At 39.2% G+C, this 144179-nt stretch overlaps 4 protein-coding genes, 1 long non-coding RNA gene and 1 pseudogene across 7 annotated transcripts in view; 3 read left to right on the forward strand and 3 right to left on the reverse strand.

Annotated features, from left to right (window-relative positions):
* Nucleotides 1-34641: 34641 nt before the first annotated feature.
* On the forward strand, nucleotides 34642-82311 carry SPARCL1 (SPARC like 1). Its single transcript, XM_082726800.1, has 11 exons — nucleotides 34642-35074; nucleotides 61625-61689; nucleotides 64744-64917; nucleotides 65306-66304; nucleotides 67817-67889; nucleotides 68659-68777; nucleotides 69292-69412; nucleotides 71365-71501; nucleotides 73421-73569; nucleotides 74185-74333; nucleotides 81864-82311. The coding sequence occupies exons 2-11, from the start codon at nucleotides 61636-61638 to the stop codon at nucleotides 81890-81892; spliced, it is 2004 nt and encodes a 667-aa protein (XP_082582926.1). The 5' UTR covers nucleotides 34642-35074; nucleotides 61625-61635; the 3' UTR covers nucleotides 81893-82311.
* A 3405-nt stretch (nucleotides 82312-85716) lies between these two features.
* SCPPPQ1 (secretory calcium-binding phosphoprotein proline-glutamine rich 1) lies at nucleotides 85717-95210 on the forward strand. The gene is made up of 8 exons (XM_082728097.1): nucleotides 85717-85860; nucleotides 86870-86902; nucleotides 86995-87078; nucleotides 88824-88874; nucleotides 89898-89924; nucleotides 92927-92956; nucleotides 93966-94018; nucleotides 95027-95210. Exons 1-8 carry the CDS (start codon nucleotides 85804-85806, stop codon nucleotides 95028-95030), a joined length of 339 nt encoding a protein of 112 aa, XP_082584223.1. The 5' UTR covers nucleotides 85717-85803; the 3' UTR covers nucleotides 95031-95210.
* A 2153-nt stretch (nucleotides 95211-97363) lies between these two features.
* NUDT9 (nudix hydrolase 9) lies at nucleotides 97364-120762 on the reverse strand. Of its 2 annotated transcripts, none has more exons than XM_082728096.1 (8): nucleotides 120540-120762; nucleotides 114996-115235; nucleotides 112407-112502; nucleotides 109676-109762; nucleotides 104639-104750; nucleotides 100625-100771; nucleotides 98700-98784; nucleotides 97364-97877 (listed from the first exon to the last, which is right to left on the reverse strand). In XM_082728096.1, exons 2-8 carry the CDS (start codon nucleotides 115190-115192, stop codon nucleotides 97693-97695), a joined length of 909 nt encoding a protein of 302 aa, XP_082584222.1. In that variant the 5' UTR covers nucleotides 115193-115235; nucleotides 120540-120762; the 3' UTR covers nucleotides 97364-97692. The 2 variants fall into 2 exon arrangements, with proteins under 2 accessions (XP_082584222.1, XP_082584221.1); XM_082728095.1 differs by lacking the exon at nucleotides 120540-120762 and adding an exon at nucleotides 119925-120377.
* A 1416-nt stretch (nucleotides 120763-122178) lies between these two features.
* Nucleotides 122179-122909, reverse strand: LOC309863130 (small ribosomal subunit protein eS19 pseudogene; annotated as a pseudogene). The gene is made up of 2 exons: nucleotides 122829-122909; nucleotides 122179-122547 (listed from the first exon to the last, which is right to left on the reverse strand). The product of its transcript is annotated as a small ribosomal subunit protein eS19 pseudogene (transcript).
* A 6504-nt stretch (nucleotides 122910-129413) lies between these two features.
* HSD17B11 (hydroxysteroid 17-beta dehydrogenase 11) overlaps nucleotides 129414-144179 on the forward strand; it is a 37898-nt gene continuing 23132 nt past the window's right edge. Inside the window, exons 1-4 of the mRNA XM_082726624.1 lie at nucleotides 129414-130292; nucleotides 136689-136796; nucleotides 139347-139478; nucleotides 140414-140520. Coding sequence (XP_082582750.1) covers nucleotides 130083-130292; nucleotides 136689-136796; nucleotides 139347-139478; nucleotides 140414-140520 — 557 coding nt within the window. The 5' untranslated portion in view covers nucleotides 129414-130082. The remainder of the gene's footprint in view (nucleotides 130293-136688; nucleotides 136797-139346; nucleotides 139479-140413; nucleotides 140521-144179) is intronic.
* Nucleotides 131310-132651, reverse strand: LOC309862602. The gene is made up of 2 exons (XR_014310604.1): nucleotides 132445-132651; nucleotides 131310-131478 (listed from the first exon to the last, which is right to left on the reverse strand). It is a non-coding gene; the product is annotated as an uncharacterized lncRNA (long non-coding RNA).

A 144179-nucleotide genomic window follows, 5' to 3' on the forward strand; every position in this document is an offset into this window, starting at 1 on the left:
ACAGAGATAGAATTTAGTTTGTAAAAGTGCTTCCAACATCAGACATGCAAAATGGTTCTTATCTATAGCTTGTCAAAATGGAAATTCTCTTCTGTCAAAATTACATACTCAATGACTCAGCATACATAGTTATTAAAACATCATAATTTATTTTTTCCTTTTTCTTTTTTTTGTGTGAAAATGTTATACTTGATAAAGCTCAATTTCAATCTGGCAAAAAGTTGTTTTTTTTAAAAACATTAAGAAATTGCAAACTCCTGATTTGGTTTTATATAAAGAATACCCTCTTTTATAATTTAAATTTATTTAATAAATTTTTTATAGGTAATGGACTATAAAACAAAAGCAGTAAAGATGAGAGTAAAATAAGTTGAAATTAATGTTGAAAAGGGAACCATAAGATCTTTTTTAAAACATCCCAAAAGCAATAATTGATAAAGGAAAATTCATAAATTTCAAACAGTAATTATATGTAGATACTCAGATTGTTTGAAAATATAAATAATAAAAAGATGTGAATCATTGGAAAATGTTTTCGATTTTATTTTTTGCTGATTTGACATCTACAAAGATACAGCAACAAATCAGTATAATGAGAACATAGACACCAAATTAGTTAATATATCAGTTCAGAGTTAACATATCGATTCAGAGTACTGACAATCAATCACTGCAGAGGAAAAAATTTAATGTACTGAAATCTTTCAGTTCATAAATGAAAGAAAATTGAGAGACATTTCCCAAAATTTGACAATGTTGCAGGCAGAATTGTGTTTCCTCAAAATTCATTTATTGAGTCCCTAATCCCCAGTGCCTCAGAATATGACAATATTTGGAGATAGGGCCTTTGTAGAGGTTATTTAGCTAAAATGGAGTCATTAATGTGAGCCCTAATTCAGTATGACTGGTGCCCTGCTAAGAAGGCAACAGGACACGACAAAGAGGGACAACCACATGAGCACAGAGAGAGAAGGAGGCCATGTGTGAGCCAAGATAGGTCTCAGAAGAAACCAAACCTACTAACACCTTAATTTTAGACTTCTAGACTCCAGAGTTGTGTGAAAACAATTGTGTATTTTGTTATGGTGGCCCTAGCAAATTAATACAGACAATAGTCTAACATTTTTCATTAACAGTTTATGAAGTCAGAAAAAAACTTTTCTCAACTATCATCAATAAAAAATAAACTTCAATTAAGAATACCAAAGGAAAGGCCAAAGAGTTGTTGTATTCTCTCTAAATGTTAGTGTATGAATCTGATAAATACAACGGAAGTATTAAAGAAGCCATGTAAGGCAGTTAATTAATAAAAATATTTTTGTGGATTTATGTTCATGAGATTTGTCAGCTTTTTAAAACTTGTAATATAACTTGAAGTTTAGAATTGTGATGCCTCCAGCTTTGCTTTTCTTTTTCAAGATTGCTTTGGCTATTTGGGGTGTTTTATAGTTCCATACAAATTTTAGGATTGTTCATTTTAGCTCTGTGAAAAATTGTGGTATTTCAATGGGGATTGCATTAAACATGTAGATTGCTTTGAGTAGTACAGACATTTTAACAATATTTGTTCTTCCAATCCATGAGCATAGAATGTTTTTCCATTTCTTTGTGTCATCTTCAATTTCTTTTACCAGTGTTTTATAGTTTTCAAAGTACAGGTATTTCACCTCTTTGGTTAAGTTTATTCCTAGGTAGGATGCCTGGGTGGCTCAGTCTGTTAAGTGGCCACCTTTGGCTCAGGTCATGATCCTAAGGTCCTAGGATCAAGTCAGACCTTGGACTCCTTGCTCATCAGGAACCCTTCTTCTCCCTCTGTCTCCCACTCCCTCTGGTTGTGCTTTCTCTCTCTCTCTGACAAATAAATAAAATCTTTTTTAAAAAGTTTATTCCTAGGTATCTTATGGGTTTTGGTGCAATTGTAAATGGTATTGATTCCTTGATTTCTCTTTCTTCTGCTTCATTATTGGTGTATAGAAATGTAACCGATTTTGGTATGTTGATTTTGTATCAAGGGATTTTGCTGAATTTGTGTGTCAGTTCTAGAAATTTTTAATTGGAGTCTTTTGAGTTTTCTATATAGAGTATCATGTCTCACTATCATGTCTCTATATAGAGTATCATGTTTCACTATCTGCAAATAGTGAAAGTTTGACTTCTTCCTTGCTGATTTGGATGCCTTTTATTTCTTTTTGTTGTCTGATTGCTGAGGTTAGACTTCCAGTATTGTGTTAAATAACTGGTGAGAGTGGACATCCCTGCCTTGTTTCTGACAATCGAGGAAAAGCTCTGGTTTTCCCCATTGAGGATGATATTGTCTGTGGGTCTTTCATATATAGCTTTTATGATGTTAGGGTGTGTTCCCCCCTCCCTACTTTGTTGAGGGTTTTTATTATAAACAGATGTTGTACTTTGTCAAATTTTTCTGCGTCTATTGAAATATCATATGGTTTTTATCCTTGATGTGATGTATTACACTGAATAAATCTCACTTGATTGTGATGAGTGATTCTTCTAATGTGCTGTTGGATTTGTTTGCTAGTATTTTGTTGAGAATTTTTGCATCCATGTTCATCAGGGATATTGGCCTGAGGTTCTCTTTTTTAGTGGAATCTTTGACTGGTTTTGGAATCAGGGTAATACTGGCTTCATAGATTGAGTTTGAAAGTTGTCCTTCTGTTTCTATTTTTGAAATAGTTTGAAGAGAATAGGTATTAGCTCTTCTTTAAATGTTTGGTAGGATTCCCCTGTGAAGCCATCTGACCATGGACTTTTGTTTGCTAGGAGATTTTTTTTTTTTTTTTTTTAGATTTTATTATTTATTTGAGAGAGAGCGCGCATGGGCAGGGGGTATGGGAGCAAAGGGAGAGGGAAAGGGAGAAGCAGGCCAAACAAGGATCCCGATGCGGGTCTTGGATCCCAGGACCCCAGGATTATGACCCAGGCCACCCAGGCAAAAGGCAATGCTTAACCAACTGAGCCAACCAAGTACACCTGTTGGGATATTTTTTTTATTACTAATTCATTTTCTTTACTGGTTATCAATCTGTTCAAGTTTTCTATTCCTATTCCAGTTTTGGTAGTTGATATGTTTCTAGGTATTTATCTGTTTCTTCCAAATTGTCCAATTTGTTGACATATAAATTTTTCATAATATTGTCTTAAAATTGTATTTCTGTGCTGTTGGTTATTTCTCCTTTCTTGCTTGTGATTTTATTTGGGTCCTATCTCTTTTCTTTTTGATAAGTCTTGCTAGTGGTTTATCAATTCTATTAATTATGGAAAGAGCCTAAAATATCCATCGACTGATGAATGGATAAAGAAGATGTGAGGTGGGGCGCCTGGGTGGCTCAGTGGGTTAAAGCCTCATGATCCCAGGGTCCTGGGATCGAGCCCTGCATCGGGCTCTCTGCTCAGCAGGGAGCCTGCTTCCTCCTATCTCTCTGCCTGCCTCTCTGCCTACTTGTGATCTCAGTCTGTCAAATAAATAAAATCTAAAAAAAAAAGAAGAAGAAGAAGATGTGAGGTCTCTCTCTCTCTCTCTCTCTCTCTCACACACACACACACACACACACACACAATGGAATAATACTCAGCCATAAAAAATAATGAAATCCTGCCATTTGCAATGATGTGGATGGAGGTGGAGAGTATTATGCTAAGTGAAATAAGTCAGTCAGAGAAAAAACAAATACCACATGATTTCACTCATATGTGAAATTTAAGAAACAAAACAGATGAACATAGCAGCAGGCTGGGGCGGGGGGAGCAAACCAAGAAACAGACTCTTGACTATAGAGAACAAACTGATGCTTACCAGAGGGGAGGTGGGTAGAGGATGAGTTAAATAGGTGATGGGGATTAAGAAGGGCACTTGTGATGAGCGTTGGGTGTTATATGTAAGTGACGAATCACTAAATTCTACATCTGAAACTAATATTACCCTGTATGTTAACTAATTGGAATTTGAATAAAAATTTTAAAACTAAATAAAATAAAATAAAATTTGTAATTTGTTGTGCTTTATTTTCTCACTCTACAGTAATATTTCTTATCTAATTTGTATTATGTTTCTTAAAAAGAACTCCAGAATTGTGCAAGCTTCAGGGTCCACAAAACCTGGATCCATCCCTGCACTTCAATTATCTCACTTCTCAGTGACAAGTGAACTCATTCTTGTCACTCCCCCAGTTCAGCTGTATTCCCAAATCTGTGAAGTAAAAAGTTTCAGCAACTTCTCTTAACTCCCTGGCTTTTCTGATTTAATACATCTTACATGAAACCCAGGCATTTGTACTTCTGTGGATTTCTGCAAGTTGTTCTGATGTGTGGCCCAGGCTTTGAAAACCACTATCCTGCAATGCTTTATAAAGGTGGGCCATCACTTATTACGGGTTGTGAAGTCAATTTAGTGGACCGCAATCAACACTGTTTTAACAGAATGGAATTTAAATCAACATGCATCACAGGGTATTAGTGGTATTTGTCAAATTTCTGTTTTGTTTCAAAACAAAACAAAATTTACATGATCTACATTGCTTTAGGGATTCTAATTCTAATGTCAGAGATACTAGAAACTGTTTATGACAAAAAAGAATGACCTGGATTTAACTCATTGTAAACAGCCTCTCTGGCTTATGCCCTTAAGGATAACTTTGTTACTGACTTTCGGGGAAAACTCCAGAATAGAGAAATTATAAGCTCACAGAACTGTTTTTAAAAAAGATAGGGATTGTAGTGTGTGTGTGTGTGTGTGTGTGTGTGTGTGTGCATGTTTTCAAATTCTGGAAATACTAAAATATCTATAGAAAAAGGAAAAGCAACTCGAGATACATTTTTTTTTTAATTATTGTTTTACTATGGAGTGTGGTGAGGAAAGAAAATAGGACTTTGGAAAAGTTTCATTCCATGCTAGCAAAAGTTTCTGTCTCCGTACCTAAGGAATAATAACCACAGGCAAAAGAACATGGTATGAAAGCAAACTATATGATATTTGTAGGGCACGAAGACAGTTCTTCCTACTAAAAATAAAAAGCTTCAGTTATGCTGTCTGGCAAAACCGACTAAGAGTTTGTAATGTTCTGGTACTTGGATATCTTTATTTCCTGGAGCCCTAAAAATAAAAGGACATATTCTATGTGGCATTTAGATTTAGTCATTAACTAACCCTGGACTTAGGTTTTCACTAAGAACCTGCTGCACTTAATTTGGTCAGCAATGACTCATCTTTTCTTCTAGCATTCATGAGCTGATAATCATGAACTTGGAGAACCTTGAAAATTCAAGGCAGCATGTTTTTCAAAGCACTTTAACAAGAAAGTTTAAAATGATGGGTCAATAAGAACTACAGTTTCCTATGGGAAAAAGTATTTTATGTGTTCTAGTTTGACTACTGTTGAGTGATGTTCAGACATTGTTCTATTAAATGTGTTGGTATTTACTGAAGATGATACTACAAATGAATTAAAACCAACAGCTCAGGAGTCAGACCTCTCAGTGAGAAAACAGCACTGTACTTACCTGCATGCCCTGTGCCTTAGTCTCCCCATTTGTAAGTGGAGATACTAATGAATATAACTCATGGGGATATTGTGAACATTCAATGAAATAATACATACAATGTGCTTAATATATTTCTGACATGTAGAAAGCATTCAATAAATTAATTTTAAACACAGACACACACAGAAAGATCAAATAAGAGACTTTTGGGGTGCCTGGGTGGCTCAGTGGGTTAAGCCTCTGCCTTAGGTTCAGGTCATGATTCCAAGGTCCTGGGATCGAGCCCCACATCAGGCTCTCTTCTCAGCAGGGAGCCTGCTTCCGCCTGTCTGCCTGCCTCTCTGCCTACTTGTGATCTCTGTCTGTCAAATAAATAAATAAAATCTTTAAAAAAAAAAAAAAGAGAGAGAGAGAGAGACTTTTATGTTAATTCAACATTGATCTTATTATTTTGTCCAGTTTCAGTTCTAATATATTAGAAACAATGTCAGGGAAAATAGAGCTATTTTTAAAGAGGATCAAAAACTGATTTTTAAAATGGACTCTAACAGAATGATTCTCAAATTAAGGCAATGAGGATTCTTACATTTCATTTAACAGTACTATTGTTTTTAAACAAATTCTCTGTTGGGTTTTTTTAGTTAACTTCGTCATCAATAAAAAAAATTTTATTACTTTGTTACAGTTTTGTAACCTGAGATTATTTGAGCTACCCTTAGATAACCAAACTAGGATCATTGTTGTATATAAGAAATATTCACCAATGGAGGTAGGAGAGGTTGGAGGAGGGGGTTATCTAGAGGCAGAATTACTTAGAAAACTTTTTCAAAGAGCAAATGCCTATGCTCCCCTCTACTGCTCCTCTAGAGTAAGAACCACTGATACAAAAGAAGGTAGAGAAACAACTTAATAGTTAAAATGTTGGAAGTATAATGGCAACGGTCACAAGTTCGCCAACTTTAAGAATTAACTTTTTCTTTTATTTACAAACCGAATGATGCAAACCACATTCCACATACAATGGGAAATCCAGAGCCTTTTCCAGTGTGCCTGCGATTTACTCTGAAAAAGATTTTTGTTCTCCAAGACATCTGCCACTGCAAAGTCCTGCTTCCACCAATTCTGAGTTCCCACTCACTGTGCCTTTTGCATTCTCAGCCCACTGCGTAAGTGGTCCTCTCTGTGCTTACTTTCTCTTCATTCACTCCAAATACCACTAATAAATTTCACCTCCATTTCTGGCTCTCCTTCTCCTTTACTCTTTTTCATCTTTTGCCCTAGAATTTGTCATCATCTGGATAATTATACGTTGATTTGATGAGGACAGAGACTCAGTCTGTTGTGTTTGTTGGGATACCCCTAGCGCTATACCACATGCAGTAGGAATTCAGTAAATATTCATGTGATGAATGAGTGATCGAATGGAGACTTTATGATTATTATTTATTTCATCAATGCAGCAGACTTTTACTGTGAGCTTTGGATAATGGCATTTACTTAGATCGGAGCTCAGAACAGGAAAACTATTTAAAATGGACCCCTGAACATCTCTGTTTTCCAAGCTCCTGGACCATCTGTCACAGGGACTTCTCACAAGTCTTTCTCCTTAGGCCATGTTTGTGACCCTATTGGGCCTTCTTTCCCTTTATCTTTCGACATTATTGTATCTCTCCTCATGTCTCAGGTCCCGGGCTTTTCCTGCTTCCAGTGTTGATTCAACCAGGAATGTATGCACATAATCAGAAGTCCAGTTGTTGCGTTTCCAATACTAGAATTTGATTAATCATCATCTTTGGCCTATGAACAGTCTCAACCGTGGTCCAGGCCTGGCCTTTATTTTATTTTATTTTTTTACTTAGTTACATATTTGTTTATTAAATAATAAGTATCTGTATATATGCCACCCAGCATGCAAATGAGAACAGTCAAAATTTCTAACATTTATCTATGTTTTCCTCCCTATTTTATACCCTGCCTCTCTCCAGTAGAAGAAACCACTATCCTGCAACTTTTACTATTATTCCTTTCACTTTTTAGAATGATAGAATAAATGATAGAATAAATATTTCTTTAAAATATATTGGGCAGTTTTAGTTGTTTGTAACTTTTTTAAAGGGGTGTGGGGCATTACAGGATATCTGATCTTTGGGGGCTTGCTTTTTACTTAAGTTCTAGTTCTAGGATACATTTGCATTCTCTTTTCTTTAAGATTATACATATGTAAGTAGAATTAAAATATAAGGTATATGAATCTCCAATTTTAAAAGATAATGCCAAAGTTTTTTCCAAAGTAGTTGAATCAATTTTACTCCTAACAGCAAAGTATAAGCTAGCCTGTTTATCCACGTCTTCTCCAATATTTGATGATAATAGGCTTCTTTAGTTAACTAACTGCGTTAGTTAGTCTTCTTACTAGCTTATAAGTGTTTTTTATGTATTTTTTAATTTTTTAAAAATGTATTTTTGTGTATTTTTTATTTTTTTATACTTTATGTATTTTTTAATATTTTTAAAAATGTTTTTTATGTTTTCTTGCTATCAGTTCTTTGCCAAGGTGTTGCAAATATTTGTCTTCATTTATTTTTTTTTTACTTTTTTAAAGATATCTTTTAATGTGCAATCTTTTTAGTTTAATATGTCAAATTTATTATCAGAGAAATCAGCTATCATAAATGTGAAAGCAATAGCCTTGAAAGACAGTGATAAAGGAAGTCACCACAATAGGTAGAGTTTCAGGGTATGTACCTAATCATCCATTTTGTGTGAAGAGACAAGGGACCTAAGCTTAAAGTATACGTTGAACTCTTAGATAGTAGCAAATGCTTGGCCAGCTGGTCAGGGACTGTGCTCTTTTCCTAGAACTGTCATACAAATTAGGCAGCTTAAATTTATTCTCTCAGAGATCAAGAAAACCAGAAGTCTGAAATCAATATGTTAGTAGGGTTAGTTCTTTTGGAGGCTCTAAGGAAGAATCATGGGAAGCCGTTCTCCTAGCATCCAGCGTTTACCAGCAATCCTTGGCATTCCTTGGCTTGTGGGCTTATCATTCCAATCTCTGCCTTCATCATTAACACTGCCTTCTTCTCCGTGTACCTGTCAGTGTCTTCCCCTCTTCTTGTAAGAGCCCCAGTCATTGGACATAGGGCCTACCCTAAATCCAGGATAATTTTATCTCAAGATTTTTAACTAATTACATTTAAAAAATACTAATTCCAGATAAGGTTACAATCTGAGGTTCTAGGGAGGCATGAATTTGGGGGGAACACTGCTAAACCACTATGGGGGTCTAAAAAGAGAAGGACTGGAATATCAGGAAAAAAACAGGTCTGGGAAATAGGCATGTTGTTGAACATTAGAGAATGAGCATAACAAATGAAGAGCTTTAAAACACTTAACACCCACCCAAGATCACCAACATGGAAAGGGCACCAAACAACCAAGTAGACAAAAGTGACTTGGCCAGTTGACATTATTCATCCTCTGCCAACAGCCACCTGCTGCTAGCACAATGGGAAATGGATGAAACAGCTTTGTCTTGGGGATAGAGACTGTACATGTGCCTAACATATAGTCCCATTCACCAATGCTAATTTAACTATTGCACCTGCCAAATGTTCAACCTGCAAGCAAAAGAAGTCAATGCTGAGTACCCCCACATAAGTATCACACTGCTCTGCATCTTATATTCCTCATTTGTGGGAATTGCTGAAAGTCATTTGGATTAGCTCTGATTCATTATTTTTAATGGCCACACAATATTCTGTGATATTCCAAAGCTTTTCCAGCCATGGCTTCTTTCATATTATAACACCCTATTATTTTTCTCTTATGGTAGGTACCCAAGGACAATAGATGATGAGGACACCTGAGAAGACCCTATCTGACCTACCCACCTCCAGCCCCATCAAAGAACATGCTCCTGATCTAGTTTCACAGTACACATCCAAACTTAACAATTCAGAGAAGAATTGAGTTTCTGCAGCTGTAAGTTTAATTCTGGGAACTAACTATATTTTTTAAATCCATTTTGGCCACAAGCTAATAAAGCTACTGTTCTTTCAAATGATGAAAGCAGAGAAACTCTTTGAAGAACTTTCCAGGAGACTTGGCAGTAAGATAATAGTGTTGGAAAAGTTCGCAGCAAAAACATTCCCTGAGTCCCTGTAAGTAGAGGAAGGTCAAAAGCAACTATCCAATGTAGATCCTTTTGAGGATCACCGTATATGTACAAACTTTTCTTAATGACAGTCTCAAATTGATTTAGGAAGGGGAAGCGGAGATGGTGAAAGAGAACATGTCTACCTTCCAGCTGCCAAAAAGCAACAGCTGCTTCAGGATGCCCTTACATGGCATTTGTTTCCTGTTGTCCCCGAGTGAAGTCTGCCGGGACAAACTAAGGCAAGTGGTATTTGCCATTTCCTGGAAGACAACCACAAGGCCAAATCTATAATTACCCAGAGGCCCTGTCTAAGCACCACAGCCGTAATCAGGCATTGGTCACAGGGAGAAGAGACTGCCTGGGACACTGGGTAGGTATGTTGGGCATGTAGAGTGAAGGGTCCAAACCACATCTGGTCAGATCCTACCAGGAAAGCTTTGCCTCTACAGATACTGCAAGAAACAGCTCGGCATGAGGCAGCTGACAACCACCTCATACTGTTTTGTTGTCCAAAATATCTGCATGAGGGCAAAATTTCATAGGAGCAAATACAGATTGTTTTTGAATATTTAGAGATGCAGTTTATATTGGCAACAAATCCTGTGCTAGGCCAAGCTGAATAGTTTTGCAGCTGTTCTTGTCTTGCCTAACTGGGTCTCAGATTGAAAAATCACTGACCTACGAGCTAACTGCTAGTTTTAAATTGACTTCTAGGAAAAGTCCACCAACAATTTCATTTCCTTGCAATGCAACAAGCAGTATGTCAGCTATGGTTAACATCAGCATCTGTAATTTCATAACGAACCAATTCTCGTCCCATGTCTAAAATATGTGACTACTTGTAATCACTTCCCTTGGAAGCTATAACCCTTTGTTACCTAAATAATAATCAAATTGCCTTCTAAAGCATATCTACTTTTCTTGATCAAAAAACTAAATTATTTTTAAAAAACAACTAAATTATTATATATGATTTGATTTTTATTGTCTCAAAACATTTCTATAACCTTTTAGAAGTGATTTTCAGACTGTATCCCAGGAACTCTGTCTTCATACGAAGTCTTCCCAGGGGGATAAACAGATGAGAACAGAACGTTCTGATTAAGTGGTTTGGCATTCTCACCCCTCCTTGCATTACCTCCCATAAAATAAAATAATAAAATAAAATAGAATATGATTTTAAAATAGACTATAATAGTTGGTAAGTTAAAATAATCATTTCAAATGTTTTTTATTTTGAAATAGTTATAGATTCACAAGAAGTTGCAAAAATAGTATAGGGAGGTCCTGTGAACCCTTCACCCAGCTTCTCCTAAAGTAACATCTCACTTAACTACAGCACATTATCAAAACGAGGAATACTATTAACTAGACTATAGAACTGCACTCAGATTTCATTGGTTTTCACATACACTCCCTTGGTATGGTTCTATGAAGTGTTATCAGTATATAGATTTCATTACCACTGAACTCCCTCATGATACCCCCTTTATAATCTTACCTCCTTCCACCTCCATCCCTAACCCCATTAATCTGTTCTCCACTGACCTGATCCCTATCATTTTCCTATTTCAAGAACGTGATATTCTTGGGATCATACTGTAGGTAATATTTCAGGTTGGCTTTTTTCATTTAGCATGATGGCTTGAGATTTATCCAGGTTGATGTGTGTGTAAATAATTCCTTTGTATTTCAAAATAGTACTCCATTATACAGATTTACCTTAATTTTTATAATCATTTACCTTTGTAAGAACATTTGAGTTGTTTCCAGTTAGGTCTTTTACAATTGAAATTTTTTTTTTACAAATTGCTAAGAGCATTTGTATACAGATTTTTGTTCAATAAATTTTCCTTTTTCTAAGATAAATGTCCAAGGGTGCAATTGCTAGGTTATATGATAAGTATATATTTAACTCTATAATAAACTGTAAAACATTTTCTAGACCAATTGTCCACTTCATATTTCAGCCAGCAATATATGAAAGATCTAGTTTCCCTGTATTCTTGTCAGCATTTAGTACTATCAGTATTTTCCCTCTGGCTACTTGGTGTATAGTAGGGTAATCATTTATTTTTAAGCTCAATATTACCTTTCTTTTCTTTGTCCAATTTAAAACTGAGAACTGTTTAATTATTAAGAATCGTGTTCCCCCCTGGGCGCCTGGGTGGCTCAGTGGGTTAAGCCGCTGCCTTTGGCTCAGGTCATGATCTCAGGGTCCTGGGATCGAGCCCCGCATCGGGCTCTCTGCTCGGCCGGGAGCCTGCTTCTTTCTCTCTCTCTCTGCCTGCCTCTCTGCCTGCTTCTGATCTCTCTCTGTCAAATAAATAAATAAAATCTTAAAAAAAAATAAAATAAAATAAAACCTAAGCATAGAAAATATTTTGAAAAAAAAAAAAAAAAGAATCGTGTTCCCCAAGCATAAAATTAGCATACAAATACCTGTGATCTCAAAGGCCCAAACCTCAGAGCGTACGTTTACAGAAGGAAAACACAGAATATGGATGTTCCTATAGGCATTTTTATAAGGCTATACTAGCTTGATGAAAGGCTGCCTTCACTTTAGATATTCCCGGATGAATCACAATCAAAATGTATAGGATGAAATCATCCTTTGGCCATGGCTGTGCTGAAGAGAAAGGTCAACTTTTAATAACCTTTCTATGGCAGGGTCACTTATCTTATGGTGGATTTTATACTGCTTCTTTCCATTTCCATTACCATGCTCATTCCCAAAAGTACTAATTTTCAATCTTTTATAATACTGACTTCCTTATAAGTCAATGGTATAGTTAACTGCTGTCTGGTGAGAGATGGGACCTACACTTGTGGTGAGCATAGCGTAGTATATGGAGTTATCAAATCACTGTTTTGTACACCTGAAATTAATGTAGCACTGCGTGTCAGCTAAACTTCAATAAATACGTGTGTGTGTGTGTGTGTGTGTGTGTGTGTGTGTGTGTAAAATGCTGACTTTCTAAGGGTGCTTAAACTCACTCTCATAGAGCAGTAAACTACTTCCACATTGTAGCATAATTCTAAATTTGCAAACAGTCAATCGCAACCTTAGCATGTAATTTTTTTAAGATTTTTTTTTAAATATAAAAGCAGTACATACTCACAGTAAATAATTCAGATTTGCAAATCTTGAGCATGTCATTCCCTGATGTGATTGTATCGACCTCTTGCTGGCATTTTAACGTACTTATCTTTTATCCTAAATTTTAGGGTCAATTTTACTTTGGTGTCTGCATCACTGTAATCCATAGACTGAATATGTTAAAACCCTGAATCTAGGCTATATAGATAATAACATTGGTATTTGTTGGAATTCTAGCCATATTAAATCGTATCTACCCACAAACATGAAGAGCAAGGGTAATTGATACCGTTGCAGACATAACTGTGAGTTACTACTAGTCGCTAGAGCTGGACCTTTAGCAGGGCACTAAGTATGAGAAAAGGGCTTGCAAAATGCTTTGAAGTTCAAAACTTAATGTAGTCTCTTAGATTTAAAATGATCTACCTCAAAGGATGGTATTTCCTTTCTGAAATGTCTTCATTACACTCAAACTGTTTGACATTGTCTTCCTTTATGATTGTGGTTGAGTGGAGTGCCACTTTTTTTAGTTATTTTAGCTGTATTAGTTATAAGCTATGAGACCCTAAAGTCTAGCAGCCAGTACAATATGGAAGTTTATCACTGTCTCACATATAAAAGTCCAAAGATAGACAATCCAAGGTTGGTAGGACATCTCCACATCTTTCCATCTCAGGGCACCTGGGTGGCTCAGTTGGTTAAGCATCTGCCTTCAGCTCAGGTCATGATCCCTGGGTCCTGGGATACAGTCCCACATCAGGCTCCCTGCTCAATGGGGAGCCTGCTTCTCCCTCTTCCTCTCCTTGCCATTCTGTCTACTTGTGTGTGCTCTCTCTGTCAAATAAATAAATAAGATCTTTTTTAAAAAGTTAAAAAGAAAGAAAAAGAAAAAACCTTCCATCTCTTTGTCTAAAACGGCTGCTCCAACACCCCCATCATATATACATCCCAGGTAGTGAGAAGAAAGAAAGGAAAAGAAATGTGTATTGCCCATTTCTTTTAAGGGTATAACCTGGAAGTGCTACATATCACTTCTATTGTCATTCTGTTGTCAAGAACTTAGTCATAAGGGCACAGCCAGCTGCAATTGAATCTTGGAAAAAGAGTCTCCAACTAAAAATCAGAGTGCCCCACTATGACCCAGGAATTTTAATATTAGAGAAGAAAGACGAAATAGATATTCAGAGAGCTCGCTGCCTCTCCCAGAGTGACCAGTTATCCCTCAGTTACAGTCAGCTCCTCATCCTTGCCATTATTTTCAGCACGCTGAAGTCCACGAACAAATGAAATGAATTGGAAAACAGGGACATTTGCATTCAAAAATGCCTTTCAAATTACAACCCAAGGAACTCTGTGACCACCTCGAGTCACAAATCTGAAGTGTCTCCCCTTACTCTAATATCTTGTATCATTCACCAATTTATATGGATAAATGATTGCACTTCCGTGGTAAACAAAGGAATACAGATAGGAAGGTGAGAGAAAATGTTTTCAAAAACATCTCAAAGAGTTTCTTTGAAGTAAAATTTTGTAGGGTTTTTTCTAACCTCCTCCCATTGCCTAGTAATATAGTAGTAGCAGCAGCCGCAGCAGCACAGTGGGTGCAGTAATAGTAACAATGGTAGTAGTAATTGTAGCGGGAAGTAAGAGGCAGAGAAGGTGATTTTTATGGCACACTTGCTATGTGTCAGGTCTTTCCTAAGTTATCTCTCTAAACTATTTTGTTGGATTCTCATAACAATCCTTTGCAGTATTTGTCTCTTGAAAATGAAGCTGAAGGAAAGTGATATGAAGTATCTTGCCCCAAGTTGTATAGCAAGTGAGTAGCAAAGCCAGAATTTTAATACAGGCAATGTGACTGCCTGTATGGTACAACATGCCTGGATAGCCTTAAATGGGGTACTGTGCTAGACACTTTACATCAGCTCATTTTTAAAAAGATTTTATTTATTTATTTGACAGAGAGGGAGATCACAAGTAGATACAGAGGCAGGCAGAAAGAGAGGAAGAAGCTGGCTCCCTGCTGAGCAGAGAACCTGATGTGGGGCTCGATCCCAGGACCCTGGGATCATGACCTGAGCCGAAGGCAGAGGCTTCAACCCACTGAGCCATCCAGGTGCCCCTATATCAGCTCATTTTATCCTCACAATAATCTCACAGTACTATTTACAGATGGGAAAACTAAGGATTGAAAAAATTAGATAGCTTTCCTTTAGTCACGGCCATGAAGTAATGGAGCAAGATTTAAATCCAGGCAGTCTGATTCCTATCCTCCAAACTAATGCAGAGCTCATGTTCAAAGCTGTACTCTCTAGCAAAATCCACGTACTGGGGAAGAAAGCATAAACTAATATAACCTTATTGTTTTCTAATAAACTTTCCATTTTTGCCTTCTAATTCAGCTGGAGCACACTGGAATATCAAGTTAGAACAGCTTCCCAGGAGTGAACAGGTGGGTTTGTAAAACTAGATTTGTTTTGTCTGATGAGTCATCTTTGTCTTGTGTCTGGTAAAAATGAAGTTGTTTTGTCTCACTGTGGCCCTGAGAGGTATTTAAGGTTATATACAGAGACATCTTGGGTTTGTCATCTTTGTCTGACTATAAAAATAAAAACCAGATGGCCTGCTGCAGGTATAAGCATGATGGTTGAGTGTATGGAGGTGGAAGGTAGGAGAGGTCAAGTAAGTGACAGGAAGTTCCTTAGCCATACTATTGTAATGCCTTCCCTACACACACACATACACACACACACACACACACACACACACACACACACTTTCTCTCTCATTCTCTCTCTCTCACTTAAATCCACTAGAAACAGCTGCCTATCTGTACCTATACCAAGCGCTTTCCTATTCCTCAGATACGTATCACTAAGGCCAATCCTAGAAAAAAATGTAAAATACAATACATATCACGCCTTCTCCACCATCTTTGTTTGTCTTCCTTTCTGCCCTTGTTTTCTGGTGTCTACACACTGCCCTTTTTGAGAAGATGATCTGTGTCAAGCATAGGAGGTTCCAACACTTGGAGCTTACCTATTGGGTCCTTGTAAATCCCTCACAGAGACCCCTGCCCTAACTACAGCTCTCTGCCCCTGCTTATGTTTAAACAATATATTCATTTATTCAACAAATATGTATGGAATGGCTACTATGAGCCAGGTCCTCTTCTAGGCTCTTGAGATACTTTGGTGAGCAAAACAGACAAAAATCCCTGCCCTTGAGAAGCTTACATTCTAGCAAAGGAAGGCAGAAAACAAGCATGTCACATTATAAATGAGTACATTATTTAGCCTATTTGTTTGTTACTAATACTGTATAAAACCAGAGAAAGTTGAGTAGGGAAGAAGGATCAAGAGAGCTGAGGGGAGAAAGCAAAGATGTGGTTTGAAATATTCAATAGTGTGATCAGAAGAAGTCTCAGTAAGAAGAAATTGAGTTCTTAAGAAATTAAGAAGAGACTTGAGTTCGGGAGAGAATGAGCAAGTGGATAAATTAGGAAAAAACATTCTAGACATAAGAAGGAACAAGTACAAAGGCCCCGGCCAGAATGTGTCTGAAGGATTTGAGGAACTGCAAAGAAGCAGAGTTCTAGAGCAGAGTAAGTGAGTGAGGGGAGAGTAGCAGGAGATGAGGTTAACAAGGTCAAGGCGGCCATAGCCTCTAGACCTTATAGACCAATGCAAGGATTTTGTATATTAAATTGGGAACAAATGTTACATTTTCTCTTAAATTTAATTGATATAGAAAAAATATTCTCCTCTTTTAAGAAAACATATGGAAACTTAAGAAATAACATAGTAGGGTGGACCAATGGCCCATTCAACTCAGTCTTCTACATCTAAAGTGTTTCCAGCTTGCTGAGTGGAAGAGCCTTGTGCTATATCCCAATCATTAACCTCCCCTTAAATATCTACTAGACATTTATGTAGAAGTGCACATAATTCCAGCCTAAAACATATTCTTCTGGCTTGCATAAGCTCTTGTGAGAAGATGATCTGTGTCAAGCATAGGAGGTTTCAACACTTGGAGCTTACCTATTGGGTCCTCATTTATGTAGCAGTCCCTACCACCACACCAGCCCTCTGCCACCATGAACCCAAGACTTCTATGAAATTAAAAAACAAACACACTTTCTTCCAATAACAATTTGAGGATTTACGTTCTCTAAATTATTTACACTTTCAAGAAGCATCCCTGAATCAATACAGCCATGAAATCTGGAGACACAAATTAATCATAATAAATAGCACTAACTCTCTTCCTTAGGGTTTTTAATGCTTGAATGATTTATGGTATTGTATTATCTTCTCCCAGTAATGGAGGAAATAGGCACCTATTAATTCCGGGCTGCGTGTGAGGACATCACTAACGCAACAAGAAAGCAAAAGGAAAAGGGAAAGTGTTAACTCTATTATAGGACAGGGTTTCTCAACCTCAGCACTACTGACATTTTGGACAAGATAGTTCTTTGTTGGGAAGTCAGGGGTGCCTATTCTGGGCATTGTGGAATGTTTAGAAGCATCCGTGGCTGGTGCTAAGTAACACTAAGATGCCAGTAGCACCTTCTCAGTCACGACAATCAAAAATGTCTCCAGGTTTTGCTAAACGCAGAATTATCCCCAGTTGAGGCTGACTGCCATGGGGTAATCCAGTTATGCCATACGTAACTCGTAGCTCATGCTCATCCTCAAATACTCTCTAAAAATAATAAGGAGGCTGATATGTCTGTGCCTTTGGAATCTACAAGTGAAGTAGCGATTAAAAAGTCAACAGATGTCAAAAAGTAAATTTCAGGGCACCTGGGTGGCTCAGTGGGTTAAGCCACTGCCTTCGGCTCAGGTCATGATCTCAGGGTCCTGGGATCGAGCCCCACATCGGACTCTCTGCTCAGCAGGGAGCATGCTTCCTCCTCTCTCTCTGCCTGCCTCTCTGCCTGCTCGTGCTCTCCGTCTGTCAAATAAATAAATAAAATCTTAAAAAAAAAAAAAAAGTAAATTTCAGAATCCTGGTTACATAGGATGCAACCTTAATGCCTTTGTAGTGACTGTGTGAATATTTTGCATAGACAAGAGCTATTTTCTATAAATTGGTGTTTGTTGATGTGATCAAGAAATGTAGCCTATACAAAAAAATTTTTTCAACTGCTGAAAGAACTGGAAGGTTGAATCTTTTATTTCCTTGGTCAAAAGGTGAGCTTATCCCTTCCCCTCTTCTTTTAAGTGAAATAAAGACAGAGTTTGAAAATGCACCTACCCATTTGGCTCGATAGTTAAGTCTTGTCTGGCTATAGTGTAAAAATAGACATTCTTCTGTCTGAACATGAAAATAGTACTTCCCCAACAAAAGCTAAATGTCTTAGAGCTGCAAAAGATGTTTACTTTTATAAAAAAGCCTTTTCCTCTAGTGTGTATTTTGGGATCATGTAGGTGTTTTAGTAGAAGTAAGCAGGTGTATAAAGCTCAGAGACAAACCCATAAGAGCGTGCTTCCCACCGTAGGTGAGGGAGTCTTGTGCTAGTCACAACTTTTTGCATGTTAGGTTGGGAATATATGCTGGTGTAATATTTATCCTCCCCTCTTGGAAAGTTGTAGATACACTGAAATAATGATATTGACCATAACTATCTTCCAGGAACACTTTCTATCCATTCATTCATTCATTCAACAAGCAGTTATTAAAAACCTACCATGCCCTTTGTAGGTCACATTGTCTCTCAACTCTCCTGTTATAGGGCAGAATTGGGCACAGTCAAGACATTAAAAAATGAATATGGTTGTGTTCCAATAAAAATTTTTGTTTGCAAAAAGGGGGCCATAGTTTGTCAACCTCTGAAATAGGGGGAAAGGAATCAAGAGTTCATGGGGGTCACCACTTCTAAATAGGATGACCTAGGTGAACTTCCTTGAGAAGGTAATATTCAGTCAAAAACTAGGAGGTAAACAAGTCAGACTTGTAGTTTATGTGGAGGAAGAACATTCCAGGTAGAGGGAGCGGTAAGTTCTAAAGTCCTGGGGCAGCAGTGTGTCTGGTGTGTTTTGAAGCATCAGGAAGGAGCTCTGTCTGGTTAGGACATGATGAGTGAGTTACCCTACTTGTAACCACTCTCACTAAATGAAACATGTTTCACTATAGTGAGTAAGGGCTCAGAAATAGGCCTTTTTGGGGCACCTGGGTGGTTCAGTAGGTTAAGCGCCTGCCTTCGGCTCAGGTCATGATCCTAGAGTCCTGGGATCAAGTTCCACATCAGGCTCTCCATTCAGCAGAGAGTCTACTTCTACCTCTCCCTCTGCTCATGTTCTCTCTCTCTCTCTCTCAAATAAATAAATAAAATATTTAAAAACAAACAAATAGGCCATTGTGATATAGGAAAGATGAGCAACATTGATGTGTTTTGTGTTGTCCTCACTGAGGCCTTGGTTTAACTTAATAGTGAGAACAAAGGCAGCCAGATGAAGGGAAGAATGCCTAACCATAGAGGTTTCCTTTAGGAATCTTTTACCAACACATTCTTATCCTCAGCAGAGCTAGCAAAATGAAAGTTTATAATCAAAAAGCAACTATAGGGGCACTTGGGTGGCTCAGTGGGTTAAAGCCTCTGCCTTTGGCTCAAGTCATGATCTCAGGTGCTGGGATCAAGCCCCACATCGGGCTCTCTGCTCAGCGGGGAGCCTGCTTTCCCCCCCCCCCCCACCTCTCTCTGCCTGCCCCTCTGTCTGCTTGTGATCTCTCTCTCTCTTTGTCAAATAAATAAATAAATAAATAAATAAATAAATAAATAATTTTTAAAAAGCAACTATAAAATACTGCCTTTTTATTCACTTGGCCTGTTTATCCCTGAAGTGGTTTTTTTTTTTTTTTAAGATTTTATTTATTTATTTGACAGACAGAGATCACAGGTAGGCAGAGAGGCAGGCAGAGAGATAGGAAGGGAAGCAGGCTCCCTGCTGAGCAGAGAGACTGATGCGGGGCTGGATCCCAGGACCCTGGAATCATGACCTGAGCCGAAGGCAGAGGCTTTAACCCACTGAGCCACCCAGTGCCCCTCCCTGAAGTGTTTTTAAGAGGCAACTGACAGTAGTATTTACAGAACCAGAAGATAGAGCTATTATTTTTAATTTTTCAATAAACCTAACTTCTGAGAAGAACTCTCTAACCCTTGATCTGGATGTGCTGAGAAGGTAGAATAATGTGAGCCTCCAGTTGCCATGAGAGCAAAGCCAGTCTGTCCACGGGCTTGCCCAGAGTGGGCCAGCACACGTGGGTCTGAGTGTGAACCTGTGGACATGGGCGACCCTTGGTGGTGATCGATGTGTAAAATGGTTTTCATGTAGTGTTTGATGGAGCCAGCTTGTAGTGCAACTTGGAATAATAACTTGACATTTATACCCCATCCTTTCCCACAAAAATGTATTTATTATGAAAGGATAATAGACAAAAGATAGAGAGTAAAACAGAAGCCTCGGCAGAACCGCCAAAACCTGACAGTCCTCTCAAGACTTGCGCCGTACCTTCCTTATCCTTTACCTGTACTTGAGCCTTGCTGGAATTCTCAGTTCCCAGAATGCTCCGTGCTGTCCCCTTCTGGTCAAGAATGTCTGTGGCCCAACCCTGTCACTCGGGTAACATATTCATCCTTGTGTTCAAAGAGCACTTCTTCCCAATTAAGTCCAGTCCTCCAGTTGTGCACTTTCATGCTAGGACTCTTCCTTTCCTTCATAGCACTTCTCAGTTTGTAGTTCATACATTCATCTGAGTGACTGTATCAAATTGTGATTTTGGCATGTTATCCCAGGCCTATTACAATCCATCATAAACGACTCTAAATGGGGCAAATAAGGTAATCCAAGAACACAGTTTTCTAAGGATTCTGGTTTAATGCAAAGGTAAAATGACATAGTGGAACTGAGGGAGAGGAATTGCATGTCCTTCAGCCCCTTCCCATAAATTTTTCTTCTAATCAGCATTGTGGTATGATTGGAGTTGAGAGTTGAAGATTATATTTTCCGTGAAGACATGAAGAGCAAGCCCACATTCATTCTTTGACAATCAGCCGGAAGGAATATGACTATTCAATTGACTGTTGTTCAGAATTGAGCACGCATTCAGCTGGAGAAAGAATGATTCATCAGTTCATGGCTTTGCGAAAAATGACTATGGTTCATACTCCCCTCTTGTGGCCACTTTCAAGGATACCGGCTTGTACATAAGAGTGTAGAAGGCAAATGAGGAATTGGGAGGGAGACAAACCATAAGTGACTCTTAATCTCACAAAACAAACTGAGGGTTGCTGGGGGGAGGGGGTTTGGGAGAAAGGGGTGGGATTATGGACATTGGGGAGGGTATGTGCTTTGGTGAGTGCTGTGAAGTGTGTAAACCTGGTGATTCACAGACCTGTACCCCTGGGGATAAAAATATATGTTTATAAAAAAATTAAAAATTAAAAAAAAAAAAGAAGGCAAATGAGAAATCAAATTCCTTTATTCAAGTCAGGAACCTGAGAGTCACTCGTTCTTTAGCCCTTCTCATTGTCAGACCAATTTTTATAAAAATTGGTGGGACATTACACAGCATCTCCAAACAAGGGTCAGTAGACTTTCTGCTAAATCTTTAATGATAGAAGTTTAAAAACGTTTTAAAAGTTCAACATTTAAGCCAGTGGAGGGTTTGATGCAAATACCTGAGAGGCCTGATCATTTCTTGCGAATTACCTTTCCTTAATTACATATACCTTATCTCAGTTTGTTCCTCTTCAAGTAGCACATTAGTAAATTTGGAACTTTGGGGGAGTGTGGGAAGGAATGATCTGGCGGATGAAGCAATTGATAACATCACAAATGCTCACTATACAAATTTTTATTGAGTATTTGCCACTGTAGGGAATCATAGTTATATAAAAATTTTCCCTGTCTTAAAATATTACCCAGAAGTGTGAAGGGACCTGTATACGTATCTTCATTACATGAAAAATGATAAATGCCAAAGAGATAAATTAATGTGCTCTTTGGCTATGACATAGGACAAAGCCAGAGACAGGAAGTGAAGAGGGACAGTTGATGAACTGCTCCTTCTGAACCAACATATTCCAGTGCAGGACAAATATGGATGCAGCACTTACTCTGCATCAGGTGTTCTGAGCACCTTATCAAAGGTAACATAGTATTCACCTCTTACCCATTAGGCTGGCTACCTCTTACCATGCAAAAAGGAAAATAACAAATGTTAGCAAAGATGTGGGGAAATCAGAATCCTTGTGCACCAAATTGGAAATGTAAAATGGTACGACTGATGTAGAAAACAGTATGGAGGTCCCTCAAAAAATTTAAAATAAAATTACTATATGATCCAGCAACTCTACTTCTGGGTATATACCGAAATAATTGAAAGCAAGATCTCAAAGAGATATTTGTACACCCATGTTCATCACAACATTTTTTATAATGGCTAAAATATAGAAGCAACCTAAAAATCCACTGACAGATGAATGGCTAAGCAAAATGGGGTCTATACGTACAACAGAATATTATTTAGCCTCAAAAAGGAAGGAAATTCTGACACATGTTACAACACAGATGAAGATTAAAGACATTATGCTAAGTGAAATAAGCCAGTCACAAAAAAACAATTACTATATGAGCCATTCGTATGAGGTACTTAGAATAGTCAAAGCCATAGAGACAGAAAGCAGAATGGTGGTTTCCAGGACTAAAGGGAGGGAGGAATGAGAGTTATTGTTTAATGGGTACAGAGTTTCAGTTTTACATGAAGGTTTTCTAAAGACAGATGGTAGTGGTGGTTGCACACTATAAATGCATATAAATTCACTGAACTGTACATTTAAAATGGTTAAGTAGGTACATTTCATCTTATGTGTATTTCACCACAATAAAAAATTCTTTCTTTAATATGCTATTAAAGTTCAAAGAATAACTTCCTATTAGAGGTAGCAGCAAAAGCTTCTTAGAAAGGAAGCATCTAGGTTGGTCCTTGAAATACTGGTTGCCTTTAAGCATGGGAATTTCAGGCAGAGGGAGCCACCTAAACGAAATCACAGAGGCAGAAAATTGCAAAGCAAGGAAAAGAAAATATAAGTGCTCATGAAAGTTAGTACCTAACGTGGCAGATCGTTTTAAACACCTGGCTCACGAGTTTAGAATCAGCTTAGGAGGCAATGAGAAGGTATTAAAAGCTTTAAGCAGGAGAGGGATGTGATGTGAGTTACACTTTGAGAGGAAGTTTTTAAACTACTGTTCAAGTTGGATTGGATTTGAAAGGGAGGAAGTATCCGGAACCAAGGTCGAAAATTAGCGTTCTGTGACTCAATCTAGCCCATAGACCTATCTTATTTTACTTAAAGAGTGTTGAGCAGTATTTTTAAAAGTATTTTTATTAACATATAATGTATTATTTGCCCCAAGGGTACAGGTCTGTGAATCATTAGTCTTACACATTTCACATTACACATTACACATTTCACAGCACTCACCATAACCCGGCCACCCTACCCCTACCCTTACCCCTCCACCCCCACCCACAACCCTCAGTTTGTTTTGTGAGATTAAGAGTCTCTTATGGTTGTCTCCCTCTGGATCCCATCTTGTTTCATTTTTCCCTTCCCTACCCCCCACAACCCACTGCTCTGCCTCTGTTGAGCAGTATTTAATGATCACATAAAGTTTCAGATCTCTGGCTTCTCTTTAAAATGCCAAAACGATCTGGTGACACCAGCTGTCATTTCCTCATGACAGTAAGACTGCAAGAGTTGAACAGCAGCTACTATCTCTCCATGGACCACATATTATTTTCTGGCTTCCAAGTCCCAAGCACTGCCTCTTGTCTTCAGGCACAAAAGCTTGGTGTCAGCTGCCAGTCCTCATTGTCCTGAGTGTTTTGTCTTCCTACTTCAGACTTTCTTTCTTAATGTATGAGACCTTCCTGACTCATTGGGGCAATTGCATTTGTGAATGTGAGTCCAGAGGGACACAGCAATTGGATGTGAGGTGACCAGAGCTTTCATCAAGAATCCGATCACAGGGAATGAAGAAGGGCATTTGCAAGAGATCCTTGTCCTGCTGGTTTTTCTAAATCTGAACCAGCTATTAACATACAATGTGAGAAAAAAAAATACAATGTGAGAATTGCTGACTTGGATGGAAAAAATAATCATTATGAACAGTTTGACTATATTTCTTCAGAAAGTCAATTATAATGTCCCCAAAAAAAGTTATTTTGCCTTTATCCCTTCTAAAAATTTTTAGAGTAATGATTATTGTTATTATACAGAGTTAAATAGAAAAACAGGAATGACTCAGTTTCTCCCACCATAAAGTATGATAGTCAATTGATTACAACACAGTAAATTGTATTTTTAAGCATGAGATGTGTTTCAATCAGTTGATGAGGTCATTAGTCAAGGGGGCCAAACTGGCTCATGGGAGGGACAAAGAAATCCTTTTTTAAATATATAAAACACAGCTATGGATATAGCACACAAATGGATATACAGAATTATTTGTGGTATTACAGTTGCATAGGGAGGGGACACTTAGGGGAAAAAAGCTCAGAGGGCCCCTTGGGAGAGTAATATTGAAAAGAATATTTGAGAAATACTAGACAGAACAGACTTTGAGCAAATTATCTGTTTTGTCTCCATCTGTACTGCCTACCAGTTAATGCTGGGTAGACTCTAACCAGATCAAATCTGCTTGCTTATCGTTTGTGAGAGATCAGGCCTCAGTCATAGCATCACCAGTGCCCCTGTGTAAAGACCTCATGAAAGCTCTGTAACAAACCCAGTACTGTTCACAACCGAGATATTGAATAAAAATACAGATGCCCTTGCTCAAAACCAAGAAGAAAAAACACAAGCACCAGAACAAATTTCCAGAATAAGATCACTTCATTACGCAAACAGTACTTCTTAGTCTGAAACATCTTGCCTTGGGAACTTAACACAACAGCCAAGAAAACATCAGACAGATTTGGAGAAGGGAGGCTGTTGGCGAATAACAGCAAAGTGACCTCACCCATGAGATGGCCTGAGTGCAAACTCCAGTGTTGGTGAACAAGACACATCCTGCAAATCAAATGCACGGAAGTATGAAGTCCAGCTGCATCTCACTTGGACAAGAGATCCACATGCGGGCGATCTGTGTCTGTCCCAAGGTGAGGTCAGAATAAGAGAGCAGCTAGCAGAGCTCACATTTCTAGTACACAACCAACCTGAACTCCCCCAAACTCAATGAGGGTTCTGTCTGAGAAAAGACGACACGGGACTCCAGGGATTGATGTGAGCAGCTGCTGTGTTTGCAGAGCTTAACTAAAAGGATGTGTTTCATCCCTCAAGAGGATACTAACAGTTTATGTGGAAAGAGGAGGCGTGCTAATTCTTATTACAGAAGGCTCCGGGACAATCTCCAGCAAAGTCTAGCTTCCTTATTGGGGGCCTACATCATCATCATCACCATTATCTTTTTTATTATTATTATTATTTATTGAGCCCTAGTCCAGTCACACATTGGACAAAACATTATGCCAACATCCTCTCTTTTCCTCCAAATTACCTTACAAGATAGGCATTATTATCACCCTCATTTGAAAGATGAGGACATGGAAACACAGAGAAGCTAAGTAACTTGCCCAAGGTCACACAACTAAGACGCATCAGAGCTAGGGCTTGAATTCAGGTCTGTCTGACTCATCAGCTCTCTGCTACTTCCTACTTCCTCCAGGGAGAAGAAGGATTTTGAACATGTGTTCCATCCTCTGAAGGCTTGATTGGTGTAATTTAGATTAGAAGCAAAAGAATTTATTTCTAGTAGTATTCAATGGCATCAGTGATTAGCAAGATCCTTTCGAGCCTTTCTGATGTCCTTTGGTAATCTGGCACCTGATAGGGAGGTAGGCATAAAAGATTGGAGGTACAAGAAAACAGCAGGCATTTTAGAATTCACCAATTCTGAATCAAAACAACAGATGTACGTACTTACATGTAACTTTTGGGGCTGGAACTCAGACATAAGTGTCTTGCACCTTGGTAATGGATTTGACAGTCCACATTCATAGCCAAGTACTACCAGAGTGGGTTCTTTTGGAAGCTTTCAATGCTGGTTAAAATTTCCCAGAGGAAAGAAAAAAGAAAAAAAAAAAAAAGGAAGGGAGAAAGGAAGGAAATATTTCTTGCTATTGTGATGAAGGACTTCAAGAATACAAAACACAGGGGTGCCTGGATGGCTCAGTCAGTTAAGTGTCTGTCTTCACCTCATGTCATGATCCCAGTGTCCCAAGATGGAGTCCTGCTTTGGGCTCCTTGCTCAGCAGGAAGCCTGCTTCTCCTTCTCCCTCTGTCCCTCCTTCCCACTCATTCTCTCTCTCTCTCTCTCAAATAAATAAAATTTTAAAATCTGAAAAAAAAAAAAGGAAAATAGGAATGCAAAAAGACAGAACTCATAACTACTAAATGAAAATCTGCTCCACACAGGTACGAAAATATCATGAACTGGCCACATAAAAACAGTTATAAATTTTTAGTGAACTGAGAATGATCTTAATTTCAGAAGAAATCTCCTATTTCCTTTCTCAGACCACAGCAGCTTTCCTTCTTTTACTTTCAACTTTACTCTTTAAACTCAGCTCTCCAACTCAAAGTTGTGCTCAATCATTACCTTCCTGATGTCCTCAAGGATTTCTCATGTATTCTAGATTCCTGGTTATCACATGATGTCTTATTTCATAATCTCTTGCCATGGCTCCTCTGGGGTTATTTACTGCCTGGAAAGCTACATGAGATCAGCAGCCCTGCTCTGAGGCCCATGATTGGGCCACCTCTCACCAACAGCGCCCCTTACCCCCTTTGGGTTCCACTGTGTTTGCCAGACCCACTACCTCTAGAGGGCACCACAGTCATTGCCTAACGCCACCAACCTCATCAGGCACCTTGCCCCTGCAGAGCACCACCATGCCAGTCAGGGTCTCTATCACCAACACCCCAAGGATCTACACTGTGCACTGTCGCCTGTGGCTGGTACTGCTGAGATGCCCTAGTAACTGTGCTCTGGAGTCAGCCATACACGACAGGCTGCTGTGCTTTCATTGCACTGAGTCACATGGGTATGAGCTCAAAACTGCTTATGCCCTGGTTTTTGAAGAGATTCGATGAAATGGCTTATCTTGTTTAAACCCAGAGCTTCCCCACCCCACCCCCCTTTCCAGGATGCACTCACATTCACTGAAAGCTGGGCTCAGGTCAAAACTAAGGGAAATAATATACAGGCATATCTTGTTTTATTGCACTCCGCTTTACTGTGTTCACGGATACTGCATTTTTTACAAATTAAAGGTATGTGGGAACCCTGTATTGAGCAAATCTGTCAGCACCATTTCTTTTTTACTGAAGTATAGTTGACCCACAATGTTACATTAATTTCAGGCATACATCATAGCGATTGCACAAGTCTCTACATTACCATGCTCACCACGAGGGTAAGCTACCATCTATCACATCAACACCATTTTTCCAACACTGCTCACTTTGTGTCTCTGTGTCACATTTTGGTAATCTTCATAAGATTTCGAACATTTTCATTATTATTTTATTTGCAATCTCAAGATAAAGCTCTCATGAATAAGGAGTTGCTTCTTACAGATGAGCAAGAAAGAGGTTTCTTGAAATGGAATATAGTCCTGGTGAAGATATTGTGAGGATTATTGAAATGACAACAAAGGATTTAGATTATTACATAAACCTAGTTAATAAATCAGTGCAGAGTTTAGAGGATTAATTCCGATTTTGAAAAAAGCTCTACTGTAGGTAAAATGACATCAGACAGCATCACATGCTACAGAGAAATCGTTCGTCAGAGAAGGAGTTAATCACAGCAAACTTTATTGTCATCTTATTTTAAGAAATTACCACAGCCATCCCAACTCCCAGCAACCACCACCCTAATCAGTCAGCAGCCATCAACCTGGAGGCAGTCCTTTCACCAGAAAAAGATTACAACTCACTGAAAGCTCAGATGATGGTTAGCATTTTTTAGCAGTAAAGTATTTATTAATTAAGATATATACATTGTTTTTAAAGATACATGGTATTGCACACTTAATAGTCTACAGTACAGGGTAAATATAACTTTTCTATGCACTGAGAAACCAAAAAAATTATTTGGCTTGCTTTAGTCTGTGGTATTTGCTTTATTACAGTGATCTGGAACCAAACCCCCAATGTCTTGTGTCCCACTGCTTCACTGGCTAGGTAATTGAACTAATCATGTCTGCTTAGCTTCCTGTTCCCTTAGAATGAGTCTTTCCCCAAAATCCTTGGCTCCTCCTAAAGGACCCACCCCTCCCATCCCTCAGTACATGTCCAAATTTTTTCAGTGGGGCATGAAACTAAGTTTAAACAGAACCCACAGAACAGAGATTAGAATTTGATCACAAATAGTGGTTACACGTGTTCCTGTAGATTTGTTAATGTCAGCATTGAAGAATAAAAAACAAGCTATCACAGATCATTTGCTACTGCCTTATAGAATTTATTTTACTTAATTGGACTTTAGCCCTTTCCCATTACCTTCTACCCAAGGGTGTTGTAGGAACCAGCAAAAAGAAATGTGATATTGTAAGAACACTGTAAGGGTACCATTTGCTGCTTCACATGGTGTCTCCTAGTTTTTTTCTGAAATTATTTTACATTATGAATTTTACCACTAATCTTATCTTCCTCCTTCCTTTGGTTGCCCAGTGTAGAGTCAGATGTGTAGCCCACCTGGTAGTGGCTTGAATTGTGTCCCTCTAGAAAACAGGTTCAAGTCTCAACATATGGTGCCTATGAACCATATGTTCCTTATTTGGAAATAGGGTCTTTGCAGATGTAGTTAAGACGGAGTCATACTGGATTTGGGTGGGCCTTAGAGCCAATGGCTGGTATCTTTATAAAAAAAGAGGACACGGGGCGCCTGGGTGGCTCAGTTGGTTGGGTGACATCCTTCGGGTCATGATCCCCGGAGTCCCAGAATTGAGTCCCGCATCGGGCTGCTAGCTCCATGGGGAGTCTGCTTCTCCCTCTGACCTTCTCCCCTCTTGTGCTCTCTCTCACTCTCTCTCTCAAATAAATAAAATCTTTTAAAAAAAAAAAAAGAAAGAAAGAAAGAAAGGAAAGAGGACACAGAGATTCAGAGGAGACACAAAGGGAAGAAGGTCATGTGAAGATGGAGGCACAGACTGATATAATGCTGCTCCAAGCCAAGGAATGCCGAGGATTTCTGGGAACCATTAGAAGCTAGGAAGAGGCAAAGAAGGATTTTTCCCTAAGGCCTTCTTACGAAGCATGTCCTGCTGACACCTTGATTTCAGACTTTTAGCCTCCAGAACTTGGAGAAAAGAAAGTTCTGTTGTTGAAAGCCCCCCAGTTTGTGGTAATTTGTTATGACAGCCCTAGGAATCTACTACATAACTTACAAGTGCATAGAACCGGCTGGTCAGTATTGCTCCTCCCTAATTTAACCCCTTATATTTCTGTTGTCCCAGTTTTCTCAGTTATTTGTTTGTATCTTCAATAGAGTCGCCTCTGATTCTTTCCTCTCTCTTCTACCCCCATTCCCCTTTTTATTCTACCCCCTTTTCCTCTAACTTTGTTTCTGCCCTTTTTATTTTCCTCCTTTTTCCTATAATTCTTTCAGTGGGTTATCTTGTATTTCTATTCTGATTAAAATCTATTTTCTGGTTTTCTTGCCTATGGTTCTTCTTCCTTGGAGAAGGAATATATACCTTCCCACATTGCTGAACTCAAGATGTGACCACATGATCTGCTTTGGTGGATCAAATGTAGTCGGAAGTGATGTGTATCACACTTAGGCAAAACTTTAAAACTAAGCATAGTTGGCCATATTTCTCTTCCTTCGGCCATGGGAACTGGTTGGACAGCCTGGATCCCAGAATGGAGACAAGGAATAGCACAATTACAGTAGACCTACAGTAAACATGTAGCATGAATAAAAAATAAACATTTGTTGTAAGTCCCTAATGTTTGGGAGATATTTGTTATGATGACTTAACCTGTCTTGATAGATACAGGTTTTTTTAAAGATTTTATTTATTTGACAGAGAGAGAGAGATCACAAGTAAGCAGAGAGGCAGGCAGAGAGAGAGGCTGAAAAAGCTCCCCGGTGAGCAAAGACCTCGATGAGGGACTCGATCCCAGGACCCTGAGTTCATGACCCTAGCTGAAGGCAGACGCTTAACCCACTGAGCCACCCAGGTGCCTGAAAGATTTTATTTTTGAGTAATCTCTCCACCCAATGTCGGGCTTAAATTCACAACCCCAAGATCAAGTGTTGCTTGCTCCACTGACCAAGCCAGACAGACACCCATAACTAAATACAGTATTTTATGTTAATTTCTTCCTCTTCTTCCTAACCTTCAGTAGGAAAACCTTTCAGAGCTCCCTTTTACCTAATGAATAAAAGCTAAACTACTTAGACTGACATAAAATCTACCTGACTCTAACCAGTTTTTCTCCTTTTATTTATTTATTTTTTTGCTTTGAAAGCTATTACTAGAAAAAGAGCAGTTAATCACATTAGCTACATTATATTTAGCAGAATATTATGCATATTTTGCCACTCTCTTATTAATGGTTTCTGTAAGTCAAGCCCTGCTTAAGACCAACTAGAAAGTATGACTAAGCCACAGAAGAGCCAGCCTAGGAAAGGATGGCTAGAGTAAAGTCCTGCAGGAACTTGTGGTCAGAAATTGACCCAGTAGGTTGATGACAAAAACAGAGATGAAAGATCTGAAATCAGGGCCAGAATATGTTGGTAGTGCTCGAAGGTGGGAGAGATTGCACAAATAGAAGTCAGTAGCTAAGCCAGAACTGAGAAATGAGTGTGGGTCCCAGGAGTAAGACCCACAGGGAATTAAATATCAAGGTATGAAAGATGATGGGGTGTTATGAACTGAATTGTATTCCACCCACCCCACCCCCGCAAAGTCACATGTTGAAGCCCTAACACCTAATGTAACTGAATTTGGAGACAGAGCCTTTAAAGAGGTAATTCGAGTCAGATGAGGTCATAAGGGTGGAGCTATCACCCAGTATGACTGGTGTTCTTTTAAGAAAGGGAAGAGACACCAGGAATGTGCGAGCATAGAGAAAAGTCCATGTGAGGACGTAGGGAGAAGATAGCCACCTATAAGCCAAAGAGAGAAGCCTCAGGAGAAACCAATCCAGCTAGCACCTTGGTCTTGAACTTTCAGCCTCCAGAACTATGAGAAAATAAATTTCTATTAAGTAAGTAAGCCATCTATTCTGTGGTGGTTTGTTATGATAGTCCTAGCAAACTAATACATGGCATTGCATGGAGGAAGGTCCTACAGGCCAAGCCCTGGACAAGATAATGATCAAAACTCTGCTCTCACCACAACTTTCCTTCATCCATAGCCACTTCCTACCTGGAGCTCTCCACTACTCCAAAGGAATCACGCCCCTTCTGAAAACGAGTTATGTCTTGTGTCTTAGACTCCTAGGCGGGAACTACAATATTTCTCTTGTACCACCCAGAGATTTGTGCTATGTATATCACAAAGACTTATTCAGTGCTTAAGGGTTGATTCATATGTTCTCTGTGTTTCCTAAATCAGAGGTCCATAACTTCATGGGAGCCCTGAGAAAGGGGGTAATTCATAGATGGAATTTAGAAGCTGGCCCACAGCTTTTGTCAGGTTCTCAAAAGAAATCCTAGTCCTCGAGGGTTAAAAAAAGAAAAATACTTCAACTCTGATACTGGCTTTCATTAGACCCTTTTGACCAATGCCAATGTTATGTGGATCAGTTCCTATGCAGTAATGTAATCACTTGATTTGTCAAAGTTCTCCAATCACATTTACACATTGGATAAGTTTCTAAATCTAATCTCCAGCTCCATCTGTTAAGTGGGTATTATAGGTTTATTGTCCTCAGCATCATGAGCTGTAACTATTTTAGAAATGACAGCCTTAGAAACAATAAGAGTTTGGATATCTGCCCATGAACTTTCCCAAAGTAAAGCCATACTTAAAAGACATTGTAGGGGGGGTCTGGGTGGCTCAGTCAGTTAAGCATCTGCCTTAGACTCAGGTCATGATCCCAGGGTCCTGGGGTCGAGTCCCATGTTGGGCTCCTTGCTGCAAGGGGAGTCTGCTTCTCCCTCTGCCCCTCTTCCCGCTAGTTCTTTTAATCTCTCTCTCTCGCTCTCAAATAAATAAATAAATAATCTTTTTTTTAAAAAAGACATTGTAGATTCAAGGTTTTTTTATTTTAAAAAAATCAGTTTTCTAGTTACAAGAAATATAGTGGATCTTTTTAATCATTTTATAGATGAATAAGATCTAGAGGAAAACCTCTAACAGAATCCAAATTCCCAAGCTTTGCCACCTACAAATGAACTCTGTAGCTACATAATTACATTTAAGAGATAAGTCACATATTTTCACTTAAGATATAAATCCAGTTTGCTTTACCCAAGTTATTTCTGTGTTAATGTACCTTTCTATAAGAAATTTCACTTTGATCATTTCATAAAGATATAAAAAATCAATGTTAGTATTAGAATATTTTTATTGATCAAGTCTTTTTTCCATAGTCCTGCAGCTACAACTTTCTCCACATTGTCATTGGATTAATGTAATTACCTGAAATCAGTCTCATCAAGCTATCTCAAATAAATGGGGAATGTGGTTAGAATACAAAGTCAATTTTTCAGGTCCCAGAGAAAATTTCCATAGCCAAACCAAGCAAAATCTTCAGAAATGCTTGTGCTGCATATCCTGCAATAGTACCACTATTCCCGTGGACCTCAGGAGATGCCAGAAAAAAATGGTGCCTGTGTCTCCTACACTTCGCAGACCCCGATGTACACGGAGGCAGAGGAGAAGCAAAGTCAAACACAGCCCACTCCTTTGAACCTGCCTCTGAGGAGGTGGCTCACACCCTAGACCTTGGCTAAGGAAAAACATCCCATTGTCTGAGGCAAAAGGACATCACGTCATTTCATCCTGTGCCTGCAAAGGCCGTTCAGAACAAGTAATCCTGATTGTAGAGACGTGAGACAGTTCCCAGCTGCACTGTGACTTGTTTTCGGTTCCTAGGCAAATTGCCCAGTTTCCTCTGCTTCCAAATTTCCCCAACTGCAAAATAGAGATAATTACTGTTACCTTTCTCTTGCGGAGTTCTGACAAAGAAAGAGGGCAAATGTCTCTGAAGTGGTTGGAAACAATTGTCTAAGGACAGACTTGTCTAGAACTATAGGTGGGGTTTTTGTTTATTTTTGTTGTTGCTATTTTGCTTTTGGCCCGACTTTGGCATTAAGTGTAGAGAAATCTAAATTATAACCAATCATGGGATGTCAGTGGAGCGCTTAGAGTCAACGGAGTGCTTAGAGTCAACTAAACGCGTGCCAGGCAGAAGGAGCACATCCCTACCCTCGAGGAACTCACAGCTCGCTCACAAGGAGGTATTTTATGCCTGGAGGTTGGCTAATGCAAGCACAACAATTGGCCAAGGTCGCTTGGGTTGGAATCCTACTCTATAACTCACGAGCCGGAGACCTGGAAAAATCACTCAGCTGTATTAAACCTTGGTTTCCTCGCGCAAACCACAGTAGCCACCATTTGAATGTCTGCTGGGTGGCAGGAGGTATTCTTGGCACTTGCGTTGACTTGAAACTCAGAGATAGAGATGATTATCATCCCAGTATTTGTACCCCCATCTTACAGATAAGGATACTGAAGCTTAGAAAGGTTACATAATTTGTCCCAGCTCATACATTTAGGGAGTGGGTAAGCCAGGATACAAACCCAAGCTGCATGGCCTCAAAGCATGCAGACCTTACCAGTTTTTTTTTAAGATTTTATTTATTTATTTGACAGACAGAGATCACAAATAGGCAGACAGGCAGGCAGAGAGAGAGGAAGAAGCAGGCCCCCTGCCAAGCAGAGAGCCCGATGCGGGGCTCTATCCCAGGACCATGGGATCATAACCCGAGCCGAAGGCAGAGGCTTTAACCCACTGAGCCACCCAGGTACCGCAGACCTTACCATTTAAACAGCACTACCCCAAAATGGGATCACAGTTCGACTGGCCTCAGTCGATCCTTAAGAGGATCAACTGAAATCATGCATAAAAAAACTGGTAGCACAGTGTCTGACACGTAATAAATGTAGCAGTAGAACAGAATAGACGCCTATGTAAATAACCCTAAAGCCAAATCAAAAATAAATGGGTAGGGGAGCCTGGGTGGCTCAGTGGGTTAAAGCCTCTGCCTTCGGCTCAGGTCATGATCCCAGGTCCTGGGATCAAGCCCCACATTGGGCCCTCTGCTCGGCAGAGAGCCTGCTTCCTCCTCTCTCTCTGCCTGCCTTCTCTGTCTACTTGTGATCTCTCTCTGTCAAATAAATTTTCTATTTCATGAGAAAACTTCTTCTCCTAAACCAGTCCTTGTACAGAGGGTTTTAGTAAAGAGTCGTGTTGGGGGAATAATGATGCATGAACTGCACCATTTCTGAACTGGCATCCAAGTGATGTATAATATGAATAAGTGATGCTTCATCTATCCAGAAGTTTCTGAAGGTCGTTTAAAGAAAACGGAAAGTATCTGAGGTGTCCCGTTTCTATTAAAACTGAGACTGTATTCGTGAGAACAGTTTCCAATTAAGCAGTGTAAAAACGCATCTGCTGTAATTATTCTTCTCCCCTTCCCTTACCCCCACCCCCCAATTTCCTTTAAGAAGAAATAACAGCAGAGTTTCTTTTCAAAGTCTTAAAATAAAAATCCCCAAAAAAGGGATCCTGCTTGCTTTTTAGAGTTGTTTGAAAAAGGAAAAAAAATGCATAAAGAGCCACGTGCTTCTGTTCTGGCCAAGTTATTAGCCTCTGAGAACAAGAGCTAGAGGAGAGGACTGTTAACCCCCTCGTCTCAGGCGGGATGAGCTCGTTCCCGGTTGGCTTGCACAGGCTGGAAAGCTCCTCGCGCCCTCCGAGAGGCCAGCCTGCCGGAGAACTGCAGGAATCTGCAACAAAAACGGTGACAGCCTGAAACACACCCGCTGCCAACCTCCACATTTGTCTGTCACCTCAGACCCCAACTAGTTGACAGAGCAGCAGAATTTCAACTCCAGCAGGCTCAGTGTGCTTCTGGGAAGAGAAGCAGAGCTAACGAGAGAAGAGATTTTTTAAAGAGTTTGGCTATTTATCGAACTTTTACTTCCTGGCTGTGTGCAAAGAGGAGATTCAAGTCCAATTTTACATCAAGGCTCTGGGTCCAGTCACATCCCTGAAGGTAAATTTTTATAAGTTTACTGTATCATCTCATTACATTTGTTGTACTAATTTGTATGATCTGATGAAGATGTCTAAAATTTTTTTCCTAGTACAAAGCCATTTATTTACCAAAAAAAACACAAAAATCCTTTTGTGTGATTTACAGAAAAGCTAAATAGGCAAGTTTAACTCTCATATTCATGTTTCCTTTTCTTCTCCAAGATTAAATAGTAAATTGTAATAAATGATGGTTTTTAATGTCGCCCACAAACACAAATGTAGAACCATTGCTGGTCACATTAGCAATTAGATCTTGATGACGTCTGAATCTGGGAATGGGTTTTGTAGAAATATTTTGCTAAATATATTAAATAAATAAGGGATGTGGTTTCTTTTAAACTTTCAAATCAAAGCGTTTTCCATGTTTAAATTACCTGAAATTATTTCATCACCATTGTTGTCCTAGTCTGTACCTAACAGCAATGTAGAAATGGAACATTTTCCTTTTCCAAAAGGTAGGAAAATCCCTATCCTACTATGATCTTTGATTATTTTGTAATTATTATGACTATTATTCATTTCTTAACTCCCTTTTATACTTTTACGACTAATTATCTCTTGTCTCCTTCTACCATTTTTTAAAGATGCGCACACATAAAATTTTTCTAATTCGTAATGATGTCTTATTTGGGGAGGGAGAGGGGAGAGAGGGGAGCCGAAGAGCTAAGGAGATTCTGGTAACTCCTCTAGCGTGAGGTACTGTCATTTCTGGCTCTGTTGAAATGAAAAGCAATAATGCAAGTCACGCTCACTCATTCTCCCAGGTATTAGAGTCCCCCTGCAGGAGAAAACCATGCTTTCAACTGCAGATTGAGGCTGCTGATACTCTAACCAAGAGGTACTGCAGAAAGAGTATCTCTTTTGCACTGCCTTTAATCTGCAAAGAGGTTAAGTATGTCACCTTGGCATTGTATCTGAGCTTTCTTCTGGCCCACAGCCTAAGTACACGGAATAGAAATGTTCACTCAGTCCAACTCAGCAGAAATCTTTTTTTTTTTTTTTTTAATTCTCCCCTTTCTCTTGGATGCCAACTTTTTTTCAGTTCAGAGCTTATTCACCTAAACTTTGATGGTAATGACTACTGTTAACGTTGACTATTAAAAAAAAAAAAAAAAAGACAGTCTCCTTAGGAAAGACTTAAGTTTATATTTCTGTTCATTCAACAAGACCTAGCGAAGCAGAGCAGTCTATTTCATCCACTTATTGTCCAGTCAACCAAAAGAATACGTACATGTTATTAATGAATCTTGCCCTTTTCTTTCTTTTATGGAATGTCTGTACAGCCACTCAGCAGTTACTGAGGCTTCTTTTTCAGGTCTGTTGGGATTCAGTTCCCAGTCTTCCTCATGTGCAGCTCCACTTATCAACTACATAAAAAAACAGTGATGATGGAAATGAAGGGCGATGTTTCTAGAAAATGCCGAACACTATTCATTTCATTTCCTCTTGACAGCTTGTCATTTTTATTCCATTAATTTGTAACAGTACACAAGCATGGCTATTCAAGTTTAGCACAATTTCCAAAATGTGTTAGGAATCATTTTCCACCAAAAAGAACAAAAACGACTACAGTTTTCCCTCCACATATCTTTCTGGAACAACCTTCAGTGAAGGAGAAAGGGGCCTCTTAAACCAAGAGGAACTTCCGCAGTTGGCCTGCCAGTCTAAGAGATGCCTGGCGAAGCTGGGGTGTCTGGCTCATACAGGCCCACCGGGCATCTTCCACCAAAGGCTCAGCTTGCAGTGGTAGTACCAGCGGGGGCCAGCCTGGGTTTTGTCTTAGGCACCAAAAGATGGACAGAATTCTGGGGAACAGAGTGTGTGGTCTTGACTGATTGTAGGGACATGGTTTAATAAAGCAAGTCAGATCGGGGCTCTGGAAACAGACAGACCTGGTTTCCATCTGGGCTTTGCTAGGCCCTGTGACTTCGGGCAAATGAATCTTTGAGCCTCAGGCTTCTCATTTGTGGAAATTAGGGTCATAAAATTAGTTGCCACCTCAGAGATCTGTGGTGACATCAAGTCAAGAAAACAGCTATGCCTGGTGCAATATGAAGTAATCAATCAGTCATAGCTAATAAGAACACACTACCCTATCTATATGTCCCGAAGAGAACTCTGTAAGGAGGGAATTTACTGTAGGTTTTCCCTCAAAGTCTTTTACTGACTCATCTATAAAGCAAGTAGCAATAATAATACCCACAAATAATACCCACATATTCTTGTTGTGGGAATTAAATGAGGTATTTTTTAAATACTAAGTACAGCACCTGACAGAAGGGCATGCCAGGAGAAAGTGTTCAATTAGGCCCTTGAAGTGATTTTTCTGCTAACAAAATGGGGGATCAGGGAGGAAATATTCTTTGAATTCTCTTTCTTTACCCAAAGTAATACAAAAATAAATCTGACTCTGTTGTACTCCCCTGGCGTGGAGGGGCTCGATGTGAAGTATTTATTACCGTCTTTTACTCCTTCATCAATTAGTTGCTTCTTAATGGCCAGTCAAACGAAACCAAAGGGAGTTTTCTGTTTCAGAGTGCCATTAAGAGAGAGAGAGACGAAATGCTGCTTTGCAGTCAATTCTGTTTTGTTGGCCTAGTTGGACAGGGGAGAAGGCCCCCAATATTTCTCCTTTCTTATTTTTTCTAAAGGCGAGAATAGGGGTTTGGGCATGTCCTGGGGATATTTTTTCCCCTTTCTAACTGAAATTCAAACGAAAGGGTTTGGGTTTTGTTTTTTGTTATTGTAAACCTCTCCCCTATGCTCCTCGCATTGAAATGTCAGCTGCTTTTTCTGGCTACATGTAGCAGGAGCAGCCTGTCGTCATAGCAATGAAAGGGTATAGAGAGACTCGAGTTTCATGACCCAGTCTGTGAAATAACTCTTAGTCGGCTCTAAAATCCTTCTTTAGAAAAGAAGTCTCCAGTCCTGGCTTGTTTCCTTCCTATTATGCAACCCACTTATGTACACCAATTGCAGGAGCTAAACGTTTCCTTTAGAGAGTCAATGAATCGATGCTAAGAAAATGAACAAGAAAGCTAGCGAAACAGTGACCAGTTTCCTCGGGAGTGCAGGGGGGAAAACAAATGGGAAGGCAAAGGAAGAAAGAAATAACCTCCCTTCGTAGCACACACTGCACAGCCAGAATAAATCCATTTTCCTGGTTCCCACTGGCTCCTCCCATCTTCACGACACACCACAGCAGAATGGTTATCCGGGAGAATCCTGGGGCAGCCTGCCTGGGCTCACGCCTGGCACTGTAGTCTTCTATGTCCTTGCCTCTGTCTTCTCATCCGTAAAACAAAGCTAATAAGAGTCATAAAACTGTTGTGGGAATCGAATGAGGTTGTGTGTGTAAGGCTCTTATTCCAGGGCTTGACCAGTGGTCAAGGTTGACTATTGGGCTTCCAGGCTTCAATTTCCCCTGTTTGTTAAATGAGCATAACAGCAATTCCTAAGACTGCTGAAGGATTAACTGAAAGCATGGGTGTAAGTGCTCAGTAAGTCGTCGTTCTTTTAATACTTTTCATCGCTGTGTCTAACTCTGAGAGCAATAGTTTTTTTCCAACTCGGAATTTCCCAATGAGTAACTGTAATGAGCGCAGGCCTCAGAATTATCATCATATAAATGTGAACCACTGAATGCCCGAAGAGGAAAAAAAAAGAAAGAAGGGTTCTTACATTTATAAAGAATAAAGAAAATTCTCATTTTGAGTAGCAGTAGAATAAAAGGTTATTAAAATATCTTAGCTTTTATTAGGATGCTTTATATTAAAATTTCTGTTTTAGTTTCTCCAGTGTTGTCCATGCCACGCAATTATGTAAACAAGTAATCTTTTGTCTCAAACAATTCCTGTATTCAATGTTCCGTACCACGAGAAATGCCAGAGGAGCTGCAGGAGTGAGTAGAGAGAGAGGCTGTGCTCTGGTGGCTCTTACTGTGTAGGTAGGGAGACTGTCATTCAACAAATCATCACATTAATCAAAAGTGCTTATGCCCAAGTGCTTGTGCACAAGGTGACCTCAAATACAAAGCCATCTTTATTTTTCTAATGAAAAGATCCTCAGCCAAAGGCCTAAATGCACGAAGGATCTAAATGCGCAAATGGAGAGCATGTTGTAATGTATACTTAAGATGCCTAAGATGTACTCACTGAACCCACACTGTAATTTTCTAATACAGACTAGTGCATCATCAGTTTTCTGCAAGTCGTTTATAACACACTTCTCAAAAATCTGCCAATGCTGCAAATTGGATCCCCAAGCATGAATTCTTTCTATGGTAATGGTCTCTATGTATTAATTACTTTATTGCTTTTCCCAGCCCTCTTTCAAGTGTTGTTGGAAAGATCTTAGGGTTCGAAGCCAAGGGCCAAGAAAGAATTCTTGAGACATCTTCAGTGCAAAAAGCTGGTTTTATTAAAGCACGGGGACAGGACCTTGGGCAGAAAGAGCTGCAGTGGGGTCATGACTAGTGGCTGATTATTATATACTTTCAGGTTGGGAGGGGCTTAGGGATAACACAAGCCTCCAAGGTATTTTGAAAACAAGGTTTCCAGGACCTTGAGGGGGCCAGCTATTATTAGGAAAAGGTCATTTATTACTGTTTAGTAAAAACAAAGTCTCAGTCATGAGACCCTTCAGATGCATATCGGTGGGTCCATATGCTTTGAGTATGATTGCCAACATGTATCTTGAAGAGGAGAGATAAAGGAAGTTTCCAAAGGAATTTTTATATGGTAAAGTAGACTTACAGGATCCTGGGGTGGGGGGGGGGGGTCAGGCTAAGATTGCCTTTTGTCCTTACCTAAGTGTTATATTAAGGCAGTTGAGTTCCTATAGCAATGTCACTCTGCCTGTTTCAAGGACTTGTCAATGGGCTGTAAGAAGTAAAGAAATTTAATTTCTCTTTTGCCTTTGTTTCCCACATCAGAAGGACTTATTTGAAACCACTTGAGTCTGTAAGGTGTGGTTTTCTAAAACTGCAGTTCTAACACTTGCAATAATGAAATCATACCTCAAGAATAATTACCACATCTGCTTGAAATACCTTTATCTCCTTTTTTTATTGTGAAGATGACCGCCTTAAGCATGACAAAAATAAGCATTGCTTGAGATCATTTCAGGCTGTTTTCCTGAAATGGTACTTTGCTGTTCAAAATGAAGTCATTGAGACAGGGGTCTTTAATGTGAGAGATCTCAGAAGCATTAGAATATTAGGCAAATCCCTCCTTTTCATAACATAATTCTGGGGGTGAAAAATTAACAGTATATTTGAATATGATATATATATATATATTATATGCTGGGGCACCTGAGGGGCTCAGTGGGTTAAGCCTCTGCCTTTGGCTCAGGTCATGATCCTGGAGTCCTGGGATCGAGCCCCACATGGGGCTCTCTGCCCAGCAGGGATCCTGCTTCCCCCTCTCTCTCTGCCTGCCTCTTGCCTACTTGTGTTCTCTCTATATATACATAAATAAATAAAATCTTTTTTTTTTTATAAAATCTTTTTAAAAAAAAAAAATTATGTGCTGAAATAAGTGTTAAGAGGACAAAGCACCTTCGTTCTAAGAAAGTATGTAAGCAGCCTGACCCCTGCAGAAGGTCAGTGATGGCTTTCCCTGATCTAAAGCTAAATGGGTGTTACTCTCTGGTGTCTCTGTGTGTGTGCTTGTATGCCCCTCTATGTGTGTGTGTTGGGTGGTGGTGTTGGGATGAGTGGGAGCTGGCAAGAGAATTCTGTGATACCTTGGACAAAGACCCTGTAGCAAGGAGGATCATGGGCTATTTGAGGAACAGAGAGAAGGCCAGCTCCTGTGAGAGCAAAGAGCAGAACGATGGGAAATGCAAATCCTAAGCAACTCTCCTCATGATGCCCTCTTCCCTGAGCACTAAATGTTTTTCCCCCTGCTTGATTCATGTTTAATGCGTGTCTTTACCATCTCTGTCAAATTCTGCTTAGACTCAATGCCCCAACTGGCATTAACCATGTTTAACCCTCACTTGGCCCCACACGGTAGTAGGTTGGGTTAGGAAGAATGACAGCCAGTTGAAAGTCAGAGCTCCAGAAAATCTGTATCATTCACAGGGCTGGGACACCTTGATGCAGACGGTGACTCAGCAGAGAACTCAAAATAGAAGAGAATCTTTTTTTTTAATCCTCCAGATAACTGTAACGTCAAGCTACAGAGCTCTCCCAAGAGACTCATTAATACCTTAAAAGCCCTGAAACATCAGCGTTAACTCTGGATCAGGTAACCATATGCAATGACTGAAGGGTAACTGAAGGGTAACTGAAGGGTGACTGAAGGGTTTCCTCTCTAATAACAAAGCCTTTGACTATCTTATAAAGACTGAGTGAAGGAAAGGGGTCCATTTGAGTTTGATTATGAAATACCTAGGATAATCATTTTGTTTACTACATTTCCCTGAAAGGAAATTCTTCTATGTTTTTTTTTTTAATTATTTTATTTATTTGACACAGAGAGAGAGATCACAAGTAGGCAGAGAGAGAGGGGGGAGGAAGCAGGCTCCCTGCAGAGCAGAGAGCCGGACTCGGGGCTCGATCCCAGGACCCTGGGATCGATCCCAGGACCCTGGGATCATGACTTGAGCCGAAGGCAGAGGCTTTAACCCACTGAGCCACCCAGGCGCCCCTTCCATAGTTTTAATAATTACTAAAAATAGCAGCCTACAGTTTTCCTCTGACATAAGTGAATTCAGCAGAAGATCTACCTGGCCTTATCTAGAAGCACGGATGTACATGGTCTAAGAAACAACATGCCAAGCGTAAGAAGAAAAACAAAATAGAGAAAACAGTCAAAGCAAACCTTTCTTTTTTCTAGGGTATATATGATGTGTCTTTCTCAGTTTGTTGGACTTTAGACAAGGTAAGATGAACAGATCAATAGTCATAATCTGCCTTGAAAACCAGTAATGCTGAAGGAAGGTTTTTTTAGTTTCCTTGGCCTAGGGTAAGGGGAAGGACCTGTAAGTTTGGCTGAAGCTGCCTGTGAAGGAATCAACATCCTGGGGGAGAAGGGGCAGCTCAGCTGCCTGGGGATTTCCAGGCAACATGAGGGAAATTCACTTCAAACAGTTAACTACCGGCACTAAAATTTCTAAGGAGTTATTTACATGGTCAGCAGAAGAGATAGAAAAGAGTAGATTCCAACCCTGTTCCTCCCTTAGAGGAATGGATAACTATGTACCCGTTCCTAGTGCAGTGGTCAGACAGATTGTTACTGCTTAAGAGAAAATAAAAGAGAAGGGAGATAAAGAGAGAGAAGAGGTATATAGTGACACAAGGAGTACCCAGTGGAGAGAGATGGTTCAAACAGGTAGATTTAAGCCACAAGAGAACATACAGAACTTCAAAAATACAATTTATCTTTTTAAGTTTTTTTAAGTTTTAATTTAAATTAAATTAAATTTTAATTTAATTAGTGTATCAAATGAATCAATTGAACGAATGTCCTACCAAACTATAGAAACTGAAACTGAAATACAAAAGTCTACTCTGACCCAATCTTATTCTAATTTAAACCTCTAGAAAAGATCCTAGAAACTGAAATGCAACCAGTCACAAATAAGAACCCAAAATGAATCAGAGGACCCAGAATACATTCTGTTGGTTTGTGTAAGTTCACTCCTAAATCTAGATGGAGAGTGACATTCTAGGGAGTACCAAACTTTAGGCTCCCTTCCCTTCTCCAAGAGACAGAAATTTCTGGAATCAGGAGCTAGAGAGACCAAGAGTCGGAGAGTTCCATTCAGAAGTATTTCCTAACAAAGCAGCATTCCAAGCCATATTTAGCTGTCACATGCACTGCTTTCCACCCTCCATCTAAAGGACCAGGCATTGGTCGTAGAGGCCAGAGCTGACATAGCTCCATCAATCTGGGGTGGCTGACACACCCATGACCTATTTTGCTGTGCCTTTCAGTCCAGTCCCTTTGGGCTCAGCTGGGCTACCTTCCCAGCCAGAGGAAAGGATACCCAGGGCCCTTTCCTTGTTTTTCCAGCGACAGAGCTTGTAGACCTGCTGAGAAATCTAATTACAACCTCCTTTCATGCTAAAATCCAATTACAACCTCTCCCAGGGTGAAAGCCAATCCTTTTGATATAAGAGGAAGCCAAACAAAGAGGCTTCAAGCTGGGGGTGTGCCTGTGTTCTGCCTTCTCTTAGGCAACTGTTTAGAAAGGTTGCAGTGACCTTCTTTTGCCTTGAGTAGGAATGGTGGTCATAATCTATCACGACTCCCATACTCATAAAAAGGAAAAATATTTTTATATCTGATGCTGGAGTTTCTCAGGATTTTCTCAAGCATCCATAAGTTGGGCAAAGCAAATTGTGAGCCACTCTGCACACACACATTTTTGATTCAGCAAAATGACTTTTTTAATTGAATTTGGAATATGTTAAGCAAGAAAAAAGTGAGTTATAAAACCCAGTATCCTTCTATAATCTGTTCCTGATATCTTCAGTGTCCTGTGCCGCCCTTTCAGGTACCTGTTCACTTGTGGATAATGAGAAACTGCAGTGCTGCTGGAATAAGGGTCATCCCAAATTCTGAACCCTAAATAAGATAAACAGAGACGGTTCTCAAAATAGTCATTTGCGGGAATACATATTTTCCAAATACCTGGTTGGCATAAGTCTATAATTGCTGAAACAATAAAAATTTTAACCAAGTTCTAATCAAGTATCTATCACTACTACAAATCACTGTAGTCATAGAATATGTATAAAATCTAGATTTGCAGCTTACCCCCCAAAAATGGGCAAAATTTTTAGAAAGAGCATCCAGTTATCTATTAGGTTTTTCATTAGATATGAGTGGAGCAATGGGGTTTTTTTAATAAGATAAAATTACTATAGGCTCGCTTAAAAGTGCCCCATCTATAAAGTTAATATAAATATATAAACAAAGATAAGATTCACCATTTAATGACTCTAAAATACCTCCAACAGGAAAACTTTTTTTTAAAGGTTTTATTTATTTATTTGACACAGAGAGATCACAAGTAGAGAGGCAGGCAGAGAGAGGGGGGAAGTAGGCTCCCCACTGAGTGGAGAACCCAATGTGGGGCTCGATCCCAGTACCCTGAGATCATGACCTGAGCCGAAGGCAGTGGCTTAACCCACTGAGCCACCCAGGTGCCCCCAGGAAAACATTTTTACTATAGTTGACTCAACTTCAGTTACCTAATCATCTAAATAATATGATAGGGAGCCAGGAGCAAGGATGACTGAGATTTACAAAAGTCAGAATAATTGATGGTGATTGTAGGTCAATGAAAACCTGTAACTAGTTTTAAGACACCATGTTTGCTCAGACCTTCATGTTCTCTTAGCTCACTGGAATCATTTTTAACTCTCAAGCCATTAGTTCAGAGGGTCCCCTCAACGCATTATTGGGAACCAAACAACTTGGAGCTAACTCTAAATCCATGCAGCATTCTGTTGGGAGTTCAGTAGACTCAAAACACGAATGCTGAACCCTCTTCTTCTTTCCCTCGCTTTCTCTTCCCTGATCCCCAATGTCAGCACATTACAGTAACCTTTGAGGACCTCATAGTGGAGCGCAGGTTAAGCTCTTCCCAGGAAACTTTTCAGCAACTTCCTAAAATATAAATAGGTAGATAATTGGAAGCTTTTGTTTTAAACTGGGAAAACTTCCTGTTTTTTTTTTTTAAGATTTTATTATTTATTTGACAGACAGAGATCACAAGTAGGCAGAGAGAGAGGAGGAAGCAGGCTCCCTGCTGAGCAGAGAGCCGGATGTGGGGCTCGATCCCTGGACCCTGGGATCATGACCTGAGCCGAAAGCAGAGGCTTTAACCCACTGAGCCACCCGGGCATCCCATAAACTGGGAAAACTTTTCATTTAAACTCCCAGTGATTTTGCGTTTAATAGTTTCTTAGATACCTATGGGGGCAAGGGAGGAGTATGGTTTTAGCTTACTGATAAAAACAGCTGATTGATGCCTCCTTATAATCTGAAAGCAATTGAAAGTGATTTCAAAAGCAAATGGTTTCTTATAGTTTGAAAAATACTGTGGATAGGAGAGCAGAAGTTTACTATAGTCTGAGCTCTGGATATGATTAACTTCTTTTCTTTTCCCACAAGGTGACAGACAATAGCCCATGCTTATTTTATGTTTGGTTCTTTGTTTTATTTTTCCCAAATCCTCGGTATTTGGATGGTGGCCAAATAAGGCCTGAGGTTGTAATCCTGGCTGGAGGTGGCTGAGTCACCTCACACTTCCTAGCATCTTGATAACAGGGCTAATATCTCTAAAGATCCATAGCATAGTTATTGATGTAGTATGTACATTTTAGTGCCATGAAGCTATTGAAAATAGTCATTGTCCAAAAAGAATTAACAGCAGACTCCCTTATATAGTGTTGCTCATCCAAAATACAACTTCATTTCAATGTGGCTAATTAGACTACTCTTTTTTTTTTTAATTTTATTTATTTATTTGACAGAGAAGAATAGCACAAGTAGGCAGAGAAGCAAGCAGAGAGGGAGGGAAGCAGACTCCCCACTGAGCAGAGAGCCTGATGCAGGCAGGGCTCGATTCCAGGACCCTGAGATCATGACCTGAGCTGAAGGCAGAGGCTTAACCCACTGAGCCACCCAGGAGCCCCTAAACTACTCTTGATTAGGCAATTTTCTACATGTTCGGACTAACTACCCCAAAACAGTGGTTTTAGAACAGATGTTTACAATGTTTAGTCAGCCTCAGTTAATGAATTTGATTTCCTTTGGCATAGGAAAGGACTACAAAATAGAGGAGGAAAGAACAGAGAGATTAATTTACTTCCTAAGGTTCCAGATTAATCCTGGTGTCCTAACATTCTGGAGATTGCATGAAAAGCAAAATGGGAGAGTACTTTAAAGTGGAAAAAAAAAAGTCGTGTTCCAATACAAAATACTCCCAGAGCTACCAGCCCATATTTCTTTCTAAAACTCTTCAATCCACCTTTCAAATCTTATGATTATATCAGCAGAACCATCTTTATTGAGTGCTAATCACATTTGAATACCGTGTAGCTTTAGATTCTTTCCAAAGATGAGGACTGCTATGTTCCATTTAAAAAGAAGAATGTGCCCCAGGTAAGGCACTACAGAGGAGGAGACACTTTCTCCTCTATCCTCTTATGTTCAGTATTTGGGGCCTGCAAATTAAACTGACAAAAGACAGGTTAACAGGAGAAAAAGATCTATCCGTATGCAACCAGGAGCTGGCTCCTTAAACAGTTAAAGTTTAAGGCTTATATAGGCTTATACTTACTTAGTAGGAGAAAGGAATGAGTGGGGGAAGGAACAGCTTCTATGAAAGGACAAAAGATTTCTTTAGGAAAGACAAATGTGTTTGTAGAACAAACTGGAGATAAGAGAGTTTGTGAAAATGTTTTATTATGTAAGTGGTTTTTCTTCTTCAGAACCATAAAACTCTCCTGGAGAGGAATTTATGGTAGGTTTACTCTTGGTCTCTCTCCCAGGAGTAGAAGCTACCCTGAAGAGGGAATTTATGGCATTTCTCATTTCTCAGAAGGTTCTGCTTTTATTCAGATAAAGGAAGTTCCAAGAAGGCTTCTTTCTGCATCTGTTGAATCTCAAATGCCCTCAGCTTAAAATAATCTTCATACCAGCTCAAGGGTTCCAAGTGGGTCCCCACAGCAACTACTAGACAGACTTGAAACAGGGCAGGCAGCACGGGGAAGCAGGAGGCAGCTTCATGGGCAGAGGATCTGAAAATATTCAAACCCGTGAATCCTAAATTTTGAATCAAGTGTTGTTTGGTCAAGGTTCCAGCAAGGACATGATAGATCCAGGCAGAAAAACTGAATTTGGGGATTTGAGAGAATGTATTAAGGGACTATTTATCAGGGGTTGATGAAGTTCTAGAATATACGTGAAGTTCGGTGGGGTGAGGTCTAGAGCCGATGACCAAGAAAGAATTCTTGAGACATTGTTGGTGCAAAATGGTGGTTTATTAAAGCTCAGGGACAGGACCCGTGGGCAGGAAGAGCTGCTGCCCTGGGGTTATGAGGGGTGGCAGGTTTGTATCATGGGGCTGGGGGATGTAAGGAAAAGGGATATTTCAACAGAACTTTCATATGCTAAAGAAGACCTACAAGATACCAGAGGCCTTGCCATTGCCAAGGTCATTTTGCCCTCTAGCAAGGTATTAACATTAAGATGGGTGGCGAGATTCCTAAAGAATGTCCCAGATGTCCCACCCAGGATTGAGGATGGGGGAAGGTTGGAGGGTGTCAGCTTTTGCTTTGTCCTCAATGGGCCTTCTGTTCCCTCATCAGTGTGAGCAGGGTATAGAGAAGCCACAGGGGTTCTGAGAACAGGCAAATAAGAACTAAGTTTGTACATACCAGGGGAGGGAGCATTTTCTAAACTTAGACAGAAAATGCTGCATAGAGAGGGTCATTGAGGGGAGCTGTGACCTTCAAGAGAGGGACATAGTCACGAGAGGGAGCTGAGAAAATGCACTCCTCCTTCCCTCACATTTCTCCTGCAGTGCACCCCACCTGCTGAACCCAACAGAAACCATCAGGCAAGAGAACCTGAAGATGTAATTCACACAGGCTCTGGGAAAGCTCAGGTTGGAGAAGGCTTGGAGAGTGAATGTAGAGTGGATCCGGAGGAGAAGATGGAAGGTTTCTAGATACTCAGTCGAGGGAAAATCTTTTCCCGGTATGGGAAAGGTAGAATTAACAGCTGTAGACCAGCTGTGTCCTCTCCTTGCTAGAATGAATCTTCTGGAGCTTCCCTTTGGAAGGCATGAATATGCCCAGGCTTTTCATCCTATTTTCAAAGAACTTCTCAAACCTCAGCCATAAGATTCATTAAGGCTGTTGTATCTGCTTCTTTCAGAGAAGGCAGTGTGTAGCGGTGCACCATTGGGAAAAGCCATTGTTCTCCCTGTTTAATGTGTTGGCCCTCACCAAGGCACATGAGAGACTTCAACCATGTGCTGAATCCTGGAGGGACTTCTGCTTGGAGTGAGTCCTTTCATTACTGGTTCTCACAAACACATCAAAGTCCACCATTGTTCCCCAGCAGATCCCAACACCATGAGAATGAGGCTACTTGGAACTGTTCTTAGGTATGATTTGCTGTTTTTCTTAATCCTGGAAGAGAACTACCCCAGTGAATAGTTCTTGGTGCATTCACAGAGCTGAAAGCACTTGAAATTCCTCTCCCAGCTAGCAGAGCTTAACAACCAATTTACTCTGTTAACAAAAGAGAGACAATTTCCATTGAATCCAAAGAGGTTTTCTATTGTCCTTGTTGAGTTTAACTAATAAGGGAAAGTCAAATAAGAATAGAGCAGAAAGCTAAGAACCTGACATTCAGGGGAAAGAAATTCCAGGGAAGTAGGGAATGAAATAAATGGGGCTGGAGTTTGGGGGTGGGTTGTAGAGAAAAGAGCTAAAGGCAAAGAAAGAATAGGAGTAATATATCTGATCATATCATGGGCTAGGCTTCGAAGGTAAATTGTCATGCCAATAACAACATGGAGCAAATCATTCAGGTATTATTAAGTCCTGCCACAGGCCTTCAGGGGTGCCATACTCAGGAGTAGATTCAGAATTTGTGAACCAGAAGTTTACTGTATGTATTGGGTCTTCTTTTTTTTTAAAGATTTTATTTATTTGAGAGAGAGACAGAGAGAGCATGAGCGAGGAGAAGGTCAGAGAGTGAAGCAGACTCCCCATGGAGCTGGGAGCCTGATGCGGGACTCGATCCCAGGACACCGGGATCATGACCTGAGCCGAAGGCAGTCGTCCAACCAACTGAGCCACCCAGGCGTCCCAGGTCTTCTTTTTTAAAATAGGAAAATCAAAATTAGGTACAAGGCCTTGTAAGGAGCACATTCAAGTGGGGAACTTTAAAGCTTAAGCTTAAGTATATGTGAAAAATGGGGGGGAGGAAAAAATAAATGTAAATATGAGAAAACCCTGCATGCACAGAGAAACAAGGAAGTAAGAGGCCAGATATCGTGATATGATTCAGCAAATAAAAATAAATATGGCCAAAATAATTTTTCACAGTACACCACTCTCAAATAGCTCCCAAAGCAAAGCATTTTTACTATGCTTGATTCAACTTCAGTAACAGAATCATCTATGTAATATGATAGGAGCCGGTGGTATCACAGCCCGAATTTTGCAAAAGTCAGAAGAATTGACCTTGTCTATATGTCAGTGAAAACCTGTAACTGGTTTTAAGACACCATGTTTGCAGGGTGCCTGGCTAGCTCACGCAATGGAGCATGTGACTCTTGATCTCAGTGTTGTGAGTTAGAGCCCCACACTGGGTGTGGGGGTAACCTAAAAATAAAATCTGTTTTTAAAAAAAAAATAAATAAATAAAGATACCATGTTTGCTTAGGCCTTCATGCTCTCTTAGCTCATTGGAATTTTTTTTTTTTAAGATTTTATTTATTTGACAGAGAGATCACATGTAGGCAGAGAGGCAGGCAGAGGGAGAGGGAGAAGCAGGCTCCCCGCTGATCAGAGAGCCCGATGCGGGGCTTGATCCCAGGATTCTGGGATCATGACCTGAGCCAAAGGCAGAGGCTTTAACCCACTGAGCCACCCAGGCGCCCCTGGAATCATTTTTAACATAGGCCATGGTAGAAACTTTCAGAAGGGCTGGCAAATGCCTGAGGGCAAGAACAGAGCACTGCCTTCATGGGTCCATCATGTATAGTTGTGAAATGAGACCCAGTGAGATTAGTGAGTGACAAGTGGTACGATCAGATGAGGAGCTCCGGGAGGAATGATGAAGAGGTGCGGAAACATAGCTGTCGCACAGTCTTGCCTAAGATAAGCCTGTGGGATCCTCTAAATATAATTAAAGTAATCCTTTAATTATTTGTTGTAGAAGAGGAAGAATGTACTAATTTCTTCCAAGCTGGAGAGAGAGAGAGAGAAATCTTTGAAAATGTCCCTGAGAAACAATTCCTTTTGAAATCTTGCATGTTTGTCATTCACGACTGGGCACAGTGGCACAGAACTCCAGAAGCTCTCACTGGATGGGTACTCTTTATGAAGTGGAGGTGAAGTGACAGGAATAACAGACGGCTCACAGGTGAAGTGCTTAGCATAGTAGCTGACATATAGTAAAATCTCAAAAAATACAGGACATTATATTACCTATTATGTATAACAGTTAATGATAAAAACCTACATTTTCAATAAAGCTATACTTAGGTGAATAAGTCAAAATTCCAAAGCTTCTTATGAGCTAAACTCCAGAGTCCTAGAACATCACTGCTACCTCAGTCCTTTGGTGAAGTAACTAAAGCCAATCCGATTCAAGTGGCAGAGAATTAGACCTCTCAATAGGAGGGACAGCAGACAACTGACCGCTATCTTTACCGTCCTGTAATGTTTATGTGTGTGAAATAAGAAATGTTAGAAGTTGTCTCAAGACAGCTACCTATGCAAGTTAGAATAGAGTTGACATTCGTGGATGTTTGGTTCTTAAAAGGGAGACCTGTTTCTGTCATACCAAATGTTTCATCTAGATGTTTGTTTTGATGCAACATGGGCTGTCCAGTAGAAGAATTTCAGGCATTTGAAATTTCAAATCCTAGGTTTCCCCCGAAAGGCCACTCCTATAAAATTCAGTCTAGCTGTCATCTTTTAAAATTCCAGATGAGGTTCTCATGAAAGTTTGATAATGAGACACTCTGTTTCTAACAGAAGGAAAAGATTCTCCTCAAAGTTCTCCATCATCTCTCATCTTTAACCTCTCTAGGCTCACAAAAAGAAAGAGTGGTGCAAAGGAAAGAACTCAAAAGGGATGAATTAAAGTCTCTGCAAAGTATTGATTGGACTTATTAAGCCATTTTTGCTTTATGAATGTTTCAAAGAAATGATATCCTTCATTTCATTTGTACAGGTGAAATCACCAAATGACTATATGATCACATTTGAGTCTCAAAACAACCCTAGAAGATAAATAGGAGAGGTACTATATTTTTTTTCTGTTTTGTAGATAAATCAGTGACTTGACAAAAAGTCTCTTGGCTGGCGAAGGCAGCTCAGTTCTGGAACTCAGATCTTCTAACTCAGTACCAAGTGTTCTCTCAGCTATGCCGATGCCTCTAACTAGACACACAAATTTGGGCAAAATAACATTATCTAATTTCACATCAACTCTCCATATTGAAGTCCCTAGACTAATAACTTTGTATTCAAAAATTTGTCTTATTTCTGCATTTTTCACCGAGAGTTGTATTTGTTCTTTTTACAAAAAACAATTTGCATTTCGTAGAGCACACACACCAAATCTGAATGTCTCAAAATATATGACTTTTTACTGTTCCAAGATTAAATGGTATTCGTCATGCTTAGCAAGGACATCATGGTTTCATTTTCAAAGTACTTTGCAAGCATCAGCTAATTAAACCTCCCTGTCATCTTCAGTATGACAGTTGTTTTCAAAATATCTCTCATTTCCCAGGAAAGTTCTCTGCTCTGTCTTCTTTATACAAATCAGCACATTTGTTCAGTTCTTAAAATAAGCCAAAGGCTGTGAAATTATTTTGATCAGTGTGTGGCAAATACAATTAGCTCAGTAAGGAAAAATGTCCAGTGACTGGTCTGAAGGACAAAATGGAACACAAGCACAAGAACTCAAGGCCTTCTACATTCTGAACACTAGATTGTTCCACGAAGTCTAGTCTTTAAAAGTATAACACAGTCATCTGCTTTATAAGTGAAACTTTGAGGTGGTTTCCCACTTGGGTCATTCTAAATGACACAGTCATATTCTGTCTCTTTAAATTTTGTCTTTTATTTCAGGATGAAAATAAACACGAGAACTAAAAAATGGAACTAAAAAATAGTTCCATTCTAGACACAGTAAATAATCAGGGACCATATAAGAAATATTGGGTTGACTCTCCAAAAGCCTGCACGACTAGTCACCATAGGTCATGTGACAAACCCTGTACTTATTTCATGTCTTAGTACGTCTTCCCACAGCTATGCCAAGATTCTCAGCATTGTAGTAGCTCCTTTGGGCTAAGAACAATGAGAAAATACCTCTTACCTGACACCAGAAAGACATTAATTCAGGAATATCCTTATCTCCTAAGTATGGATTAGATGCATGTAGAAAACTAGAATTTAATTGTGTGGAAGAGAGGACATGTCTATTTGAGTTTATTTTTAAAGAGTGAACTGAAAGTAGAAATGTTCCAAAACCAAGACACCCAGGAAGCTTGAGATCACCAAGGAGAGGAAGACCTGGTAGGATGGAGGGGAAAAAGGAAAGGAACATTAAAGATTCATTTTCTTTATAACACAACTAATACAAGACATAAATGACTACGACGGTAATATTGATGAGATGCACCAGGCAGAATGATGGGAATAACAATCAGTCACATGTATATGTTACTTCAGAGTTCGCAAAGAGCTTCTCCACCTCAGCGGCTCCCTCTGACAATGCAAGGAATTGTTATTTACATTCTGTACATGAAGTTTGGAGAGACGAAGTAATTTGCTCAGAGTAATATTTAGTACTTGACAGAGCCAGACAGACAGCTAGACTTGACAAAGCCAGAATCTCTGATTTGTTCTGAAACCATGGGAGAATGTTGGATTCTGAGTCCAAAGTACTGCATTCTAATCCTTGCTCACTTCTTAGACTTGCGCATTTAGCCAAGTAATTTAGATTCTTCAGGCTTCCATCTCTTTATAGTCAAATGTTGTCTACCTCCTTTCCTTATTGGATCAAATGAGACCATATACAAGAAAGTTTATTATAACTGTGAAATGTTATATAAATGTAAAAAGAGGTATAGCTAAGTGCAACTTAATGAATTCCTGGGGCCTTGCCTCAACATATCCTTATTGTTAAGCTTTCTTTCCTTTTGTCTGAAAGAACAAAGAATTCCTCTTCTCTTCAGAGTTACACCTAACACCTGTGCTTCAATAATAGACCAGCAAATATTTAACAAATTCTATCATCTTCCTTCATCTTCATCATCATTGTACAGATAAACAATGAGCATCAAAAAGTTAAATATTTTATCCAAGATTGTGCAAATTAAGTAGTAGAGCTCTGAACCAGAGCCTTTGTCTTTAAACACTGTGCATACAATGTTGCCTTCACAATGACTCAGGCAACTTCTCTGTTTTCCGCCTATTTCAGTTATCTATGCATAACTGAAATCTACCCCAAATTTGGGGTAGTTGCATAACAGTGATGCATAACAATCCACCCCAAAATTAAATGGCTTAAAACCAATCCCCTTATTTGCACTAGATTCTGCAATTTGAACAGGACTCACCTGGGTAATTCTTCTGGTGATTTTTGTCTAAAGGCATTCAGGTGGCTCCAACAAGCTGGGAGCTCAACTGAAGCTGAACCATCCAAGATCGTCTTTCATTTTCCAGACTTCTATGTGGCCACTGATTGGACTTATTAAGCCATTTTTGCCTTATGAATGTTTAAAAAAAATGATATCCTTCATTTCATTTGTACAGGTGAAATCACCAAATGACTATATGATCACATTTGAGTCTCAAAACAACCCTAGAAGATAAATAGGAGAGGTACTATATTTTTTTCTGTTTTGTAGATAAAGAAATCAGTGACTGTGACAAAATCACACCTGATTCAGAGGTCCCAGCTAGTCTCTAGTCCAAATTTTCTTACAACATGGTGAATGGCTTTCATAGGAAGACAAATCCCAGTACGTAAGTGCCTACTAAGCTTCTGCTGGCATCATGCCTGATATTGTCCCATTAGCCAAAACAAGTCATAAGACCAAGGCCAAAGTCACAGGGAATAAGGCCCAAAAGTTGTAGTTCACTAGGGTTATCATTGTTTATCACATCTCCTCCCTCTTTATCTTCTCATTCATTAGTTACGCTTTCCCTTCAGCACAGAAGATACTTTAATGACCACATTTTAATACAAATAAAAATTTCCAGTGAACACACATTCCCGTTTAGCTACCATCTTCCATTCCTCTCATAGTCAACTACCTTAAGTGAGCAGTCGACTCTCACTGTCTTCATTCCTTCCTCTACTCCCCAGTCACTGCAGACGGGCCCACACCAACACCATTTCATCCAATCTACTCTCCTTCAATTCTCCAATAACCTCTGTACTTCCAAAGGCAGTGGATAATTCACTGGCCTCGTTTACTCTGACCTTTCTGTAACATGTAACACTTTCTTACGTGACTCTTTTCTCTGATCCTTTGTATCTTTGGCTTTTCTGATCCTCTAATGGCACTAAATGGTCTTCATTCACCAGGGTTGTAGCTCCTGCTCTCTGCCCTACTCACTATATAGCTTCTCATGCTAATAGCAGTCAAAACTATCTTTAGCCCCAAACTCTGTGCTTATTCCTAGACCTGTCACCTAAAATTAACCATCACACATGTTATCCCCACTCTAGATAGGGACTCTGAGGCTCAGAGGGTTAAGTAATTTGCTAAAGATGACATAGACGGCAGCTGCGGGACCAAATTCAAATACACATCTTTCTAACCCCAAAGCACCATTCTCCTTGTACTAAACTGGTAGTTCTCCATAAGGGCAATTTTATCCTCCAGGGGATATCTGGCAATATCTGGAGACATTTTTGGTGTCATAACTGGTGGGGGATGAGGGACTTGCTATGAAATCTAATGGGTAGAAGTCTCACAGTTGCTGCTAAACATCCCACATGCAGAAGAATGCTAAACATTCTACATAACTACAAAGAATCACCCACCCAGAAATGATCATAGTGCCAAGATAAAGCCGGCATTAAATTATACTATTTTGTATTTTTACCATTTCCTACTGCTAGTAGAATAGCAATATGCTGATCTAAATTATAAATGACTGTAGTTCCATAAATCTAATAAATACTGGCTAAATGAATGAATGAATGTTAAATTTTGAATATAGGGGAAGGAAACTGCATTTTTCAATGACTTTTCACATTAGCATTCACTAAGAGCATAAAATATTTTAAATTACCATCAATAATAAAAATGGGAAATAGATACCACTTATGTGCTTGAAGCATTAAATACCACAATATAAAATGTTTCTATTTTGATACTATAAAATCATACAATATATTTTCAGTGGTATTAGTAGTTTAAGGAAAAGAGATAACAGCAGTTTATGGTTCATGAGAGTCATAGAATTATCTCGTTTTAAATATCAGAGCTGAAGGATCATCAAGGTCACCTGCTTCATTATTCATCACTTAAGAAAACTGTATCTAGGAAAGGGTAAGTGAGTTACCCAAAGTCTCTTGGCCAGTGAAGGACAGTGTTGGAACTAGAATTCAGTTCTCCTGACAGTTACATGCTTTTTTCATTCCAAGGTATTTTTTCAATATCCCTGAAGTGTTAGAATTTGGGGTGTGGGGTGTTGCTGCATATTTTCATTTAAACATGTACTTCATCCAAAGGAAATTGAATTTCTATGTTTTGCCTTGTTTAGACAATAAAAAGCATTATTGAAAGGGATTTTTGATATCAAATAACCCAACCAACATTCTATGATTAGACTTTTTCCTCAACATAGAAAAATATATTTGCTGTGTATGCAAAATGTTGAACCTTACGATATCGGAGCTCTTTATTTAAAAGTTTAAAGTGAATTCTCAACTTGTTCCCATACTGGCTTAGGGTTTTTTTTTCCTCCTTCCATGCATCTTTGTATAAGAGGTAAATGGAGATCTTGATTTGCAAAGGAGCTGGGAAAGCACCAGCACAGGAGCCGGGAAAGCTGGGTTCCAGTTTTCTCTCTTAACAGCTCTCTGGCCTCCAGCATGTCCTGTCATAGCCTTTCTAGCCCCGTTCGTCATCTCCCACATCATGAGGTTATTGCAAAGGTTGAAGAAGATACTCTCCCATTTTGTAGATCTGTTTGGTAAACCCAGAGCACTTTGATAATATAAACTTCCAGTATTTGTTATACATCATTACTAGTTCTAAATAATGTTTATTTAAGGATATAAACAGAACACACATTCCTCTAGTAGTACTCTGAATTCCTGAAGTTATGGACAGTCATTTTCAGAGGGGTGGTCCTTTAGAGGAATTAAATTAAAGTCTCCAAGCTGAATACATACATGTTATTCTCATTAAAAATGGAACAGATTAATTTATTTGAGGTGATATAAGGTTACAAGTGATTTATGTTTTCCCCCACACTCAATCTTTAATCTCCATTCTTCCAACACACTATTCCCTAGTTGGAATAATAGGATAGGTGAAAAGTGTGTTCTTATTTTTTCTAACATGTTAAGGAAGTTTGTCCTACCACCTGTAGGCCTTTTTCTTTAATAAAAATTTTACTTGCTAATGAAGTTAGAACCAAAGACCTTAGTAATTCCTATTGTCCTAGAAATAGTAGTAGCAGCAGCAGCAGCAGTGGTAGTAACACAGATATAAATCAGATGAAGATATAGAAATCATCTATTCATTAGATAGTACAGATGAAACATATGCATATATTGGCACTCTGCTAAAATCCCAGTATAATGATAGGAAAGGAAAAATAATAATATAAACTCACAATGACAAAGAAAAAAAGAGAGGGTGACATGATAAAAGATATCGGCAAATTTTTGGAATGTAGCAAGCAATTGGAAGAACAGGGAAAGCTTAAATCTAAGGATGTTCAGAGAAGGGTGCCATAAACCAAGAAGCCAGTTCCCACTGCAGAACTCAAAAAAGTTTCAAAATTGGAGGTACCAGGTCATTTGGAAGTTGAGGCAAGGGTAGAAGCTGAAATCAGGGGGATTGGTTGAAAGCCTCTCAGATAAACTGATGCCAGTTCTTGCTCATGCTGGTAATTGACAGAGGACTCTCCATTTCACCCTAAACAGGAAAGAGAAGGTTATTCTCTGGCCCTGGGCTTTAGGAGAGGCACCATGGAGGGTGGGATGTGATGCCACACAGAAATCTGGGGACTAAGTGAGAGTCTGTGTATGCCCTGAGAGATTTCCAGTCCCTTCACTCCTTCATCCCACCGCAATGAGCAACCAGGCTTTTACCCCACCCTATGGGGTAGGAAGTATGAAGACCTTCCCTGGGGGAGTGGGGGGAACTCCCCAAGAAAAAAAAAACCTAACAATGACATCAAGGGCATCGCATCAAAAGTGTTAGGTTACTGTCTGAGACCCTCCATGGTAGCTCTCCAAAATGACAAGCCCTGCCTGTGAAATGTCGAATTGGCTTTTTAGTGACTTGCTACTAAATATTACCATACAACCAAGACATTACACATTCGAGAAAAGCTTTCGACATAAAAATCAAAGACCAAAGTAAACCAGAAAAACAGGGATAATATGGAAACAGAAAATACAGGGTTCAGAGAAAATTTTTTAAATATTGAATTAATATCTTCAAAAACAAGAGTATATATCACACTAAAGAAAAAAGATGATAACATCTAAAAAGGGGAACATCAGGAAATAAATTTAAAGTGTGTGAGAAAAACATTTAAAAAATTAGTAGTAAAGAGAAAAGATAAAATTGAGAAACTTTCCCAGAATAATATAAACAAGATGGGAAAAAGGAGCAAAAATTGTAAGTAAATTAGAGAACCAACCCCAAAATTCTGACATTTAACTATTATGAATTCCAGAAAGAAAATACACACACACACACACACACAAATAGAGTAATAAAAATTATCAAAGAATTAACATGTGAAAATTTCTCAGGGAGCACTTGGGTGGCTCAGTGGGTTAAAGCCTCTGCTTTCGGCTCAGGTCATGATCTCAGGGTCCTGGGATCGAGCCCCACATGGGGCTCTCTGCTCAGCGGGAAGCCTGCTTCCCCCTCTCTCTCTGCCTGCCTCTCTGCCTACTTGTGATCTCTCCCTCTGTCAAATAAATAAATAAAATTTCTCAGAACTGAAATATATGAATTTCCAAATGAAACAGGCCTAATGAGAGCCTAAAGTAAATTAAAAAGGATCCAAACTGGAGTGTCTGGCTGACTTAGTATGCAACTTTTGATCTCAGATGGTGAGTTTGAGCCCTGCATTAGGTGTGGAGATTACAAAAGTAAAAAATAGGGGGTGCCTGGGTGGCTCAGTGGGTTAAACCTCTGCCTTTGGCTCAGGTCATGATCTTGCGGTCCTGGGATCAAGCCCCGTCCCAGCCCTGCCTGCGTCTCTGCCTACTTGTGATCTCAGTCTGTCAAATAAATAAATGAAACCTTTAAAAAAAATAGTTTTTTGTTTTGTTTTGTTTTTTAAAGGATCCAAACTAAAGCAGAGATTGTAATACCTTAGGATACTAAGAACAAATATTGAAGCTTGGGGAACAAAACTTAAAAGCTTACCTAAAGAAAGAAAAAAAAATCTCATTTTTAAAAAACTGGGGAAAAAACAACATTGGTATTCTTACTAGTGTTAGGTACATTATTAAACGAAACGAGACTGAGACAAGGTGAAAGTTAGGCAAAGCTCTATTCTATGCTAAGCATTAGAAGTCAGACTGACCGGCCAGGGCTGTCTCTGAAGAGAGGGACCACCCCCAGCTTACAGGCTCAAGTATTGACTGACTGACCTCCGAAGAGGGCGACCCCTCCCCATCTTACAGATTACCTTTTATAGAGCAAAAGTCTGGCCACACATAGGTGGCCAATGAGATTGTAGTCATGTTAGGTCATGATCTCAGGGTCCTGGGATCGAGCCCCACATGGGGGGGAATTACAATTACCCTATAGTAGCTGTTTGACCTCACCTATTACTCTGGTCAGAATTGGTGCTCAAGGTTGGTGCCCAAACGACAGGGTTTACATTCTTTGGTGGTTAAGGAAAAAGTGTGTGTGTGTTTCTTACTGATTGGATGTCTCCACATGGCCCAACTCGTCCTTGTATTCTGGGCTCTGTTATAGGAACTAGCTGACCATATTTTACTGGTTTCCCAGACTTGCTTCTAAGTAAGTTTCTCTCGGGGGAGGGGGGCAGGGTCAGTTTAAGTTTTACGGCACAAACAACAAAATGGCTTTTAACCAAGATGGAGTCGCTCTGGCTAAATAGGTCCTTACACTAGCAATACTGGAAACTAAAAGAAAATGGAATATGTTTTAAAATTCTGAGAAAAGCAATGTTCTGATCTAAAATTCTGTATCAAGTGAAGGATAAAATACTCGTGTTTTCTTAATGTGCAAAGTCTCAAAACTTCTGTCCCGTATATATTGTTAGTTTTGGAAGCTTCTGGAGGATATGCTCCATGAAATGAAGGAAAACACCAAAAAAAGAAAAACATATGGGACTCTGGAAGCAAGAACTGAAACCCAGGAAAAGAGCAAAGGAAAGGGGATTCCCAGGGAGGTGGTGACTAGCCCTCCAGGAGGAAAGCAGGCCGGCTGCCTGGGGTGCGTCAGTCATGTGGAGCAAGACAACCAACACCTGGGAGACACAACGCCAAGGGGAAAATAAGCCTTGGGGATTCTCTTAGGGGTTTGTTCTTGTTGTTCTAGTGTTGTCATTGTTGCCATATTAAAAGGAGTTTTTAAATGTTGTTGGAAAATTGGGGAAGAATAAGTATACATGGAAAAGTATATTAAAAGAGGAGGTAATTTCAGGGCACCTGGGTGGCTCAGTGAGTTAAGACTCTGCGTTCCGCTCAGATCATGATCTCAGGGTCCTGGGATCGAGCCCCAAATCAGGCTCTTCGCTCGGCCGGGAACCTGTTTCTCCCTCTCACTCTGTCTGCCTCTCTGCCTACTTGTGATCTCTCTCTGTCAAATAAATAAATAAAATTTTAAAAAGAAAAAAAAGAGAAGTCAATTTCTAGGGCCAGACAAAACAAAATATTGTTCAAAAAATAAATGTAAGTGTGGTTCAACACAGGAAATTACTACTTGGCTCAGCTGTGAGGAATATACACATTATTCGTAAATGTTATATAGTGATTTAAGTAAGAATTGTGATGTCATTAGTTTAGGAAAAGAAATGGGGAAGGAGAAGAGTATGTTTGTGCATTGTGTGCATGCATATGGTATGTGTGTTAAGCGATAGCTATTATAGTATTAAATCAATAGAATAATTTTTAACATTAATATGTTTTTAAATATGTATTTATTTTAAATGTGTATTTAAGCATCTGTTTTGAAATATTGAGGTAACCAGCAGAAGAAACTGTTTACATTCTTAATAAACCTCAAAATATTATTTAAAGCTCTATGGATACATTTATGTATAAAAGATTGCAAAAATAATTTAAAAGAGTCACCTACTATTTCTAGGAGACCCAGAGAATATCTTTTAAAGACTAGAAACTCTGTTCCTAATCCCAGATGGATTTGGATTGCCAGGTTTAGAAATACTCCACAGGGAAATGTACATCACCCACTCCTTTTAAGAGAATTCCCCAGGAGGCCAATTTACTTCGCCTCTTTGAGCTTCTCTTGTCTCATCTCTCAGCTGAAAAAGTTCATTTAGAACAAACCAAACTCCAATTCAAAGCAAATAACAACTGAAACAGACCAGGGGCAAATGCCAGCTCTTCTTTTGGAGCAGAGCCTCTGCTCAGATCCAGCTGGCTGTTGCCAGGAAGACCAGTGGTTGCTAAGAGGCCCAGTGGTTCAGGAGAAACTGCAGATGGGGGGGGGGGGTTGCAGGGGGGTGGGGGAGGGGGGGGTTTTGTTTTGGTTTTTTTCTTGTTGTTGTTGTTGCTCAGATCTGGGTTTTTACATGAACACTTTGGACTTTAAAATGCTGTTTTTTTGTTTTTTTTTTAAGGTTTTATTTATTTATTTGACAGAGAGAAATCACAAGTACACTGAGAGGCAGGCAGAGAGAGAGAGAGAGAAGGAAGCAGGCTCCCTGCTGAGCAGAGAGCCCGATGCGGGACTCGATCCCAGGACCCTGAGATCATGACCTGAGCCGAAGGCAGCGGCTTAACCCACTGAGCCACCCAGGCACCCCTAAAATGCTGTTTTAAACTACGCAGTGCCTACCAAACCAAACCCATCTGCAGGCCCCACCCACCCACACAGACTGCCAGTGAGAGATCTCTGAATGAGATGAACACTGATGACTGCTTTAGGCAGCACAATGTCTCATTCCTAAAACTCTGCATTGAATGTATGTGTTTCTTCACCACCAAAGAGGCGGGTTGCTTTATCCCAACCTGACATACTATACTATTTCACCTTGTCACTTTTATCTTTGTGAACACTCACAAATCTTAAGACCCAAATCTGCATAGCGCCTCTATTCAAGGAAACACAAGCATAAAGAGAGGTAAGTTCTGCCAAACACAGCTGGGCCGGAAAATCAAGGAGTCATTCTCCCAGAGACACAATTGGGTAAAAACTCATTAATCCATTTTTCCAGATATGTTAGTGTACACAAAGACAATAATCACCTTTAAATGTAAGGATCAATATCAAGCTCAATATTTGCTGAGATTATCTTTTAATCTTTCACAAGGAAATTTTACCCACCACTGCTAATTATCTTCTTGGTTCACAGGCCTAGAAAACATGAAGACTGTGCTTTTTTTCCTATACATTTTGGGAGCTGCAGCTGCAATCCCGGTAAATGTCCTTTTTTTCTGCTGTTACATCTCTTCTTCCTGACATTTCATTCAGACATCCTCCAGTTAAAAAGAAAATGTGTGCATATAGTGGTTTGAAATTCTCTTTTTAATTTTAATGTTATTTTTTTCCCAATCAGGGAACAAACAACTAGAAAAATTGAGATAAAATACTTTCTAAAAGAATATTTCTTTCAGAACTACCAGATTCCATAAGATAAAATAAATCAAAAGCTGAAAATGTTGATTATCAGTTTTTAGAAAGGGGATATGCCAGGGCATAAATGCCAACGAGAACGGGAAGAAATAAATTGTCTTATGAAAATTCATCATTTAGCATGAGAAGCCCAAGAAATTAGTATGAGAAGTCTTGGGAGTGCGTACCCATACCCTTCAGCAGCATTTTCTTTGAGTTCAAATATATACTGGCTGATCAATTCTGAGTCTGAAATAAAACAGGAACCGATGGGTTAGGGGCAGGAAATGGAATCGTAATCATAAATCAGCTCCTAATTCATCCTTGGAGGTGGGGGGTGGTGTGAAGGTTGTTGAAAATAGAACTAAAACATTTTTTTTTTCTTCATGATCAGATACACTAGCCCCACCATTCACACAGCAATAAATTGTATACACACAAATCAGAATCATTTGAGACCATGTCAGCCCCCTTAAAATTACCTGAAAGTTTTTGTTGTTGCTGTTGTTAGCAGAACCATGGCTTGGATGATCATTTAGGTGTCTTCCAAATGATCCACTTAATCTATAATCAAACCAAAGAATTTGTGCCATTTGTTTCTCTTTCACCAAAGGGAGGAATCAGTCTCCTCTAAAGAAACAAAGTGATTTCTCTCATCCCTTCTCTTCCTCATTCTCTACTCTGTCTAGGCTTCTGTCCTTGGTTTTTGGATAGCTGGTGGCTAACATTTGGTTGACAGATGTGTCAGCAAAGACAAACATCGCGCCGCCCAGACCAGGCAGTTCTTAGAAAACAGAGTGTATGACCACACTGCTAGGGCTTGTGCTTAAGTAGCTGGAGCTACTCCAGCTGAAATTATACATTGTCCTCTGAAATTACAAAGGTGGGATAAATTATGTTCAGCACAGAAAGAAGCTCCCACAGACCCATTGTTTTCTCCTAAAAATGTGTTTTGCCCTTGCAGCTGTTGCCACTATGTAAACAGACATCAAAAGTGTCTCTCAACCAAATGTTTGAATAACACATCTACATGCAGACATATTTTAGATGTTTTTTCTTTAGGACAGTTCCTTGTGCAGATCCAGTCAGATGCTAAAAAGCTAAGTATCTTCTCATACGGTTTACCCATTAAAAATCTTGTATCATTTTCCTCACCTGGCTGAATTCTATAGAAGTAAGTCGATTCTGTGTGGTTAGGAGATTCCACACAAAGTTCCAGATGTTATGTTGTTATTGCTGTGGGAATAATAATAAAATAGAATTTGATTTCAGAAAATTTCTGAAAGAAGAAAAACTGCCGTGCTTTTTGTGCATTTCTTCCAGCTTACGGAGGCAGAGCAGAGGAAGAAGGGTGCAGAGAGGGGGCGCGGTTCCCCACTAATAAGCTAAAATCTCCTCCTTCCATTGCCTTCCATGATGTCTCTGCTGGCAATCTGCCAGACTGGCCACCATTCTTTCTCCTTTCTCTCTTATAAATGGCTTCTTTGGAAACTTTTTCAAATATCATTACTCCTTTTAGTTGAGAAGGTGATAAGAAGCAAGAGAGCAAACAGCATCTAAAATGAATCTTGTATGCCATGTCTTTCCTTATATAATCGGTACAACAGAATGTAATCATAAAGACAAGTCAGTGCAAATAGAATCTGAGTTCTGTACTTATACCTAGGTCTGCCTGACATCTGAGCATCCGTAGTATCTCTCCGATAAAGATTTGTGGTGAATGCCTGCTTAACAGTATCAGACAGTTCACAGTGTTAGCACTGTATCATACCACTGCTAACAACAGTCATTTTTTTCACTTGGGTAGTTTTTTACAATTTCCAGACTTTTATATATGTGTAAACTTATCTTGATATTTCTGCTTATTTCACCTTGGTAGATGACAGGGTAGGGATTTACAGTTTGTCAAGTGACAGATTCTTAATAACAGAGTCAAGACTTGAAGGGAGATCTCTTCTAAATCCATTGTTAAACATCTCCATTGTATCACTGCCCGCTCTTCATCTACGCCTTTAGTCTTGCTAGAAATAGAGCCATCCCTCTAGTTGAAATAATACTCCATAGCTCTTCTTGACTAGAATGAAGTGTACTGTTTCACACAACCTTTGAATTAGTTCCACATTAAGTTGTTTTTTATTGTAAGATTTCTTGTTGGATATAAGGCTGATAGTGTTAAGAAAATAAACATTGAATAAAAAGCTTATATCTTTTCTGCTAATTAGCAGCAGTTACTTAAAAGTTAACTTAAGGAAATGTAGTGTTATATCCTTTGGTTAATTTAATTTCACTTGGACTTTCTGCTAAACAACAGTTCTCAAAATTATAAAGTATGAATATTATATTTTTTAAAAGTTTGAAAAGCACAGGAAATACTTCCAAAACTCAAAGATGACTATTATTGAAATAATTTTTGCTCCATTTTCACCTAGTCTCTGCATATATAACATTTTCTTAAATATGTTTGTGATTCTGTTTTCACTTAACATTATAATATGGACATTTGCTTATATTCTTAAAAATTCTAGAGAGTCTCTTTTTTTAAATATTTTATTTATTTATTTGATAGAAAGAGATCACAAGTAGGCAGAGAGGCAGGCAGAGATAGAGAGGAGGAAGCAGGCTCCCCGCTGAGCAGAGAGCCCAATTCGGGACTCTATCCCAGGACCCTGGGATCATGACCTGAGCCTAAGGCAGAGGCTTAACCCACTGAGCCACCCAGGTGCCCCGAGAGTATCTTTTAAGTGATATTATGTATGAAGCATATTACTACTAATAATGATGACAATAAAAGAGTAACTGGAAATTTCAAATGTTAACATCTAGACATGAATAACATGAGCTAATTTCTAATTTTTTCAGACAAATGCAAGGTTCCTGTCTGATCATACCAAACCAACTGCTGATTCCTTGAGTTCCATCCAACAGGCTGAAATACTAACAACACCTAACAACACTGCAATTCCCATGTTAAGGGTTGAAGATGCAGAAAATGAAAAGGAAATTGCAGGGTCTGTAGATCATCCAAACCATAAGGTAAAAGTAACATGGTTACACTGTTACAATTTTAAAATTTTCCAAAGGTCTCAATTTCAAAGCATAGTCAAGGATATTATCTCATTCTCACTCATCTCAGTTTAATTTTTAAAAGACAGTGATCACATCAACTGTTTCCAATCACCAGAAGAACTGTGAGAGTAAGTTTTACACCTTCGGCCAAGGTGCTATATAATCATGTCATATCACAAAATTTGAATTCAGGTTAAACTTTTAACTATAGAATGTGTAGAACATCATATATGAGTTTACTTGATATTATGTGATGATAAAGAGTAATAATATCAAGTGTTGGCTTATGAATTATAAATAAAATATAGATATTCCATTATCATTTGTTTCAAGAGTAAACTTCTTTTCTTTTAAGGCTGAAAAATCTTCAGAACTAAAGTCAAAGGAGGAAAATTATGACCAGTCAGCAGATCAGGACCAGAGTTACAGCCCAGAGCTCAGATTACAGGATGAAGAGGAAAGTGAAAGTGACTTAAGTGAGAATTTGGAGTATATACCATCTGAAGGTACATTGGACCTACAAGAAGATGGGGGTGAGCCTCAAAAGAAAAAAGTACCAGAGAACATTGATTCCCTTGCTCCTAATATTAGTTCCACTATAGATCCTAACCAACAAGAAAGCATTACAAAAACAGAAAAAGAACAGGAACAACCAATAAACGATTTACATCCTCAGCTGAATAGGAGCAACAAAGATAGCCAAGATGTAAGCGATCAAGGAAACCAAGAGCAGGATCCAAATATTCCCAATGGAGAAGAGGAAGGGGAAGAAGAACCTGGAGAAGTTGGTACACACAATGATAACCAAGAAAGGGAGAGAGAACTTCCCAAGGAGCAGTCTAACAGCAAGGAGGAAGAAGACAGTACCCAATCTGATGATGTTTTGGAAGAGTCCAGTCAGCCAACTCAAGTAAGCAAGATGCAGAAAGATGAATTTGATCAGGGTAACCAAGAACAAGAAGAGGATAGTTCCAATGCAGAAATGGAAGATGAAACTGCATCAAAAATTAACAAGCACAATCAAGATGCTGAATGGCAGAGCCAAGAAGAAAAACCTGATGTTATCAGCAACCAGGAGGAGATAGATAAGAAGTCTGTTTCTGAAGCTCTGCCCGTGGAGCCTACCGAAGCTGGTAACATCATGCCCACAAATCACGGAGCTAATGCTGATGCTGATGATGACCCCAGACACGATGCAAGTGATGACTACGAATTCATCCCAAGTGAGACCTTCATAGAGGCTGAAAGATCTCAATCCATTGCCTATAACCTCAAATATGAAGAAGAAAAAAAGAGAGAGAGAGCACATGAGAATGGGAACGTAGATGCCAGTGAGCCTGGAGAATACCAAGAGGTGAGACTCTTTATAATAATGCTTTTCCGATAGAGCAGTTAGCTTTATCAAGACATAGCCATGACATTTCTCTGTGCTCTCACAGTCTTCTATGCCTATCTCTATCAGCACATTATGAAAATACATCAAAATTTTTTATTTCCCTCTGTATCTCCATCAGTAGGCTGAAAGTGCCTATTTTGTTTGGGTTCCCCTAGAAGAAGATCCTGATTTTAGTATTGTTTGACAAGTTCAGGGAACAAAGAGGAGTGGAACATGATACAGGGGAGGAAAGGAAGCTAATCAAAGGTACATAATTAAAGCCACATAAAGCACATTCCTCTGAATTACCCCATCTGGAGAGCGAGGGAGCTAGGGCTTTAAAAAGACTGAGAATTGCTAGGAGAAGTATTAATTCCCCAGCAGTTTTGGTCTCTCCTTTGAGCAGGCCAGATAGATTGCCATGATATTTTGGGCACAGAGGTGCAGAAACAGGCAATTGAAAGTGGCTGGAGTGAACAAGAAAGACAAACTCTGACAGATCTGAGGGTTGGGAGACACTGACAACTATTGCTCCAATGTCTTGAGAGTAGATGCAATGTAATATTCAAGTTGAATCACCAATGTCTAGCAAAATGCCTCTAACATAGTAAGAGATCCAGGAATGTCTGTTGATTTAACTATAAGGATTAAGAATAAAGACTTCAGCTATAACTTTATTAAGCAAACACACACCAAAATGATCATCAGAAAACTGCAACAGCGTGGGAGTTGGGGAGAAGCATATTGTTATTGGGTTTTAATCATTCGGAGCTTTCATGCAAAACACTAGCAACCACCCAGTAGGACTTGACATAGCTTTTGGTGGCCAAAGTCAACAGTAACCTTGCTTTCTGAAACCTCTGCTGCCATTTTACGGTAAGAGTTTTATTACCCCTCAGAAACCTGGGGCCCCTGGGTGTCTCCGTTGGTTAAGCATCCGACTCTTGGTTTCAATTCAGGTCCTGACCTCAAGATCGTGAGATTGGGCCCCATGTAGGGCTCCACGCTTAGCAGGGAACATGCTTGAGTTTCTCTCTCCCTCTCCCTCTGCTCCTCCTCCCCACACTTACTCTCTCCCTCTTTAAAATAAAAAAGTAAATCTCAAAAAAATAAAAAAAGGAAATCTGATGAGAAAACTTTATCAACAGCTTCATAGGGATTACTGATGTAAATGTGTCTTAACTATGGAATCACACGATAATACTATATTTCTACTGTTTTCCCAAATCCAAAGGGAAGGTTCCAACTTTGCTCCAGATGTTAGTTCCAACTTTGATTGAGTAATCCCCAGAGATATAGCACTGAATCCAGTTGAAGACACTAATGGCTCCTGTTCTCAAAGTGTTGCTATTTTCACAATTACAGCTCGTACCTTTTTGAGATCTGAAATGATTTGGGTATAAAAAGCTTTCTGAAGGAATGCAGTTAGAATACAAATTATAATGGCTTTCCCCTAAATATACTTCAGTTTCTGCTCTTGTTATTATAAAGGCCAAGAAAGCAGAGAGCTCACCGAAAGAAGATGAAAGTTCGTATGAAGACAACAGAATGGTGCATGGTAGGGGTGAGTACGGGCTAAGCAGGTGGCTTGTGGCAGTATCAAGGAAAAAATGGAATGGTTACTTAAGCTATCCCCATTCCTTCATTTGTCACTGCTTCACAGAAATCTCCTCTCCCAAATCCTCCCCAAGGAAATGTTCTCCTAAGGTGTTGACATTCGCTTGCACACATCTGATATATAACTATGGGCAAATGTGTTTACAAACTGGAAGTCTTATTGTAATACTAGTATGAAAGCTAGATTCTTCTTTTTTCCAAAATCCTTTTGCTTCTGAGAAGGATGAATTCTACCTTATTTAATCTCAAATCCATAACTTATTAGTGAATTTAGACACCTTATTTAATTCAGACCTAATTCCCAATTGCATACCCCAAACACAAACATTTTTAATTTCAACATGATAAAAATTTCGTGACTTACTTAACTTCTGACCAACTTGGACAGCCTTGAATTATAGATTCCAGACATTGGCCATTGTAGGCAGGCCAAGAAGAGCTGTTTGTTCTTTTTAATTTTTGTTTGGTTGGTTTTGTGGTTGTTGTTGTTGTTTTTAAATTCCCAATTCAAACTGCACAAAAAATCTTAACTATTGTGTAAAACACTCTAATGCCAGAGGGCCCTATCTTGACATTAACATGTCCATTAAAATGGTTTCTAATATTTTCCCAAATTTTTTCTCCTTAATGCAAACAGAGCTAATCATCTGGATGAATTTGAGATTGCATACTCAGTTCAGCTTTGCTCACGCTTCTTGTCCAAAATTTTCTGTTAGATTCTTGCATGAACTTCCAGTGTAAAAGAGGACATATCTGTAAGGCTGACCAACAGGGAAAACCCCACTGTGTTTGCCAAGATTCAGTGACTTGTCCTCCTACAAAACTCCTTGACCAGGTAAGTATTCTACAAAAGGATTTCTAAAGGGTCCCAAATAGCGATTTGAATGAAAGTGGTTTGCAATTGAAATATTTGGCAAAAAAAAAAAAAAAAGGCAGATGTCCTGGTTATCATCTAATACTTGAAATAATGTTGAACAGGAACAAAAACCAGCAAAAACAAGGAGTTTCTACAGTGCCCTAAAAAGGTAATAATGGCATTGATCTTTAGAACTCATTTTAAAATTCATTGTATCCTCGGAACGTCTGCAGCTTGCATTCTAGTGAGCTTATCTAAAGCTAAATTCTTCACCCTGGTAGAATTTAATTGATTTTTCTTTTCTTTTCTTTTCTTTTTTTTTTTTTTTTTTTTTTTTTTACCAAATGGGACAGTTATCATCTTAATAACTTCACTTACCTGACCACATTGTTGGCACAGTTGATCAGTCAGTCTATAAACTTTAAGGAGTCTATAAACTTTCCCCAGTGTACATCCAGAAACATGAGCTTTTTCTCATGCTTGTCTGTCCTAGGTTTGTGGCACTGACAACCAGACCTATGCTAGTTCCTGTCATCTGTTTGCTACTAAATGTAAACTGGAAGGGACCAAAAAAGGGCACCAACTACAGCTGGATTATTTTGGAGCCTGCAAATGTAAGATTCCATCATTATTCTGCCAACCACCATTGCTGAGAGGATTGGCGTGAATCTCTGCATATCTGAATAATACATATACAAACTCATACATGCAAACGGAAAAAGGTTAATGTAGTTCTGAACCTAGGATGCTCACTAAAATCTACTAGAGAGACTTCAAAAAAGAAAAAGAAAAATCCCCAGGGGCACCTGGGTGGCTCACTGAGTTAAAGCCTCTACCTTCAGCTCGGGTCATGATCCCAGGGTCCTGGGATCGAGCCCCGCATCGGGCTCTCTGCTCGGCGGAGAGCCTACTTCCTTCTCTTTCACTGCCTGCCTTTCTGCCTACTTGTAATCTCTGTCTGTCAAATAAATTTTTTAAAAAAAGGTCTAAAAAAAAAAAGAAGAAGAAAAAGAAAAAGAAAAAAAAAAAAAAAAAGCCCAGGCTTTAATTATAAGAGACTGATAGAGTTGGACAGGGTTGGGGCTTTGGCATTGTTTTTTCATTTGTTTTTAAAGTAACCTAGACAATTCTAACGTGCAGCCAGGGTTCAGAACCACTATGATAATGTTATCACTTAATAACTGAGACAAGTCATTGGAATTTTGCTAAATTACTTGTCCTCTTTCCAATGTACGTTAAGTCTCCGCCAAGAAGTTTTATAACATTATATCCTTCCAGAAGTTTTCTTAATTGTCTTCCTTCCCCCAAGATACTCTCAAGTGTGTTTGGATCTCCTTATCACTAAGTAATTCTCCACATTAACCATGCTCACTAATATTTCCAGTTCTCTTCTCCTTCCTTATGCATAGGAGTATTAAACTTCCCAGCCCTCTGGATGTTAAATGTGGCCAAATGAGCTGCTCAATGAAATTTCAGTCAAAAGCCTCCATGTGAGTTCTGGGCAGATGTATTTAAGAGCTAGTGTGTGGTTGTCTATGTGCCCCAACCTTGTCTGGAGATGGTGGTGTCCTCATGATCCTGAGCCCCAGAGAGACTGCCATGAGCAGAGCCCTCTTGCCAACTTGTATTGGACTCGAATGTCCAAAACAGTGATGGTAGTTAACACTGCTAAATAGTAAATCTGAAAGTTGCTCAGAGAGTAGATCCTGAAAGTTCTCATGCAAGGAAAAGTAAAAATTTTTGTGACTGGATGAGATGATAACAGTTAACTAAACATATTGTAGTAGACCTAGCACAAAATATGGATGTCGGGCATTAAGCTGTACACCTTGAACTTACACAGTAAGCTTGAACTTAACTCACTGACATCTCAATAAAACTAAGAAAAAGAACCAAACCCTTTGTTCTTTTAAGCCACTGAGATGGAACATCATTTGTTACCACAGAATAATCTAACTTCCACTTTTGTCTTTTTTCTCCTAATGAAGAGTTCTTGTGTCCTCTACCTCTACATGCCCACTTTCTGATTCTAGAACAGTGGTTCTCAGCCTTGCCTGTGTATCAAAATTTTCTTTGGATTTTTTAAAACATCCTGATGCCCAAGCTCCACTCTGAAGCAATCACATCAGAATTTCCTTGACTGGAAGCCGTGTCTGGGGTGTTTATAAAGCGCGCTAGGCAGTCCTGCTTGGCCGCCATGGTTAAGCACACTGTTGTGCTGGTAAGACAGTGAGAGAGCACTCGGCCACCGGCTGTTGTTAGACTTCCTGTTTTGACGACTTGCCTTAAGATAGGAGTTAAAGTAACCTTTAACCTAAAGGTTAAAATCTCTTTTCTTGGGGCGCCTGGGTAGCTCAGTTGTTAAGCATCTGCCTTTGGCTCAGGTCATGGTCCCAGAGTCCTGGGATCGAGCCCTGCAACTGGATCCCTGCTTGGCGGGAAGCCTGCTTCCCCCTCTCTGACTCTGCCTACTTGTGTTCCCTCTCTCGCTCTCTCTCGCTCTCTCTCTCTGTCAAATAAATAAATAATCTTTTTTAAAAATCCCTTTTCTTTCCTCTTGGAACAGCCATTCCTATTTGTACAGACTTTGAAGTGACTCAGTTTCCCCTAAGGATGAGAGACTGGCTCAAGAATATCCTCATGCAGCTCTATGAGGCAAACCCTGAACATGCTGGATATCTAAACGAGAAGCAGAGAAATAAAGTAAGTTATCCAAAGTCATCTGGGGGCCAGATCCCTAAGTGTCTACCTACAGGGTCTGAGGAAAAAAGATGTGTGGGTGGGGGAAGAGAGACCTACCCCTCTTTGCATATCAGCAAGAGCCCACTGTGCCTCCCCGCGCACCTGGTAAGTTCATTCGTACTAACAGAATAGTAGGGGTCACCATTCATGCCACAAGGCTTGAGACATAGCCAAACCACCCCATTCCTACTCAAAGTGTGGTGGCCCGAGCAAGGACTCTATAACTCACGCCCAGAGCAAGCCGTGATTGAGCAAAGTAAACCTCAATTTAGAACTTCTAAGTTCAGGGCCAGACATAGTATTTAAATTTAAACATATTTTCTGCCTTCCTAGGCCATACAGATTTATGGTATAAGAGAAATTCCTTACTATGCTATATTACTTGCAAACTCAGTAATATAGCAAGTTTTTAAAGTTTAGAATATTTATTCCAGAAGTTCTCAGAGAAAATTCTTTCATCAAATAGCTATTGAGTGCAACTTAGGTATCTGGAATTAATTTATGTACTGGAGATACAGCAGTAAACCAAACAAAATCTCTGCCTTTGTGACCTTACATTCTAGACAAAGAGACTCTGAACAATTAAGAGTGTGTGTGTGCGTGTGTGTGTGTGTAGATGTATGTATGTATATACATATTGCAAATATGAACATACATGCACATATATAAACATGTAAATAAATATGCAAAGATATGTGTAAGAAAAGTCAGATGGGATAAAACATGCTCTGAAGAAAAAGTTAAGCAAAAAGAAAGCTGTGAATTAACTGTGTCAAATGCTGTTTACAGGCTCTAAGATGAGGACTGAGTGGGCCACTGATTTGGCATGTGGTGGCCCCAGAGTTGACCTTGACAGAAGCTGTTTTTGCAGAATGGAGAGGAGAAAAGCCTGAGTGGGCAGGGTTCAAAAGAGAATAAGGAGAAAAGATGTGAAAGCAGCAAATACAGACAATATTTTCACAGCATTTGCTATCAAGGTGAAAAGTGAAATGGGGAGGCAGATGGAAGGGAGTATGAGTCCCATCTACCAGTGGAAGATGGTAAAGGACGTTTGTATGCCTCTCCAGTAATCCAGTAAAGAAGGAAAAACTAATGAGGGGTAGAAAAGGTGCCCAGCTGCCATTGAGTGTTCTTGAAGAGGTGAAAAGGGGTAGGCAGGCTCCTGAGCACCTGTGAAAGGTCGGGCTTATATTCAGAGCACAGGAAGTTCATCCATGATAACAAGAGGAAGGTTGGTGGAGAAGGCCCTGGGAATAAGTAGACGTTCTATTCAAATTGCTTCCAGTTAGTTCATGAGTAACATCACAAGTTGAGAGTATTACATGAATTGCCTGGAAATAATGTCTGTCCTCTCTCTTTAATACATCATCATGAACACCTTGAGAGCATTAGATACAAAACAGAGAAATTCTAATGAGAATGGCCAAGTGTTGTCACACAACAGCTAGACTGATTGTAAGCACACATTGGACAAAAATACACAGAGAACTAAGAATGGAGTATGCCACCAGGGGAAAGCGAAGACTTTTTACTAATCAGTAATTTTGCGTGAGTCAGTTCAGCCCCTTTCATTAAAACCTTTTCCTACTGTGATGAATAGTATCTGGTTAAAAGAAAAATCAAAAAATACTTAAATCTCTTCTGAAAACCACAGGTTGTGGGGTTTTAGTTTTGTTTTTGTTTTTGTTTTTTCTTTTAATGTTAGCTGTTATTCTCTGTAGAACTAAGAAAATCAATAGTGTTGATTAGAAAGTATTTTATTTGGTCTGGGCCTATTTTCCTCTGTCATGTCACTATTACTCTTTAAGTAAAGTTTAGCAAATGGTAATTCCATTACACTTGTCTGATTCCCTGATGATTTTCTCCCTTCCTAATATCAGGTCAAGAAAATTTACCTGGATGAAAAGAGGCTCTTGGCTGGGGACCATTCCATTGACCTTCTCTTAAGGGACTTTAAGAAAAACTACCACATGTATGTATATCCTGTGCACTGGCAGTTTGGTGAACTCGACCAACATCCTATGGACAGGTAAAAACTCTTTACCTTTTCATTACTAGGTCATCGCCCTGACATAATGTCTTAGTCATCTGTATGAAGATAATTCTAAACAAATTTAGAAGTTTCCCAGCTCTGATTTAGAACACTGCAATCCCAAAAATATGTGGTTAGGTGTCTAAACACAAAACTGTTTTGAAAAGAACAGAATATGGCCACACCACGGTTCCCACGTTTAGATGTTAAGACCTAGCCTGCAACAGAGACTCCTTCAATTCTTTCTCATTCTTGATCCTAAATTCCCAAGATAATCTGATTGGCCCGACCTGGGTCAAATGCCTACACCTAGAACAATCAGCTGTGGTCAGTGGGTAAGAGCCAGGTTGTACAAACGTGATGGCTGGTGGGGGCATCCCTATAAATTTAAGATGGTGGGAGGATACTTCTAGCGAGGAAGGAACCCTGGTGACATCCCAAGCACTGTCTATCTTACCCCTAAATAGTTTGTTTCATTTGCAGTTTTTCATGAGTGTACTATTTACTTGGCCTACTTATCAACCTTGTGGAAGAAAAACGCCTTGGTTATCCTAAAGACTAGCTTTAATATATAAGCTACTCTTTAACATAGTGTCATTCACTTTATTGCAGAGTCTTGACTCATTCTGAGCTTGCTCCTTTGCGAGCATCTCTGGTGCCCATGGAACACTGCATAACCCGCTTCTTTGAGGAGTGTGACCCCAACAAGGATAAGCACATCACCCTGATGGAGTGGGGCCACTGCTTTGGAATTAAAGAAGGTAAATTCATCATCAGCCTGGGGAAAGGGGTGTCCTTTTCTCCAGCAGAGCCCTAAGCCCTGCAGCCCTCCTAGAGAGGTCCTGCAGCATCCTCAGATGGAAACCTCCAGACAGGAAGGTGGCAGCACCACAGGTAGGACTCCTTTGGTGCACACATGTCATGACAAGGTTCTTGCCTACTTCCGTTACGATACTCTTTATGAAACGTCGAAGTCTTAGCAGTTGGCTAAACCAAAGAAAATGACATCAATCCCGAGAGCTGTGCTACCCATCTGAGAAAGGAGGGATTTTATATCCTTTCTTAACCAGAGTATCAGTCCAAACTTCTAAAAATCATAGGTAAAGAGTAAAAGAACAAGTCTGATTCTGCCAGTGGGAGATGTCAGAAAAATCTTAGAATTCATAATGGATACACTAAAGACTGGGCCTCCTATCACAATAGAATGTGTCCAGATATTGTGCTTCAATCCATGACTGCATCTTCAATGACAAAAATAATAGTAGTTGTAATGATAATAATATAAATGATGATAATAAAATCATCATCATCATCATCATCATCATCTTCATGATCAAAGTGTTCTTTCTTTACTCCTGTGATGGAGGAACTTATTTTAGACATTTGTTTTGCTAGGTTATGTCTTAATGTATTTCCTTTTATTTTCCTAAGTTACGGCTGATTTTTATGAGCAAGCATGTTTTTAATGACCAAGATTTGAAAGATGTTCAAAAAATGAAAAATCAGAACCACTTGCACAATGTAAATCAACAGTAAACATCAAATCTCTAAAGCAAGGGTTTTATACATATGTTCACGACATACAAGTAGGATGAATGTCCAGCCAATCAATAAAGAAAAGTAAGTTCATCAAAAGTCAGAATTTCCCAAAAAGGTAATGTGTGTGACCTTCACTTTAAAAATATTCTTCTTGGTATGTAGAATGCCTTGATATTAAAGAAAAGAGCTGAGAGTAGGAGAATTTACTTATTGATAAATAGGTAAGCAGAAAAGCTTAGCTCTTTTCTTCTGCAATTTTGTTCTGTGAAATAAACACAATCGTAATGAGCAAAGAATGTGTATTTCTGTGCACACCAACTGTTGTGTATTGGTTGCCTATTGCTGCAAAACAAATTACTCTAAAGCTTAGAAGCTGAAAATCTCACAGTTTCCAAGATCGGGAATCTGAGATTAGTTTACCTGGATGGTTCTGGCTTGGGATCTGCTCTAAGCTCACCCACATGGTCACTATGTTGGGAGGCTTCATTTCCTCACCATGTGGTCTTCTCCATGGGATTGCTAACAGCACCACATCTGGTTTCCTCCGGAGTGGGTAATCAGAGAGAAAACAGAGAGTGAGAGAATCCAAGACTGAAGCTATAATGTCTTTTAAAGATTTTATTTATGTATTTGACAGAGATTACAAGTAGGCAGAGAGGCAGGTAGAGAGAGAGGGGGAAAGCAGGCTCCCTGCTGAGCAGAGAGCCCAATGCGGGGCTCCATCCCAGGACCCTGGGATCATGACCTGAGCCGAAGGCAGAGGCTTTAACCCACTGAGCCACCCAGGCGCCCCTATAATGTCTTTTATAACCTAATTGCATGAGTAACATACATTACTTCTTCTATATTTTGTTGGTCAGACAGACAACCCTGCTATAATATGGGAGGAGCTCTTGGAGGTGGGCCATGACATACTATTTATATCCTGTTAACACTAATAGGAAATTAACAAGCTAGTAAGACTGAGACCTGCATAAATAATACCAATTTCCTTTCTAACATCTACAAGCACAGTACTTATAAATTCAAATATATTCCTAAAAATAGCTGAAACTGCCTTTTCTAATTGCTGTGTTAAAAAGGATGGAATTTGAAACTAGCAGTTTTGGGGTGGAGTCTTTCGGTTTTCTACATAAAGTATCACGTCTTCTGCGAAGAGCAAGAGTTTGACTTCTACTTCGCCGATATGGATGTGACATCCCAAGCACTTTTATTTCTTTTTGTTTTCTGATTGCTGAGGCTAGGAATTCTAGTCCTATGTTGAACAGCTCCTGAGAGTGGGCATCCCTGGTGTGTTCCTGACCTTAGGGAAACCTCTCAGTTTTTTCCCATTGAGAATGGTATTCGCTGTGGGCTTTTCATACAGCCACTCTGGAAAACAGTATGGTAGTTCCTCAAGAAGTTAAAAATCGAGGTACCCTATGACCCAACGTTTGCGCTACTGGATATTTACCCCAAAGACACAAACATAGTGATCCAAAGGGACACCTGCACCTGAATGTGTGTAGCAGCAATGTCCACAATAGCCAAACTGTGGAAAGAGCCCAGATGTCTATTGACAAATGGATGGACAAAGAAGATGTGGTATATATATACAATAGGATATTACTCACCGACCCAAAAGGATGAAATCTTACCATTTACATCAATGTGGATAGAACTGGAGGTTATGATGCTGAGTGGAATAAGTCAATCAGAGAAAGACAATTATCATATGGTTTCACTCATATGTGGAATATAAGAAATAGTGCAGAGGATCATAGGGGAAGGGAGGGAAAACTGAATGGGAAGAAATCAGAGGGAGAGGAACCATGAGAGACTCTTAACTCTAGGAAACAAACTGAGGGTTGCTGGAGGGGAGGTAGGTGGGGGATGGGGTAACTGGCTCATGAAGTGATGAACACTGGGTGTTATATGCAACTGATGAATTACTGAACACTACATCTGAAACTAATGAGGTACTATTTGTACTCTATGTTCGCTAATTGAGTTTAAATTTTTAAAAAAGGACAAAATACACCCAAGTAGAGCCACCCCACCCTACTCCCTCTACTCCACCATTATCAAGAGGGGGGAAACTTAGCTGGGACAGGACATATTTGTGTATGCCTTTTAATATTGCACTTGATTTTAACAGAGTGATGGAACTGGAACAGAGGCCATCTATTTAAGGAAATCAGTTGTGCTTCACTGTTCTGAAACTTCTGGCAGCTCTTCAGCGTGTAGTCTCACTCAGGCTCTGTGCAGGGTGGTTGTCTGGGAGGAGCCGGAAGGGCTTAGACTTCAGTGACTCGAAAAGCTCCTAATGATCTTGTTTGTTCACTGTGGTTTGGCCATGATTACATTATTTTGAAGCAGGGAAAGAATTATCACATAGTCAACCAATAAAGCAGATATTTAATATTCAGTCAGAATAAGTAAACAAGTTACTGCTTTGGGAAGTAGCTAGGGAAAACAAAACTAAACATTTCTAAGCACGTCCTTCCTTCCCTCAGGCTGAGAAATCCAGAGAAGGACGATATAAATTTTAGCCAGTGTTTTCCTGAATTTTAACTGACTTTTATCTGAGCTAGATGTACTCAGATATTCCAGCTCTGTCATTCACTAGCTATGTGAATTAAGGCATACCGCTTAACCTCAGCAAGTCTCATTTTCCTTATGTGTAAAAATGAGGTTTAATTAAAAGGTGAAGGAGTCCTACTTATTTAGTGCCCATGACATACCGTGTATCCACATTAATCTTCAGAAGAACCTTCCAAGTGAGACCAACAGAGCAAACAAGTCAGATCATGCAGTTCCAACTAAACCAGTTAAAGACATTATCCTAAGAGTACTGGAGGATCATGAAAGTGTTTTAAACAAGGGAGTGATTTCACTAGATCTGTATTTAAGAACGATTCTTTTGGTTACATTGTGGAGAAGCCCGAGAAGAGTTGAGAGGACTTGTGGTAAGTTCAGGCATAGTTGATGAGAACTTGAACTAGGGCAGTTACAGTGGGGGGGGGGGAAAGGAAACCTATTCAAGATGTATTTAAAATATAAACATATTCTAGGTATATTCAAGAATATAAACATATTCAAGGTGTATAGATATTTCTGTATCTATATCTATAGATATTTTTATATCTATATCTATATATCTAAGACAAAGTTTGCTAGGAAATATGTGGGGGCAGGGAGCAGACAGTAGAGAAATTGAGAGGAAGAGAAGTATGACACTCAGGTTCCCTGCTCGGGCCAGGCAGGTAAACAGAGACACAGAGATAGAAAACACAAGAACAGAAGCAGATTTGGGGAAGATGATAACTTCCATTTATGACATGTTGAACTTTTAAGTACATGGGAGACAATGTGCAGTTGATAGAGAAATACATGGGTCAGCTTTTCAAGATGGGATTTTGGAACTTAAGTACATATTTGAGGATTATGAGCATACAGAAAGTAGTTAGCACCATAGAAGGGTGCTTTCTTTTCTTGCTTTCCCAAGAAAAATGTGTTGAGTTACATGGAGAAGGCTCTAGGGTTGAACACCAAGGAACAACATCTGGATGACAGAGGAGGAAGAAGGAACTCACGAAAGAGAATGAAAAGTCTCCTGAAAGGAAGAAAGAAAACAGGATAGCGCTTTGTCAAAGGAGGTTTTTGAAGAGGAGGAAGAGATCACAGTGCCAGATGCTGCTGAGATGTCAAGATAAAAGACTAGGAAGAATATTCCTTTTACACAGACCTAAGGATATCCTGGGTGGCCCTAGTAAGAGCGATTTTGGAGGAATGGTAGAGATGGAAGCCAGGTTCTATAGACTGAGAAAGAATATATGAGAAATGGTAAAGAGTGGCTGTTTGAAGGCAGGATAGAGCTAAAGAGCGATATAAAGTTGAGAGAAGCACTTCAGGGAATAAAATAAGCTTGAGTACTGGCCCATTCATTCATTCAACAGATGTTTTTTACTGATGGTCCACATAGAGCCAGGTGCAGCATATTTAAATGCTAATAGGAAGGGCCCCAGGAGAAAGGAAAGGTAGAAGAAACAAGAAAAAGAAGCAAAAGAGGAAAATTAGGGGAGAATTTCGGAGGTCAGAAGAGGTCCCCAGCACAGGCAGAGAATTAGCCTAAAGTCAGCAGGAGGGACATCTTCCATCCAAACAACTAAAAGAAGACAAAAAGTATGAGCACAACAGTAAGTAAATTTACAAGCAGTGAGACTAAAATGTCCATTTTACAAAATGAAGCCATTGTTCAAAAGAAATATGCCACAGTTTGTAATGTTTCCTATTCTTAGGCACAGACTTGTATCGGGCAGGAAAATTACCTGGTGTTCCAGACAGGGTATTAGTTTAATATACTCCAAGTTCATCTACTTAAGTATTTGTTCAACAATTATTGAGTGAGGGTGGGCCACATAGGAAGGAGTGGTCTCATAACCCCTAAGGGATGCTGTCTTCTTCCATAAGTGTGGCAACAACTTCTTTTATAATTACCCGTTGGAGGGGCACCTGGGTGGCTCAGTCCATTAAGCATTTGACTGTTAATTTCAGCTCAGTTCATGACCTCAGGGTTGTGAGATCGAGCCCCGTGTTGGGCTCTACACTGGCTGTGAGGGCTGCTTAAGATTCTCTCTCCCTCACCCTCTGCCCCCACCCCTCGCCTGACTCTGGTATGTGCATTCTCTCTCTCTAACTCACTCTTGTGCATGCACAAAAAATAATTACTTGGTTGGAAATTGGATTTAATTGGCGCTATACTTCTACTTATTTCTATTATGTTCTAACAATCCTTGAAGGTTAGTATACTCAGCTCTTTCTTGGCTGGGCCTTTATCAGTGCTTCTCAACCCTACATTAGAACTACCAATGGAGCTTTTTAAATGTATACATGCCATTGGTCCATCCCTGGAAGCTCTGATTCAGGAGGCCAGGGTTAAGGCTTTGTAAGGACCTATTTTACTGTCCCTGCTCCCCTTCCCCCGGGAGACTTAAAAACAAGTCCTGGAAACCAGCTTCAGATGTGGAAGCCAAGAAAAACAAAACTGTACCCACCTCGAGTCTAGCCCTGAGATAAGTACAGCCATCTTGGCAAAGCAAAAGCAGGCACCCTGCTCTGTAAGAGTGAGTTAGCATAAGAATGGCCATCCTGAAGGCCGGGAAGCCATTTTACTGAGCATCCCTAACCAGCCAGCCCTCACGGGGGGGGGGGGGGGGGGGGGGGGGGGGGGGGGGGCTCGTAACTTGAGATAAGAGAAAGTAGCTAAAACCTGAAAAAAACAACTTAAGGGGAGGTTAGGTGGTGATGCCACAGGGACCAAATGTTAAAGAAAAACAAATAGTTAACTTGCAGAGATCACAATCCTGCAAGACAGGAGTCTCCCTTGGTTTACCAAAGTCCTGGTGATTTACAACAAAAAGGCTATTTTTCAATGGCCCAAATTTCCAGAGACAAATGGCTCAGTATCTCGAGGCCTAAGGTCACCCTCCCCACCATAAAACTGAAGGAGACTGAGGCAGAAGGAAATGTAAATAAAGTTAAATTTCTTCTATACCTAAATCTCACTTAATCGCCAGGATGGCTCCAGGGTGACGCCGGGGTGGCAAAAGGTTAAAGAAAGTTAAACTGTCAAAGTGGGGCGCAAGATATGTATGTAGCTATGAAAAAGTGCCTTGAAAATGCTATATAAACCCTTGGCTTTGAGTGCTCGGGGTCCTTGTTGAAACCCGCTGTGCCGGGCAGATACTTGGACCCCAGCTAGCTGGAAATAAGCCTCGCTGTGTGACTTGCATTATCGAGAGTTGTTCCCTGTCTAATTGAGGGGTGGTCAACTCCATACCCTAACAGCTTGAGGGCGTATCTTTTTTTTTTTTAATTGAGGTACAGTTGACACATCAAGTTACATTAATTTCAGGTGTGCAGTATAGGGATTCAACAAGTCTGTATGTTACCATTATCCTCACTGCAAGTGTAGCTACCCTCTGTCCCCATACAAAGCTATTACTGTACCATTGACTGTATTCCTTACATTGTACTTTTTATCCCTGTGACTTATTTTATTTTATCCCTGTGACTTCTGTAACTGGAGGCCTGTGCCTCTCACTCCCCTTCACCCATTTTGCCCATCTCCCCACCCCTCCCCTCTGGCAGCCATCAGTTCGTTCTCTATTTCTGCCTTTTGTCTGGTCATTTGTTTTGTTTTTTAGATTCCACATATAACTGAAACCATATGGTATCTTTTTAAAAGCTTCACAGGTGATGCGGATCCCCTACCAGGATCAAGATCCATCCTACAGTCTTATTAGATGGTTTCTCTAATCCCCTAGCTCTGACATTATTTGTTTATATTACTACTCTGGCTATTTGCTGAAAGTGTGTTTTTTTTTTTAATTAATTTTTTATTTTTTATAAACATATATTTTTATCCCCAGGGGTACAGGTCTGTGAATCACCAGGTTTACACACTTCACAGCACTCACCAAAGCACATACCCTCCCCAATGTCCATAATCCCACCCCTTTCTCCCAAACCCCCTCCCCCCAGCAGCCCTCAGTTTGTTGACCCAGCAATTGCACTATTGGGTATTTACCCTAAAGATACAAACGTAGTGATCCAAAGGGGCACGTGCACCCGAATGTTTATAGCAGCAATGTCCACAATAGCCAAACTATGGAAAGAACCTAGATGTCCATCAACAGATGAATGGATCAAGAAGATGTGGTATATATACACAATGAAAGTGTGTTTTGTTTTGCTTTTGCTTTTTACAGAGGACATAGATGAAAACCTCCTATTTTGAATAAAGATTTGAGAGAATTCAAACATTCCAGCATCCTCCCGTGTTCCCGACCGCTCCGGAAAATATATGCAGCTGCAATATTTGTAGATTTATATTTAGCAAAATATATGAGAAGACAATGAGAGTAATTGCTTGCTAACAGTGTATGCACCAAGCATTTAACATTAGCTTTGGAAATAAAACTTTAAATAAAGTCAACGTATGCAAAATACTGTGTACTGTTTGTGAACAGGAGTTTAAGTCATCACTCTCTGCATCCACTTGAGATACTTACTAATTATAAAACTTGAAGAAAATTTTGTCATTTTGTCCATAATATCATGTATACTTCAAGAAAATGGTATCATGTTCTTTTGTTGTTAAGGTGTATTATTTTCAGTATCTTGATGTCCTAATAAAAATCTAAATGCTTACTCAAATTTATTTCCAGTCATTTATTTAAACAACCATATGTGAAAGACCAACTCAGAACTCACCCTTCAAATCAAATTATAATTGTGCTTCCTAGATCCTACTACTTTAAAGAAGTGAGTGTGGTTGGAGATGTTTCCTATGGGAAACAAATACTCAGTTGCTAAATGGTAGATGTTTATTAATGTCCTTTGTCGTGCTGTAAATTTAAACGGAAAAGAAATAAGTTCAAGTTATTTCTACTAAATTCAGCTTAAAATATGGATGATTATGCACTGCTCAATACAACTAATTCTAACTTTCATGCAGCTGTTGGGGGGAAAGGGGACCCTATAAAATTTCTACACATTCTGTGTCCTCAAAATAAAATAATATAAAGATAGTGCAGACAGTATAAAAGCTCTGAGGTGTCTTAATGTCCAATGTAGTCAGAGATAAATATTAGTACTGTAAATTGATAGCAAGAAATCGGTGGTAAGAGAAATTTTGTGTTCTCATTTGAACTCTTTCTTCTTTGATAACTGTTAATACAGTAAAGGCTAGATTGCAAAAATAATAAGACACCATGATAGAGCTTTTTCCAAGGTCTGAACCAAAGCAGTAAAAGAACCTGACACCTTCTATATTCTACTTAACAATATTTAAAAGAAAATAAAATGGTTTTTGGTACATATTTTCCTATCTGAAATGAAAGCTAATCAATGCAATTGTCTTTTTTTTTTTTTTTAATAATCAAAAATGTGTTATCGTGGTTGTTAAGAGCTTTGTCTATTAGAGTCACTGAGAGAATCTGCCCAAGAAATTTCATCTGAAGGAACTCCTGAAAAAGCTCGCTTTTTAACAGGATAATTTTCTCTGATTAACTTCAAAATCATATTATCTATTTTCTTAGCTTTGTGAGTTACTTGTTCTTTTTTTTTTTTAAGATTTTTATTTATTTATTTGAAGAGAGAGATCACAAGTAGACAAAGAGGCAGGCAGAGAGAGAGAGGAAGGGAAGCAGGCTCCCCGCCGAGCAGAGAGCCCGATGTGGGGACTCGATCCCAGGACCCTGAGATCATGACCTGAGCCGAAGGCAGCAGCTTAATCCACTGAGCCACCCAGGCCCCCCGAGTTACTCGTTCTTAACCAGACCACATCACACCCATCATTTCTAAATAATTAAGGTCAATTTGATTAATCAAAATATAAATATTATATATAACCTTTTCCAACTACAGAAATAAGTTTAGAAATTATTCCAAAATTCAGAATGTTTTTATTTGCAGCTTCAGAGAAATGACATGAGATGTCTTAATTACAGTCATAAATTTACGAATTTGTTAGGAACTGTGGAATTATATTTGGAGGTATTAATTAGAACTAAATTACCACTTTAAATGTTTTAGAATAGTGAAAAGTGATTTTAATTATAAAGACACTACCTGTTTATTTAAAATGCTTTATTTGAAAATAAGGTCATTTTGGGCTGACAAATATTACTTAATAATAAAAAATTTTAGAACCTTAAATTTTCTGTCCACTAAGTCTCCCTAGTATATTGCTGCCCTACATGATATATTGTAGACATACTTTAATATTCTTGATGGTCACGATTTTCTTTTTAAGATTTTATTTATTTGACAGAGAGAGAGATCACAAGAAGGCCGAGAGGCAGGCAGAGAGAGAGAGGAAAGCAGGCTCCCTGCCGAGCAGAGAGCCCGATGCAGGGCTTGATCTCGGGACCCCGAGACCATGACCCGGGCCAAAGGCAGAGGCTCAACCCACTGAGCCACCCAGGTGCCCCATTGTGGTCACAATTTTTAACTGTGGTTTGTTTGTGATAAAGACATTCCTCTAATCCCAACCAAGAAGATGAAGTTATTTTCTGTCATCAGTCGTTAAGCCCTATCTCTGTGTGAGATACTTTAGAAGTTGGACTTCTAGTCTGAAACTAGTTATTCAGTTTAGCTTTAAATCTTGTGACTCACATTACCCATGACCATAAAGGCATTAGTAATACGACTTAAATACTAGATGGGTATACAGATCCTAGAAGATCACACTGCTCCTTGACTTCGTTGCTCCGAGGGCCATTTGAAGCAAAGGTAATTAAAAAGATACACGGTATATTCTGGGCTGCTATTGCACTAGGTCAAAGAAGGTAAAATTTTCTCGTGTCGGGTAACTTATGATTTCTAACAAGCCCACTGATCGAAGAAGAAAATTCAAGGGTTTCGATCTCAAAGAAAGAAAGGAGAAGGAGAAACCTGAAAAAGACGAGAAAGGTAAATAAGTTGCCTAATTCAGGTAAAGTAAATTAGCATGAAGATAAATCATAGTTGGAACGCCTGGGTGGCTCAGTTGGTTAAGCAGCTGCCTTCGGCTCAGGTCATGATCCCAGGGTCCTGGGATCGAGTCCCACATCAGGCTCCTTGCTCTGCAGAGAGCCTGCTTCTCCCTCTGCCTCTGCCTGCCTCTCTGTCTGCCTGTGCTCGCTCGCTCTCTCTCCCTCTGTCTCTGACAAATAAATAAAATCTTTAAAAAAAAAAAGCTAAGTCATAGTTGAGTTTAAAATAAATATATATAAAATAGTTGATGAGTGACTTTTATAAAGAGATATACCTTGCTTCAGATGCTGGTGAAGTCTTAATGAGAGCGTGATGAATTTGATTTTTCTTTCAAAATTCAATTCCAGAGCAGTGTTTTTTGGTTTGAAACTCTCATGGTAAATCAATTTGAATTAAATGTGATTTAAGACAGTAAAAATGCTTGCTTTCTGAATCTGCTGGCCAGTAAAGACCACACTGATTTGCGTTTTTGAATTACTCATATTTACTAATATTGTACTATTGTCTATCAACCCACTATGCCTTATAAGATTTTCCCCCTATCGTTTTCTTCTTGAGAAATTATAATTGTCAGTAACAGCATCCAGCCTATGTAAAGGTCTAGTAAGTCTCATGTGGGTAGAAGCTCAAGATGGATTTATTTGTATATTATATAAGAAATCTCATTTGAGGAGTACTTGGGTTAAGTGTCTGCCTTCAGTTCAGGTCATGATCCCAGGGTCCTGGGGTTGAACCCCACATCCGGCTTTCTGCTCAACAGGGAATCTGCTTCTCACTCTCTCTCCCTTCCATTCTTCCTCCCTCCTCACTGCTTGTTCTCTCCCTCTCTCTCTCATGATGAAACGCTGGTGTTTAAAGATTGGTGGGTAGAGGTTACAAATTCAAATAACTTCAGGGACCAAGCAGGTATAGGTTAAACTGTGAGATTATAGGGAAGAGTAGGAACTGTACGCAACGTTATCAGCCAGAGAATGCATGTCTTCTCTAAAGGCATTCGAAGTTTTTTTAAAGCATTAGTCTAAGCTTGACAAAACCTGTATCTGGAGGCAGACTTGAGCTTGACCACTGCTTCAACCCCTCTAACTAAGCAGCCTATTTACAACAGGAATAGGACTTAGAAAAAAACTAAAATGATTTTCTAACCCTTCAATTCCAGACTCTTCTTTCAGAATGCAATTTCTTGTCTTGGCTGGCCTTTTGAGCGCTGCCACTGCTCTGCCCATCCCCGTGAGTACACCTCCTCCATTGTCCACTCCATTTCCAGTCTAGAGAGAGTACTTCTGGACTAGTATTTCTGAGCCTTTCCTGTATCTTTTCATTTCATGAAAGAGAAAGGTAGAGTCCAGGAAAACTGTAGAGTCGGGAATTTATCACTCGTCTTCAGCCCAATGGTCTTCTCAGGACAAATCTCAGTCCCATGTGCCATCTGCCATCTGACCTTGAGCAAGGGGCTGACCCATGGCTTCCCAGTCTGTAAAATAAGTCGTAAGAGCGACCTAAGAGTAGTGCAAAGATAGTAAAAATGCATATGAAGCCAGAATTCCTCTGGCTCATCCAGTTAGGACTGAAAAATAGGCAGCTCTCAAATAAACTTAGCAAGATAGAACTCCTATTTCACAGTGACCTAAGTCTTAATTATGCAGTTTGAATTGAGTTTCATTTACAATATCTTTACCCCAAACCGTCTCTTGTTGACTGTAGCCATGCCTCACACATCTATACAAATGATTTCTACAAGTGTCATTTGTGTCAGCTGTAGTCTGAATATGTAGGACACCAAGTAGACAAGAAATCCTCTTTCCTGCACTCTTTCTAACCAAGGAGCTTTCAAAGTGAGGGAGCATTCAAAATTTGTGTTTGGGGATACAAAATTTAAATTGACCATACTACACTCCCTTCGCTTTGAACTTCTGAATGCTAAGAAGGAAATGGAGAGCACTGTTGATTCGAAGATAAAGAGACATGCAACATGTAATGACTCTTACGAAATGTAAATAAAAACATTATTCGAAAGTAAGCTTAAAGGCAAAAAGTACACCTTCTAAATCACTGGACAAAATTAATTCGACCTTTCCCCATTAGATAGGCAACCGCTTTTCATTTCTGAAGTGAAGGTGCACCACTGGTGGGCATACTGCCAAATAGTGGCCTGTTACTGACTCTCATAAAATCTCTTTATAACGAACACTCTATTACCACATGTTGTTTCACCTTGTTGCTGTTGTTGTTTTACAAGCTTGAACAATTTGGAGGAAGTACCAGTGAACAGGTAAACTTCTCATTGTATTTTCAAATGCCGTGTTCATCATTTTTAAAGTTGACAGCTGTCTGAAATGACTGACATCATGTTTCTTTTTACAGAGATTTGGCTTTTACCCACTGCCAGGACCGCCATTTTTCCCTCCGATCCTGTTTCCCCCACCTCCACCTCCACAACTGCCCTTGGTAAACATGGGTTTGAAGAATCTCAAATTCCAAAAAAAAATTTATTACTTAGATGATGGTTGTTAAATTTCCCCAATTTTCATACACTTATATGAGGCTTAATTTCAGGTTGCCAGGCATCATCAGCTCTTCACACCCCCACACAGCATAGCCTGTGGCAGAATGTGACAGGAACCAGCAGATTTCCCCCTCTGAATATTCAGTGACTTCTTCCAATGGCCCTCTCTCTCTCTACACTTAACCATCAAAAAAGTGTTCATACTGAATTCCTTTGACTTTGGAGAGCCTAGTTGCTCTTCATGAAGAAAATACCTCTTTTAGTATTTTTTCCTAAATCATCTTGCTGCTTTTTTTCTCAAAAGTTTTTTTTTTTTTTTTTTTTTTAGCTCTTTGTAACTTCCTCTCCACAGGTGAAACAATATAATTATTTTGCTCTTCCTGTTAATTCCTCTCCAATCTCTCCTAATATCTGGATTCTTGTAACATTTTTAAATAAAGGCCGGAGAGTGCTAAATACATACTAGAAATTTCTTCACTCTCTATGGAATAGTTACACTGGTACAGATAGGTAACGTTCATTTGATTAATATTTACGCGTGTCTACTGCATGATAGGGTCTCTGGAGGGCAGGAAATACAAAAACTATGAGATATGTTCCCAGTTGGATGAGAGAGATGCATCAGTGTAAAAATGTATGTTGATAAGTGCTTCTAGATGTAAATACAGAGTTGATTTGGGCTGTGGATCCAAAGACTTGATTCACAGAGGAGACGTGATCTGAGCCAGGTCACAAGGGCTGAGGAGTGGCTGGGATGCTGCAGGCAGAGGGAACAGTAAGTGTGCCAAACGGACCTGAAAGCGACAGGACAATTTGGGCAAATGACCAGTACAATGAGGCTTTTGAAAAGTTAACACACATTTTAAAATAGCATCTTGTTCAACTTCTTGTCTACCACCTATTTTGAAAACAAACGTGATTTTGTATAATTTTATATCTAAATGAAATAAATGAGTTTTATAGCTAAATGAAATAAACACCTTCCTTTTGCTTGTATTTAATTTAAACTGTTTATTTTGCAACTTTAAGTAGGCTTTTGGAAATTTGTCACTGAAGTTACAGTCCTCAATGGAACAGTCTTTCCCTTTAATGTTTTCACATATCCTAAATTTCTAAGTACTTGCATTTATCATTAGTTGCTAATTAATTGCTAATTTTGGTTCAGTCAAAGCTAGAGCACTGTTTTCCTTTTTTTTTTGTTTTTTTTTTTTTTGGCTGAAATTCAGTAAGATTTAAGTAATGCAAAATCCTGAAGTTTTGGGTTATAATCAGAATGTAGGAATCTCGGTTAACATCTTATGGGAAATCTTTTCAGCAACAGATCACTAGTATTTGAAATGGAAACTTCCTTCCACCAGATGGCAGAGTGGTATTAAAAAGCAAAGGAAAAACTACTCCAGAAAAGCTGGTAAATTTGCAAGCACTATCAAATGCATAAGATTCCTTGGCTTTCGATTTAACTAAGCAAAACAAAAACAAAACAAAACACATACCTCTTGAGAGAAACAAATAATTTAAAATCCATTAGACTCTCAGCTCCACCAAGTTAAAAGTGGGCTCCTTGAGAGCATAATTGCTCAATAAGTACTGATGGAAGATGGAAGGATAAATGAGTTAATGAGAAAAAAAGCTAAAACAAAATTTTGGTTTATTCACAATTCACTTTCTTCCCCCTCTTTTTTTGTAGATTCCAATTCCTCTTCCTTTTCCTCTTCCTTTTCCCTTTGATCCAAATCAGGTAAGTATACTTAAAATTTCCTTTAAGGAAGTATTTAAATGAATGAAACAAATGAAACAAAACAATAGTTTGAACGTTCTTTAGATTTAATTGGAGAGAAACCTGATACCAGGGATTAATAGTCATCATTCTCTTTTGGACCTTCAGTTATTGGTATTTTATCAGGTTTGGGTTATTTTATATACAAATCTCATATACCCTTGCAGACTGAACTACCTAAGACCTGAAACTTTCCTTGATCGTGTGGAAGGAACCCAGGAAACAAGTACAAAAAGCATTTGAAGTCAAATATTCTAGGGATGCAAACTCTGCCATTTCATACTCTGGAGTGATCTTGAATTCCTCTGAGTCTTACTTTCTTCTAGAATATAAAATAATGAAAATGAATGACTTACAGAATCTATTTCCCCTCTAAAATCTTATGCTTATATCTACCATTAATGAGAGGAAAATGCATTCTTTTGAAATGAAATCCTTTAAACTGGATTTAAGATTATAGCCACGTTATAAAAGGATTATTTAAATTTCATTTTTGACAGAATTTTGCTGGATGGGAGGACAATTACATATGATAAGATTGATTCAGTCATAAATCAAAAAATAAGTCATCTAAATTAAAGCATATTAAAACTGAATTTGTTAATGATACTCCTATCATAATGATGGGAAATGGCATTCATTAAGGTTTTCTTTCATAAAAAAGTGATCCTAAAATACAGTCTTTTTCCCAACCTAGTAAGCATAAGTTTAATGACTTTTTCAAGAAGTCCCTGCTATGTTTGGAGACCACAAAACACAAAGTGGACTATATGCTTCCAGAGACAGCAGGTCTGGGGGGGAGAGAGTGGGGGGGTTACTTAAAATATTAATGAATATGATTCTTAATGACAATTTTTAGAAATGTAAGAATTCTAAAAAGCATGTTTTCATTAATCAATCTAATATAAAATCATTAACACAGACAAGAGAGACAAAATGCTGAATTACAACTCCTTCATTATTTGACTATTTCCTTTATTCTAGGTCCTGACACTTAATGACCTTATAACGGTAAATATATCTGCCCTATTAAAGTATAAAGTTCAAAAATGCTACATGCAACTGCTTATATAAGATGAAAATTACTATCTTTATTAGTCTGATTCATTTGGAAACAAAATAAAGCCCAGCTGTTAAATTCAAAGCAAAAAAACAATCTCAATGCATATGGACGGTTCTACAGTCAATTCTTCAATTCATCCAGACTATAAACTGACAAAACCACCTCTTTGATCACGGATGAGGGTGAAATTGAAGAGTCAAAAGACTTAGACCTACAGGATAAATTGCTTTAGAGAAATTAAATAGACTTGATTATTTCTTCATTAACAATGCATTAGCATAAACACATAATACATTAAAAATTATCAAATCTAAATTCCAACAGATAATAATTTTTTAACTGAAATGCACAAATTCAACTTCTTAATGAGGCCCTTTATTGATACAATAAGTTATTCAGAATCTTAATTTATGAAAACTCAAGAGAAATACCTGAGTGGATTTTATAAAAGAGAACACTAAAAAATTCCATTTCCTCTAAAAACATACTTTTCATATTTAACCATTTTCTGAAATCAAGACAAACCTTGCAATAGATACATACTTTTATTCGAAGATCTTTTTCTTTGAAATGCCATCATTAACTAAAATGTACGTTATACAATCAGTGGTATCTTAGAATCAAAGACATGCATGTTTTGTAAAAATGTCAAAAACTTGGACCTAAATCATTTGTGTGCCTGAGAGAAAAATTTTCCAAGCTGAGACTATTTAAAGCCAGCCATCTTGAGGAATATTTAAGTGTCCCAGAAACTTGAGTTCAACAGCTTCTGAGTCTACCCAATAAGAACTTTAGTCTCTTTAGTTCAAGTGCTAGTGTTCTCCCTACAATCCACTCTGTTTAAGCAACATTATAGTCCATTTCCAAATGGCAAACAATAAAAATTCTTGCATATTTCTAACTAAAAATGTTTTAGAAAACTACCTTCCATGAATAATTACTGATGATTACAAAAATAGCAAGTTCACCTCTACATCAAACATGGCTGAAAGACCACTGGCCTGTGGTTAGAAAGCTTCTATGCCCACCTTTGTAATTAAATTATCTGTGTGACCATGGGTAAAAGTATAGTTTACCTCTAAAGTCTCTCCCAGTGAAAATACTGACTTCTCAGACACATGACTCATTCAGATGACCAGATTTGAACACTTAATACCTATTTATACTTTCCTTTACTGAACTTCTTGAAAGTATTATGGGCTGGGACATCTGGCTTGCTTAGTCAGTAGGGTATGTGATTCTTGATCTCAGGGTCATGAGTTTGAATCCCATGTTGAGTGACTACTTGAAAATTAAATCTTTAAAAAAAAAAAAAAGTGCTGGCACCTGGGTGGCTCAGTGGGTTAAAGCCTCTGCCTTCGGCTCAGGTCATGATCCCAGGGTCCTGGGATCAAGCCCCACATTGGGCTCTCTGCTCTGCAGGGAGCCTGCTTCCCCCTCTCTCTCTCTGCCTGCCTCTCTGCCTACTTGTGATCTCTGTCTCTCAAATAAATAAATTTTTAAAAGTCTTAAAAAAAAAAAAAGTGCTGTTGGCCACTACTCATTCTGTGAAGAATTCTGACAGAATAACTTACAGAACTGCCTTATCTTCAGAGCCATAAGAATTTTTTTTCTCCCAGTGTTCCTAGTTAAGTCAGAAAGCAAGAAGAGGCCCAAGAGAACAAACACTACCTCAGGTATTACCCTTGCCCAAGAGAAAATTGGGACAGTTTTTAGCTTACATGTTCTTGCATATGTGCTGGGATGGACAGCTCTGCAAATAGAGGGATTAGCCTTCTTTCAGTGGTCAATTTCTTCAGCAAGCTGCCAGTCTATTAAAACAGAAGGACCTGTGCAATCTACAAAGCAGTACTTTTCCAGTGAAACTGCTTGTCTAAGGAGACCCTCAAAGCAAAGTATTCATAGTTGTCCTAAAATTTTGGTTCAAGTATCATTCACATAGGGAGCTTGCATAATTTAAGAAAAGTAGCACTTGCCTGGATGTGTACACAGCGAGGTTTTTTTTTTTTTTTTTTTAAGATTTTATTTATTTGAGGGCACCTGGGTGGCTCAGTGGGTTAAGCCGCTGCCTTCAGCTCAGGTCATGATCTCAGGGTCCTGGGATCGAGTTCCGCATGGGGCTCTCTGCTCAGCGGGGAGCCTGCTTCCCCCCCGCCCCGCCTGCCTCTCTGCCTACTTGTGATTTCTCTCTGTCAAATAAATAAAATCTTTTAAAAAAAAAAAAAAGATTTTATTTATTTGAGAGAGAGTGTGTGTGAGAGAGAGAGAGAAAGAGAGCATGAGAGGAGAGAGGTCAGTGGGAGAAGCAGACTCCCCACTAAGCAGGAAGCCTGATGTGAGACTCTATCCCGGGACTCCAGGATCATGACCTGAGCTGAAGGCAGACACTTAACCAACTGAGCCAACCAGGCGCCCACACAGCAAGTTTCTTTCTTTCTTTCTTTCTTTCTTTCTTTCTTTCTTTCTTTCTTTCTTTCTTTCTTTCTTTCTTTTATTTATTTATTTGACAGAGAAAGAGAGAGCACAAGCAGCGGGGAGTGGCAAGCAGAGGGAGAGGGAGAAGCAGGCTCCCCGCTGAGCAGGGATCCCAACATGGGGCTCGATCCCAGGACTCAGAGATCATGACCCAAGCCAAAGGCAGATGCTCAACTGACTGAGCCACCCAGGCGCCCCCACAGAGCAAGTTTTTAACCATTCACATCAATCCTATCTTTTAGATTATAGTGAATATAGTTACAAGAAAATAGTTTTTTGAATTAAGGAAATTTAAATCTAGATATTGTATATTTATTTTAAAATTTACACCATACAAATAAAGCACTAAAAATGGAATTAATTTTTCAACAAAACAAAGATTTTTCATATGGAAAATATTTTAGCTTACATGTGGACCAAGTTAAAAATAAACCCACTGACAGCTCTAGCACTGATCATTGACTTTTCTTTTCAGTTAATCACTTCTATTTTGAACCAACTCGGGGTAAGTTCACATTAACTTTTAAGCTATTGTAAACTACAAACCTATTTAATGGACTGAAAAAGTCTTTTTTTTTTTTTAGGGTTTCATTGGGGTAAGACTTTATTTCTATGATTTTATTGATAAAAGTAAGTGACATTTAATCTCAGAAAAGGTAAGAATAATTCTCCTGAACTATAAAAACATATGGCATAGTCAAACCCAACTGACTTACCCAAATTAAAACTTCTGAATTATAAATTCTTGAGATCACAATTTCTGTAGGTTTAAAAATGTATTTTTTTTTCATAATGTCCATGGTATGTGACAAAATTTCAGCTTACAGAAATATATGCAATAATAGGTTAATAAATTTCAAACAGTAAATTTTACCTCAACCTCGTTGTTTTATGGACAATTCATGGTAAGCAGTGAAAAAAGTCTGCTGTGAAACTACCACATCTAGAAATGGCCTGATTTCAAGGCAAGGCAACACATCTCCGTAACACAAAAGCATCAGCTTTGCTGGATGGCAAGGCTACAAACCTTGAAACTTCCCACTTTGATTCTCATCCAAGTTTGCTTTCATTTAAAATACAAAAAGTAGGTATGTTCCTTTTTTAAATACCTGAATTAATGTCAATGAAGTCTATACAGTATTTAGTTATTTTAATCTACCTTGAGAGAAGCGGAGTCAAAATAGTCCCAATCCCAATTTTGAGAAAGAAATTGGATTTCACCCAAGTTTTCACTCCCTAAAACATTTACTTAGTATCTCTTACCATTTCAAATGCTCTTATCAGGCCATCAGAAGGCTAGATGGGAGAAGTTAAGCTCTTTGTTGCAGAAAACCCAGTTGAGGGTTCAATTTATCAGCGCTTCGGGTGTAACAGAACCACATTATTTTCTACCTCCCAGTACACGTGATTACACCAATACTAACCCAACACCAATAAATTAACTGTAGGATGGGAAACATGAGTGGAAGCAAAGAAAAACTTATGGCAAAAATACCTTCATATAATAACTATAGTCTGTAATGTTTATTTTGGCAGAAATAATTCTCTATGTCAGAAGTTATATACAGTAAGTACAATCTCCAAATACATTTCAAGCACTATTACACATTTTAAAAATATTTTTACCTTAAGAGTTTAATAGTCTCCGGTCATGTCCATATTGATAAATTAATAGTTTGAGGAAAGGTGTACTGATGAAAGCAGGTAATTAACCTATTCAAATTCATTACAAATGCTTTCTTCAAAGGATGCATTTTTAAATCAGTTTATTAAAACTTCACAAATATATTAGAGTGTAATACTACCCACCATTTCTTATACTATAAGAAAATATAGCATTTAGCCTCTAAAGGTGGTTAGAATTTTCAAGTGCCCTCTTTAGCTACCAAATATTTAGGTTGTAGATAATTATGGTCTTACTATGAAAGTCCAGCATATTGCTTCCGTTTGAGTTTGAAATGCTTTCAAAAGCTTCAGAACACCTGCTAGCAAGACAAATATTGGCTGATGCCACTTATCCTTAAGATATAACCAAATAAAATGTCTCTGAGCCAAAATTTCAATGTCAACAATGCTAGCTAAACCACACATGGCCCTAAAGTCAAGTCATAAACTCTATCAATATGGTTAATGTGAGTAGTCCTTAAATAATGTATAATCTTCCGAACTGCATGCTTAAAGTAACAAAGCTTCTTCTCCGTAGTAAGGAATACAATACAGAAGAAGTTTATGAACAAGGCAGACCTGGATTCAAATCCCAGCTCTGTCCATTTCTGAATTAAGCTTGGGACAATTTTTCTAAATATCATTTTCATCTGTGAAATGGAAATAATACCACCTAACATCATGATTGTTTGGAGGATTGAGTGATATAATGTAGATACTCAGTAAGTGGTATCTGTTAATACTATTTTGCTAAATATCTCTTTTAGACAAAAGTATTTCAATAGTATTCCTTACATCTAAAATATAAGAAAAGCAAATATGGAGGTAATATCACCTAGTAATATAGGAGCAGATATTCCTCCATAAATGTCTTAAACTAAAATTTTAATCTGTTTTTTTCTTATTATAGATGATGCTGGATATTTAAAACACTTATCAGAAGATTATCTGCTTCTATCCTATCTATAGTTTATAGGAGTTTTATAATTCTGCATACTTTATATGTCCCAGAGAAAACTCCAAAATGCCATGAAGAATTTATCTACAGACCATGTGCTTTAGTACTTCTTTAAATAAAGTGTTGTATTATCTAATATCTTTTCTAGTGTCATTGTAAATGTTTCAACACTATTACACATAAGTAAATGTTGACCTTCAGGGAATTGCTCAAACTTTCTTAAGAGCCTTAGTAAGCAGCTTCAATTTAAAGAATTCCATTTAGTGCCAGGAAAAAGCAATCTCTTCTTGCCAAACAGTAAAAGTAGAATCCAAACTGTTCATTCTAGAAGAAGGTCATCCTACATACCACCTAATGAGCAGGTCATCCTAGTCAGCACAAGTCCCTTATTACATAACCAGGGACCAGGATTTTATGGATTTTAGAAAATTAATGTCATATTGAAACCTTATAATGCTTCCAGAATGGTCTGAAACAACACCCTGAAATCAAACATTCTAATGTTTCTCAGCAAAACTTACAGTCACAGGAATGGGCAGAAAGCTTCCTGTCAGTTCAGCTCAGGTTTACCACCAAAGTAGTTTTGACACTAAATTGGGGGGCTAAAAACCTTTTGATTTACCTTAGCCCACTTTTGTCCTCAAGCTACTATAATACTTTTTCCAAATATGGTAAGGGAAACAACCATGACCTTTTTTTTTTTTTTTTAAGATTTATATATTTATTTGACACAGAGAGAGAGAGATCACAAGTAGGCAGAGACAGAGAGGGGGAAGCAGGCTGCCTGCTGAGCAGAGAGCCTGATGTTGGGCTCAATCCCAGGACCCTGGGATCATGACCTGAGCTGAAGGCAGAGGCTTAACCCAGAGCCACCCAGGTGCCCCAACAACCATGTCTTTATTCCCTAAACCTCCTTTTCTTCAGATCCCCCATCTGTAGTCCAGCTGGAATAAAGGAATTATGAAGGTCCTCACTTTAGGTTGACAGGACTAAATACCACAGGACTTTCCCAATGGGCATCGTATAGCCAAAATGTGATACACCTGCCCATCAGACAAGTATTCTTTTCCTTCCTCTTCCCTGCCTCCACGAGCACCCAGACCATCAACAACTCTTTCCTTTCCTCAAATCATGTTAACAGTAGGCCTCTCAAGAACCTATTCAAATCCTTATCGTTCCCTTCCAAAAAAAAAAAAAAAATTAACTCTGAAAAGACCTCCGTCTGTCTCATTTCAATTCCTTTCTGAACACTTATTTATTAACATATAATGTACTGTTTCAGGGGTACAGGTCTGTGATTCATCGGTGTTATACAATTCACAGAACTCACCACAACACATACCCTCCCCAGTGCCCATCACCCAGCCACCCCATTCCTCCCACTCCCCGCCACTCCAGAAACCCTATTTGTTTCCTGAGATTGAATCTCTCATGGTTTGTCTCCCTCTGGTTTTGTCTTGTTTCATTTTTCCCTCTCTTCCCCTATGATCCTCTCTTTTGTTTCTCAGATTCCTCATATCAGTGAGATCATATGATAATTATCTTTCTGATTGACTTATTTTGCTTACTATAATACCCTCAAGTTCTAGCTACGTCATTGTAAATGGCAAGATTGTCTTTTTGATGGCTGCATAATATTCCATTGTATGACCATCTATTCTTAATTTACTCATGATACATGCAGTTATAGTAGAGTGAAATAAACATATCATTTTACGATTCTCTGAACATATCTTTTAATTCAGAATTTTTGGGGTTTTGGGTTTTTTTTTATTTAAGATTTTTATTTATTTATTTGACAGGGAGAGAGAAAGAGCACAAGCAGAGGGAGCAGCAGGTAGAGGGAGAGGGAGATGCAGGATCCCCACTGAGCAGGGAGCCCAATGCGGGACTCCATCCCAGGAACATGGAATCATGACCTGAGCTGAAGGCAGGTGCTAAATCGACTCAGCCACTCAGGCATCCCTAATTGAGAATTTTTGAAAAGTGAGAACGTGAGCTCTTGTTCATTGACCTTGATCTTTATTGACTAAAAGAGTGACTGAAACTTCCTCAAAACACTGATTCTAAAGTCAAGAAAAATATATAAGGTTTCCATTTTGAAAATTGCAAGATTCCAAATTCCAAGATTACATAAAACAAAATATGAGGCAAATAATTTAAAGATAGATTAGACAATGGTGATGCTCCTCCTAAAAGGAGCCTGATGTGGCAGGAACATCCTTCAGACACCAGAAGATCAACAGAAAAAAAAAAAATGATAAATAAGAACTAGATGGAAAACAGAAGTTATGGCTGACCATAAATTTATCTTTATTCAGATTATGATTCTTGAGCGAGCATCAGTTGTTTAGACTTGGTTTAAGCTATGCTTAATTAGAACACATACAAAATGATTATTCATATTTTTTTATTGGAAAGCAGAAAATTCTGTGTTGCATTTCACCATATTTACTAATTATATTCTGATACGAACTTCTAAATGCAAATGGCTCTGAAAGTGAATAAAATAAATTCCAAGTGACCAACCCTGCCCTCCTGTAGGACAAGCTCTGTGATGCTGCCTTCTTTTCAGCACATGCCCCTTTGCTGGCTCATGGCTCCCACAGTGATGTGGGCTACAACCCGCGGCACTCAGTTGCAGTTTCAGAGTCCTCGCTCCAGTGTGCATCTCGCTTTTCGGCCACCAGTTTGATGAACTGAGAGTGACTGGCATAAAGCTGGAGTTGATCACTGATGTCCACCCATTTCACTTTTCCAGCATCATCGCCAGCTTCTAGGGTAAGGTTATCCATTACCTCACCTGTTAGCAAAAAAAAATATATCACCAAGAAAAAGTAATTCATTTATTTATTTTCAACACAATTCTGTAGCTTCAAGTAAATGTGGCCCAGTTCATTAAAAACTAGAATGTTCCAAATCTTCGAAATGCCCCAATTTTAATCAAGTTTCTAAATTTTTTAAAGAAAGATTTACTATTTACTTGAGAGAGAGAGAGAGCACGAGCAGCGGGAAGGGCAGAGGGACAAGCAGACTCTGCGCTGTGTGCAAAGCCCGAAGTCAGACTCAATCCCAGGACCCTGAAATCATGATCTGAGCTGAAGCCACTTAAATGAACCACCCAGGTACCGCCCCCCAAGTTCCTAAATTTTAAGTAGAGGCACAAATATGGAAGCTTTTCTCTTTAAAAAGTAAGAATATCAGCCTTTTAAAAAAGAGTTCTATTAAATAAGTATGAAAACTTATGTCAAAATAAATTCTAGAGGGATTAGAGATTTAAATGTATAAAAAATAAAACAATTATTGGCAATTCATTTTACACTATTAAGGTAAGTGGGCCTTTCTAAGCATGACCCCAAACCAGAAATCATAAATGAAAATATTTATAATTGTATTTACAAATAAATATAAATATTAAAATATTATACTTATCAAAAAATTAAAAGTAATGCTGCTCTCATTCACTATTGTACATTCATTACATATGAATGTAAATGGCATATTTCTGTAAGAAAATTTGCCAATGCTATCAAGAGCTTTGAAAAAGCAAATGCTCTTCGATGAGCATTCATTCCAAAAGTATCAGGTGCCTCTTACCCAGTTTAATAAACATAAGTCAGTTTACCTGTTTCATCATGGTAGTTCACAGCTTCTGTCTCCATCCATGCATTATCAGTGTTTCGAGGATCATCAACATATCCCTTATATATCTATTTTTAAAAGGAGGCAGAAAAAAAGTGTAGAATGAAACACAAATGGGGTGAGCAGATGTGTGTTACCTTCACTGGAATCAGAAATGTAAATATCCTGTTGCAAAACAGTGTGCATAAATATTCAGGAGGCAATAATTACACATTTATTTAGGATCAAAGAACAGCAACTAAGGGTACACAGATTTGGGTAGCAACCCACTGTCCCACTAGGGAGCAAAGCCGGGTTTTTTATTTTTTTATTTTTATTTTTTTTAAGATTTTATTTATTTGACAGAGAGAGAGAGAGAGAGAGAGAGTACAAGCAGGAGGAGCGGCAGAGGGAAAAGAAACAGGATCCCAGCTGAGCAGAGAGCCCAACAGGGAGCTCGATCCCAGGACTCTGGGATCATGACCTAAGTCAAAGGCAGACATTTAAATGACTAAGCCACCCAGGTCCTCCAATTCAGGCTTTTCTAAAGCTAAAAAGAAAATGCTTGTAGAAGTTATTTACAAGGAATTCTGATGCACTGGTAAAGAAAACCAATCGTGGCTGAATATAATCAGTTGCTGAGCCTGTCACTAAGCAAGTCTGTTCTTTAGCAAGTTGCAGGTGTTTGTGTAGTCTTTGGAGTATTTGTGGTTTGGCCCAGTTTAAAAGTTCAGGGCTCCACCTGGTGAAGTGCACAAGGCCCAGCTCCTAAAGGCCTCTTAGCTCCATTTTAAAACCTCTTGACATAACTGACTCCATTATTTCACCTTTCATAAAGAAATGTAAATATCACAACCTTTCATGTAGCATTCTATATGTTTGATTTAAATTTCCCAGGAAACAATATTGTCCAGAACCATTTGAGTCAGCTTTAAAATTCACAAAACCCTCAGGGTGCCTAGGTGGCTCAGTTAGTTAAGCATCTCACTCTTGATTTCAGCTCAGGTCGTGATCTCAGGGTTGTGGGATTAAGCCTGGCATTCTGTCTCCCTCTGTCCCTTCTCCCACCTCCCACCCCCTCATGTGAAAATAAAAATTTCACAAAACCCTCAACTCCACAGACTTTAATTTCATAATTTGGGAATTATGAAATTCCCAGTCACATTTGGGCCATATGATTTTTTTTAAAGGCTCTATAAGTATTACTCTGTTTTAGTAATTTCTGCAATTATAGTTTCAGACATACAAAGATTCTTTTAGTTATAAAGAGATCTATGAATAAATTTGGTAAAGACTAATATTTAAGCTCTTAATACATGAAAAGATTTGGATCTAGCCATCTAACACAAATGCAACCAAAAACCTGAACATAAACAAGAAATCCCAATTCTAGAAAGGAAACATAGCAAGTGGAACAAAAGCCAGCATAAAACAGAAGAAACTCTGTAGTACGTTTTCTTATCATCAGTACACATATACTGATGTGTACTTTTTTTAAAATTACAAAGGGTATGTAGACAAAACAGAGGTAAGACTTAAATGGTTATCCACCAAAAAAACTCTGAATAACATAACTTAAAATGTAAATGTCTTTGTAAACAGCCAAATTCATATAATTTTTTTTTAAAGGTTCTCTGATGGATGGGTGAGCTCAGGGTCACATTAGCTAACATGTAGTCCAAAGAAAAACTCAGAGGAGATAAATGTATTCTAATGAAACTGACCTAAAGTTGGGCTATAAAACTTTAAGCAGAACTGTATTTCAGTGACGATCTACTGAATTTAAGTTGTGTTTAGCAATATGTATTTCAAATACACGGGTAATTCACTTTATTCAGAGAATAAACTACCGGATTTCCAGTTGAACTTTTAAATAATTTTCATTCATCCATGGGGCTAAGTCCCTTCAGAGGAACCACCTTTTCTTACCACTAGATGTTCCTGGCTGAAGAGCTTGTGCAACTGTTCCTCTAATTCTTTTTTTTCCGCTCCAGATTTCTGTAAGGAGTTGAGAGCTTCTTCGCCAAACTCTCTTTTAAGTGCAGCACTAATCTTCTCTCCAGGATCCACCATCCCCTAAGAGTCACATTTTAAGGGGAAAAAAAGTAATACACTTTAACTCATGCAACAAATATTTACTGGGTGATACAGTAAACATTGTTCTAGCTGCCCGTAATCATGATCCCCATTCTCCTGTGCTATGTTCTTCTATAAACCATTTGATTCTAGGAGAAGCAGCCAGTCAGGGTATCCCATGTATTTGACCACAGTAATTGGTTCGAGGTTAGTCTATGGTAAACTGAGCCAAACAGACCTCTTTCCTGGTACCTTCCAAACTCAAGCTAAGGGGGAAGGCCTGGAGGCAAGGAAGAATACAGCAAGCTAATACTTCCCCATTGTTCATTCCAATCCATTTTTGTCCTACAATGGAAAAAACCATTCTTGCAGATAGCAGTATATGTATAAAGTGTCATCCTCTTACCAAACTATCTCCATTTCATAATATGGCATAAAATATAAAATCCTCTACTGCTAAAAAAAATTTTAAATGTAAAAAAAAACAAAAATCTCTGCTGGGGGCACCTGGGTGGCTCAGTTGGCTAAGCTACTGCCTTCAGCTCAGGTCATGATCCTCGGGTCATGGGATGGAGCACTGTTTTGGGCTCCCCACTCAGCGGGGAGTCTGCTTCTCCCTCTGCCCCTGTCTGCCTCTCTCTTAAATAAGTAAACCTTAAAAACAAAACAAAACAAGGGGCGCCTGGGTGGCTCAGCGGGTTAAAGCCTCTGCCTTCGGCTCCAGTCATGATCCCAGCGTCCTGGGATCGAGCCCCACATTGGGCTCTCTGCTCAGCAGGGAGCCTGCTTCCTCCTCTCTCTGCCTGCCTCTCTGCCTACTTGTGATCTCTATCTGTCAAATAAATAAAATCTTATAAAAATTAAAATTTAAAATTAAAAAAAAACACCTCTGTTGCACAAACACCCATTTTACTTTTTTAATAATTTTTTAAATTTTTTATTAACATATAATGTAATATTAGCCCTAGGGGCAAACTCTGTGAATCACCAGGTTTACACACTTCACAGCACTCACCATAGCACACACCTTCCCCAATGTCCATAACCTAACCACCCTCTCCCTGCCCCCCTCCCCCCGTCAACCCTGTTGTTTTGTGAGATTAAGAGTCTCTTATGGTTTGTCTCCCTCCTGATCCCATCTTGTTTCATTTTTTTCCTTCCTTACCATACCCCTAAACCCCCAATTCTGCCTCTCAACTTCCTCATATCAGGGAGATCATATGATAATTGTCTTTCTCTGATTGATTTATTTCACTCAGCATAATTCCCCTAGTTCCATCCATGTTGTCACAAATGGCAAGATTTCATTCCTTTTGATGGCTGCATAGTATTCCATTATATATATATCACACATCTTCTTTATCCATTTGTCTGTTGATGGATATCTAGGTTCTTTCCATAGTTTGGCTATTGTGGGCATTGCTGCTATAAACATTCAGGTGCACATGCCCCTTCAGATCACCGCATTTGTATCTTTAGGGTAAATACCCAGTACCATGACTGCCGGGTCGTAGGGTGCTACTTTTAACTTTTTGAGGAAACTCCATGCTGCTTTCCAGAGTGGTTGCACCAGCTTGCATTCCCACCAATAGTGTACGAGGGCTCTTCTTTCTCCGCATCCTCACCAGCATCTGTCGTTTCCTGACTTAACTAGTCATTCTGACTGGCTGAGGTGGAATCTCATTGTGGTCTTGATTTGTATTTCCCTGATGCCAAGTGATGTGGAGCACTTTTTCATGTGTCTGTTGGCCATTTGGATGTCTTCTTTGCAGAAATGTCTGTTGATGTCTTCTGCCCATTTCTTGATTGGAATATCTGTTCTTTGGGTATTGAGTTTGGTAAGTTCTTTTATAGATTTTGGATACTAGTCCTTTTTCTGATATGTCATTTGCAAATATCTTCTCCCATTCTGTTGGCTGTCTTTTGGTTTTGTTGACTGTTTCCTTTGCTGTGCAAAAGATTTTAATCTTGATGAAGTTCCTTCCAATAGTTCATTTTTGCCCTTGCTTCCCTTGCCTTTGGTGATGTTTCTAGGAAGAAGTTGCTGCGGTTGAGGTTGAAGAGGTTGCTGCTGTGTTCTCCTCAAGGATTTTGATGGATTCTTTTCTCACACTGAGGTCTTTCACCCATTTAGAGTTTCTTTGTGTATGGTTTAAGGAAATGGTCCAGTTTCATTTTTCTGCATGTGGCTGTCCAATTTTCCCAACACCATTTGTGGAAAAGACTGTCTTTTTTTCATTGGACATTCTTTCCTGCTTTGTCGAAGATTAGTTGACCATAGAGGTGAAAGTATATTTCTGGGCTCTCTATTCTGCTCCACTGATCTGTGTCTGTTTTTGTGCCAGTACCATACTGTCTTGATGATGACAGCTTTGTAACAGAGCTTGAAATCTGGAATTGTGATGCCACCAACTTTGGTTTTCTTTTTCAACATTCCTAGGGCTATTAGGGGTCTTTTCTGGTTCCATACAAATTTTAGGATTATTTGTTCCATTTCTTTGAAAAACATGGGTGGGATTTTGATAGGGATTGCATTAAATGTGTAGATTGCTTTAGGTAGCATAGACATTTTCACAATATTTGTTCTCCCAATCCATGAGCACGGAACATTTTTCCATTTCTTTGTGTCTTCCTCAATTTCTTTCATGAGTACTTTATAGTTTTCTGAGTACAGAATTCTTTGCCTCTTTGGTTAGGTTTATTCCTAGGTATCTTATGGTTTTGGGTGCAATTGAAAATGGGTCTGACTCCTTAATTTCTCTTTCTTCTGTCTTGCTGTTGGTGTATGGAAATGCAACTGATTTCTGTGCATTGATTTTATATCCTGACACTTTACTGAATTCCTGTACAAGTTCTAGCAGATTCGGAGTGCAGTCTTTTGGGTTTTCCACATAAAGTATCATATCTGCAAAGAGCGAGAGTTTGACTTCTTCTCTGCCAATTTGGATGCCTTTAATTTCTTTTTGTTGTCTGATTGCCGAGGCTAGGACTTCTATCTAGTACTACACTGAATAGCAGTGGTGATAATGGACATCCCTGCCATGTTCCTGACCTTAGCAGCAAAGCTCTCAGTTTTTCTCCATTGAGAATGATACTCGCTGTGGGTTTTTCATAGATGGCTTGATGATATTAAGGTATATACCCTCTATCCCTACTTAAGAGTTTTGATCAAGAAAGGATGCTGTACTTTGTCAAATGCTTTTTCAGCATCTACTGAGAATATCATATGGTTCTTGTACTTTCTTTTATTAATACAAATACCCATTTTAAAATACCACTTCAAATATACACTGACATGAACGTAAAAAAATACACTATTCCTGATGATATTATGGAACTTTTTTAAAACTACAAGAAACAGTAAGTAATAAAAGTTATCTTTTTTTAATGTCTAAAGTTATCAGAATTCAACACAAGAATGCTCTCAGTTTTACTCGGACTTGAAGTAGAGGTTGAATTCTGAAACGGGATCCACCATTTATGAATACCTACTTTATGTCAGGTGCTTTATCACTAGTAATCCCATGAAGTAGATACAATTATCTTTACTTTAAAGAGAAGGGTTTGAACTCCAAATATTCAGCTCTGAGTGGAAAGACCAGGATACAAGCCTATGTCTAACTCCAAAGTCCATGTTCTTTTCCAAAGGTTTTATAATTAGACTCAAATTCTAACACTTTGATGCATCATCTTAAACTTGCTCTTGACAGTGAGACTTCACTGCAGTGAGGAATGACAAAAGAATTCCTGAAGTGGGGAGAGAGGGAAGATAAATGAAGGGTAAAGATCCACACAAAATAACCTTGCAGCAAATGAAGCAACTAAGAAGGACTTAAAACATTAATTTGATTTAATTTTAATTCTTACCCCTGGGATTGCCCATTCTCCACAGTCTTTCCTTTTTATTGCCACAAACTGTAAGATGTTTTTCCCAGAAATGGGGTGGGTGATTTTATTTCCTCTACTATCCCGTTTCCACCTAAAAATAATAATAGAAAATCGTAACTGATTTAGAGCAAAGAAAAGGACCTGTCTCAAACTTGAGACAAAGTTATATATATCTTTCTTTATAAAAAGACATATATAAGTCTACCTCAAATCAGCTAGTTTTACCAAAAAATTATTCTGTAATAGAAACACTCTATATTTACAAACCAAGCCGGATATCTACTTTCCATAAAAGATACTGTATTCTCTGGAATAAAAATTCAGAATATAAAGTTTTTACTACTTACGTACTGTCAAAAAAGGAAGTTTAAAAGCTAAACAGAATTTAGAGACAGGGACATAAACTTAAAAAATAGTCCAAGGACATTTTTTAAGAACCACAAGTAGTATATGGGCAACTGGGTGGCTCAGTCAGTTAAGTGTCCGACTCTTGATTTCAGGTCAGGTAATGATCTCAGGGTCATGGGACTGAGCCCCACATTGGGCCCTGCGCTCACTGCAGAGTCTGCTTATCCCTCACCCTTTGCCCCTCCCCCTGACTCGTGCTCACTCTCTCAAATAAATAAAATCTTTTCAAAAAAATTTTTAAATAGATAATTCTTTCAGAATGCACTTCTTCTAACCAGAAGAAATGAAGAAATGCTGATACATCTCCCCTTTCCCTTCTCTACCCCCACCACAGCCACCCTCAACACACAATTTTAAGAATTATTCTAATACAAACTTAGGCAAAGATAAAAGACTTTGAACTTCCAGTACTAAACCAAAAAAGAAAGCCTAGTATCTAATCACTGCATGGCATTAGATTCAATGAAATAAATGAGGTGGGTTGGTTTTTTTTTTTTTTTTTAAGATTTACTTATTTATTTATTTTTAAAAGATTTTATTTATTTATTTGACAGAGAGATCGCAAGTAGGCGGAGAGGCAGGCAGAGAGAGGAGGAAGCAGGCTCCCCGCCAAGCAGAGAGCCCGATGAGTAGCTCATTCCCAGGATTCCAGGATCATGACCAGAGCCGCAGACAGAGGATTTAACCCACTGAGCCACTCAGGAGCCCTACTTATTTATTTATTTAAGACAGAGAGACAGATAGGGACAGAGGTAATGGGAGAAAGCACAGGCAGGAAGGAGAGGGAGAAGCAGCCTCCCACTGAGCAGGGAACCCGACATGGGGCTCGATCCCAGGACCCTGAAATCATGACCTGAGCTGAAGGCAGACACTTAACTGACCGAGCCACCCAAGTGCCCCTAAAAAAATGAGTTTAAATACGAGTTTCCAAATTTTTTTATATAGTGGCTAACTACCAATTCCATCCCATAATTCCTGCCTTGAATGAGCTCATAGTCTAGCAGCAGAGCTAGATATGTAGGTGAATAAATAATAAGAGAGAATGACAGTTTGAGGAGTAAATAGAAATGAAAGAACAATTAGTACAAGACACCATCAATTTTTAAGGATGCCAGACACAGGCATAACATGAGGAAGAAACAAAGGTGTAAAATAGTATGTTGTAAATACAGGTGGAGTCTGGCTACATGGCCATCAGTGGGGGCAAGAGGTGTGATGAAAATGGAGGAGTAGGCAAAGAATTAAACAAGGTCAGCTGCTTAGAGAGCCAGAGAATATTTTTAAAGTAGAGTAAAGCCATAAGCAACTGGTATTTTATAGAAAGTTCACTCACTCTGACAAAAGTATGGAGGCTGGTTTGGAGGGAAGCAAGACTGGAGGCTAGAAAAGTGTTAACCATGATCCAGGTACATGATGATGAGGACAGGACTGAAGGCAGACATGGTAAGAATAGAGAGAGCATGGGTTTTACTTTTATCTCTTAAAAACCATTTATACGGGGCACCTGGGTGGCTCAGTGGATTAAGGCCTCTGCTTTCGGCTCAGGTCATGATCCCGGAGTCTTGGGATCGAGCCCCACATCGGGCTCTCTGCTCAGCGGGGAGCCTGCTTCCTCCTCTCTCTCTGCCTGCCTCTCTGTCTACTTGTGATCTCTCTCTGTCAAATAAATAAATAAAATCTTTAAAAAAAAAAACCATTTATACACCACTTATTATATAACTGATATTGTTTTAAGTCTTTAATGTATTTATTCATTTAGACCTCAAAACAACCCTATATAAGTAGCTGACTACCTTTAATTTACAGACAATGGTATTTCAACATACTATTGATATTCCCTCCCCACTTCTGATAGCCCACACATTCCTGTCTCACCAAAACTAGAAAGAAAATGTTAACACCATTAACTTTTGATCTGATTTTATTCACAATAATATATTAACACTACCCAACACATTTTCATTTTAAAGGATCTAAAGGAATGTCAGTTGTACACATAGAATCCTAGGAGAGGCCTGGGAAGAGAAAAATTTAACACTTGCCCTGGAGAGTATGGACAAGAACATTTGTGAAATTCTATACTATACAATGCTGTTCTGAACCATGAAGTACTTGAAAAAAAAGGGAATGGAATCTTTAAAAGTGACTAGGTGACTCTTTTACTCATTAGTGAAAAACTGGTATAAAAGAACACGCACAATATCTGAAAACAAATACCCGTGATTCAAATTTCATATCTACAAGATTTAGGTGAGTCACTTAACCTCAGTGAGTTTTCATTTTCAGATCTATCAAACAGATAAGTTAATACCTACTTTGAGGAGTTTTGTGAAAAACAAATGGACAAACTAACTTCGTACATTCTTCTCTCCCCTCCATTTCTACTGCCCCTCTTCAATTTAAAGGGACTCATTGGTTAACAGATCCATTACCGAGGCAGCAAAGAACATCAACCTAACAACACAGCTGAAAGCTAGACTCTGCCACCTGTGGGCTCTTTCACAGCCATGGACCATCTCAAAGCCTTCAGGCGTCTCATTTGTATAAGGACAGAATTAAGCTCAAAATGTCTATTATTTTGAAACAATGCAACAAAATCACCACATACACTCCCATCCATACATTTCTTCCACCAAAGATAAAAATAAGCTAATGAGAAGCTAACTTTTAAGTCTCTAGCTTCCCTTTTCTTCCTGGCCCCTTATTAGCATTCCTGCTTCAAATGTTTCACACCTTCCTCATTTTAGCTAGTCTCAGCAAAACTGGAAAGAAACTGATACTGTCATTCATATTTTTTACTTACATTCATTAATAAAAATGTATTAACTCTTCCCATTTCATTTGAACCATAAAGCTTCTAAAGAAATTTGAAATGGATAGGTAGGTTGGCAGGTGGATACGGACTGGCAGGTGGGTAGGTGGATAGATGGATGAAAGATAAGTCAGGGGTGAGGGGTGGGGTAAAGATCTCTTTTGACAGGAGAACTGAAAGGGCAAGCAGGCAAATAAAATGGGACAAATATTGGTGGCTCTTCCACTAACTTGAAAATAGGGAAATAAGCTACTTTCCTAGAGTTAAACTATGAAATCATATTCTTAGATCAGAGAAAAACAAAGTCTCCTGAAAGAAAGAAAGGACCTCAAAATATCAAAACTAAAGAAGTAAAAATATTGAGGGTATTTGCATTATTTAAAGGGAAGTAACAGGGGCACCTGGGTGGCTCAGTGGGTTAAGCCTCTGCCTTCAGCTCAGGTCATGATTCCAGGGCCCTGGGATTGAGCCCCCACATCGGGCTCTCTGCTAGGCAGGGAGCCTGTTTCCTCCTCTCTCTACCTGCCTCTCTGCCTACTTGTGATCTCTAACTGTCAAATAAATAAATAAAATCTTAAAAAAAAAATAAAGTAAAAAAATAAGGGGAAGTTAACAATTACATGTGAGAAGGGAACTGGTAAGTGAAGACATCCTAAAAATAAAGAAATTAAAAGAATGACAGAGATGATACAATATTCCAGATGTGCTGGAAAGATGATCCCTACGGAGACAGTCAAGTACATATAAACACTGGATTCACCTACCTTCTTTATTCTGATTCATGCTCACCAAGGGGCCTTCTGAATACAATCTAGCTTACCAGATAGACCTCCCTCAGGAAGAGAATGCCTGTCCCCTGCTCTGAAATCTTCCCTGGCTCCAGTTCACACTCCTTAACTCTGGCATTTAATATTCTCCACAATAAAATTGAACAAAAATTAAATAAGCTTAATTACCCACTATTCTACAAAAATCTTCTGCTTCAACCAAGCTGGTTTTTCACTGGCCCTCAGTACTCAGATACTACTACAAGCCAACTTCTTGGCTATCCTGCTGTCCCGCTATCCAAGCTTCAAGCTCAGCTCAAGTCCGCCTCCTTAACAACGCCTTTCTTGGGTGCTCCAGTTTACCATCATCATGACCCACATCTAATCTAATGGGGTGGGGGGCACAGAAGGAGAGAAAAGAATTTAAGCAGGCTCCATGCCCAACACAGAGCCCAATGCAGGGCTTGAGCTCAGGACCTGAGATCATGACCTGAGCCAAAATCAAGAGTCAGACACTTAACCTACTGAGCTATCCAAGCACCCCTCATCTAATATTCTAAAGCATCCTGTTATCACCCATGTTACCTGACATGTTTTGTGTTTTTTTTTTTAACCTTGACATGTTTTCTGATTTCATATTTTTCATCTTGCAAATGAAGCCATAGCTCTTCTGTGACAGGGAGCTGAAACTTAAGATTCTTTTACTTTTTTATATCCTCCAAAACACCTACTCAATTCTGTGAACAAAGAGATGTTCAGTAAATACCAGGTGAGTTAACTTTGTTCAGATAATGCCTAAAACTATATCTTCACACTTCTATCAGTATGATTTCACATGATGTCCCTTTAAAATACAGACTTCACAAGTATACCTATATACATACATGTATATATACAATCACACACACTTATGCAAGTATACATTATATATAAACAAACATACATATATGTGTATATGTAAACATGTGGTTACAGTCCATATTTCTCCAATCACTTGGCTCTCTGCTACTGAAATGTTTTCATTCTTACCTGGTTATGATGGGATCCGCAGCATGATTTGGGCCCCATCGCCCCAAAAGCCCCCGGCCAACCAGTCCTGTCCGTCCTGCAGGATTTCTGGGACAAAAAATGTAAAAACAATTGAGTGTGTCCATCTTTTTTTAACATAACTTGATATGACCCAGAAGAAGGCAGTAAGTACATTAAAAGGGAAATAATATCTCATCTCAAATCCATTAGCATTATCACATATCTGGCACTAAAATTACGTATTTCCTTACACTGTTATTTAACTTTTTTGTGTGCATGTCTGAGCTCTGAGCTTGAACCAGGAGAAGATCTCATTTTCAAAGTCGTTCTCAATATGAGAACTTTTTCAGTTTTCATCTATATTCCTAAATTTAAACCAGCACTTTTCTGGACTCATACAACAGGACAAATGAATGGTCTGTACCTAGTCATCATCTATCTCTACAACAGTGATGATTTATCTTTCAAGATACCCATCCTCATCTTCACTTTCTCACCACTCCCTTTTCTTAACTCCCATCTCATAAAATCCTTCTCATGAAGTAGTTTTGTTACTTTTTTAAAATTCATTTTAAGTAATCCCTATGCACAATGTGAGGCTCAAACCCATAACCCCAAGATCAAGAATCACACGTTCTTCCACCCTTATTTTTGTTACTTTTAAAAGTCCATTTATTCTCATCTATTGGGTTCTGGATGTTTATTACCAATAATATATATTTTGTATCATATAATGAGGTAGTAGTATTATTGAGGGTTTCAATATTTTTAAAGAAAACAATTTTATAAAAATGCCAACTTACTGTTTAACCAAATAGCACAACCCAATGTTAAAAAAATCTATCAGGTAAACATGGCAACACTCATGAGTAATTTTATTCCAGTCATTATTCCTTAATGTTCAACTTTCATTATGTACAAGTACAACACTGTAACCTACAGTCTTATCTAATTATGATTTTATCTTTTGTTCTCCCAATACAAGAAGGTAAATAAACACAGAGCCCAAATTTTCCCTTATCATCCATCTCTTTTTATTCTGGTTTTCCCTGTGACTATTATGCAAGTTGAATGAGTTTTGCTATTGTTTTTGTACCAGGCTCTTGAAATATTTCAGCAAGACTTACAAATAAAGACACCTGGCCAGGTGACAACAGTTTTACTTTTCAAGCTCACAGGGGGAGGGACAAGGCAGCCAACAACTATGTTTTATTCCATGTAACCAGACACCCCTGAATAAAAATGATCAAAACCAGTATTAAGAGAGAGAATGTTAGATTTAGATGGCTAAGCCTCTAACTTGTACATCAGAAACTATGGAAAAGACACATAGACTGACTATCCTGTAGCCTGAGAAGCAGAAAAAGTTGTTTGCAGTGAAAGAGAAATAAATGCAACATGTAAAGAAAGCAGAGATGGATTTTCAATTCCCCCCCTTCCTAAAGTTAGCTGCACTTATGCTTCAGCCTCCTTGAGATGATCCTATCAACCTAAAGTTCACCTGTTACTCAGGCAAGCTAGAATTGTTTCTATTAGTCAGACTCTTGGCTAAAACAATATGCTATCTTGCCTTTGCTGCCTTTCCTTTTACATGGGTATGTATCTTTTAACATATATTTTTAAATATATTTTTTAATATATTCTATCCAGAAAAAGAACCCAAGGAGTAAGTCAAATGCAATGTTATTAAAAAGATCCAATAAAGGACGCCTGGGTGGCTCAGTGGGTTAAAGCCTCTGCCTTCAGCTCAGGATATGATCCCAGGATTCTGGGATTGAGCCAGCGTCGGGCTCTCTGCTCAGCAGGGAGCCTGCTTCCCTTCCTCTCTCTCTGCCTACTTGTGATCTCTGTCTGTCAAATGAATAAATAAAGTCTTGGGACGCCTGGGTGGCTCAGTTCGTTGAGCAGCTGCCTTCGGCTCAGGTCATGATCCTAGGGTCCTGCAATCGAGTCCCACATCGGGCTCCTTGTTCCGTAGGGGGCCCGCTTCTCCCTCTACCACTCTGTCTGCCTGTGCGCTTGTGCTCTCGCTCGCTCTCTCTCTCTGACAAAAAAATAAATAAATAAAATCTTTAAAAAAAAAAAAAGAATAAATAAAGTCTTAATAAATAAATAAATAAATAATCAAAAGATCCAGTAACACAGAAAAGTGAAGCTATGACCAAAGACTGAATTTAGCAAAACTGAAGGACCAGGTTATGGTAAGAGGAGCACTATCACTGCCTTGTCCTTGAGGAACTAAGAATACAATCACACTTTTCCAAGGTAAGAAGTGTGACTACAGATCTCTGCTCTTTTTTTGTTTTAGTTGAGGCATGCTTATTTTCACAGTTCTTCCTAACTTTTTTAAAGTAATACCTACACCTAATGTGGGTCTCCAACTCACAACCCCCAAATCAAGAGTCACATGCTCTACTGACTGAGCCAGCCAGGCACCCCTCCATTCTGTTCATTAACTCAGTTATTTCCACCTTCAAAGTGGAGTTACAAAAAAGTGCATTCAAATCCTGCTTCTCCCACTTACTGTATGCAAACTGCTTACATTCTTTCTCCTTATCTATAAATGGAACTAAAAATATCCACCCACAGGGTTATTGTAGTGTTTTAATTAGATCACACGTATAAATTCTTCTGTACATTGTCTGGCACATACAAGCACTCGATAAATGTTAACTGGGTTTTCTACCCTTAGAAGACCCATTATTGTAAGATATCCATCCCCAGTACCTACCTGGGTCTTCCATTTTCAATCTCATACAAACCATTCTGGCTCTTTCTCTCAACATGCCCATCTTTTTCATTAAACTTGGGAGAGAAGTTACTTTCACTGGAATGAGAATATGAAAGCAAAATATGAAATAATGGCCTAATACTACCAAGAGCTCACTAATGCCAGTCAATCTGTTATTTATAATAAAGTATGCCTGAAACTTAATTTTTTAAGAGCCAGTTTTCATTTACACATCCATCTTATTCCTTTGAAACAGGTTCTTAAAATAAGTGTTTACTGAAACACCTTATAATACAAGGATGTATATTATAACCCCTCTAGGAAGGACTATACAGAAAATCTGCAGCTCCTCCCACATGCTACAATAAAAAAGTCTACGCTACTATTAGCAAAGAGGTATTGTCTGTGGGCACAATACAGCAACTGGTGGTTCCTATGTGGATCGCAAAATAAGACCCCTTTCTGAGATCTTGATGTTTTTACTGTCTCAAAGTAATTTTAATTTCCTCAAATATATACTAGCTAATATTTTCATCAAAGTAAACCCACAAAACAGTGAATTTACCCTAAAACTTCGTAACAACTATGATGTAGACTAAAATAGATATATGCTGGAAATGTTCTAAATCTTGATCTCCATGGTAAAGCCATATAAACATAAAATCGTTCTGAGCTATAGAAGCATACATAAGAAATGTGCACTCTACTGTACCCATAATTCCTCAATAAAAATATTTTTAATGTAAATGTAAATAAACTACTTCCCTCACCATTAGGAAACCAGTGACATAACTGCATTGATAGTGAATAGTTGTATAGCACTACATTGTTCATAGGCAGTTCTGACCTAAGTTTTAGGTTTTTTCTTGCTTTAATTTCAGTAAGTGAACAAAGAAGTATTTGTGCTCTATTATGGAAATAAGTTCCAATTTGAATGATCAGACATTTTTTCAAGACTTCTAACCAATCTTCCATCTAACACACAAATAAAAAGAATTACATGGTAAAAATCATGACATTATAAAACCAGTGTTACAATGCTTTTGGGACTCCAGATACTCACCACTGGGGAAAAAAAGCATGAAACTAATCATAATTGAAATATTAATGTTAGTAATAGAGCTTGACTTAGATGGTGATATAAATTCAACTCCTAAAAAATAAACTGAATGAAAATGTAAGAAAATGTATTCAATCTTCCTGTTTACACTATATACCACCCTTGCTGACACCATTAATTTTAATTGTACATGATGTATATGTAAAATACTCTAAAATGGGGGAAGTAGAATTCCCTGAAGCTACTGATATCTCCACAAATTAGCTTCATGATTAATAATCCAAGTACTATCACGAAGTTACAAGTACATCTTCAGATAAAATTAAAAAATTGTAGGTCAAAATCAAGTCACAGCAGTAAGACCATGGTTAAGTTTAACCTAATGAACTAACTAGCAACATTTTTTACTTATCTGACTAATAATCCCTTGGGAAGCATTTATAATAAATTGGCCCATTAAATCAAATTTATAAAACTGTTCTAAAACCACGGTAGCAGTTTAGCAGAGTGGTTAAAAGCATGAATCCTAGGAGTCACACAGAGTTCAAGTCCAAGCTTCACCATCTACTGGCTCTGTGACCAGATGTAAAGGGCAACCTTTCTGTGCTTCCATTCTTCGTGTGTGTTTTTTCTACAAAGCAGAAATAACAACCCTGTCTGTCTTCCAGAATAATTATAAGAATAAAATAATGTTTATAAAACACTTAGTGCAATACTTAGTTCATAGTTAGCACATTAAAAAGTTCTATCATTATATTCATTAAAAGAACATAAACATAAAATGTGAATTGATGTACTTCCATGAATTTAGTCAAAGGATTTTGGCTTGAGTGTTTGTTTTCTTCTCTATCCTTTATCTATCCCTTCTTTATTTTTGTCCCACTGCTCTAATTTTATCATCCTCCTGTTCCTAATAATCTGAAAAATTTCTGAAAAATATTTTCACTACTTCAAATACGAGTCTAGCTATGGTGGAAAATAACCACAAAAGATATTCTACTGATAACCTAAACAGAACAAATGAAAATAAGTACCACCACTTGCCATTCTATAAACCAACTCCACAGTAAAAAAAACAGATTTACTTTTTTGGAAGAATCATCATAAAGCCCCCAAGAGAACAGCAAACATGGACTGTCTTGCTTTAGCAAGCATTCAAGCCAATGTGGAAACTGAGTTCTGACAAAGTCAAACACTAGGTAAAAATAATTTTTCAGCTCTGTCAAAATGATAACTTACAAATACAACCATTCTTGGGACGCCTGGGTGGCTCAGTTGGTTAAGCAGCTGCCTTCGGCTCAGGTCATGGTCCCAGCGTCCTGGGATCGAGTCCCACATCGGGCTCCTTGCTCAGCAGGGAGCCTGCTTCTCCCTCTGCCTCTGCCTGCCATTCTGTCTGCCTGTGCTCACTCTCTCCCCCTCTCTCCCTCTGATAAATATAAAAAAAAAAAAAAAAAAAAAAAAAACAACAACCATTCTCTTCACCATCTTACACCCAGCTACCAGCTAATGCCAGCAAATCTGCTCACCTGATCTGAGGATCTGCCCACCTCGGTCCTGCCAGGACAGAAACTGCAGTGTACTCCACAGGATTATAGTCTTGCCACTCAACAAACCAGCCTACTTTCTCATTAGGAACCTGGCTGCGTTGGACTTTTGAACCCGGGTAAGGAGATGTCCGAGCCTTGTTGTGGGAATTCTCTTTGGCACCATTAGAAGTAGACATGATGTTCGAGCTAAGATGAAACCCAAAGGATGAAAATGTGTTTCTAAAAAGAAAAAAAGGTAAAAAATATTTTACATAAATACCAAAAAAAAAATATATTAAAAATAAAGAACCTAACTCAAAGACCCAAAAACATACTTCTCAATTTCAAAGTATACAAGTCTAACATCTATGAGAAAATTATTTTCAAATGTAAAAATTTTTTAAATATTGCCAAATTTTATTAATTGGAACCAACTCATTGTATTTCTTTTAGCTGAGAACAAGGGACAGAAGCTTACCTTTTTTAGCACAAAAGTTGGGGATGTTATGAAAATTCAACCTAAAAACAAATGTAAAAGACTTTCTTTGAAAATAGTCTGTAGTCTAACACATGTATAAAATGTATGGCAAAAATGACACAAAAAAAAACAAGTACTACGGAATAATACTACAGAAAGTCAGACTATGATAAATACACGAGTTCTCAACTGATGACAGCATCCCTGCCCTGTTCCCACAATATCAATGATCAGACAAACACCAACTGGCTAGGGTGGTGAAATAAAGTCAATGTGCTGTGTCTCCTTGTTTCATACACTGGTAAGTACACAGTTATCATTTCTGAAGTATTCCTTACCAGAATGTATGACCAGAATCAAAAACATAAGGAAATAATAGAACAGAATCAGTTCAAGGGACAGCTTGCAAAATAAATATGTGTACTCTTTCAAGAGGTAACAACATCATGAAAGATGGAGGACTCTTCCAGTTAGATGCAGACTAAAGAGACATGAAAACTAAATGCAATCAATGATCTGGGCTTGGTTCTTGAACCAAAAAAGGAAAAAAAAATTTTTTTTTGCAAGACAGTCGTGAAATTTGAATGGGGTTATATAAATACTATTATTTTTTAAAGGATTTTATTTATTTGTCAGAGAGAGAGAAAGAGCACAAGCGGGGGAGCGGCAGGCAGAGGGAGAAGCAGGCTCCTTTGTGGGACTCAATCCTAGGACCTCAGGATCATGACCTAGGCCAAAATAACAGATGCTTAACCGACTGAGCCACTCAGGCATCCCTATAAATAAGTTTAAAAGGTGATGCAAAAACCGTATTTATTTACTCCTGACAAAGAAACACTTGGGATACAGCGGCTTTGTTGGTGAATTCTATGAAACATGTAAAGAATTAACACCAATCCTCCTCAGATTCTTCCAAAAAAACTGAATATATCCAATTTTTTTCTGTGAGGCCACCATTATTATCCCGATATCAAAGCCAGACAAAGACAATACTAGAAAACTAGAAAACTATAGACCAATATCCCTGATGCACATTGATGCAAAAATCCTCAACAAAATAATAGCAAACAAAATTCAAGAGCACATTTAAAGGATGAGATATGATGACCAAGTGAGATTTATGGGAATGCAAGGATGTTTAAACATATAAAAATCAGGGACGTCTGGGTGGCTCAGTCAGTTAGACTTGCTGCCTTCAGATCGGGTCATGATCCCGGCGTTCTGGGATGGAGTCCCGCATCAGGCTCCTTGCTCGGCAGGGAACCTGCTTCTCTCTCTGCCTCTGCCTGCCACTCTGCTGTGCACTCTCTCCCATTCTGACAAATAAATAAATAAATAAAATCTTAAAAAAAAAAAAATCAATCAACATAATACACATTAACAGAACAAAGGAAAAAAACACACGATCATCCCAACTTATACAGTAAAAGTCTGCCATAATCCAACACCTTTCACACTAAAAACATTAAAAAAAACTAGGAAAAGAAGAAAACTACCTCAAATAAAAAGCAAAAAAAAAAAAAAGAAGAAGAAGAAAACTATCTCAACATATTAAAGGCCATATACAAAAAGCCCATTTTTTGGTGTGATAGTGAAAGACTGAAAACTTCCCAAGATCACAAAGAAGGGACCCCAAACAGTCCCTTGAAAACGAAAAAGTTGAAGTAACATACTTCCTAATTCTAAAACTTACTATAAAGCTATAGTAATCAGAACAGTGTAATACTGGCACAAAGACAGACATATAGATCAATAGGATAGAATGGACAGCCCACATATAAACCCTCATACAGACAGTCAAACGATTTTTGACAAGGGTGCCAAGACTATTTAACAGGAAAGGACAGTCTTTTCAACAAATGGGGCTGGGAAAATTAGATATCCACATGCAAATGAAGATGGCCCCTTACTTTACAGCATATGTAAACCCTAATGCAAAATGGATCAAAGACCCAAACATAGACCTAAAACTATAAAACTCTTAAAAGAAAGCATACAGGGAAAATTTCATGTCACTAAATTTGACAATGATTTCTTGGATATAACCAAAAGCACAGGCAACAAAGAAAAATAGATAAACTGGACTATAACAAAATTAAAAACTTCTGGGCATCAATAAGCAGTCACTGGTTTTAGATATACCCTCACATCACCCGGGGTTCCCAGTATTATAAAAATGAAGAGTAACTGGGGTGCCTGGTCAGGTAAGTATCAGACTCTTGATTTCAGTTCAGGTCATGATCTCAGGGTCCTGTGATGGAGCCCCTCCTTGGTGCTGTGCTCTGTGGGGAGTCTGTTTGAAAACTCTTCTTTCTCCTTCTCCCTCTGCCCTCTCCCCCCACTGACACACAATCTCTAAAATAAATCTAAAATAAAATAAGTAAATCTTTAAAAAAAGAGAGAGAGAGAGTAACTGGTAAGCAATTTTACATTGTTGTAGTGGCATCTATCAAAAATAGCCCTCATAACTTCCAAAGAATATAGTTTGGTTTTTTAACTTGGAATATTTGTTTATTAATTTTGTTAATTTTTACCTTAATTGGAATTTGGTTGACACATGATGTTATATTATAAAAAGCATAGATGTTTATTCCTTCCCTCCCACATCCCACTGAAAAGAGATAAAGATGTACAAAAGGCAACAAAATCCACAGCAGGAGAGAGAATAGAACACTCTGAATAAGAGTGTTCTAAATAGAACATCTCTGAATAAGAGATTGTAACCAACTCTGGAACACTGAAAATTAAAAATTAAATAAAAATTTTTAAAAAAGAGATTGTAACCAATTTTAGGTAGAAAGTGGATGGGTTCATACTGACCTACAAACCAAAATACAACAAATTATATTTGAGAATATGCACAAAAAGCTGGGTGAGAGATGCCATTCCTAAAAGAGGTGGCCTGAGTGGTTTCAAGCTTGGACTAGTGGTCCCAACTGTCCTAAGTGTGCAGTGGGGCAATAACCATGGAAATCGGTCACCCTCCTTCCCCAAATAAAAAGTTGGCATTAGTTATGTCTGCCCCTGGAATAAAACCAAAAAGTTAAAATGGAAGACTATAACCCCTATTGTGAATACTGGTGTTATAGAATAAAGCAGCAATTTAGGCTTAAAATCTCCACAGTTCACACGAGGATATACAGTTAAGGCAGCTATGCTCAGCAGAGAATTCGCTCCACTAGTATAAATCCTGGAAAGGGGAAGGCGAGCATTCCCAGCCTGTGCACTGGCCACCTGCTCACACACACTCACCTGAAACCTTCCAGTCTATGTGCCAATGTTCTATCAGTCCTCCCATTTAGAGAAAACAATGTCTATTACCTACATTAATCAAAAGATAAGCCAATAACTGGCGCCCACCAGATGTTTAAGAAAAAAACAGAAGAAAAAAGGACCGAAAAGTACAGGACCATTAACACCCAACAGTTAATTCATGAAACAGAAGATAATTTATTTTAATTATCATTTTTACAGATTCAGAAGTTTTTATATCCATAAAATATGAAAAGGCTGCTATTAAGAAGAGCAACTAGAGAAAAAGAAGTTCTTGTCAAAATTGGCAACTCAATAGAACAGATGACACAATAGATAGATGAAGTCTGAATCAGTAATCTGGAAGATAAATTTGAGTAAAATCTCTAAGAACACCATACAAAAAGGACAAACGAATAGAAAATGAGAGAAAAAGAGAACCAAGAGGTTTAACCCAGAAGGTCCAACAGTTGTCACAAGAGTCCCAGGGTGGGGGGAGGGGGAGACAGGACAAAAACGGGGGGGGGGGGGGAGGAAGGACTGAAGAAAATTTCCTTTTGCTCAAAGTAAACAGGACATGCCAAACGAGAAGAATTTCTTGAAAACCATTCCTAGAGACATCAAACTCGTTCGTTACTCTGTACCTGGCATAATATCTAGGACCTCGTGTTTACTGAACAATGAATTAAGGGGGGGGGGGGTATATAAAAGTAGGAAGCAGTATGAGATACCGTAAATCCCTAAATTTACCCAGGGGTAAAGAGAGAGATGATAAATATATATTTAAAACGAGGTGGTGAGGAGGAATGACGACTTATACTTTTCATTTTACACCATTTATACTGTTCACATCTTTAAACTATATGCATGTAATAATTTTCATCACAATGTTTTAAGTATCAACCAGGGGGAATGGCACGGGACACCACCCACGACCGAACAAGTGCTATTTAAACTCTCGGAAAACAGTAATACTGGTGACTTATGGAGAATGGCGTATTTCAGCATCAGAGACGAAGAAAAATTACTACCACCATTTTTCCTCAGAAGGTAAATAAAACATTTGGGGAGTCTTTGTGAAAACGTGAATACCGCGATAAAAACTCAGGATGCACGCAAAGCCTACGGAATCCGCAGGACCGGACGCCGGCTCCACCCACAACCCGAAGACTCCGAAGGCAGCACTAGAGAGAAAATACCTGCACACCGGAATACTGCAACAGCCCGAGGACTTGACAGTCACAGAGGCCAAGGCCACCGAAAGAGACACTGTGGCTAAAGTCTTTCCCAGGATGCGTTCAGCCATCAGCTGCCCGCGGGCGGCTTCGCGGAGCGAGGTCACGCTTAGCTGGGGCCACAGCGTCCGTCCGCCCCACGGCCCCAGGTATCTAGCGGGCACTAGGACCGGGCCGCCCTTCGGGGAAGGAGTATCTACGCCTTTCACAGAAACACACAAGACCGGGAGCTCTCCCCAAATAATCCCCCGCTGGCACCGGTGAGACGAAGGAAACCAGAGCCGCCGGCGGTGCGGACGGTACCAGCGCCGGCAGCCGCGGAACGGCGACGCGGGCCCCGTGACCTCCCGCGTCCGTAACTGCGCTTTACAGCCGCGCCGTAAAGCAAGAACAGCGCCGGCTTCGCGGCGCTCTGCTTTTTCGACCTCCCAGTGTGCGCAGGCGTACTTGGGGTGGAGTGGGGGAACTGAACCGAAAAAGCGCCCGAAAAAGGAGAAAGTGAAAGAAGGGGAGCTGGAAGGGGGGGGGGGGGGGGGAAATGGGGAAGGAAAGAAAAGTGATTGAAAGAAGGTTGTTTACCTGTTATTTTTATTTATCGGCAGAAGGGAGTTACAGGCTCCTTCACCCGTAGTTAACAACGGGTGTCCTAATCCTATCTGAAGAAGTTGTTGGCAAAAGAGGTACTTAAGAGGTTTGCAGTCCACTTAAGGCTTTTCTCTTCCTCTTTTACCAAGTCGCTAAATTTGACAGAGCTTTGCCGGATGTGGCCCTGGCAAACCCGGGAGGAGCAAACCAGCTGTGAGCCGGCTGCTCAGCTTGGAGCAGGAATACAGAGCAACACCCAAGACAAACAAGGGGCAAAAATTAACCAGACCGCCAAACTGAAGATTGGTAATTCATATCTGTACAAAACAGTTTGTAATCTGGCTCTTTAGTTTTTTATATTCATTATCTTCTTCATGTGGCAAATATTTAACTTTTAAGTACATAATCCAGTTTTTCAAGCGGTTGGTATGGACAGACATTATAAAACTTTGACTATCTCAAAAGCCAGCTTAATCAAACTTTGGGAAGAATTGTTCTGAAGACTGAAGAATGCAGAACTTTTGGCATATAGCAGCTCCATCACAACCTCTACACTAAGAGATTTGACTATACTAACGGGACTTAAGCACTTTGAGGCCTTGTCCCTACACTTGTCCCAGAATATCCCTTAAAATGCCTGTGTGGAAAAGGTAACAGTGCAGGAGAATTGACTGTTCCAGGCAAAACCTCCTGATAGACAGACAGTACCTACATCTCTCTCTCAAAGCAGTTTCTTTCAAAAGTTGCAATTATAAATCCTTTCTCTGCCCTTTGTGTTAAAAATCTGCTATGCAGAACTATTTCCTCAAGGACCTGAGAACCCCTCACTTTAAAATGCAATCATTCAGAGAGAGAACTCTCAGAGTTCTCTCTGAGATGCAATCATTCAGAGAGAGAACTCCTCAGTCCCTGTGGGAGAATATGGGCTTAACTTTAATGGGCATCTTTCTTCATCCCGGACTGCTGCCTCTTGTCATAAAGATAGAAGTTTTTTTCTCTGACAGGCACCAGCTAACAAACCAGATGGCCTACTCATGTGAATCAGCAACTCACCCCCTTAACACCCCTCAGTGCCTTTCCCTTAGCACACTCCAGCCTTTAAAAGTCTCCAGCCTTCTGTTTCAGGGAGGTTTTTATCCACACAGTAGTTATTACTGAATAAAATGTGTCCTTAGCTAGTATCCAGGTTTATTTTTGACAATTCCTTCAGATTGTAGAGTACTATTATTAAAATGAGTTTGCTTTTTAAAAAATAAATTTCTGAATTTGGCTTCCTCTGGTCAGATACACTTTGCCCTCATTGTTGACAGCCATTAGCCTCTGCTTAAACCAGAAATCTAATTAGGTGGGCTCTGTTTAAAATGTTCAGCTCTGGGGTTTCTGGGTGGCTCAGAGGGTTAAGCCTCAGCCTTCAGCTCAGGTCATGGTCTCAGGGTCCTGGGATCGAGCCCCACATTGGGCTCTGTGCTCAGCGGGGAGCCTGCTTCCCCCCCTCCCCACCTGCCCCTCTGCCTACTTGTGATCTCTGTCTGTCAAATAAATAAATAAAATCTTTTTTAAAAAAAAAAATGTTTAGCTCCCCTAATTTTTTTTTCTTTTATAAATGAGGCAATTTATTAACCCAGCATTTGTTCTAATGCTTCTTGTTGGCAGCTTCCACCTGTCCGGCAATTCTGTCCAGATCTTTCTGTCCCTGAGGTGTCAGTTTGGGGCCCCCATCTTGGTCCTTTCCCACCATTTTCAGTCCTTCTAGGGCTTGTAGGACCCCGCGGGCCACGCTCTTGGAGCCTCTACTGAAGTGGGTAAGCATGACCCCGTTTCTCTGGCATCCCCCATAGATCTTGGTCATGGAGCCGACCCCAGTGCCGCCCCGGAGGTACAGGTGCCGTGCTATGGAAGCAGCTCGTGTGTAGAACCAGTTCTCATCATAGGGAGCAAGCTCTTTATGCTTGGCCAGCTTGACGGTGTCCACCCATTCAGGGACTTTCAGCTTCCCAGTATGCTGGGAAATAAGTATGCTGACAAATGAGTCATTAGGAAGAAGAGAAATAAGGCAGTGAAATAAGGCACAAAACCTTTGACCAGAAACAGGAGAGAGACAGTTATTCTTACAGAACTTTCCTCAATATCTAGTTTTCTAACTACATTCCATAAGGAGAGATTGGAATGGACTTATCTTAAAGAATTAATGCAGCCATGCAAACAAAACCAACTCCTCAGTAGTAGGATATACCACAGTTAGCTCAGACAGCAGGTCTCAGTGTGGGAGGGGGGAGTTTCCACCCTTTGGGAACATCTACTAGACTGTGCTAGAGTGTAGTGAGCATGGCTCTTGCCCACTCGTGGGCAGAACCGAAATGCCATCTCTAATATTTACTGTTTTATACTACCTTCCATTTATCTAAATCCCAAAGAAAGTGGGTATCATTAGAACATAAGTAGAGAGAAGAGAGGGCTTTTGTATTTTATTTAATTTTTTATTTAGTAACCACAAACCATCTTTAAGGGCTTCTTGCAATAGTTGGTGAGATAGGCAAAAGATGCTGCCTAATGAATGTTTCTAATAGGAAAGCAATGTATGTGATCACCGGAATTGATTTCAGGCATACTAAAATTAAAAGTGATTAATAATTTCAACTGTTTCTCCCTTGTTGTGTTCATTTCATTACATAACAATATTTATATATTGCTATTTACCAAGCAGTGGTCTATGTTCCAGGAATAAAGTTGTGAAAAGACAGACAAGGTCCTGCTCTCATGAAACTTACTGTCTAGGGGAGATAAATGAACTATAAATAACTAAACAAACTAGGAATTGCCTATTAGGAAAAGTGTTATGAAGGGAGTAGATGACTTGCTGCATAAAAGAATAATAGAAACTGGAGTAACTATATTATAGGAGAAGAATGTCAGCAAAGACTTCTCTGAGGAGATCACTCTTTTTTTTTTAATTTTTAAAAATTTTTTATGAACATATAATGTATTATTAGCCCCAGGGGTACAGGTCTGTGAATCGCCAGGTTTACACACTTCACAGCACTCACCATAGCACATACCCTCCCCAATGTCCATAACCCCACCACCCTCTCCCTACCCCCCTGCCTGCAGCCCCCCTCAGTTTGTTTTGTGAGATTAAGAGTCTCTTATGGTTTGTCTCCCTCCCAATCCCATCTTGTTTCATTTATTCTTTTCCTATCCCCCAAACTCCCACGTTGCTTCTCAACTTCCTCATAGCAGGGAGATCATATGATAGTTGTCTTTCTGAGATCACTCTTGAGAAATATTTAAGGATATGAAGCCTCCAGCCACTGGAAAACCTGGGGGGAAAGTATTCCAAGCAGAGAGGACTGTAAGTGCAAAATCTCTAAGGTAGAAAAGAGCTTGGCCATAATCAAGGAACAGACAGGTCAATGCGCTAAGGCATAGTAGTTTACCAGAAAGTGTGATCTGCAGTGAAGCCAGAGAGGTAGCCAGGATGTCAGATGCAGCAGTCTGTTTCCCAACACCCATTTATTCATTCTTCTTTCTTCCATGTCATATGTAGAAATGTGTCCAGTTGGGGCACCTGCATGGTTCAGTCGGTTAAACATCTGCCTTCAGCTCAGGTCATGATCCCAGGATCCTGGGATGGATGGAGCACCACGTCTGGCTCACTGCTCAGTGGGGAGCCGGCTTCAACCCTCTCTCACAACCCCCCCCCTCACTTTCTCTCTCTCTGTTGAATAAATAAATAAAATTGGTGTTTGGGGTTTTTTAAATCTTTGAAAAAAAAAAAAAGCTTACCCCCTATGGCAGCTAAGGGGGCCACACGATCCTTTCCTGGCCAATGAGATGAATGTGGTAGCCTACCGTGTGGGCTTTCTGGGAAGGCCATTGTTTTCCTGGCCAAAAGAGACTGGTGATTTATTAACTTTGCAATTTCCCCTCCCTCCTTTATTCCACTTGAAAGGAGGGCACATTTCCTAGAGAAGGGGCAGCCATCTTGAGATTCTAATGACAAAAGCCATACACATGGATGACAGAATAGGGTACAAGAAAAAACCTGAGGATTGGGGGGGGGGGGTTGTTTGTTTGTTTATTGTTGTTGTTGTTATTTCCTCAAGTAGTTGCATGAGTCCCACGTTGGCTGCTTCTGGACTGATAAGGAAAATAGTCCCCTTTATGACTAAGCTACTATAGGTTTATTTTCTGTAAAAACCTTGACCCAAGAACCAAATCACAAAAGGTCTTATAGGCTATGGTAAGGAATTAGCAGTTTATCCCAAGTGCAATGGAAAGGCATTAACATTGTACCAAACTTTATTCCTCAAAACATGGAGAAGCAGGCATTATAGAAGTTGAAACTAGATAAACAGCAACATAGCAATAAAGGTTGGAATGAGAAGTCTTGTTACTAGACTCTTAATACTTGCCTCTACTGCTGTCCTCTCTCCTTTTCCATAATCCCCTGGGTCAGAAGTAGCCTACTTTTCTCTTTCCCTTATGGTAAGTCTTTTCTTAGTATATTTTGTGTTCTTTCAATCAGCCACCGGTCCTGTCTCTTAATAAGTTAATGCATGTTAAAGGAAATTTAAACAAAGAATTTAAATGACTTGTTGAAAATCCCACAACTAGAGAGTGACAGCTGGAATTCCAACCTAACTTTAGAGTTTTTGCTTTGACATTATGCCGCCTCAGTCTTCATAAAGGCCAAGGATGAATAGTTTTGACTCTGATTTCTTCTAGTCCAGTCTGCCCCAGTTCGTCTAATAGCAGCCTCTTGCTGAGGAAGACCACTATTTAGTCATAAGAATGTAAATGTTATCTGTTGATTTTTGCTTTCAGAATCAACATAGACCAAGCACTGAAAATGTTATAGTTACAAAATATAGATATGATCAGTCCTGAAAATATGAAAGGAAGCCAGATATGACAAAGTAGGAATGGACAGCTGAGGAAAACAATAGGGCTTACCCTACTTTAACAGAATGGGAAGCCAGAAGTTTCATCATACAGGGGCAGGAATAAGACATAAAAAGTGTACAAGTTTTAAATATAAACAGGAAAGGCTGGTGGCTTAGTCCGTTAATCCTCTGCCTTTGGCTCAGTTCGGGATCCCAGGTACTTTTCCTTCTCTGGCTCCCCCTGCTTGAGCACTCTCTCTCTCTCTCTTTCTCTCTGCTAAATAAATAAATAAAATCTTTAAAAAATAATTTAAAAATGTTTTAAGTGTGGCCAAACAAAAGTAGTGAGAATAGTGACATAATTGTATTGGGAATATATAGGGAGAAGGGTGTTAGGAGTAGAATAAGTGAACTATATCCTCAGCTGTCATGAAAGAAAATCAATTAATCATGTCTAGTATTAAGAAATGACACTGTAAGCCTTTCTTGGGAGCATAGATGTCAACTGTACAAAAGACAACTAAAAGGGCTGCAAGTGTTTAATCTGAAGAGCTAGACCAGGGTGGGACTGAGAACTATTGGTTTTTATCATCGACCCTGCTGAACCTTTTTTTTTTTTTTAGATTTTATTTATTTATTTGAATGAGAGAGCAAAAGTGGTATTGAGAGAACAAATGGGGGGCAGAGGGAGAAGCAGACTCCCCTCTGAGAAGGGAGCACAATGTGGGACTTGATCCCAGAACCATGGGATCACGACCTGAGCCAAAGACAGACGTTTAACAGACTGAGCCATCCAGGTGCCCCTTGTCGAGCCATTTTTATTTTATATATTTGCATATATATAATATATATGCATAATAATTTATAAATATATAAAAATAGTTATATATTTGTATACTATATAACCATTTTTATTTTACATATTTTTATATGTTGAACCAGATATATTATTTACTTTGAATTCATAGATTCATTGCTTTTAAAAAAATGTGGTTGAACAAGCTAACATTTAAATCCCTCCAGCTCTAAAAATCAGATGTCAGAGCCAAGTATGAAGGACATTCTATCCTAGAATGACTGAAAAACTATTGGAACATCTCCTTTAGCACAGTCTGGCAATCATTTCTGAATGTTCTTCCTCAGTGTTCTTTAAAGTAACAGGGAAAAGTTCTTAACTGGCCTATGTAATTGCAAAGTATGGTGGCCTTTCCTTCTGAATCCACTAGGACTCTACAGAGCCAGCCTGGCAAACATAAACTCTTACTTATGATTGGTTAAAATACAGTAGTAGCTATCATTCATTAAGTATATTTGTATGTAAGATGTCAGCTCTGTGCTTTTGAAATATCTCATTTACTCAACCAAGCTGCTAGTGTATCCATTTTACAGATGAATTAACTGAGAACTCAGGAAAGGATAAGTAATTAACCAGCTATCACATAGCCAATAAAAAGTTGGCAGGAATTCAAAATCCTAGTTTTAAGAGTGCCTGGTGTCTCAGTCAGTTGAGTTTCTGACTCTATTTCACCTTAGGTTGTGATCTCAGGGTCCTGAGATTGAGCCCCAAGTCAGGCTCTGCACTTAGGATTCTCTCTCTCCCTCCCCTACTACAACACACACACACACACACACACACACACACACACACACCCTGGCACGTGCTTGCTCTCTCTCTAAAATCAACAAATAAAATCCTTGTTTTAATGGCTGTACTCTAACGGTACGAGGGGGAGGTGTTATGAATGCTGTAGGAGTTATGAACAATAAAAGGTATTATGAGTAATAGTTTTTATCCTTTTGAATTTTTCAAAGTGATTTAGCGGTGGCTTGGCTTTTCTTCTTTGCCCTAAGAAAAAAGGCAACATAGCATAGTGATAATGGCCTAGATCTAAATTCAGCTCAACCATTTATACTATGACCTCAGGTGATCTACTTATTTCTCTTAATCCTTTGTTTCTTTATTCATGAAATAGACATTCCATTGAAGCTACTTCTTTAGAGTGTTGAGAGGGTAAAATGAACTGTGACTATATGTGAAACACTTGGCATAATGCCTATTCGGGGGCACCTGGGTGGCTCAGTGGGTTAAAGCCTCTGCCTTCGGCTCAGGTCATGATCCCATGTTCTGGGATCGAGGCCCCACATTGGGCTCTCTGCTCAGTGGGAGCCTGCTTCCCTTCCTCTCTCTCTGCCTGCCTCTCTGCCTACTTGTGATCTCTGTCTGTCAAATAAATAAATAAATCTTTAAAAAAAAATAATGCCTATTCATAGTAAGTGCTCAAATCATCATTGAAGGGCTCTATCTTTACCTACCCCCTCTTTTTAATGTCGCTTCAACATCTGGGAGGGCAGCATGTAATTAAGATGCTTCACACAGAAAACATTTTAAACTTTCCCAATGAGAGGTATTTTTAAAAACCACAAATATGTGGGGCACCTGGGTGGCTCAGTGGGTTGAGGCCTCTGCCTTCGGCTCCGGTCATGGTCCCAGGGTCCTGGGATCAAGCCCCGCATCGGGCTCTCTGCTCAGCGGGGAGCCTGCTTCCTCCTCTCTCTCTGCCTGCCTCTCTGTCTGCTTGTGGTCTCTGGGTGTCGGATAAATGAATAAAATCTTAAAAAAAAAAAAAAACCCACAAATATGTAAACTTCCACATGTGGCTACTAGCTGATTATCATTTACAAAACCATCCACATTATAATTTTATTAGTGCTAATTATAACTTACATTATAATGGATGGATAGTTGATAGAGCACTGTGCTTAATGCTAACTCATTTGAGCTTCACAAGAATCCTGTAGGATAAGTATTAATAACATCCCAATTTTACAAAATTAAGAAATACCCTCAGGGAAGTGAAGTCACATACCCATATTGGATTCAGGTGTTACTGTTTTCAAATACTGCATTTTTTTCCTAGACCAGGGGAACTCTGTCAATTTAGTGGGTCAAAACTAGATGGTTCTCCAGGGCACCTGGGTGGCTCAGTGGGTTAAAGCCTCTGCCTTCAGTTCAGGTCATGATCCCAGGGTTCTGGGATTGAGCCCTGCATGGGGCTCTCTGCTCAGTGGGGAGCCTGCTTCCCCCTCTCTCTGTCTCTGCCTGCCTCTCTACCCACTTGTGATCTGTCTGTCAAATAAATAAATTTTTTTAAAAAGCTACATGGTTGTCTTTAAATACAATTTTCTTTTTCTTTCTTTTTTTTTTTAAGATTTTATTTTTTTAAGTGATCACCACACCCAAGGTGGGGCTTGAACTCCCGCGTCGCATGGTCTCTCAGCCGAGCCAGTCAGGTCCTCCAAATACAATTTGCTTAATAAAAAATATTAGAGACAGAGTTTACATATATGAAAGTCAACATATATGAAAGCAAACACACATACACATATAAAGTGTATTTTCTTCCCATAGATCTTGGACAAAAAGTTCTGACAAACACTGAACCTGTCCCTAGCCCCAGTTATGCATTTATTTGTTGAGGGAGCTTTAAAAAGTTAATCCAGCTGATCTGTTCATTTATAAGATAGGGAGATAAACAGTTTTCTTCTCTACTTCCTAAGAGCCTCTTTAAAAAATCCAATGAGACAATATATGTGGAAAAAAAGCTCTGGAAACGGAAACTTTCTATGCAAGTATTTGTACTATTGTAAACTTGGATTTGAAAACCATAAGAAACAGATGTAGATGATAGATGTATGAATTCTTTATGAACTTCATTTTCTTTGTGATTTTCCTGCCTCTTAAATATAAAGTGATCGGCAGTCATCCACATGGCAGAAATCTCTTTCCAAGCACTGCAGGGTCACACAATTTGAATGACTATCAAGATCATCTTTATGCAAGGTGATTTTCTATTTTATTATTCATTCTGGAAGTAGTGATTTATTAACCTGGATAAAGATACAATTACATAAGTGTGATATGTTGTGTTTTTTGTTCCCACAAATTGCAACAGGTTGAGTGAAAAAGGTTATCCAAATATACTGCTCTTCCTTGTCGAAACAAGGGTCGTAAGGATGGTATGATACGATTTTTCCTGGCCCTTGATTATCGCTGCCCTTGAAAGGACAACGTTTTCTGTGCCCTCCAGAAATCGCGTTTAGTTCAAACTAAAATGTGAGACCTAAGATCTCGGGGTGGGGGAGCGGGGGCTTGCGGAACAACTGACCTTCTCCCCACGTTCCTTTTAAGACGGGAAGCTGCATTTGCATCCCTTCGCTAATGGTGAGCATCAAGTTTCAAAGCAGCATCTGGACTGCGGACCCTGCCAGCTATCTTTGGAACTTGGAGAGGAATTACCACATTTAGGAAAACAAGCGGGAGCTGTGCCCCGAAGGTCGGCTCGCCAGACCCCGAGGTAGTGGGTCAAAGCCGAGCGGACCGCGAAGCCGTGCCCTCCTCTGGACTTTGTCCCTCCCAGATTTCTGAGCGGGCGAGCGGCCGCTCCGCACTGCAGCCCGAACCAATTGTGAAAGACCTAACCAAGCCCAGCCCAGCGGAAGGAACGGTTTCAGAGTTGTTTGTTTCTCTCGGATAAAAGGAGCCCTTCCTTGCCCTGCTTCTGTGCTCGCGGGTGTGTGACGGAACCACCCCCCAGAAGCAGTTTGGAGGGACTGGGGGAAGGAAGCGCGCCCACAGCTCACGACAACCGAAAGGATGAAATTCTTTCTGCAGTGCCTCCAGCTTCTGCCTTTACTCGTCATCTTCACCTTAGAGTCTCTCCTGAAGCGTTTTATTCCTAAGAAGAGAAAATCAGTTACTGGGGAAATCGTCCTGATTACTGGAGCTGGACACGGAATTGGGAGACTAACTGCCTATGAATTTGCCAAACGTAAAAGCAAACTGGTTCTTTGGGATATAAATAAGGTAATCATGCTTCCTGTGTTTTACCTTCTGGCACCTTTAATTGTAGTCATGGATGCATTCTGTAGGCAACAAGCCCGGACAGCATCTCTATGAAGTAGGGAGAAGAAAATGACTATTGGCATTTTATAGATCCATTAATGTTTATGATTACAGGATAAATGGACCTAGAGGATGTAAGATTCGCGGTTACTACCCATCACTAATTTTGCATTGTAAATGTATTCTTACTTACTTTTGCCCAGAAAAGAATTTGTGATCTCCTCCAGAGCCTGATTTCACTGATCCTCTATCTTAAACAAATGGAAAGAGTAATGGTTTTAAGTTAGCCTATTAAGAACTTTGAACCTATTAAGAGAAAAATCCTACTTGCCGTTACTGGGCTGATTGGGTTTAAAAGATACCCAACAGAAAAGAACATTACTGTATCATAGCAACTGCCAAAAAATAATTCTTAAAATCATGTTTTAAAAACAATATAAAAGAAAAACAATATAAAATTGATTTTATAAAACAATATAAAATCATGTTTTAAAAACAATATAAAAGAAAAAAAACTCTTTGGGGTACCCGGCTGGCTAGTTAGGAGAGCGTGGGACTCCTGATCTCAGGGTTGTTGAGTTCCAGCCCCATGTCGGGCATCAAGTTTACTTAAAAAAGTAAAATGAAACAAAAAAATCTTTTAATAAAAATAAAAGGAAACACTCTTCAGTATACATAATGTTTTACAAGAATAAAGGTGTAGGCTTAAGGAAAAGAGGATTTAGAATCTAACCTTTTACATGGCCAGTGTTAGATGTACAGAGGGATTTCTGTGAGGCACCTGAAGGCCTGAAAAGCCATCTCTTACCCATTAGTCAATATCCAGCACTGTAGCTGTAAACAAAAATTCGGGGAATGGGCCATTAATAAGAGTCCTCCCAGTGAGTGGATTATTGAGATAGCAATCAGCAAGTCCTTATTGAGTATCTGTTGCGGGATAGTAAGGACAGAGCAAGCAGGCAAACAATCTTGTAGGGAAAATAGACTTTAAATAATTATACATGCAATGGAAGATACAAAGGAGGCCCAGTCTAGTCTGATGCGGTCATCGGTGGTGAATGTCAGGCATGGAGGTCGGTCACAGTCCGCGGAGCCCTCCACCTCTTCATAAGCTGCCTTCTGACTTCTAGAGCTTTAGATTCCTTTCCTGCAAAATGGGTGAAATAAGAGTACTTACCTTAAAGGCGTGGGAGACTTATACCAAAGAGTACCCGTAGTGTCTAGCAGTGTTTAGCAGTGTCTGGTATATGGTCTGGATAATAACACGTTAGTTACTATCCATTCACAAAGTGAAGTTTAAGCTAACATTGCAGGACTTAGGGCTAAGAATTAGGTTACACATCTGTGTTATTGGCTCCCGATGCCCTCTGCTCTTTCATACAAAATTTTCTCTGATTTGGAGTGGAGTGCATTTATTCAACAAATATTTACTGAGTGCCTACTATGTGTCAGGCACTGTTCTAATGCAGATCTAAGGACACAGCAGTAAGAAAAACACAAACTTCATGAACAAGGGACAGTAAATAAGATATGCTGTATAATAAATTATGCAATTGCTAGAAGGTGGTAAGTATAAAGAAAAGTAAAATATGAAAGGGGGTAAGGACTCCTGTATGGTGGTGGTTGGGGGTGGGACAGGGAGGAACATGTTGAGCTTACACAGAAAGCCTCCTGAGATGGAGATAGTTGAGTCAAGATCAGAAGAGGCAGGCAGCCCCTCACATATCTCTGCAGGATCAGCAAATGCAGAGCATGGCACTGAGTGAGGGAAGGGAGAGAAATAAAAGAAAAATCTAGATCTGTGCTTTTCAGTATAGTTGTGGCTACTAACCACTGAATGGTTGTTGAGCCTATGAAATGTGGCTCCTCTGAATTGAGATGTGCTGTCGATGTTATTACACCCAGGATTTCAAAGACAGTATGGAAAAAAGGAATGCTGAGTATCTTATGAACAACTTTTATGTAGATTACATGTTGAAATACAGTATTTTGTAATAATAACAAATATTCCAAAATAATATTTTAGGTATATTAAGTTGAATAAAATACACTTCTTAATGCTATTTTTTCAAGTGTGGCTACTAGAAAAATTAAAATTAAGTATGTGGCTCACATTGTATTTTATGAGACAGCACAGGTCCAGAAACTTCAGCAGCACCTCCTGATCATCAAGGTTCCTGGCAGCTATTGTTTGTGCTTGGGCTTTTCCTGGGGGAACCAGTGGAAGGTTTTGAGCCAGATTCTAGGCTGTTGGGTTGCAGGGGGAAAGAGCAGTTAGGAGTCTGGTGGTAATCCAGGCCAGAGATGATGCTGGTTTTGCAGACCAGGAAGTAGTAGCAGAAGTGGTCAGAAAATTAAGGACACTGTTACTGAAATTCTACAGGTTTTAAAATTATGAAAGTGTGAGAACCACTAAACCTGACTGGAAACGGAGAGTAAGGGTCGAAATTTCAAGCAGTCCAGGCAGCAGAAGCTAGAGCTGTCCAACTTTGGGGTTGGTGACTGGGGAGAATGAGTGAAAAAGAGGAATGCTTCAGATTGTTTTCAGATCCCCATGGAAGGGCAGGGAGGGGCCAGATCAAATTCTTCCCCTCCCCCGCCTCTGCCCCAGGGTTCAAAGACAAATTATCTCCAGAGACAAATTTCTCAGATTAAGTCAAGCTGCAAGGATAGCAATGCCTAAAGATATCCTTCTCAGGAGGTCGAGGGCAGACATTTCCTATTCATCAGGAAGTCCACAGAAAAGGAACATGAATTTAGGGAGGGATTCATGGTAGCTTCAGCTTCGTTTTTGGGCTGAGACGGGCACCATGAATTTTTTAATGTTTTATGTAGATAATCACATTTCTTGACCAGTCTCACCCCCATGCCTGGTTAGATGAATTTGTGAAGATAAATTTGTAGCAAGTGGTGAGCACCTATAATATATTCAAAGACCATTTATCAGATGGAAAAGTGAATTAATGAATGAAAAAAGCACTGGAAACAATCAGAAAAACATGTAGACGTTTAGTCGTCTAAGTAATAGGCAGAGAGCTTTAGTTGCAGGGATAAGAGGGCCGAGAACGGTAAGTAAAGTCTTGAGAGAGAGCCCAGGATTAAAAATTGAGATTGAGTACAGCACATTAGGAAAAAGGTTAACAAGGCAAGTGTTGAAGAATGATGAGCAGGTCCATTGTGCTGAGAAGAATTTTAAGGGTCCACTTACTTTTTATTTCTCACCAAATGAATATGGAGACTGTCTAAAATTTTTCGTGGCAGGATTTCCAACTTTAATTTGCTGCATAGTTCAGGAGGTACAGAGTGCAGACCTTGGCCCTAAGGGAGGAAGACCAGGGGAATGGGCGAAAGCATGATTGCAGATGTAAAGTACGGGTATGCTTGTTGCTACACATTCTGCCCATTGACAGAGAGACCAGCACTAAGCAAATCACCAATGGAATAAAGGGCAAATGGAGCTTTATGTAGCCTTTGTTTCAAGTAAGGACTGAATTTTGTGAATACCCAAAGAATCAGTACCATATACTTTTAAAACTTTCTTTATTGCAGTAAAATATGTATTACCTAAACATTTCCATTTTAACATTTTTAAGTTTCAGTTTAGTTGTGTTGACTACATTCACATTGTTACGAAATGATCTCTGCTATCTGTCTCCAGAACTTTCTCGTCATCACAAAATGGAACTTTGCACTCACTAAAGTTACTCCCCAGGTCCTGGCAACCACCATTCTTCTTTCTGTGTCTGTGTATTTGACTATGCTAGGTATCTCATATAGCTAGAATTATGCAATATTTGTCCTTTTGTATCTGGCTTGTTTCACCAAGCTTAAGATCATCAAGGTTCATCCATGCTGTGGAATGTGGCAGCATTTTGGTCCTTTTGAAGGCTGAATAATATTCCATCATGTGTATATACTACATTAATGAAATTATACTTTCAAAGGAAGGGGCCAGAAGCTGCCTGTCAGGTTCAGGAGGGCAACATAAGGTTTACTTGAGATGTTCCAATGTCCTTTGGGGAATAAGGGCTCCTCATCAGAGGACAAACAGCAGTTTGTGGGAGAGATTTCAGCAAAAGGGAAAACACCCTATTTCCTTTTACTGTCACACAGTAAGTTCACTGAGCAAACTGAATTTTTTCCATAACCGTCCAGATTTGGGTTTTCCTGCAAGAGGAGTTCAAGTTTACCAGCAAATTTGCACACTACTGTTCTGCTCTGCCATTCTCTCTGTGGGTAAATGTAGTAAGTCTGTCCACTTGTGCGTTAGTTGACGGTAATTTCTTGGCTTGCAGAGCTCATGGACTAACCCTCAGTCCAAGGTATGGTTTGAGGCATTCTTTACAATGAAAAATCTACAAAACTGGTGAAGGCAAACCCACAAACAAGCACAAATGGAAACAAAAAAAAAAGAAAGAAAAATGAAAACAGAACCCCTAAGGTCTAATTATGAACTTCAGGTGACAAAATCAACACTCCACACTGGGCTTGTCATCATTCCTTTTCTCAGATCCGCTCTCCTTGTGACTTCCATCTGACTGTTGCAACACTATGTTGCCATTTCCTCCAACTAAAAAGGAAGTGCTTCAGCTTCGGTTCTTCCCACCTTCCTCATCTAGCGGCCAAGATCTCCTGAGTTTGCCTGAAGATAGGTTGTAAGGCTCAGTCTCTTCTCATTCTTTCCAGTCGTACCCCAGCTCAAGCTTCTACCATCTGTTGGCTGAATCATTGTAAACTCCCTACTAATGTTTCTCTCTACCTGCAGTGTTGACCCCTAAAATCTGTCCTCCATATGTTAGCAAAAATAATCAGGATAATATATAAATCTGATTCTGTAATTCAGTCAGTGCCCACCCTCCCCAACTTTTTGGATAAAATCTAGTATGACACACAATGTCCTTCGATCTGGACTCCTGCTGACCTTGAGCTTTATGACTCAGCAATGCCAGTCTGCTAATATTTTCCCACTGGACCTTTCTACTGTCCATCCCTTTGTTTACACTATGCCTGCCTGCTCTTGCCTCCCTTCTCTCCCTTCTCTTTACCTGTCTGTTCTACTCACCCTGGTACCTTTTGTTCTAGAATCATATTTCATGCCCCTCCTCTGTGTTCCCCATAATTCTCTGTATATTGTTTTGTTATTATACTTACCATAGTGTATTAGTTTGAACCATATGAAACTGCCAGCTTTCAGTCCTTTATTCCGACATAATAACAACTTCATGGGTCCTACCTAAAAATCTTATGCTTCCTTTATGTATCTGCTAGACTGTGAGCTTGCTGAGGTTAATACTCTGTCTCATTCATATTTCTGTCTGTAAGGTTGTTCTTTTTTTAATATGATTTTTTATTTTTTTATTAACATATAATGTATTATTAGCCCCAGGGGTACAGGTCCGTGAATCACCAGGTTTACACACTTCACAGCACTCACCATAGCATATACCTTCCCCAATGTCCATAACCCAACCACCCTCTCCCTACCCCCCTCCCCCCCGGGCAACCTTCAGTTTGTTTTGTGAGATTAAGAGTTTCCTATGGTTTGTCTCCCTCCCAATCCTCCTGTTTCACTTATTCTTTTCCTACTCCCCAAACCCCCAAACCTCTGTAAGGTTTTTCTAAGCACCATGACTGTGACCTACACATTAAAATGTTAAAAGAATGAGTGAATGAATGAATGAATGAGTTAACCCCTTTTTATCTTGCAGCCAGAAAATTGATACTTGTGAATAGTTTTTAGTGACAGTTTTTAATGGAAGAAAAAACTCAAATTTTTTAAAATCCTGATAGTATTTATCACACATTCACATTCATTCACATGAATGTGTCATATCACAATGTGTGTCATACCACACCTATTCACAGGTATTAAAATTTGTGAATACAAAACCAGTATCTTAAGATTTTTATGTTCTTTTTTAAATTATTTTTTAAAGATTTTCTTTATTTATTTGACAGAGAGGTAGAAAGAGAGAGAGCACAAGTAGGCAGAGCCACAGGCAGAGGGAGAAGCAGGCTCTCCACAGAGCAGGGAGCCTAACATGGGGCTCGATACCAGGACTCTGGGATCATGACCTGAGCCAAAGGCAGCCGTTTAATCAACTAAGCCACCCAGGCACCCCAGATTTTTCTCTTCTTTTAAAAAGCTTGCTTTAACTTTGGTTCCAAATAAAAAACTAGTCAGAGTACAAAGAGCAAAATGTAACCTATATCCCTGCCAAAGATCTGTCCAGTTAAATTCTTGCCCAACGCTAGTTCAGACAATCTGACTGTCCTTAATTTATTTTCAGCTGTTGATATAATATGTTAATGTCATTTACGTTGTTCTCTTTATCAAATTTTTGTTGCTTTTTCTAGCACGGAATTGAGGACACAGCTGCTGAATGCCGGAAACTGGGTGCGAAGGCTCATGCCTTTGTGGTAGACTGCAGTAACCGAGAAGATATTTACAGCTCTGCGAAGAAGGTGAAATTTTGCATTTGGGTAGAATCGGATCATGTCAGAGCCTGGAGGGATTCTGGAGCTGACAGGGTCATGATGCAGACGAACTAGCAGAAGTTTTGTCATTTGCCCACGATTGTGCAGTCAGCTAGTGGTGGACCCACAACTAGAACCTAGAACTGAGTTTCCCAGACTTCAGTGTGTTCTAGAATCCTCCAGAGAGCCTGTTAAAAAATGACGCCCCCGAGGTTTGCTTTCGTGGATCAAGGCTTGGGCCCAGGAATCTGCTTGTTTAGTACCCCACATACCCACACCTCACCCATGTGATTCTGCTACAAGTAAATTCATGGATGACACTGCAAATCACTGACAGGGTCTTCAGACGCCCAAAGAACTGGGTTAAGGAGTTAGGATAAACTCAACTTTATCAGGCTCTGATCATAGATAGATTGATCTCTGTAAAGCAGGATTTGCCTCTCTTATATACAACTGAGATGTGCTGTGTATATATAATGGTGCCTCACTCTGAATGCATTCATACATGTTCTTGTTAACTGAATGTCACAATAGTAAGAAAGCAGTAGGATTATCTGAGCGAATTCCTTAAAATACATGTTCCTGGACCTTATCCCTGGATAATCTGATCCATTACAGTATAAAGATTCTGACTGAACCAGCCGTGAGAACCTCCTTGCTTAGGGACTTTTAGATTTGCAGACATTTTTAACTTCTAATTTTGAATTGTAACCTTGTATCTCAAGCTAATGCCTCTATTACTGGTGAGGCCTGAGCTAAGTAGACAAAAAACATCTGCATTTAACCATCACTATTTTACTTAAATTAAGGATGATTTTCCTTTAGAGAAATGTACACTCTTCCAGTTACTACTGGCTATATGAGTGTGAGTTACTTAAACTTTCTGTGCTTAAGTTTCCCCAGTTATAAAATAGGGATCACAGCATTGTTAGGAAGATTAAGTGAATTAATGATGTAAAGTTTTTGGATCAGTACCTGGCACATAGTGATCCCTCCTTGATTTATCTGGGAATAGGCTGTTCTGGAAAAGGCGATTTCATTATTTGAACCCATTCCATGTGTTTTAACCCTACAGATGTTTTTACTGAAATCGCTCAAGGAGAAGCGATATGCTTAAACAAAATATTCCCCATGCTGTGTGATGATCAGATATTTGGAAGTTATTTTGATGTGTCCACTTTAGTATCAGGACATTTTTATGTCACACTGTGGAGAGACAATAGGTGATGACGGGGAACTCAAGGACGAAGGAAGGGACAAGTGTTTCTGGGCAGATTCTTCAGCAGGATAAAGGAGCGGTTTATATTTTCCGTCGTGCTAGTTTGGACGCATTACAGCAGCTCCATCGCTGCAGCCACACGCCCTGTCCTGTTCTTCTCCATATCTGAGGGGCATGTTTCGGAACAACGGTTTTCAGATCGTGCTAGAGATGCGGCTGTAGGTACAGATAGTGTTGGTCAAGGGCCCAGTATCTTAACTTGACTCTTCCATACCTTCAGTACAACCTGATGAAGTTCATTTTTGGCGGACAAGCCTTCAGTATTTGGCACACTGGTGTCCTGATGGATTTTCCACCTCCCGGCTTCCTTTCTGTTTGAGCTTTGAGGTTTGTCTTGGCCTCTGACGTGCAAAGATCTGGGAGAGTTTCAGCTCCAGGGGACCTTGAATCGTCATGTGACCTTGGTCAAGGAGGAGCCATCCTGTGTATCATGTTCCTCCTCTCTAAAGTGAACATACCCAGAGCTGCCAGCTCATAGAATTATTGTGAGCATTAAATGAGATAAATAATGAAATCATGCAAAATGTTTAACACAATGAAAGCCTTTAACAAGAGATTTGCTACCTCCCCCTCAGTCCCCCAGCACACCGCAGCACTATCTAAATATGATAACTCCTAACAGAAGTTAGCTTTTATTTGGAACACAATGTATAACAGAATGCATTGTAACTCCATTAAGAAGCTTAGTTACTCAAAGAACCGTAAAAATATCAGATAAGATATTCCAGCGTTGCCAACTGCCACCTGCGGGAGGAAGGCTGGCGAGGAACAGAATGGAGTGACTACAAAAATAAAAAAATAGAAGGTGTGACCAGCTTGATGGCATAATCAGTTTTACGTAGAACCCCAGATAGTCCATGCATTTACCAACTCATTAAAAAAGTTTTTTTTGCTTACTTTTTAAGTAGTATTTAAAAAATAAATGCTGGGTTTTTGTTGTTATTGTTGTTGTTTTGTTTTGTTTTGTTTTTTATGCCACTGATTACATTTTTATTAGCCGAAGGCCTCTCAAGGTAAAATCAACAGAGCAAAGTCAAGAGACTAAATTGTAAAAGAAAACTTCTGCCTAACCAGACAGAAGCTCTTTTGAAACTAAGTAGCTAAGATTAAAAGGTTCTTTCTTCCATATTGGCACATAGATTACAGAACTACTTTTCCCCCCACATCTAATAGAGGAACACGTAATTCTTTAATAATCCTTGCATGCAAATCTTCCTTCAGTATTCTTCATGATGCAGATAATTGTCTTAATTTTAAAGGTGAAGGAAGAAATTGGAGATGTTAGTATTTTAGTAAATAATGCTGGTGTCGTCTACACGTCGGATTTGTTTGCAACACAAGATCCTCAGATTGAAAAGACTTTTGAAGTTAATGTACTTGCACATTTCTGGGTAGGTATGACTTCTTTTATGAACACATTCCCTTTTGTAAAACCCAAAGACTATGTTTAAAGTGGAGAGTTCAGGACACCTGGGTGGCTCAGTCCGTTAAGTGTCTGCCCTGGGCAGGATTCTGGGATCATGACCCAAGCCAAAGGCAGAGGCTTAAGGGACTGAGCCACCCAGGCTAAAGATACCCAATGCATCTTAAAGATTTTTTTTTTATTTGACAGAGAAACATCGCAAGTAGGCAGAGAGGCAGGCAGAGAGAGAGAGAGGAGGAAGCAGGCTCCCTGCTGAGCAGAGAGCCCGATGCAGGACTCAATCCCAGGACCCTGAGATCATGACCTGAGCCGAAGACAGCGGCTTAACCCACTGAGCCACCCAGGCGCCCCCCAATGCATCTTTATAACTGATGCATCTGCCTGTCATTCTGCCTTTATTAGGATGTAGGGCATTGCCTTAATGTTTTGAATCCCCGTCACATAGTAGGTGCTCAATAAATATTTATTGCATGAACCGTTCAGTGACTACTGGAAGATTGCTATTCATTTCAGTATTTTGATGACATATCCAAACTATTTTCTAACAATTTCACATGATACATAAATTCTTTGATAACTCTAGTTATTATATCTATTCAATATATGAAATGATAGAAAACATCAGTGGCAAAAGATGTAGAGGCTCAGGGGATATTAGAAGTTCACAATTTTAGTGAAATGGATTCTCAAAGTTTTCAGTATCCACTGCTTTGCTTAGTTTTTCCAATCTAGGTATCATGTCCAGGTGCCTTAATTTGCCACATTTGGCAATTAATTGGTTTTACCCCCCTTTATTCTAGGAAAAATGTTAACAAAATATAGTTTTGTTTGGAAATATTCCCAATGGGTCTGAAAATGAGAAATAACAGTTTATCTTTTTCTCTTCATAAACACTATTGCTAGACTTCAAAAGCATTTCTTCCAGCAATGATGAAGAATAATCACGGCCATATTGTCACTGTGGCTTCAGCAGCTGGGCATACTGGGGTCCCCTTCTTACTTGCTTATTGGTAAGTGAGCTTGTGTTCCCTTAACTTATTTCTGTGTTTAACTTGTGTGTGATTTTTTATCTTGTCTAATGAAAACTACCATTGATGATGATAAACTTGAAGTTGCCCAAATAGAAAGTAGCACAAAGTCTCTTGTACAGTAGCATTATCAACCGTTAATCCCCTCCTGGCTGACCGTTCTAGAGGTGGCTGCAGGGAAGTTATCCAATTAGAATTCAGCTCTTTTTTTGTTGTTTAATTTTTTCTTAAGATTTTATTTGTTTATTTGTCAGAGAGAGAGAGAGACAGCGCGAACAAGCACAGGCAAACAGAGCGGCAGACAGAGGCAGAGGGAGAAGCAGGCTTCTTGCCAAGCTAGGAGCCCGATGTGGGACTCGATCCCAGGATACTGGGATCATGACCTGAGCTGAAGGCAGCTGCTTAACCAATTGAGCCACCCAGGCGTCCCTCTTTTTTTTTTTTTTTAATGTTTTGTTTATTTACTTGAGAGAGAGAGAGAGAGCAAGCACAAGAGGGAGAAGCAGGCTCCCTGCTGAGCAAGGAGCCCAGTTCGGGATCAAGACCGAAGCCAAAGGCAGACACTTAACGGACTGAGCCACCTAGGCGCTCCTAGAAGCTGGCTCTTAAAGCATTTTTCATCCCTTTTAGCAGCAAGAAGTGATAAAAGAAGGGCGCCTGGGTGGCTCAGTGGTTTAAGCCGCTGCCTTCGGCTCAGGTCATGATCTCAGGGTCCTGGGATCGGGTCCCGCATCGGGCTCTCTGCTCAGCAGGGGGCCTGCTTCCCTCTCTCTCTCTCTCTCTCTCTCTCTGCCTGCCCCACATCTACTTGTGATTTCTCTCTGTCAAATAAATAAATAAAATATTAAAAAAAAAGAAGTGATAAAAGAAGAGGAATATTTTTGTACCATGAATAAAAGTTAATAATAAATTTTAATAAAGTAATTTTATGGGAACAAAACAGTATAAAGAGAAAGAGTATAATCTGGAATTCTAAGTAGTAAAAGCATCCAAACAGTGAAATTGTTGTAAAAAAAGAATTATAATAGTTACCCATTTTTTTTAAAAGATTTATTTATTTATTTGACAGACAGAGATCACAAGTAGGCAGAGAGGCAGACAGAGAGAGAGAGAGAGGAGGAAGCAGGCTCCCTGCTGAGCAGAGAGCCCGATGTGGGGCTCGATCCCAGGACCCTGGGATCATGACCTGAGCAGAAAGCAGAGGCTTTAACCCACTGAGCCACCCAGGCGCCCCAATAGTTACCCATTTAAAAACCCATGCCGGGGTGCCTGGGTGGCTCAGTTGGTTAAGCAACTGCCTTCGGCTCAGGTCATGATCCTGGAGTCCCAGGATCGAGTCCTGCATCAGGCTCCCTGCTTGGCGGGGAGTCTGCTTCCCCCTCTGACCTCTCTCCTGTCATGCTTGCGCTCTTTCATTCTCTCTCTCTCAAATAAATAAATAAAATCTTTAAAAAAAAAAAAAAACCCATGCCATTATAATACCTGAAGAACTTAACTGTAACAAGAATGGTGTGTTCCACTGTATACTGTGGAGAATTGCTCAGTGAGGCCACCATAGCCCAGGGGATCCTACGGATTGCACACACCCCAACAGTGCCTGGCCATTTCTATATTTTAGCAAATAATGACTCTTAAAATGTTGAATTACTGTATTACATATTCAAATAATATGTATTGTCAAATAAATGTACAGATATGCTCAAATTTGTTTTCTGCCATTTTGGAATTAAGTAAGTAAGTAAATTCTAGAAACAACAGATATAGTTGTATGGATATAAATTTATAAACATTGGCATGGATGGGTATCTGTTTTTATCTAATACATACGTGTGTGTGTGTGTGTGTGTGTGTATAAAAGATCTGTATCTTACATTTCATAAGTTCCCAAGGACACATATATACCAAGCCATTTTCCTCTGACCACACCCAGAGAGTGGTTATTCTTTGGTAATGATAAGTAATTTTATTTTGTTCCTTTTATTTATTTATATTTTCTTTCTTTCTTAGCATGTGTTTATTTTCTAATAGTTTTAAAAACCAACGCAGACTTGGATTGAGTTTTTTTTCTCAAAGATAAAAGGACTGCTGAGGCAATCGCAGGACAGACCTGTGGTCCAGGGCCACTAGAAGTTAGGTGATGGTCCCCCGGCCCCCTGAGGCTGATACGATTTGGCATTCCTGCACGTATTGAACGATAGCGGCAGGTGTTGCTTCTCAGATACTACGTGACACCCTGCTCCCCTGCCAGATTCCTAGTCCCCAGGAATCGGGAGAGACCAAGAGAGTCTGAGTCCAGCAGGGGCTGGGAAGGCAGTCATGCCTTCTCCTTCTCTTTGCCCTAGTAAATACTGTAGCTCGTTTGATTTGGACTTGATTCTACTCCACTGAATGTTCAGCAGTGAAAATCAAGAGAGAATGTGTTTTCCATGAGAAACAAATTTATTTTGTTCCCTATTGGTAGTACTTTCAGCAGAAGTAAAAGATCTCACAGAGTCTTGTCAAAGCAGGAACGACACACACAGTTGTGTGGATTGCAGACTACACAATTCTAGGCTGCACTGTTCATGTTCGGGTCCCTTTAAACTCGAAAGATTCTCCAGGAGATGGCAGTAAAGTCACTTGAGAAGAAGAGTAGGTTTGTCTTCACACAAAGGCACCCTTTGGGCTGAAAGGCAGGGTCGCAAGCATACAAGTGCGTTGTGCATTTCTGGCTTTGGAGGAAAGAGGCGGCTTGCTTGCCCCTGCGGGACTCTTCTTTGGCTCCTCAGCTGCACGTGGCCCGAGCTGCTGCAGTCTGTGATCCTTCATGTTCGCAGCTGTCTTGGATTCACTTGACTCTGGTTTTTGCTCAGCCTTTGCTCAATGATAGAACTTTCACAGAGACACACTGAAGACTCCTCCCAGCAGAAAGCAGTGTTTATCGGTGGTTGTTGTTAACAACTGGGCGATATAACTGAGACACTGCTTTTTTAAAACATAAACTTTTTAATTGAAGTATAGCCTACATTGATTGGTAAAAATGCAGAGGTCATAAATGTGCAGCTCAATGAGCTACTGTGATGTGGACACATCTGTGTAACCCCCATGCAGATCCAAAAATTAGGACAAGACCGTAGAACTCTTCCCAACCCACAGTCCCTCTCTCGTTCTCGAAGGACTTGTATTGACTTGTCACACCACAGATGAATTCTGCCCCCTTTTGATCTTTATACACATGGATTCATTCTGTGTATGTTAGGAATGTCCTGGCTGTTGCTGATAGCCACGGATTTATCATTTTCTTGCCTGCGTAGTATGCACGAGGTTACTAGATAGCGATGTATTTATCCATACTACTGTTTAAAAACATCTGGGTTGGGGCATCTGGGTGGCTCAGTGGTTTAAGCCTCTGCGATCGGCTCAGGTCATGATCCCAGGGTCCTGGGATGGAACCCCGCATCGGGCTCTCTGCTCAGCAGGGAGCCTGCTTTCCTTCCTCTCTCTCTCTCTCTGCCTGCCTCTCTGCCTGCTTGTGATCTCTGTCTGTCAAATAAAAAAAGAAAGAAAAAAGAAAAAAGAAAAAAGAAAAAAAAAAAAAAGAAATACCTGGGTTGTTTCCAGGATGGGACTGTTGTGGATCATATGTTATGAATCTTGACCCA

Source organism: Mustela nivalis, assembly GCF_964662115.1.
Source record: "Mustela nivalis genome assembly, chromosome: 4".
In the NCBI taxonomy this organism is placed as follows: domain Eukaryota; kingdom Metazoa; phylum Chordata; class Mammalia; order Carnivora; family Mustelidae; genus Mustela; species Mustela nivalis.

Excerpts from the sequence above, each read along its gene's own strand:
- SPARCL1 (XM_082726800.1), top strand. The coding sequence starts at position 61,636 with ATGAAGACTGTGCTTTTTTTCCTATACATTTTGGGAGCTGCAGCTGCA. Across the intron at positions 64,918-65,305 it reads TAGATCATCCAAACCATAAG|GCTGAAAAATCTTCAGAACT; the intron begins GTAAAAGTAACA and ends TTTTCTTTTAAG. Across the intron at positions 67,890-68,658 it reads CAGAATGGTGCATGGTAGGG|ATTCTTGCATGAACTTCCAG; the intron begins GTGAGTACGGGC and ends ATTTTCTGTTAG.
- SCPPPQ1 (XM_082728097.1), top strand. The coding sequence starts at position 85,804 with ATGCAATTTCTTGTCTTGGCTGGCCTTTTGAGCGCTGCCACTGCTCTG. Across the intron at positions 89,925-92,926 it reads CACTTAATGACCTTATAACG|TTAATCACTTCTATTTTGAA; the intron begins GTAAATATATCT and ends TTTTCTTTTCAG. Across the intron at positions 92,957-93,965 it reads CTATTTTGAACCAACTCGGG|TCTGTAATGTTTATTTTGGC; the intron begins GTAAGTTCACAT and ends TAATAACTATAG.
- NUDT9 (XM_082728095.1), bottom strand. The coding sequence starts at position 120,031 with ATGGCTGAACGCATCCTGGGAAAGACTTTAGCCACAGTGTCTCTTTCG. Across the intron at positions 115,236-119,924 it reads TGCAGTATTCCGGTGTGCAG|AAACACATTTTCATCCTTTG; the intron begins GTATTTTCTCTC and ends TTTTCTTTTTAG. Across the intron at positions 112,503-114,995 it reads TGGGCAGATCCTCAGATCAG|TGAAAGTAACTTCTCTCCCA; the intron begins GTGAGCAGATTT and ends TTCTCATTCCAG.